This window comes from Mirounga angustirostris, unplaced genomic scaffold (genome assembly GCF_029215605.1).
Source record: "Mirounga angustirostris isolate CCGP_5_RB_7025 unplaced genomic scaffold, mMirAng1.0.hap1 SCAF_12, whole genome shotgun sequence".
Lineage (NCBI taxonomy): Eukaryota > Metazoa > Chordata > Mammalia > Carnivora > Phocidae > Mirounga > Mirounga angustirostris.
The window spans coordinates 6,968,821-7,085,171 of record NW_026991720.1 but is presented as its reverse complement, the minus strand read 5'-3'; the positions used below and the strand labels follow the sequence as shown (position 1 = coordinate 7,085,171).

General features: G+C 49.9%; 3 protein-coding genes, 1 long non-coding RNA gene, 5 other non-coding genes and 1 pseudogene across 18 annotated transcripts; 7 read left to right on the top strand and 3 right to left on the bottom strand.

The window, feature by feature from the left end:
* The first annotated feature begins 242 nt into the window (after nt 1-242).
* Nucleotides 243-31,322, top strand: ZNF282 (zinc finger protein 282). Its single transcript, XM_045864099.3, has 8 exons — nt 243-538; nt 2,800-3,219; nt 9,969-10,095; nt 10,617-10,736; nt 12,435-12,554; nt 14,486-14,599; nt 15,983-16,096; nt 22,115-31,322. The coding sequence occupies exons 1-8, from the start codon at nt 374-376 to the stop codon at nt 22,876-22,878; spliced, it is 1,944 nt and encodes a 647-aa protein (XP_045720055.1). The 5' UTR covers nt 243-373; the 3' UTR covers nt 22,879-31,322.
* A 386-nt stretch (nt 31,323-31,708) lies between these two features.
* ZNF212 (zinc finger protein 212) lies at nt 31,709-47,889 on the top strand. Of its 3 annotated transcripts, none has more exons than XM_064575796.1 (6): nt 31,746-31,866; nt 32,557-32,675; nt 41,313-41,697; nt 42,066-42,192; nt 44,558-44,647; nt 45,821-47,889. In XM_064575796.1, exons 3-6 carry the CDS (start codon nt 41,446-41,448, stop codon nt 46,678-46,680), a joined length of 1,329 nt encoding a protein of 442 aa, XP_064431866.1. In that variant the 5' UTR covers nt 31,746-31,866; nt 32,557-32,675; nt 41,313-41,445; the 3' UTR covers nt 46,681-47,889. The 3 variants fall into 3 exon arrangements, with proteins under 3 accessions (XP_045720054.1, XP_064431866.1, XP_064431865.1); XM_064575795.1 differs by having other exon boundaries at nt 41,308-41,697; XM_045864098.2 differs by lacking the exon at nt 32,557-32,675 and having other exon boundaries at nt 31,709-31,866; nt 41,308-41,697.
* Nucleotides 47,890-47,995: 106 nt separating this feature from the next.
* Nucleotides 47,996-71,426, top strand: ZNF783 (zinc finger protein 783). 7 transcript variants are annotated; one of them, XM_064575793.1, is made up of 8 exons: nt 47,996-48,125; nt 52,076-52,254; nt 57,643-58,044; nt 58,128-58,254; nt 58,419-58,547; nt 65,103-65,231; nt 66,334-66,426; nt 68,288-71,426. In XM_064575793.1, the coding sequence occupies exons 2-8, from the start codon at nt 52,249-52,251 to the stop codon at nt 69,124-69,126; spliced, it is 1,725 nt and encodes a 574-aa protein (XP_064431863.1). In that variant the 5' UTR covers nt 47,996-48,125; nt 52,076-52,248; the 3' UTR covers nt 69,127-71,426. The 7 variants fall into 7 exon arrangements, 6 of the variants coding, with proteins under 6 accessions (XP_064431863.1, XP_064431862.1, XP_045720053.1 ...); XM_064575792.1 differs by lacking the exon at nt 47,996-48,125 and adding an exon at nt 48,151-49,974; XR_006788677.2 differs by lacking the exons at nt 47,996-48,125; nt 52,076-52,254 and adding an exon at nt 54,406-54,664 and having other exon boundaries at nt 68,288-69,413; nt 71,092-71,426.
* Nucleotides 71,427-73,041: 1,615 nt separating this feature from the next.
* On the top strand, nt 73,042-107,290 carry LOC135362226 (uncharacterized). Of its 2 annotated transcripts, XR_010406703.1 has the most exons (5): nt 73,042-74,634; nt 75,541-75,661; nt 77,238-77,464; nt 94,397-94,501; nt 106,534-107,290. It is a non-coding gene; the product is annotated as an uncharacterized LOC135362226 (long non-coding RNA). The 2 variants fall into 2 exon arrangements; XR_010406704.1 differs by lacking the exon at nt 75,541-75,661.
* TRNAC-GCA (transfer RNA cysteine (anticodon GCA)) lies at nt 84,535-84,606 on the top strand. The gene has a single exon. It is a non-coding gene; the product is annotated as a tRNA-Cys (tRNA).
* Nucleotides 85,626-85,697, top strand: TRNAC-GCA (transfer RNA cysteine (anticodon GCA)). Its single transcript has one exon. It is a non-coding gene; the product is annotated as a tRNA-Cys (tRNA).
* LOC123836208 (U1 spliceosomal RNA) lies at nt 89,317-89,495 on the top strand (annotated as a pseudogene).
* TRNAY-AUA (transfer RNA tyrosine (anticodon AUA)) lies at nt 92,531-92,602 on the bottom strand. The gene has a single exon. It is a non-coding gene; the product is annotated as a tRNA-Tyr (tRNA).
* Nucleotides 94,187-94,258, bottom strand: TRNAC-GCA (transfer RNA cysteine (anticodon GCA)). The gene has a single exon. It is a non-coding gene; the product is annotated as a tRNA-Cys (tRNA).
* TRNAC-GCA (transfer RNA cysteine (anticodon GCA)) lies at nt 105,992-106,063 on the bottom strand. Its single transcript has one exon. It is a non-coding gene; the product is annotated as a tRNA-Cys (tRNA).
* Nucleotides 107,291-116,351: the final 9,061 nt, after the last annotated feature.

Here is a 116,351-nt window from a genome sequence, read left to right as displayed (position 1 = left end):
CACCATTTTCCTTTGGGATAGCCCAATACATATTTGCAGAATTAACAGAAATCGGGACCTGGCATTGTCTGGGACTTTGGGGCAGGCCATCCCACACGGAGGGCTCTGACGAGCACATCCTCCCAGGGCCACTTTGGGGGCGGCGGTGGGAGTGGCCTGGGCCCCGAAGTGGCCCCCGCCGGTCCCCGCAGGCGGGCAGGAGCTCGGAGACCATTGGCTGGCGAGCTGGCTGCGCAGGGGCGGGGAGCGCCGCCGAAGGGGACTGTTTGCTCCTACGGGCTGTAGATGGAGCTGTCCGGCCCCGGCGAGGGGGAAGGCGCCTGGAAAACGTTCTTCTCCCTGGCCGGCCCGAGCGGGGAACAGCACTCCCAGGATGCAGTTTGTGTCAACACGGCCGCAGCCTCAGCAGCTGGGCATCCAGGGCCTGGGGCTGGACAGCGGGAGCTGGAGCTGGGCCCAGGCTCTGCCCCCGGAGGAGGTCTGCCACCAGGAGCCGGCGCTGCGCGGGGAAATGGCCGAGGGAATGCCGCCCATGCAGGTGGGTGCACCCCCGCCCAGCGCCATGGCCGCGCCGCCTGGCCGTGGGGGCGGGGCGCGGGGCTGCGGGGCTGGGGGTGCGGGCGCGGGGCTGCGGGCGCCGGGGGGGGGCGGGGGGGGGGCGCACGTCGGCGCCGGAGGGCCCTCGGTGTGCGGGCGCCGAATCGGAGGCCCGGGGGGGGCCGGGGCGCGGGCGGACTCGCGCGGCAGGCGGGGCGCAGCGGCCCCCAGCAGGCCCGGCCCCGAGTCCCGCGCCCGGCCCCGGCGCCCGAGCAGGCCCGGCCCGCGCGCGCCGCCGAGCAGCAGGCCCCGAGGCCGCGTGCTGCCCGGGCCCGGTGCCCGCGCCCAGAGGAGGCCCCGGGGGGAAGGCGGCGGGGACCTAGCGGAGCCGTGACCGCGGCACGCACCCCGGCCCGGGCTCCCCTTCGCGCACTTGTGCCCGGGCCCCGGCTGTGTGCGCACCGCAGTGCACCATCGGGTTCACACCCTAGCCACCTGGACAAAAAGATTTGTATTAATGTTGTATTGCCATCTCTCACCAAGTATAACGTGTCATTCACTTCTCCTTTGCACCGGCTGTGACGGAGGAAGGGGGCCATTGAGAGGTGACTTTGCCGTTGGCAAACTTGGCTGCACGCTGGAGTCACCTGAGCAGCTTTTAAGACTCCTGACGCCCAAACTTCGTCCCCAGCCAGTGAAATCGGTGTCTCTGGGTGGAGAGTAGACCCCGTCAGTTCTTGAAGCTTCTAAGGATCTCAGTGTGCGCCCGAGTTTTGAGAGTCAGTGCTCTGGAGTTGTGTACCGTGTACAACGTGAGGCGGTGGTGCTGATTGAGAGCGGAGTCGTGTTCCCCGGGCGAGTGTGGGAACTGACCCGGGGCTGGCCCCGCAGAAGCCCCCTCTGCTCCTAGCCTGCTTCTCCACCAGCTCTGACCAGTTAGCCAGGAGTTGCTGTGTCGGATCATTTTTCAGCCTTACCTCTCCAACCTTCCAAAAGTCATTTGGGCCTGGTGACGCTCTGAACTTCCACTGACAGCCCTTGTCTTCTTCTCTGGGCCGTCAGGAGCGAGGCCTGCATGAGCTCAGATGGATGGCTTTGATGGAAGCATGGTCTCTTTACTTAGCAGGGTCTGGCACCCAGGGCCCTGCTCCCATTATCCCACGTCTCGGAGCGAGTCCCTGGAAGCTGTGGGGGTGTTCCTCTGTGGCCATCACAGCTGCTCTGAGTTAGGGCAGTTGGCATGTGTGGCCCTGGCCTGCCCACGTCACCTCTCAGCAGCAGGCCTCCGCTTTGCCCAGCCCGAGGGCCTCGTCAGCAGCAACAGGGAGGAAAGAAAATGACACCTGCCATCCCACATGGCAAGGAGAGTTGGTTATCAGCCCTGCTGTTGGCCAGGAAGCCCTGGGTACGGGTATACGGTATGGGGCCAGTTCCCAGGTCACCAGTGAACTGGGAACACCCCCTCTTGGCCATAGGGCTCAGCTCCCAAAGCGGACCCATGGGGCCTCACCTTCCAGGGACAGGAAGTGGACTAGAAAGTCTTCTCCTCTCAGGCGTGTCCCCTCTTCAGTGAATGACGTTTTTTGGCAAACCTATTTTCATTTTAGAAAATATGAATCAGGAGTTGGATATGGAAAAAAGGCTGCTCATCTGCTCACTCAGGCTCTCTGGGGTCTCCCTTGGTCACAGCTGCCGGGTATGGGGGCAGCACTTACCTGAACCGTGCTCTTGTTACCTGTAGCACCTAGCTCTGCTCCGGTGGGCAGTGACACCAGGAGCCGTGGAATGACCAGCCACATCTCTGTGCCTCAGTTCCATCATCTTTAAAGCAGAGATAATCATTCTTGCCCTAACCTGCTTGGAGATTGCAGGGGAGATTAGGGTCAGGTGACTTAGGCCAGAATTCTTACTTTGAATCAGAAGGCACTAGGTGACTTTCGAGAGAGTTCATCGTCAGGTCTAGCCCCCGAGGAGACAGCTGCGCTGTGAAAGCGGCAGGTGACATTTTGGGCGGGGGTCTGCAGCTTTGGCTTACGAAGGGTCACGTGGGTAAACGAGTGACCGATCTTGATGGGAAGGTTGGCCGGGAGGCTCCTCGAGGTAGTGCTGGGGCCAGGAATGAACACCATAGCCTGGGGCGGGGGGCACGGTGGAGGGGCGAGAGTCTGCGGCATCTGGTTAGTTGTTCTCTGTTCCCAGGCCCCCCTCCCCACCTCACATAGGCTCTCAGCCCCCGCTGTCACTTTCTCCCCCTGCACACAGGCTCAAGAGTGGGACATGGATGCCCGGCGACCGATGCCTTTCCAGTTCCCGCCCTTCCCAGACAGGGCACCTGTCTTCCCTGACCGCATGATGAGAGAGCCCCAGCTGCCCACGGCAGAGATCTCACTCTGGACCGTGGTGGCCGCCATCCAGGCCGTGGAAAGGAAGGTGGAGGCTCAGGCCAGCCAGCTGCTAAATCTGGAGGGGCGGACGGGGACGGCCGAGAAGAAGCTGGCCGACTGCGAGAAGACGGCCGTGGAGTTCAGCAACCACATGGAGAGCAAGTGGGCCGTGCTGGGGACCCTGCTGCAGGAGTACGGGCTGCTGCAGAGGCGGCTGGAGAACATGGAGAACCTGCTGAGGAACCGAAATTTCTGGGTCCTGAGACTGCCCCCGGGCAGCAAGGGGGAGGTCCCCAAGGTACGTGGTGGTCCTCAGGGACAGGGATGGAAGTGAGGACCAGCACATGTCAACGAAACTCTCAATTTCATTTGGCCGGTCCTTCCCACAAAATTCTCTGGCTCCCTCTTGTATGATTTCAGTGTCTCTCTCTCTCTCTCTTTTTGTTTTTTGAGAGAGAGAGAGAGAGTGCGCACACGGGGGGCGGGGGGAGCAGGGAGGGAGGGGCAGAGGAAGAGGGAGAGAATCTTAAGCAGACTCCCTGAGCGTGGAGCTGGACGTGGGGCTTGATCTCATGACCCCAAGATCATGACCTGAGCCAAAATCAAGAGTTGGACGCTCACCTGACTGAGCCCCCCAGGTGCCCCTTATTTCAGTGTCTCTTAAAGCCTGCCTCCACTTAAACAGCTGAGTCATGAATGTTCTACCTCCACGAGGCTGCCCTCCACCCGTTCCCCACAGAATCTGCCTGCTTCTGTCTGTCAGGCTTTCCTGTCACCTTTCCCAATACCCCCGAGGTATCTGGGTGTCTGCAGACTCCTGCCGCTCGTCATGCTTGGGTTTTCCACTTGGCACCTACAGAGGACCATTTGCCATTGGTTATCTTTGTACATGCTCATTGGAACGCGGCTGAGGCAAACCACGCTGACTGGACTTGCTAGGAAGTTGTGACCATCCCCTCTGCTGGCTTTCTTGCAGCTCAGAATTCATGTTCCATTTCCCCCTTCCATTCCCTCGCCTCCTGCACCCACCCTGCCCCCCCTACCCCCGGATCATCAACATTGTACTGTCAGTCGATGACCCAGCCTTCTGGTCTACCGAGAACATGGAGTCACTACAAGAGGCATACATTCAGCCACGACCCTCACCCACCCGATGCTGCCTCAAGCCTGTTGCCTTCCCTGTTCCCACGGCCTCGCCGGCCCACCCTTCCCCCCTTGGCTGACTCCCCCCACCCACCCGCCTTCCCCCCATTCCCCTCTGTGTCATCAACTCTTCCCCCTACTGGTCGTTCTAGACGTCCTAGAACATCACGCGTCTCTGTGATGAAAACTTCCCTCGGCTCTACCTCTCCCTGCAGTTGGTGCCTCATTTCTCCGCTCTTCGTTAAGCAGAATTCCTTAAACGTGTATTTGCTGTCTCCAGTTCCTTCTCTCCCTGTCCTTTTTAACCTTTTTATTATAGAAAACTCAAACATCCACACAAGTACATAGAATAGTGTGAGGAACCATCACGGACCCATCATCCAGCTTCCGCAGCTGTTGGCTCTCGGCCAGGCTTGTTTGCTCTAAAGCCCGCCCCCCCACATCCCCTCCTGTTTTATTTTTAAGCCAGTCTCAGGCATCAGTCTACTTTCTTTCTTTTTTTTTTTTTTAAGATTTTATTTATTTGGGCGCCTGGGTGGCTCAGTTGGTTAAGCGACTGCCTTCGGCTCAGGTCATGATCCTGGAGTCTCGGGATCGAGTCCCGCATCGGGCTCCTTGCTCAGCGAGGAGTCTGCTTCTCCCTCTGACCCTCCTCCCCTCATGCTCTCTCTCTCTCTCTCATTCTCTCTCTCTCAAATAAATAAATAAAATCTTTAAAAAAAAAAAAAAAGAAACTAGGCCTCACATCCTCTTGAGTTTCTTACTCTCTGGATTCTGCTGCTGCATCCTCCACGGTCTCATTGAGCATGTTCCTCTATTCTCAGTATTCCAGTAAGGTTGTGATTGGATCATTCTGGAGTCTCTGCCAATCAGGCTTCTGCTCCTACCTCTCCATCCTGTTGGTCTTGCCAACGCCCTCATGATGTCCACACTCAGTTCTGCCTTCATCTTCTCTGCCCTGAAGGTGGCGTTGCATGCAGGTGGCCACCCCCTCCTTGAGACACCTTTTCACGGGGCTTCCAGGTGACCTCTCCTGATTCTGTTCCTATTTCCTAGTGGCTCCTACTCAGTCTCCTTCACAGGCTTCACCTTCTTTTCCTGACCTTTTATGTTTGGAGTGGTCCAGGGCTGGGTAATGACCTTTGGCTCATTATCTACACTCCCTCCCTCATGATTTCACTCAGTCTCGGGGTTTTAAATACAGCCTGTGTGCTGTCAGCTTCCAAATGCAGTCTCCCCCGCCCACTCTCTCCCTGTCTCTTGCCCAGACTTCCTTCTTCAATGCCAGATTCACATGCTTACCTGCTAATGCAGCGGGACTCGGTAAATATCTAGATTTAACACGACCAAACTGAACTCCCATATTCCGCCTGAAACCTGTTCTACCCCATTCTCGTCTCCGTGAAGACAACTCTACCCTTCCAGTGGCTCAAGCCAAAAACTTTGGGGTCATGTTTGCTTCTTCTCTTTCTCAGCCCTCCTTCCGATATATTAGTAAATGCCATCTGAGTTTTCTTCAAAATACTGTCCCCAGGCTGACCACTCCTTTCCACCTCCACTGCTCCCACCATCATCTGGTGAGAGACTCCGTCACCTTGCCTCTGATAGTTGCCATGGCCTCCTGCCTGCTCTCCTTGTCCCCGTCCTTGTCCCTCACCCTCTACAATCTGTTCTCAGCAGAGTAGCCAGAGTGATTCTTTAAAAATATAAATCAGTTACCTCTGCTTAAAACCCCCAACTGGCTTCCTACCTCATGCAGCATAAAAGCCCCTGTTCCGTCAGGGGCCCTCTCTCCGGCCCCACCTTTCTGACCTCATCTCCCCTCCACCCCTCTTGTCCACTCCTTTCCAGCCACACAGTCTCACCTCAGGGACCTCCCTCCACGGGAAAGCTCCCTCCCTGGGAACCTGCCTGGCTCCCTCCCCATCGCTTCCATCAGGGGTCTGCCCTTCCATGGCCCCCCAACACCAAAGAACCACGTCCCCCCAGTCCCAGCACTCTCTTTTCCCCGTCCCTGCTCCCATGTTCTCCAAAGCACTGTGCCATCGGGCACCTTAAATATTTATTTCTTTTTGTGTCTTCTTGGATGGTCTTCCCTGACCAGAATGTAATTTCTGCTTGGTTCACCGCTGTGTCTCCTTGTCTATAACTGCACCGGCTTCGGTCAGTATCCAGAAGGTGTTTGCTGAGTGACTCTGTCCAGCTGGAGAGCTCACACTTTCATGTGAGGGACTGGGTCTTCTAGGTCTCCATATCTTTTGGAAAGAAGTAAAGTATAAGTAAATAATTTTGTAAGTAAATACCCAGCTGGTCACTCTGAATTTCAGGGTTCTCATCTGTAAGACGAAGATGACAGCACATTTAGGACACGGGTTGTGAGGATTCACTGATTTTGTAGATGGACAACACTGTGTACCCTGTCGTCTTAGTTTTCTTTCTTTTTTTTTTTTAAGATTTTATTTATTTGACAGAGACACAGCGAGAGAGGGAACACAAGCAGGGTGGAGAGGCAGAGGGAGAGGGAGAAGCAGGCTTCCCATTGAGCAGGGAGCCCGATGTGAGGCTCAATCCCAGGACCCCGGGATCATGACCTGAGCCGAAGGCAGACGCTTAACGACTGAGCCACCCAGGTGCCCCTGTCGTCTTAGTTTTCTATTGCCATGTAGCAAATTACTCCCCAAACTTAGCAGCCTAAAAAAAGTAATTATTTGCCATCTTGCAGTTTCTGTGGGTTAGGAATTCAGGAGCAGCTTGGCTGAGTGATTCTGGCTCAGAGTCTCATGAAGTTGTAATCAAGCTATTGACTGAGTTGGTGGCAATCTGAAGGCCTGGCTGAGGCCTGAGGATCTGCCTCCAGGATGGCCCACTCACTTGGCTGTTGGCAAAGCCTCAGTTCCTCACTGTGTGGACCTCCCAACATGGCCGCTTGAATATCCTCACAACATGGCAGCTGGCTCCCCCCAGAGTGGGTGAGCCAAGAGAGAGACCGGGATAGAGCTGTCCTGTCTTTTATGACCTAGTCTCAGAAATTGTACACATCACTCCTTAATGTGTTTGTTAGAAGCAAGTCACTAAATCCTGCCCACGCCAAAGGGGAGGAACATCAGGCTCTACTTTTTGAAGGGACTGCCAAAGAATTTGTGGACATATTTTAAAACCCACCCCCATGAAGCACCATGAGAGAGTTAATTAATGTTGCTCTTAATAGTTATAATTCATTGTGTACTGTTGGCCATGCTAAGTGCATTCTCTTTGTCAGATTCAAGGAAGGCTGTTGTCTCTCAGATCCTTTGTGCCTCCTGGATTCTAGTGTGCCTGTTAATTGGCTGACAGATAATTCACAGGCAGTCTTTTCTGTCCAGCTAGACTGTAGGCTCCCTGCCGTCTCTGGCCGGTCTCAGACTTCTGCTGTATCCTGGCACAGGGAAGTTTTTATGTAGTGATGGCTCTTTCCAACTGTGGGAATATGATTCCAGAATTGTGACTCTTCATAAAAATGGTGAGGTGAGGCAGAGGAGTTGGCATGTTGGAAAAGATGATGAACTTGGTGTTGGATACATTTAGTTTGAGGTACTTAAGAAGCGATTAAACAGAGCCACTCAGAGGGCTGTTGAAATCTGAACTCTATAGGGAACAAGGAAAACTGAAGAGTATCATCCGCACAGAGGTAACCACTGAAGTTGTGCAAAGAATGAACTTGCTGAGGAAAAAGTGAAGGGACAGGGAAAGGTAAGGGCAGAGCCTTGGGGTTGGGGGAGGAAGAGAAGGTAGTAAGCTGAGTGGGCAGGAGGAAGCAGAGTCGTGGAAAACAAGCAGGAGATTCCAGAAAGGCGATCTGCCCTTGCAAAGAGGTCTGAAAGGGTAAGGGTTAACAGGAGGCTACCGACAGCCTTCCAGGGTGTGGTTTCAGAGCATGGGGAGTTCATAGACAAGATTTTAAGGCGTTAAAGGATGCATGAATTGTGAAGAAGGAAGCACAAAGCGTGTCTCTTGGGGTGTTTTAAGTGAAGAGGGAGAGTAGAGTCGCTTGAGACGACAGAGTTGAGTGGCGGTTCATCTTAAGTTGGATGACCTGCAAGGGAAAGCCACTGGAGAGGGAGAGCCTGAGATGTCAAAGAGAAAAGTTTGTTTGAGTCGAGTTTCACAGGCAGGGGCTGGAGGAGAAATGAAGGGCACATTAGCGGGGGGTTGGCTTGGTGAGAAGGGCAAGGAAGCTTGCCAGCAGCTACCTGGGATCAGGATCCAGGATGGATCGGGAAGACGGGGGAGCGGCTGGGGAGGGTTGGGGAGAGGGGAGAGTTTGGAAGAAGCCTCCCAGAGAGCACAGGAGAGGTCCACAAGATCCACCAGAGGCTTCCTGGGACGAGTGGTATGAACGTATGGTGGATGTCGCCTGCAGAATTGTGTGACTTGTCTAGGGGCAGGAAATGAAAATGAAGAAAGTGGTCTGTATCGGTTTTCGCGGCTTGGGGATATGCCCCAGTCTGGTGGAAGGTCCAGGAAATTAAAAGTTCTGTTCTGTCTCTAAAGATGGGTGGTGGGTGAGCTCTCAGTCAGTGGGTGACATACAAGTACGCACACAACACCTGCACAGGATACCCGTAGGGTTATGAGCACCTGATGTGACAGCAGACATTTCTTTCTTTTTTTTTTTTTTAAAGATTTTATTTATTTCTTTGACAGAGAGAGAGAGCAAGAGAGGGAACACTAGCAGGGGGAGCGGGAGAAGGAGAAGCAGGCTTCCCGCCGAGCAGGGAGAGCCCGATGCGGGGCTTGATCCCAGGACCCTGGGATCCTGACCTGAGCCGAAGGCAGACGCTCAACGACTGAGCCACCCAGGCACCCCGAGAGCAGACATTTCTAATTTGTGTAAAGGCGCTGCCCACTCACCGAGCTGGACACCAGTGGGCCTGGAGCCCAGAGGGCTGGTCCTTTCCTAATGGGTGCCACATAGGCTGGCTTGGCCCTGTGTGCAGGTGCAAAGACCAGTGGACTCAAATTAGGGCCAGGGAGAAGGGAGGGGTTGGATTTCTGAGTGCGAGTGGAAGGCTGGTCCTGTGGGTGTGAGAGTGGGGGGTGGGTGGGGGCAGGGCTGGGTGTCCGAGAAGGGAAGTTCAGATGTTGAAGTCATGGAGTGAAACCATTCTGAACGATGTGGGCCAAGGCAAGGCCACGCTGCTGAGCATCCAAGATGAGTCCAGAGGACCCTTGTCAAACCGAAGTAACAGTTTTATAGAACAGACGAGACCGCCTAAAATAACAGGGGCCCGGCATCTGGGATGGTTGACTCAGGCTGCGGTGGAACTTTCTAGTATTGGCAACAGCCAGCCGCTCAACGTATTCAACAAATATTTACTGGCTCCAGACTCTCTGCTTCTAGATGCTTGGGATATAGCGGTGAACGAAACAGATCAAGATCCTGGAGCTCTAGCACATGCCCTTAGATTTACATGTTTTAATGACAAAAATGTAACTGTGTACCTTACTGAGATAACCTGACTGGAAAGACAGGTTTTGTAACAGGGTTTTACTGTCCTCGGCTCACTGATCCCCTCTCGGAGAACCTTCCACACCTCTGTCACCCTGAGTGCCGAAAGCAGCACATTGACTTTGGCTTTACCTTCAGGGACCCAGTTTCCCTAAACGTGGAATTACAGAGGATATGGTTAAATGCGTTTAAAAAAAAAAAAAAAAGGTAGTGTTGACCATCCTTGTTTGGGGAGCACGAGAAGATCAGGAATAGAGTGGGCTGACTCCACTCCTGTGGACTGGGCTGGGATTTGGGGGACGGGGAGCCATGGCGAGCAGAAGCAGGCTCGAGGGTGGAAGGGGCCCCGTGGCCAACGGAGGGGAGGCTGTGGGGAGAAGCAAGCAGGTGTCAGACTAAAACTCTTCTTGGCCAAGGTTCCCGTGACGTTTGTCGACATCGCTGTTTACTTCTCTGAGGATGAGTGGAAGAACTTGGACGAATGGCAGAAGGAGCTTTACAACAACCTTGTTAAGGAGAACTATAAAACCCTGATGTCCCTGGGTAAGAGCCCCTTCCCTCCTCCAGGGCAAGCAGTCTGTGCAGAGGGCAGTAAAACGCTTATCAGCCTGGGCAAAGTGTTTGTGTTCATCCCTAATGGAAATGCAAGTAACTATCTGCTCATAACGCTATAAAGAAAGAATGAGTATAACAAGATGACAGTTAGAAACCCAGTAACAGGGCCTGTCACTATAGCATTGAGCACTGCACTGCTTTTGTTCTGGAACACGGCCAAACTGCATCATTGGCATGTGACTACACGCTGCCTCCCCATGGATGAGCCGCAGTCTGTCTGCTGTTGGCTTTCGGAGTCCTGCTATTTCTACGCTGGAAATTGGGCGTCTGTTGGCTTGTTTTCAGGGTTCCTTCTACGAGATGAGCTAACATAGGTATCGGCGACCACCGAGAGGGGCTCTCTGCTGGGGAGGGGGTCTTGGGTGGGGGAGACTTCTGCGGCTGCCCTTGATCGGGATCCGTTGGTCAACTTCATTGTGTGTGCTTCCTTCCCCTCCAACTCATTCCAGACACGGAGGGTGCAGTGCCCAAGCCAGATGCTCCATCCCAGGTGGAGCCCAGGGAAGAGCCTTGCGTGTGGGAGCAGCGTGACCCAGAAGAGAGAGAAATCTTAATGGATCCAGACACAGGTGATGGCCGCTGAAAAGAGCCCCAGGGGCAGGAGAGGAGCCGAGGAGATGTAGTTCCTGACAGCGCTGTCCCTGGTCAGCTCTCGCTGGAATGGAAGGTTCCAGGGCTATAGTCCTGGCTGTGCCCCGGAGGCCTTTCGTCAGGCCCTCAGCTCTCCTGAGTGGTGCTGCCCCTGGTGCAGCCGAGCCTGAACTGTGTTCTCTGCCTTATCATACAAACTCTGCCCTTCTTCAGGAAGTTCCTTTTTTTTTTTTAAAGATTTTATTTATTTATTTGAGAGAGAGAGCATGAGAGGGAGGAGGGTCAGAGGGAGAAGCAGACTCCCTGCCGAGCAGGGAGCCCGATGCGGGACTCAATCCTGTGACTCCAGGATCATGACCTGAGCTGAAGGCAGTCGCTTAACCAACTGAGCCACCCAGGCGCCCAAGATTTTTTATTTTTTATTTATTTGACAGACAGAGACACAGCGAGAGAAGGAACACAAGCAGGGGGGAGGGTGAGAGGGAGAAGCAGGCTTCCCGCGGAGCAGGGAGCCCGATGCGGGGCTCGAACCCAGGACCCTGGGACCATGACCTGAGCCGAAGGCAGACGCTTAACGACTGAGCCACCCAGGCACCCCACCTCAGGAAGTTCCTTTAGAAGGTCACTCAGGGCAGCCCCTTCCTTTCCAGTCTGTTCTCTTCATTGGAATATAATTCATATGCCATAAATAAAGTCACCCTTTTAAAGTGTATAATTCAGGGGTTCACAAAGTTGTGCAACCATCACCATGATCTAATTCCAGAACCTCTTCATCACGGGAAACCCCGGACCCGTGAGCAGTCAGTCCCACCTCCCCCCAGCCCCCAGCCCCTGGCCACCACTGATTGGCCCTGTCTCTGTGCATTGGCGTGTTGCAGACAGTTCATCTGGCGGCCCACTCCCCATCTTCAAGCACTGCAGGGGCTGAGGTCAGCAGCTGGGGAAGCCCTTCATGCTTACGGCCCTGGACCTCAGCAGTGTCACCTAGTTGTCATCCATCACTGTGCGTGCGCTGGCATGGTGACCGCTGTGCCCGTGTTGTGGGTGGAACGAGCAGGCCGAGAACCAGAGAGGTCGGATGGCTCACCTGCTGGGCTGGGGGCACAGTGGAAACCAGGATCCAAGTCTTCCGGTTCCTCCTCTGATCTCCCCCCAGCCACCTGAGCCGCCTGCTCTCAGGGCTAGTACGTCGCACCACAGAACATCAGGACACACCCTGTTTGTCACATCTTGGGGTCTACAGAGAGGATATATCATTGTCCTGTATGTGTGAGGACACTGCATTATCCATCCAGGTTGGGACCAGGCAGAAGGCTGGTAATGGTGTGTGGGTGTGGGTGGGTGTGGCCACCTCCCTCTGACTGGGGTGAAAAATGAACATGAACATCTTGTACACAGAGGTCAAACTTCTGGCCTTGCCCTGATTAGCACCAAACCCAGGCTGGGCCATTTTTGGAACTCTCTCCGGGCCTCATTACACCGCATCCCGCGGCTTGGCCTACCCCTTTGTCCGGAATGCTGATTATTTCTCTGCTCACAGAACCTTCTACTTCCCGCAGTTGCCCACAGGAGCCCGAGGCTCCTGTGCTTCTATGTGCTGTATTCCTGACCCCGAGAACATCTGGGTGATGATTGTTCAGAAAAAAACCCCAAATGACATCCTTCTCTCTCCCCAGGAGCAGAGCCCCTGGTGTCTGCACAGGATTCATCATCGCAGGTGAAACGGGAGGAAGCCCTATGTGTCCGGGGTCAGCGGGGCCTGGAGGAAAGAGCCATCCCCACGGAGTCCATTACTGGTGAGTGAGCCCAGTAGCTGCCTGAAGCCAGGGAGGGAGCGGAAAGGGCCAGCATGGTCTGCAGGCCCCCAGCATCATCCGTCGTGGGTGGCAGACCAGAGGCCAGAGCTGGAAATGTAAGAGTTGGGTCCGGAATGGGCAGAGAGACAGGATTTCCCATAGGGCACAAACATAGCACATCTGGGCTTAGCTCGTCCTGTTACCTCTCTTTTTATATGTTTTTAACTATTCCTTCCTCCCCTTGAAGAGGAGTATCAGGGCAGAAGTACTAAGTGTAAGAAACTTCATGATGAAGCGCTGTGGTCTGGGAATATATCAGTCCATAGGACCTGCTCCTGATTGGGAAGAGCTTTCATTGTTTTCAACAAGTATTTATGGGTTGTTGCCTCTGTGCCCGTGGGGTAGTCGTGGGGGCGGGGTGGGTTTCCTCTTAGGTGACGTTCCAGCTGGACTCTGTGTGAGAAGCCTCTGAGAGCATATGTGTATTAGGGTGCTCCAGAGAACCCACAGGGTGTGTGTGGGTATGTATCTGCGTGTGGAGAGAGAGACAGACAGGCAGACTGATTTTAAGGAACTGCCTTCAGTGATTGTGGAGGCTGGCATGTCCAGAATCTGCAGGCTGGAGACCCAGCACAGTCTTCTGGCCGGATTCCCTCTTCCTTGGGGGTGGTTTGTCTTTTTCTGTGGAAGCCTTCACCTGTTGGTATGAGGCCCACCCACATTATGGAAGGCAGGGGTTGCTGATTGAAATATTAATCTTCTCAAAAAATAAAATCCGTTTACAGAACCCTCTAGAATAATGTCTGGGGGCGCCTGGGTGGCTCAGTCAGTTAAGCATCTGCCTTCAGCTCAGGTCATGATCCCAGGGTCCTGGGATCAAGCTGCACATCCCTGCTCAGCGGGAAGTCGACCTCTCCCTCTCCCTCTGCCTGCTGCTTTCCCTGCTTGTGCTCTCTCGCTCTCTGACAAATAAATAAATAAAATCTTAAAAAAAAAGTTAGAATAATGTCTGGCCAACTATGTGTGTACTGTGGCCTGGCTGTCACAGAATTACCCATCACAAGATCTAGTAACATACGTATCCACAGGTTAGAACTCCACAAGCCTTAGCCCCTCTTAGTCAGAGCCTCACACTCCCAGGTTAAGTAATAGCGGCATCTGAGTGGGGGAAAGGCCGGTCCCTTTCCATCAAGCATGCTCCTGGACTGTGGCACAGTATTAATATCTTCAAAGAAATCTGTAAGAGATAAGAAGGCAATAAAGTTAAATGAGTTTTAGCAGACCGCAGAGGAAAAACGTAGCATACACCTTAGAAAAATCCCACTAAGGGGCGCCTGGGTGGCGCAGTCAGTTAAGCGTCCAACTCTTGGTTTTGGCTCAGGTCATGATCTGGGGGTCGTGAGATTGAGCCCTGCGTGGGGCTCTCTGCTCAGCACGGAGTCTGCTTGAGATTCTCTCCCTCTCCCTCCCCCCTCCCCCTGCTCATGTGCTCACTGTCTGTCTGTCTCTCTCTCTCTAAAATAAATACATAAATCTAAAAAGAAAAAGAAAGAAAAATCCCAATAAAATGGTGGATCTAAACGGCTTCATGGAAGGCATCCTGTTCTGGAAAATCGCCTTAAGAATACCTCTGTCCATGGTGGTGGTCTGTACTCAAGCTGAGTCTCAGTCTAAGGACTGAAGTTCCCAAAGCACAGCAAGACTCTCTCGAAGTCACTGTGAATGGCGCTCCCCTATAGTATACCCTTATTTGCAGCAAAAGCTCCATTAATTGGGGCCAAGCCGACTTAAACCTTTAATTAATTAGCATACGTTAATTATGCCTGAATTTTAAGGAAAAGAAATAATTGCAGGAAATGAGAGATTTACTCAGCGCACAAACTTGCAGGCATTTCATGTCCCCTGATGCCTCCGTTGTTCTTTTCCCACAGACTCCCCGGCCTCTGCCCAGGACCTCTTGTCCCGGATTAAACAGGAGGAGCACCCATGCGTATGGGATCAGCAGGATCTGGCAGAGAGAGATATTCCAACGGACCCCAATTCAGGTGAGCAAGATACCAGGATGAATATCAAGGACAAGGAGACTCTTACTGAACTTTGTATGCGGGGAAATCAATGTGATCACTTTTGGTTAAAGGCCAATGAAAGGCTCAGAGAATAAAATACAGCATGTTCTTCAGTTAGGAACTTCGTACGGATTTTGGAATATAACCATTCATAAAGTACAGAGGACTTTTCTTTTTTTTTTTTAATTTTATTTATTTATTTGACAGAGAGAGAAATAGAGCAGGAACACAAGCAGGGGGGGTGGGGGAGGGAGAAGCAGTCTTCCCGCTGAGCAGGGAGCCCAACTTGGGGCTCGATCCCAGGACCCTGGGATCATGACCTGAGCCGAAGGCAGACGCTTAACGACTGAGCCACCCAGGCACCCCAAGAGAGGACTTTTCTAAATGAATCATTAAATTGATAATTTATTGTGTCAACGTAACTGATACTAAAATTATTTCTGCAACAACAGTTTTTGAACAATAAACATAACCAGAAAGGCTTTTAAAAGTTGGGTATATTTCTGTGACAGAAAGAAAGAAATTTACATTTTATGCAAGTTTTCCTGGGTGAACACTAGTTAATGTCTTCCAAGAAACTTCTGGGTAAGGTCCAGGCATATAGAACAGTAAAGAAGCTCCACCCGTCTGGGGCCTGCACACATATGTGTGTGTGTGTGCATGTGTGTGTGTGGGGGTGTGTGTCCATGTGGGTATCTGTGTGGGTGTGTACGCACGCACGCATGTGCTTGCACAGCTGGGGAAGTCCAGTGTCCTCTCGTTTGGTTATGACCCATAGTCTCATCCTCCCCCACATACCAGGAAGAGAAGATCAGACATAAAATCTAGCATTCCTTGTTGTTTCAACCCTACAACTTCACAGTGGAGAAACTGAAGGGGTCCAGGCCAGGAGGGGAAGCCAGCCCTTCCTGATAGAGAGTCAGCAGTCTACACTCCAGCTCTCTCGAGACCTTTGTTCACCGCTCCTCTGGCTGCTGGTTCTGAAGTCCTACCACTCAGCCCTTGGTCCCACGGGCCGTCAGACAGCAGGCTGCCCTCTGGCCTGTTCTGGACCCAGAGTTTGCTCTGGGGCTCCGTGGACAGAGCTGGGAGATGCAGGTTCCGATCTTGGTTCTGCGTCTGCACAGACACTGGGTCGGGCCGCCTCCTCCCTGGCCGACTCCCGATGTGTAGTGAGCACGAGCGAGATACCACGTCTGAGGGCAGGGAGGGTGAGGACGGCCAGTATGAAACGCAAGACCACTGCCACCACGTGCCCTGCGAGCACCAGCAGGGACCTTTGCACGTGATGGTTCTCTAACCTCTGATGGGAGGCTCAGTGGACGTGAACAGCATCTCCGACTGCCTTCTTTCCATCAACAGAGTCTCTGATCTCGGCGCACGACATTCTGTCATGGATCAAGCAGGAGGAACAGCCGTACCCATGGGGCCCTCGCGACTCAATGGAAGGAGAGCTCGGACTAGATTCTGGCCCCAGTGAGTAACGCGCCCCCTGGGGCCCCTGGTCTTTCATCTGCGGGGATGGTTGCTTGCCTCCGCCTCCCCCACCCCCCATAGGTGATGTTCTGTCATGCCAGCCTTTCGCCCATCTGTATCAGAGCACTGTCCCCTTTCCTTTTGGAGGATGGCCGGTGTGTTTTTGTCCTAGGGCTGATTTAACCAAGTACCACAAACTGGGTGGTTTAAAACAACAGAAATGTGTTGTCTCTTCCGGTTCTGGAGACCAGAAGTCCAAAGTCGAGGGGTCGGCAGGGGCATGCCCTCTCTGAAAGCCGTAGGGGAACCCTTTCTTGCCTATCCCTAGCTTCTGGTGTTTGTAGCAAGGGTTAGCGTTCCCTTGGCTTATAGGTGCGTCGCTCCGTCTCTGCCTTTGTCCCCCGTGGTGTTCTGCCTGCGTGTCTGTGTCTTCACCTGGCTGTCTTCAGGGCCTACCCTACTCCAGTCTGACCCCATCTTAACTAATTACTTCTGTTAAGATCCCATTTCCAAATATGGTCACTTTCTGCAGTCCTGGGGGTTTGGATTTCAACACATCTTTCCAGGGGAGGTAGTTCAGCCCCTAAGAGCAGGGAAAGGAGGGTGGGCTGGGAGGGAGCTGACCCACTGGCACCTGAGCAGGAGGTAATGGTGGTGGGTGGCTCACGTACCAGAAAACACTGGCCGGAGTCCCAAGCCAGCCCTGAGCGGGCACCCCACAGTAGCTGGTGAAGATACTGAAGCTCAGATAAGGAGAAGGGTTTTGTTTTGTTTTGTTTACCCACAACAGGTATGGGACCAAACGTCTCACCTGACTTGGGTCTCCTGGGTCTTTTTTTGAAGTTCCACTTATTGGCCACAGACCTTAGGCATATGTTTGTGGATTATTTAACACTTAGCGTCTGGCTGGCATTCCTTGCCAGACCCGCTACCATCTCCTTGTTCTCAAGACGGCTGACTTAGCGTCTGCTGGTCAGTGTGCTGAAGGAGCAGCTAAACAATATATTCCTTGTGCATACTCCTGACACCCTCCGGGAGCTTAAAGTCCAGGGCAGAGCTGAGGACATAGATTATTTCTGATCTGGAAAGCCATTTAAAAGTCAGGTAAGTGGATCCCAGTGTCTGAGACAAATTTAGTCCAGTCTGGAAGGGCAGGCCGGGGCCGGAGGAGTGGGCAAGGAGCAGTATGCCCTTGTTTCAAATAGAACTTAAAGTGGTTCCTCTTCTGACCTGCTGCTGGGGTGGGGATGGGACAGGGGAAGCCAGGCCACTGTCTGTGAGGACGGGAAGAAGTGCCAGCAGTTTCCACTTCTTTCTTGACAGTGCTCAGGCCACTATTTCTGGCCTTGAAGGCATACGTACTAGTTCATCCAACCTCATGCCAGGAATTCTGCCCAAACCTTTGTCCCTCGATGCTACCATCTGATTTTTCCAAGTTGGCTAGGAGTACGTGGGCCTGGACAAGCCTTTTCCTGGAGATCTGTGTGGTTGTGGGGACGGATTTAGGGAAGTCCATGCAGAGGTTGCAAGGCTTTGCAAGTGACCAGATCATTTTACCTCCTCAATTTGGATACACCGAGTCATAGAATGATTTGCTTCATGTTTTATCTCTGGGAGGCCTTTGAACCGTAGCACTGGGGAGGCAGTGCCCAGAGTTTGGGCGACAGAAGCATCTGGAAATGCTCCTCCTACGGGCCCAGTCACCAGAGCCTCTTGACTTTCTCCCAAAGTGGGCCTGCCTTCCACTTGTTAATGTTGAAATTAGTATCTCACCTGTGGTTTCTTTGAAGTTTAAAGACATGGAATCATGTCTTCTGGAGAGGAGCTGGAAGGAGAGAGGGTAGTGGGAGTAGAGAGTAAAACACAGAACCTGTAAAACACAGGTACCCGTCCCTGCCAAACTCCTTTCCCCAGCCCGGGGGTATGCAAGAAAGACCTGGTGTCCTAGCTGACTTCAGCCTAACTGGACGTTATATTTTAGTAAAAGGGATTCCTCAATTGTATATTAAAGAATGTGTATTTTTTTAAGATTTTATTTATTTATTAGAGAGAGAGAGAGCAGGGGGGAGGGGCAGAGGGAGAGGGAGAAGCAATCTCCCCACTGAGCAGGGAGCCTGACTGGGACTCGATCCCAGGACCCCGAGATCATGACCTGATCCAAAATCAAGAGTCAGACGCTGAACCAACTGAGCCACCCAGGTGCCCCCTGGTTTACATTTTAAAAAGATAAGTTCAGGAACGGACTGCAGTGCGGGGGGAACCATGAGCCAGAAGCAGGGAAGCCATTTAGGAAGCTAAAGTGGTTGGTACAGAGCAGGTAAGAGATGACCATCCGTCAGAGTTGGGATGGGGTCAGTGCTCAGGGAGAGAAGTGGACGGGATTCAGGACAGACTCTGGACGTGTCGCTAAGGGACTATGTGTGGTGGGCGAGCGGTCAAGAGTGACACCCAGGGTTGGGCCCTGAAGAACCAGGAGAGCAGGGGCGCCCTTTACGGAAATGGTGAGTCCTGGGAAAGAGCCAGTTTACTGTGTAAACCCAGTGCTCTATGTTGGGCCTGTTCGATCTGAGATGGCATCAGGTAGGCAGATGAACGTAGCGGGGTCTGAAGTTCAAGGGAGAGCTTGGGGCTACATGAATTTGGGGATTGTAGCTTGCAACGACTTCTCACTGCAACTACCTGGAATTAGACCAAACTTCATAGGTGAAGGGCCCTGCTCCACAAGACTGCTCTTATTCGCACACCAGCTGCAAGTTCGAGGGTCCCCAGCCCACTCACTCCTGACTGGCTGGCTACAAATCCAGGGGTTCCCATTAACCCCTGAGGTTCAGCAGTTGACTAGAACAGCTCACAGGGCTCAGGAAAGCTACTATACTTAGAATTAGTTTTACTAGAGCAAAAGGATTCAAAGCAGAACTAAGCCAAAAGGAGAGATCCATAGGACCAATTCTAGAAGGGTCCTAAACACAAAGCTGGTGTCTGCTCCCTGTGGGATCAGGAGTGTCACTGTCCCAGCACAGTGATGTATGACAATACACAGAGCACTGCCCTTTAGAGAAGCTCACCCAAGCTTCTATGTCCAGAGTTTGTGCTGGAGTTTCCTTACGTACTTGTGATTGATTGAACTACGTACTGGCCGTGAGGTGAACTCATTCTCTAGCCCGTCCCCTCTCCAGAGGTTGGGCTCAAAGCCCCAACCCTCTAATCCTGTCTGTGGATGGTCTTTCTGGCATACCCAGCCCCCATCCTGAGTCCTCCCATTAGCTTAAACTGTTTAGTTAGCTTAAACTGTTGAGGCACTTACCGTGAATTACCCCGTCAGCATAAAACATCAGAGCCTACCACGAATAACAAAGACATTACTATCACCCTGGAAATTCCAAGGATTTAGAGGCTACCTCCTAGGAACCAAGGACAAAGGCCTGCTAAATTATTACACAGAGGCTGTTTTAAGGCTGGGGACTCTCTGAGATCTAGGGAGAATGTAGACAAAGAGGCCCAGGTGTGAGCCTGGAGGAAATCCAGAGGAGCAAGGGCATCACCCAGGCTAAGAGGAGAGACTCTCTCAAGAGAGGAAGGGGTCAACTAGCTCAAACACAAGGAGGGGTTGAATATGCCGGATTGGGAAGAGACAGGTGGATTGATTTGGCAGGTTGGAGGTTGTTGGTGACCTTGACAGAAGTTGTTTCGGTGGTGTACTAGGACACATGCCTGACTGTCAGAGTTAGAAAGCAAACAGTAAAAGCAAGGGTAGAGCACTCGTCAGGAATATTGGTATGAAAAGGAACAGAGATGAGGTCAGAGATGAGGTGAGACTGTAGCTGGAGCCTGGGAGCACATGGGGTCCAGGGAGAGTGTTCTTTTAAGTTGGGGGATAACTGGACCTCTGTCCAGTAAGCTGCTCTCCATTAGCTTTAGAACCCTGATTCAAACTGCCTTGAGGAACAAAGACCTGTTTTCTCCTATAGAACTAAGAGGCAGTTCAGTTTCAGCCTCAGTTGATGCAAGGATGGGGCTACATCATCCGGGACCCAGGTTCTTTCCAGCTCTCGGCTCCGCTTCCTTGGTATGACTGGAGCAAGATGGTGGCAGCTGTTCTAAGCAATCACCTCCAGACCAGAGGGAAAGGAAGGGCCATCCTTCCTGCACTCTAAGGAGTGTGAAAACTCCCAGAAGCCTCCTCCTCAATGTCATCAGCCAGAACGAGGTCCTGTGCTTCTGTCTGAATCAGTTCCCGGCCAGTGAGGTCTAGAGTAAAAGTGCTCACTTTAGAGGCTGGAGGAGAAGGTATGACGACATTCTCGCAAAGGATGGAAAAGGAGGGCACACTGAGAAGTGTAGTAGGGTGCCTCGCGGGGCGGGGGGGGTGCTTCTGAGATTTGTGCAATTTTCTCTAGCTGTCTTCAGCTGCTTGAGCACGATTGGGGGTCCCCAGGCAAGCAGGGCAGAGGAGAGGAGAGGAACAGAGGCATAAAGGGCGTTTCATGGCAAGTGACCCCAGTGCTGACCACGGGAGCCACGCTGGGTCAGGAAGGGAGATCAAAGGTTGAGAACAGTGGACTGACATGCACACGGAGTCTGAAGAGTTATCTGGGTAGGATTAGGACCGTTTCAGGCTGGGTTTCCTGGGAAACAGCCCCTGAGATGGAGGCTCCTATGCATGTGGTTTCCTTGGAGTCCTTTTGAGAATAACACCTATGAAGGAGTGAGAATAGCAGATTGTGTGGAGGGACAAACAAGGCCCACAGTCGGTTCCCCAGGATGGAAGGCCTGGCACCCGGGATCGAGGCCAGGAGAGTTACTTCAGCCTCGGCTGCTGGCCGCTGTCCTGTGCAGGGGGCTCTCTGCCTGCTCAGTTTTGATGGGGATGGAGAGGGCAGGCTGGGCCCCGCGTACTTAGGGGTGTCGTGTAAGGAGAGGCCTCAGTCAGACACTGATGAGCATGGAGGGGAAAGGGGTGGGAGCATGGTAGATGTGGCCTGAGAAATGGCCTCCAGGGAGCAGACGGGACCTGGGCGGAGGATGCCTACAAGAGGTGGGAACAAAGATTCTTCCACCAGCTGCCCCTCAGTGGAGAAAGGGCTCCTCCAGGGAGAGAGGACAGTGAACGGGCACTGAGGTGGGGGGGGGGGGGGTGAAGGAGTAAGAAGACCCCTAACTACAGTGGGCACACCAAGGAGTTCTTCAAGCAGAAGTCTGGACGGCTGGGCCTGGCACGCTGCTCTGCTGCTCAGAGCCTGGACTGGGTGCCCCGCTGACCCCGAGGTAGTGGAGGACCCGAGGGTCCGAGGAAAAGGCCGCAGTGTGTGGGCCACAACAGCGCTTTCTGGGGAGGCTGACAGGGCAGCTGCCCCCCACACCGGGTGGAGAGAGCCCCGGTCCCGTGTGGTCAAGGTGCAGATGGGGTCAGACTCCAGGGTGGGCCCGGGACCATGCTGCTGTTCAAGTCCGAAGGCCACCTGCTTAGAGGAAACCTGACTGAAAATGGCAGCATGGTTTTGGTCTGTGGGCCTCCTGTGTGGCTTTCACCTTGGATACGTTCTGGTCCATTCTTTCCCCCCCAGTGGAGAGATTCTCCTCGGATAAATTAGCACTGAACATCAGAATGCAATTAAGTCTTAGTGTTTCCTGCCAGTTCCCTTCCAACTGGACTTCCAAATAGCTCCATCCCCACCCCCATCCCCGCCTCCCTGCCCCGCTTTCTGGAGGTGTTCCCTCTCCTAACTGCGTGCTGCCTGCTCCACGCACTTCCGGTGCTTCTCCCCACCCCCCACCCCCCCCAGGTGGCTTGGGGCAGGTCAGAGGGTCAAGGAGCCCCAGAGCCACAGGGGACATGGCCTCTGGCCTTGCTCAATCCCCCCACTTTTCAGAGAAACTGAGGCCCAGATTGCCTGCGACTCGCACGAAGCCGCAGGGGAAATCGGTTAAGGACCTGGGCCCCTCCCCGGGGCGGCGGGGGTGCGGGGCCCGGACCGAGCGCGCTCAGCATGTCACGTCTCCGCGTGTCCTCCTCCGCAGGTGACAGCCTGCTGCTGGTGAAGAGCGCGCCCCCCGGGCCGCAGCCGCCGCCGCCGCCGCCGGCCCCGCCCAGCCTGCCGGTGCTCCCGGCGGCGGGCGAGCACGCGAACGCGGCGGGCGCCGGGCCCCCCGACGAAGGCTTCCCCGCGCTGGCCCGGGAGCGGGGCGCGGGCGGGGCGCAGGCGGCGGGCGCGGGCGGCGGGGGCGCGGGCGGGGGCCCCGGGGGCGGCGGCTGCGGCAGCTGCTGCCCGGGCGGCCTGCGGCGGAGCCTGCTCCTGCACGGCGCGCGCAGCAAGCCCTACTCGTGCCCCGAGTGCGGCAAGAGTTTCGGCGTGCGCAAGAGCCTCATCATCCACCACCGCAGCCACACCAAGGAGCGGCCGTACGAGTGCGCCGAGTGCGAGAAGAGCTTCAACTGCCACTCGGGCCTCATCCGCCACCAGATGACGCACCGCGGCGAGCGGCCCTACAAGTGCTCCGAGTGCGAGAAGACCTACAGCCGCAAGGAGCACCTGCAGAACCACCAGCGGCTGCACACGGGCGAGCGGCCCTTCCAGTGCGCGCTCTGCGGCAAGAGCTTCATCCGCAAGCAGAACCTGCTCAAGCACCAGCGCATCCACACGGGCGAGCGGCCCTACACGTGCGGCGAGTGCGGCAAGAGCTTCCGCTACAAGGAGTCGCTCAAGGACCACCTGCGCGTGCACAGCGGCGGGCCCGGGCTCGGCGCCCCTCGGCAGCTCCAGGCGCCGCCCGAGCACGACTAGGGCTGGGCTGGGGGAGGGCAGGGCCCGGAGGCGGGAGCAGGGGGGCGGGGGGAGGTGGGGGGGCGGGCCTGGGGGGGCGGCCGGAGCGCCCCTGATCCTGCCCCTGGTTCTCGGCGCGCCTTCCCTCCCTCTATCTGCCACCTGCTGGAAATTGGGAAGAGGAGTTGCACTCCAGACGGGGTCCCCCAAGGCCCCCTAGACCTGTCTGGCCTAAATGGATGGCCAGCTCATCTCGTAGGGTGGACCAAGGGGCCGGCTGAGCGTCTTCCCTCAGGGAAGGTGCCAGAACGGACGGTGAGGGGGCGAGAGGCTTCGGGCATCCCCCTCAGACACCGAGCGTGCCCGTTTGGCCACTGGAGTCCCGGTTTGTGATCGGGGGAAGCAACTAGGGAGTCTCAGAAGCCCTCTGAGATAAATGAGGTCCTACGGTTAAGAGATGCTGAGTAAGGAAGCAGAAGTGTGACGAGGAGATGAGGAACGGGCTAAGGGGTAACATCTCTGATGACAGCACTGCCTCGCGTTCTAATAGCGCTTTAGACTTTTTTAAACGTGTTTTCTATCCGTTACCCGTTTTCACCCTTAGCCTGTCCCTCTGAGGTACGTGGGGTAGGATTGTCCCTACTGCGAAAAGAGACCCAGGTGGATGGTTTGCCAGGACGACACAAGAAGAGAGCCGCGGGGCTGGGACCAGGGCTCCTGACCCCAGTGCAGTGTCCCCCACCACACACACTGCCTACCTCCCATGTCTGAGAGACTTCTGTGGCCTGGCCTTTCTTGTTCTCTCTCTCCTGTCTCCTTCCCCTGAGCCGCCAAAACTCAGAAGCAGCAGGGGGCCAGCTCCCGGGGTTTCTGGGGGTTGGGGGACCCATCAGCAGCTACACAATGCCCTGGGTTGTGCATCTGAAAGGCTCTTCCTGTGTAGGCATTCCTGGGCAGGAGGTCCCTCCCCAAGCCTGTCCTTCCCACCTCCAGTCCTTCAATCTGGTGCAGCATCTTTTCACTGCCCAGGAGTGACCCAGCCCTCCGAGGCAGCTGGTGCCCTGGGTCAGACCTCACTTTGTTGATTTATTCCAGTTTCCCCAGGGCCAAGGGGTGAGGGAGAGGCTCCTGCTGCTGGAGCAGCCATCAAAGAAGCGAGTCTCTTCCCAGGAGGGCCGGGCAAGTGGGTGCTAGAGTCTGAGAGCCTCAGTCTCCTGCCCTGAGCCTCCCAACTGGTGCTATCTGTTAACTGACCATGCTCAAGGACATGGACACAGACCCTATTCTGCCCCAGACCCTGCAGGCGCCTCGGGAGGCGCCCAAAGGACTCCCTTGAGTTGGTGCATCTGCTCCGTGGTCCTGAGGGGCCGTGGTCTCCATTTCTGCATCTTGCATGACCAGGCACTGGGATGGGGTGGCGCGCCCCAAGACCCTTGTTTGTGTCAAGAATGACTTTTCCTGCTCCTCCCATCGATCCTGCTTCTCTCCCAGTTCAGGGAGCACAGTGAGCAGCCGGCACCCGGCGCCACGTTTGTGAGCATTCTGCTTCCACCCTTCCCCTCATCTGCGCCGCTCTGCTTTCCTCAGACCCCTTTTTGCCATGCAAAGGGAATTCTCGAAATTAAATAAACGGTGTCCAGATTGCAGACTGCATTTTCACAAGGCCAGAGGGTTCTGCAGCGTGGCTCCGTAATGAGCTGGAATCCAACTAACTGGGGTTTTTTTTTTTCCCCCTTCCTTCTGCTTTCTAAGAAGAGGAGTTGAGAAGTTAAACAGACAAATTCAATGGAATTTTTGTTTGTTTGGGGTTTTTTTTAGAGCAGAAGGGAACACTCTAGTCCAGTGTTTTGGTTGGGAGGAGGCAGTATTCTGCTTTAAAAAGTATATGCAGGAAATCAATATTTTCATAATCTAAATCACAGAGAATAAGACCAACAGTTTTTTCTTAATTTTTTAAATTAATTTATTTTTGTGGCTGTTGAGAGTGTGAAAGGGGAGAAATTCCATTTGAGACGTGGGTTTGGAACACCTGAACACATAGCTGGAGTCCCTCCCTTTAGTTTAACCTCAAGGAGCTGATTCCCAAAGAGGGTTAGTGACTGAGCCAGAGAGAGGGCCAGGGCCATCTGGTTCCCACATCCTGGTCTGGCGGATGCTGCCACACCAAGTGTCCCCTCAGCTACACTGGGAGACACCCCAGCCTCCAGCACTGGCCTTGGACATGTCCTAGAGTGAGCTCCACCCCTGGAGCTGATCAGAGGTGGTGACACTCGGTGTGGACCTCTACCAGGGAGCAGAGGTCCTTATTGAAGCAGGACAAAGGTCAAGGGTCCTGCTTTGAAGGTGGATTTTTATTTTCCTTCTGATAATGTGTTAATTAAAGTTAACTATTTTAATTTAAAAAATGCATGCAGTAAAAATTTAAATGGTAAAAAAACAAAAAAAGACACAAGAGTAAAACTCTTTCCTACCAGACTCCCTGTTGAGAGATACCCATGCTAAGAGCTTCTTATATGTCCTTCCAGAACTGGAGAAGTCAAGGCTCGGAGGATGAGTTGGATGGGGCAGAGGGAGAGGAGACAGGAGGCAATGTGGGATGAAGATGAAACATGGCAGGGAGGCAGTAATTGGGATTGTAAGACAGGAGACTGGCCTGGTCATACTCAGGATGTGAGGAAGTTGTAGGTGATGTAGTTTCAAGGTGAGTCAAGGCCAGGCCATGGAAGGCCTTGAATGCCAAGACTATTCCATAGACAAGCTATCAATTAGCCTGGGATCTGCTGTGCCACAGATCCCTCATAGCCACCTTAGAACTCTTTAGGAGCCCAGGGGTGCCTGGCTGGCTCAGTCGGTAGAGCATGGGACCCTTGATTGCGGGGTCAAGCCCCATGTTGGGTGTAGAGATGACTTAAAAAACTTTTGTTTTTAAGATTTTATTTATTTGAAAGAGAGAGAGCACGAGCAGCCAGGAGAGGGAGAAGCAGGCTCCCCACTGAGCCGGGAGCCCAACGTGGGGCTTGATCCCAGGACCCTGGGACCGTGATCTGAGCCGAAGGCAGACGCCCCTAAAAAATCTTTAGATGCCCAGAGTGTATAGCTCTGAGAGGTCAGAGGAGTGAAAATGTTAGTCTTGAGACAGCAAGTTTAAGCTGGACACCACTGAAAATGAACAATGACAAGGGAACAGTTCTCTTACAATCAAGGTTTTGGGCACCATAACTGGCTCTCTCAGATCTGGTCCCAGAATATTGGGTGTTGGAGAGTGAGGGGAAGGAGGGAACTTCACACTGGGCTCAAGATGAACTAGCCTAGGACTATATTTAACGGTTTTGGTTTATCCGATTGTTAGAAAAACATGCCACCAGAGCATCCTATCAGCCTGGGGCCCTGAACAGGACCATTTGGGGGATGCAATGGCTGGCATTCCATCTGCCGCTGACTCAGGGAGCCATTGTGGGGGGATATTTCTAAAAGGGTAATTTTTTTTAAAGGTTTTATTTATTTGAGAGAGAGAGAGCATGAGCAGGGAGGAGAGGGAGAAGCAGGTCCCCTGCTGAGCAGGGAGCCTGACACAGGCCTGGATCCAAGGACCCTGGGATCATGACCTGCAATGAAGGCAGACACTTAACCGACAGCCACCCAGGCTCCCCTAAAAGAGTAGTTCTTGAGAAGAGGGATCTTGGGTGTGAGAATCTCACTCCCCTCTCCTGGCCCACACCATCCTGTGAGGTTCCCATAGGTCCCCTTCCATAAGAGTCTTAATTCTAGTGTGATGCTGGCACTGTGTCCTAAAGGTTGAGCACCTCTATTCAAATCTCTTGAGATGTATTTTAAACCAACATCATCCCCTGGCATAGGAATTTCTGTAGGTTTTCTTTCTCCTGTTAAAAGAGAAAACTGCCTTTGATTTGTATCCCGTTCAAGATTCAAGGGAGATCCCATATCCAGTCTTAGAAGTGAAAGCCAGTGTAGGTTACTTGGGTGTCCCCACAACTTCCATCCCTATGGGGCCAATATCCTTTGACCATAAAATGACTTGAGTCCCCAGTCAGCAGCCCCTGCCCCATATCTCAAGGATGTGGGGGTGAGGAGGGGAGTGGGAGAGGGAGAAGCAGGTTTCCCGCTGAGCGGGGAGCCCGATGCGGGGCTCGATCCCAGGACCCTGGGATCATGACCTGAGCCAAAGGCATATGCTTAACGACTCAGCGCCCCTAGATTTTACGTTAATACATTCAAAATTCAAAATGGATAAAAGGATGTGCAGAAGAAAACAAAAAAACTCCTTGTCACCCAGTCACCCAGTTCCTCTACCTGACGCTGACTAGTCAACTATGGAGAAAGGGGAAGTTTCTGGAAGGAAGCTGGAATCCTTCACAGATTCAAAGGAACAGTTGAACGACCAATCCTAGCAGAGAGAATAATGTGTCTCTCATCTCTGCTCCTTTTCTGTATGTTGGGATCATTCTTTAAAACCAACTTAAACTCCAAGAAATGGGGACAAGACTCTACCTGACTCATACATTTATAGCTTCACTACAGAGGAAATTAACCTGTCCCCTCAGCTCTAGTTAGAAAGATCCCAGGGAAGAGCTCTGATTGGTTCAGCTTAATCATATGCCCACCCCTGGCTCAATTACTGTGGCCAGGAGGCTAGGATGCTATGATTGGACTGGCTTGAGTCAGATGCCCACCCTTCATGGAACAAGATGGCAGCACCCATTCTAAGTACATGGCTAGAGCCCAGGGAGGAGCTGTCCCCGAAGAGAAAGAGGTGCATCTATGCCCAGGAGAAGGGAAAAGTGCTAGGTTGACAAAGCTAACAGATGTCCACTGCCTGTGGACACACTGTGTCAACTGTCCGCTGTGTCCATACACACATATATGGGGGGCAGGGGTGGTGTGCAGCTGGAACCAAGATATATTCATTCCAGGAGTCTCACGGACCTGGAGGCCTGCAGGGGGGCACGCTCCCCAGGAGGTTATTTATGTGAGAGAAGGATCACAAAAGACCTGGTCCCTGCCATCTAGAGACTTGTGGGATAATAAAGGGACGAGAATAGAAAGGGTTTCAACTAGAATAAAACCATGGTCCATAAACTTTCTCGAGTAAAAAAAAGTTTGGGCATACATATATGTACATATATATGTTAATATGTATGCTATAAATCATATGCACAATAGAACATTTAAAGGACAAGAGAAATATTTTTAAGGCATTATTTTAAACTTAATTTGTATTATATGTGATTCAAAGGATACTTTCTCCTGTCACTAGAAACGAGGATGTGGGTAAGATAATGTCTAAGGTCAGTTTCAGCTCTGAATGTTAACGTTCATATTTTATAGACACAGATGACAGGTTACAAGTACTAAGTACATTTTCTCGAGTCCTTTAATACCACTGCCACCAATGGGAATAATTATGAGCCTTATTTAAAAGTTTATTTAAAGGCCCAAGCCGGGCGCCTGGGTGGCTCAGTTGGTTAAGCGACTGCCTTCGGCTCAGGTCATGATCCTGGAGTCCCTGGATCGAGTCCCACGTCGGGCTCCCTGCTCGGCAGGGAGTCTGCTTCTCCCTCTGACCCTCCCCCCTCTCATGTGCTCTCTCTCTCATTCTCTCTGTCAAATAAATAAATAAAATCTTTAAAAAAAAAAAAGGCCCAGGTCAAGATCTGAGTGTCATTGGGAAAGGACAAATGGGAAGCTTCTAAGAGACACAACAAGGTAACATTTATGTTGGTGAATTCACTGCAGCTCAAGGTTTGGACCTTGCAACAGCAAAACATACCAAAATGAGAAATCGCTGGTCACTGAGTGCTTGCTATACGCCAGGCATTCAGTGACGCGAGCATTTGACTTACACTTGTGATTTCTTTTAATCCCATCAACAACCCAAGGATGCGATGTTTGTATTCTTCGTGGGAAGACACTGAAGCCGAGGGAGCATACACCACACCACTTAGTGACGGAAGGAGCCGGAACACAAAGATTAATAGTGATCAGGAGCACTTTTTGAACCCTTCACCTGACAGGCACTGTTCTAAGCACTTGAACTAACTCATTTAATCTGCACAGCAACTCTGAGCTATGTGCTATTATTATTGCTCACTAATAATGAGGAAATGGAGATGCCAAGAAGTTAATGACTTGTCCACATCTAGTAAGTGGGAGAGACCAATGGTCTCGCTTTTCCCTTCCCTTCCTTTCTTCCTTCCTTCCTTCCTTCCTTCCTTCCTTCCTTCCTTCCTTCCTTCCTTCTTTCTTCCTCTCTCGCACTCTCTCTCTCTCTCGATATCAGTATAGATACTATTATTTTGCCCCAAGTTTTAAAACATTTGCAATTTGAAAAAATGGTTTCTTTTCTTTTTACTGATTCAACAATTCCCTGTTACTCAGTGCTTATCAAGATAAGTGTGTTCTTAATCCTCTTCACCTATTTCACCAATCCTTGGCTCTGCTTTCTAAAGCATCATGCACACCATCTCTGCAAGCCCATGAAATTCAGACCAGTGCCTGGTGCTTCCTCCTTTGCACACTGGAAATTTTATCTAAATATTTTCCCAGTGTTCCAGGCTCAGAGTCAGGGGTGCTGAATCATCGTGACTCTCAAGAGACTGATGGATAAGCCAGAGCATCAGTTTAATAATTTCCAGGGGTGGACTGGACATTTGTATCAGCCTGACCTGCACATTGTCTCCCAGTAGCTACACGGGAACCTGCATCATCAGACTACCTGGTGAACACAGAAACTGCTAATGACCCCAGTACCCAGTATCCTATGTCCTGATATGTCTGTCTCCACAGATATGATACATTTTTCTCTGTGTCTGACAGTAAGTTTTTGTTGGTCTGAGAAAGTAGGTCAGACCCTAGACATATCTCAGTGGCTGACTGGTTTCCTCAGCTTGACCCATCTTTTCTTTATTTTTTATTTTATTTTTTTAAAGATTTTATTTATTTCACAGAGACACAGTGAGAGAGGGAACGCAAGCAGGGGGAGTGGGAGAGGGAGAAGCAGGCTTCCCCCGCCAAGCAGGGAGCCCGATGTGGGGCTTGAACCCAGGACCCTGGGATCATGACCCAAGCCGAAGGCAGATGCCCAACGATTGAGCCACCCAGGCGCCCCCCATCTTTTCTTTAGATGTATTAATAATCCGGTCAGTCTCCTATTGATCTGGTTGCTGTGGACATTATGCCTTCTCCTGGAGGTGACTTTACCTACCCTTATTCTCTGGTTCACCATTCAATCATCCAAAGATATTTATGAGCACTTCAGTGTGCAAGAAATGTTATATACTGTGGAGGGACATTTTAGTGAAAGGGACACATCACTATCATGTAAACTGATGAAAAAATTAAGTTATTTTGGTTAGTGATAGTGCTGTGAAAACTTTTGATCGGAGAATCAGGATTGAGTGTTGGGATGGAGAAGGGTGTTGGACTGTAGGCAGAGTGGACGGGAAATGTCTCTCTGAGGAGATGCAGTCTGAACTGAGCCCTGCATGCTAAGAAGGAGCCAGTCTGTTGATTTTTTTTTTTAAAGATTTTATTTATTTGACACAGAGAGACACAGTAAGAGAGGGAACACAAGCAGGGGGAGTGGAAGAGGGAGAAGCAGGCTTCCCGCGGAGCAGGGAGCCCGATGCGGGGCTCGATCCCAGGACCCTGGGATCATGACCTGAGCTGAAAGCAGATGCTTAACGACTGAGCCACCCAGGTGCCCCCAGTCTGTTGATCTTAAGAGTTTAGTTCTCAGGGGAAGTGCTTCGGGACTGTAATTCGAAGTGGAAGTTCATTGCCTGTCTCTGTAGAGACCATGTGGTACAAATTAGGCAAGTATGGTTGCAGTAGTGTTTTGTATTGGGTGATCCAAATGGAAATGCAGCCATGCTTTCCAAATCAAAATTCCGAACTCATCATTTAACAGTAACATGTGGACTGGATTAAACATTTGAAATCAGGGCTATCTTGGATTTTCCAAGGCATGTGATTACCGTAATTAATAGGATACAATGGGTTGGCCTGGGCACCTTGACCCCACACTGTTGATGTAGAAAGTGTATTTCCAGTTTCTTTCTTTCTTTCTTTTTTTTTAAGAGAGAGTGATAGAGTATGAGCAGGGGGAAGGGCAGAGGCAGGGGCAGAGGGAGAAGCAGGCCCTTCCACAGAGCGGGAAGCCCAATGTGGGGCTCCACCCCAGGACCCTGAGATCATGACCTGAGCCAAAGGCAGAAGCTTAACCAACTGAGCCACCCAGGAACCCCATGTATTTCTGGTTTCTAGAAAGCCACATAACAGATGAACAAATGGAATAAAACCACATGTCATTTGGCACCATATCTTTTTTCCCCAAGTAAATTACATATTCTTCCCTCAGAGCAAAGTGTGACTTTTTTTTTAATTTTTAAAGATTTTTATTTATTTATTTGAGAGAGAGAGAATGAGAGAGAGCAAGCACATGAGAGGGGGAGGGTTAGAGGGAGAAGCAGACTCCCCGCGGAGCAGGGAGCCCGATGCGGGACTCGATCCAGGGACTCCAGGATCATGACCTGAGCCGAAGGCAGTCGCTTAACCAACTGAGCCACCCAGGCGCCCCAAAGTGTGACTTTTATACATTTTGAATCCCTCAAAGCACCTCGCCGAGTGCTGGGCACGAAGAAGACACAACAAGGCCCACGTTTGCCTTACATTTTCAACCTGCGCTTGACTTGGAGGGAGCAAGCCCTTCTGCGGTCGCACACTCTGGCCCGAGCGCCGAGCTGCTGTTCATCCTCCTGCCGCACGGCGGCGCCCTGGAAATCCCGTGCGGTGGGGACGAGCCGCTGGAGCCGCTCTTGGCGCGGGAGGGCCGAACTCCCACAATGCATCTTGTATCAACACGGCTCTGGTGGCGGCTCTGAGGAGGGGCGGGGGGCGCCCACCGGACCGGCACGCAGCGCGAGGGGTATCAGGCGGGGCCTGGGTGTTGAGGGGCGACTGGCGGCCATGGCGGAGTCGGCGCCTGCTCGGGTAAGGGTGCCCCCGGCACGGATCGCGGGCGCGTTCGGGATGGCGGAGCTCCTGGCCGGGGCGGGGCTTCGAGGTTGGGACTCCGGTGGGGCTGGGGGTCCCGGGGTTTCCCGGGCTGCTCCTAGCGAACACCGGCCTCCTCCCACGACCCCAGGGCTCTGCCTTCCCCCTCTCCGGCTCCTTCCCTGTCGGGCCGGAGCCCCAGCGCCACACACCGTTGCCGAGAAACTTCTCCGAGGCTTGTTTCGTGTTTTTTGTTTTGGTTTTTTTTTTTTTTTTTTAGTATTTTTGTTTTTTTGAGAGCGCGCGACAGAGCGCGCGCACGAGCTGGGGGAGGGGCAGAGGGAGAGATTTTTCTTTTTTTCTTCAGAGAGAGGAGAGCGAGCGAGCGAGCGCGGGGCGGGGGAGGGGCAGAGAGAGAGAATCTTTTTTTTTTTTTTTTTTTTAAGAGAGCGCGAGCCGGGGGCGGAGGGGCAGAGGGAGAGAGAATCCGTTTTTTTGTTTTGTTTTGTTTTGTTTTTTCTGAGAGCTCGAGCGGTGGGGGAGAGAATATTTTTTAAGAGCCCGCGGGGGGGGTGGCGGGCAGAGGGAGAGAGAATCCTTTCTTTTTTTGAGAGAGCGGGGGTGGGGTGGGGTGGGGGGAGGGGCAGAGGGAGAGAGAAAATCTTAAGCAGGCTCCATGCCCGTTAGGGAGCCGGAAGCCGGGCTCCAGCTCATGACCCTGAGATCATGACCAGAGCCGAAATCAAGAGTCGGTGGCTTAACTGACTGAGCCACCTAGCAGCTGGAAAATGTAAAGGATATACCAGGTAAAAGGAAAATTATCCCAAACGTAAAGTCTGAAAATGTAAGCAAGTATGATGATCCATGGAAATGGGTAAATCTGAACAAATATTGACTGAATGAAACAGTAATGATCTTTTGTGAGGTTAAAAACAAAGGCAAATTAAAATACATGGCAGCATTGGTGTAAAGGTTAGGAAGAGATCAGAATTCATTTGTTTAAAGGTCTTTGTAAGTATACTTCCCGTAATATCTAGGATACTTGCTAAAAGACTAGAAATGGGCTGTAAAACTTACAAGTTAGAAGAGGAAGTAGTAGAATAAGAAAAAAAATCACCTAAAGGAAGGCAAGAAAGACGAGCACCAAAAAGGCAAAAAATCAAGAAAAATAGATCAACAGTTACAATAAATGTAAATGGAGGAAATGTTTTAGTTAAAAAGCAGAAAGTTGTCATATGGTTTGTAAGAGATACAAAAGACAAAACTACAGAAATGGTTGAACATAAAAGATATGGAAACATACCCGACTAATCAAAAGAAAATTGGTTCAACTGTATTAATATTGCTAGAGATCGAGGCTACTATTATTTTTGTAATGGTAAGACTCAGTTTATCAGCTTGATATTCTAATATTTTACATGTAATTATATAGCCTCAAAATATATAAAACAGGGCGCCTGGGTGGCTCAGTTGGTTGAGCGACTGCCTTCGGCTCAGGTCATGATCCTGGAGTCCCGGGATCAAGTCCCGCATCGGGCTCCCTGCTCGGCAGGGAGTCTGCTTCTCCCTCTGACCCTCCCCCCTCTCATGCTCTCTCTATCTCATTCTCTCAAATAAATAAAATCTTTAAAAAAAAAAAAAATATATATATATATAAAACAAACTGACAACTACAAGGAAAACTGGCATGGTAGAAGACTAACAAAACCTTAAGTTTTTATCAAGCAGAAAAAAAAATTAGGGTGTAGTGCATCCGATAGAACTTTCTGAGATTATGGAAATAATCTGCTTTGCACTGTTCAATATAGTCACTAGAAATATATGGCTATTAAGTACTTGAAATGTAGGTAGTATGGCTGAAGAACTGAATTTTTAATTCAGTTTTAATTAATTTAGATTTAAATAGCCATGTGTTTCTAGTGGGCTTTTGGACAGCACAGATAGAGATTTCTTTAATCCATATATCTTGTCAAAACAATATCAACGTGTAGGCATGCCTCAGTTTATTGAGCTTTGCTTTCTTGCACTTCGTAGATGCTGTGGTTTCGTTTCTTTTTTTTCCCCCACAAATTGAAGGTTTGTGGCAACCCTGTGTCAAGTCTCTCAGCTGCCATTTTCCCAACAGTATTTGCTCATTTTGTGTCTCTTTGTCACAATTTGGTAATTCTCACAGTATTTTAAACTTTTTCATTATTATATTTGTTATGGTGTTCTGTGATCAGTAATTATGCTTGCTAAAAACTCAGATGATGGTTAGCCTTTTCTTTCTTGCAATAAAGTATTTTTAAATTAAAGTATGTACTTTTTTTATAGATACAATGCTATTGCTCACTTAATAAGCTGTAGTAAATTTATATGCCCTGGGAAACCAAAAAATTCATTTTACATGCTTTATTATGATATTTGCTTTATTGTGGTTTCTGGAACCAGATTTGCAATGTTTCTGAGGTATGCCTCTATAGAGAGATTAATGAAGAAAAAATGAGAGGGAAAGAGCCTTTAATTTTTTAAATTTTTTAAAAGATTTTATTTATTTATTTGACAGAGAAAGACAGCGAGAGAGGGGGAACACAAGCAGTGGGAGAGGGAGAAGCAGGCTTCCCGCCGAGGAGGGAGCCCAATGTGGGGCTCGATCCCAGGACCCCGGGATCATGACCCGAGCCGAAGGCAGTCACTTAACGACTGAGCCACCCAGGCGCCCCCAAAAGAGCCCTTTTAGAAATGAAAATGTGTTCTGGCAGTTCACTGTAGGCTGGGACAGTAGGTAGGGCTGTTAAACTGAGTATCTCCGCGTGCTTTCTCCATGTGGCTTGGGATTTTTCAGGTGTTTTCCAGAGCCTGCCTGCTTATGATTTGTTCCACTTGACATGGAATGGAGCAGAGACAAACTGTTCCTTACAAACCCTTCTTGAATTGCAGATTCATGAGCAAAGTAGATGTTGTTGTCTTAAGCCACTAAATATTGGGATTATTTGTTGTGTAGTGATCAGTGGTTGGAACAGGTACCTAGGGAATATGTTAAAATATTGAAAGTTATTAAAAATACCTTGAAAAAGGAGTGGCAAACTGTATGGATACATTTATCTATGGATTTGATACAGACAAAATCTCTAAAGACATTTTTGAGACTTCTTTTTTTAAAGAGGTTTTATTTATTTGAGAGAGACTGCACACATGCATACGTGGGAGGGGGGAGGGGAGCAGAGGGAGAGGGAGAAGCAGGCTTCCCTGTTGAGCAGGGAGCTTGAGTGGGGCTTGATCCCAGGATCCTGGGATCATGACTTGAGCCGAAGACAGGGCCACCCAGGTGCCCTTGTGAGACCTTTCAAGTGTGTAAAGAATATCAACGTCCAGTATAGTCAAGATAATCCTATAAAACAAGGAAGTGGAACTTGTCTTACCAAATATCAGTAATTATTTTTTAAGAAGCCGTGGTTGTTAAAACTATAATATTGGTAAGGCAATATGAAAAATACCCTACAGAACAAGACTAGAGATGCCAGAGACAAATTGCTATGTATGAAAATTTGATTCATGACAGAGATAGCATTATAAATCTTTGGGTATATCAATGGATTTTTCATCATATAATATTAGGTCTATTGATTTCCTGTATGAAAATTGAGCCCTGCACCACACACAAATATCAGTTCTAGTTGAGTTACTCAGATGTGAAAACAAAACTGAGTGTTTAGAAGACAATATTGTGGGATATCAATATTTTTTTTTTCACCTGACACAGAAGTTCAAACCATAAAAGAATTCTGATGAAACTCAACTGCATTAATTTTTTTTTTTTAAGATTTTATTTATTTATTTGAGAGAGAGAATGAGATAGAGCATGAGAGGGGGAAGGGTCAGAGGGAGAAGCAGACTCCCTGCTCAGCAGGGAGCGCGATGCGGGACTCGATCCCGGGACTCCAGGATCATGACCCGGGCCTAAGGCAGTCGCTTAAACAACTGAGCCACCCAGGCGCCCCTGCATTAATTTTTTTATTACAAGATAATACAGTGAATTTTAAAAATGAGGCACAAATAAGGAGAAAATGTTTGCAACACGTATAGCATGGATAAAGATTAGTATCCAGAATTTTCAGAGAAATTCTGAGCTAGAAAGTCAGATAACCCAAAAGATAAACGGATAAAAGACTTGAGCAGGTAGTTCACTGAAGGTATTTGAATGGCCAGTAAATATTTAAAAGATGCTTACCCTTATTAGTAATCAAGGAAAGTATAGATGGAAACCATGATGACATATTTCAGACCTCCTGGAGGGACCAAATTTTAGTCTTACAGTAGCAAGTGTTGACATAGTTGGGAAACATCCAGCATACATATTTCTGACAGGAGTGAAATTCATACAACCACTTAGAAAACATTTGGCATTACTTACTGAAGTTCAAGTTGTGTATATACCCTGTTAGCCAACAATTCCTTCCTAGGACTATACCCTCAGGAAACTTGCCCATGTCTACTAGGAGCCGTGCACAGTCCTGTTGTAACTCTACTTGTAATGTCAAAGATGGGGACATCATAATGGAATGGAAAAGGAAATTGTGATATTGTCGCAACAGAATATTACGCAGAAGTGAAAATTAATTCTAGCCATCTGCAACAGCAGGATAGTCTCAGTTGTGGAATAAAGATTCTGTTTGTATAAAGTTCTAAGATAGGCAAAACTGAAGAACACGTATTGTTTTGGGAAAAAAGCATTTGGTGAAAATGTGAAAAAGACAGTTACTAGTGAAAAATCAAATTCAGGATGGTAGTTACTTTAGGGAGTTGTACAGAGGACTTCAGAGGCAATATTTGTATAACTGAGTGGTAGTTAATGGAGATTTGTTGCCATTACCTTACACATCTTATGTATTAAGTTTGTTTTTTTTTTTTTTAAAGATTTTATTTATTTGACAGAGAGCAAGAACACAAGCAGGGGGAGTGGGAAAGGGAGAAGCAGGCTTCCACAGAGCAGGGAGCCCGATGCAGGGCTCGATCCCAGGACCCTGGGATCATGACCTAAGCCGAAGGCAGACGCCCAACAACTGAGCCACCCAGGCGCCCCAAGTTTTTGTTTTCTTTTTTAACTATTCAGTATTAGAAAGTCATGGTATCTCAGAGTTGGAAGGGACTTTAAATATTATCTAGTCCACCTTAGTCAGATACCACTTTATAATGTTATTTATTTTGTATTTTACTCCAGCAGATTGAAGGTTTCTTAGCAATAGGGACCGTGTCTTATACTTAATGGTGACAGGTTTCAGACTGTAGTGGCAGGCCCATTGTATAATACTTGATCTGACAGTATGATAGAATACCCAAGCAGGACTGCCCCAGAAAAATCCAGAAGTATGGGGAATGTAAGTGTACTTTTTGTATTTCTCACTGCCATCAGGGATACTATTAAATATGGGATTTATGTAAAAAAAATTACAAAAAAATACATGTTTATTGAAGAAGTCAAGCAATAGTTTACAGGGAAAGATTAAAATCTCTCCCTCTCATCTCCCTGAGGTAAGTCATGTTAACAATTTAGTTTGGTGAATATCTTTCTAGACCTTTCTGTGGGCTGAAACAAACATATACTCATATGTTTTCTCTTCTTAAGGAAAGTGGGATCATAATAAATATATTTCCCTAAAAGTTGGATTTTTAACCAGCATGGTATGATGAAAACTCTTCCAAACCATACATACAGGTCATTATTTTTAAAGGTAGTATAGTGTCATTTTTGGTTGTGCCATAATTTATTCCTTTATGAATAGACCTCGAGATTATTTCCAAGTTTTGACTTTTCCAAAGAATATTACCAGTAATCATTTTTGTATGGATGTCAGTAAATAATGCCTTTTTTTTTTTTTTAAAGATTTTATTTATTGGGGCGCCTGGGTGGCTCAGTCATTAAGCATCTGCCTTCGGCTCAGGTCATGATCTCATGGTCCTTGGGATCGAGCCCCGCATCGGGCTCCCTGCTCCGCGGGAAGCCTGCTTCTCCCTCTCCCACTCCCCCGCTTGTGTTCCCTCTCTCGCTGTGTCTCCCTCTGTCAAATAAATAAATAAAATCTTTAAAAAATTAAAAAAAAAAAAGATTTTATTTATTTATTTGACAGAGAGACCGGGAGAGAGGGAACACAAGCAGGGGGAGTAGGAGAGGGAGAAGCAGGCTCCCCGCTGAGCAGGGAGCCCGATGTTGGGCTTGATCCCAGGACCTCAGTACCACGACCCGAGCCGAAGGCAGACGCCCAACAACTGAGCCACCCAAGCACCCCAGTGCCATTTGTTTTTATAAGATAGATTTCCGGAAGTGGGATTGCTAGGTGAAAGGATTGTTAGTGACTTTTATGAGATTTCCTTCCATAAAGTTTGTAATATTTTTCATTCCTTCCGGGAATGTTAATGAAAATGCCAGTTTTATGTCCTACTCACCTCTGAATGTAGTTCCTTATCCCTCTTGTTCAAGTGTGTCAGCCTGGTGGGTGAAAAGTGATTTTCCTGGGTTGTATTTGCACTCCTAACTGCTTCTTGACCACTTGCATTTCTGCTCTCATAATTACTTACAGTTTACAGTTTTATTTAGGGTTATTTTTTTTTTTCCATTTCATACTTTGTTTATAAATATCCTCTCCCCGTTTGTTTTTTTACGTTTAGTTTATGGCATTTTTCATGGCAGCTAACATTTTCTTCTATCTTGATACTCTAAGTCATGCTTACTGAGATAATTTACATACAATAAAATTCACTCTTCAGGCATACAGTTGAGTGAGTTTTGATAAATGTGCAGCCATCATCATAATACCAAAATATAGAGTATTTCCATCATCTCAGAAAGTGTTCCTTTGCATTCACTCTCCTTCCCTCACCCCCAGCCCCTGGTAACCACTGATCTGTTTGTTTGTTTTAAAGATTTTATTTACTCATTTGAGAGAGAGAGACAGCACAAATGAGGAGAGGCAGAAACACTCTCAGCCGAGATGGGAGCCTGACATGGGGCTTGATCCCAGGACCCTGGGGGCATGACCTGAGCCCAAGGCAGACACTTAACCATCTGAGCCACCCAGGCACCCCCACTGATCTGTTTTCTGTCCCTATAGTTTTGCCTTTCCTGAATGTCATGTAAATGGAATAGAGTAGGTGACATTTTGTGTCTGGCTTCTGTCACATAGCATAGTCATTTTGAGATCTATATTGTTAGGTGTATCAATAATTTGTTCCCTTTTTATTGCTAATGTGTGCTTAACACATTAATTATTAATACATTAATAATGTAACAGTATTTTATTATATGGTGTACTAGTACCCTAAGGCAGCTGTAACAAAATATTACAAATTGAGGGGCTTACACACCGGAAGTGTACTGTCTTACAGTTCTAGAGGCTGGAAGTCTGAAATCATGGTGTCCACAGACTTGATGCCTTCTTAGGGCCAGATGCCTTCTTAGGGCCACGACGGAGAATCTGTTCCAGGCTTCTCTTATAGCTTCTGATGGCCCCACACATTTTCTTGGCTTGTGGCAACAAAACTCCGACCTCTGCCTCTGTTGTCACGTAGTTGTCTTCTCCCTGTGTCTTCACATCGTCTTCCCTAAGTGCACGATTGTCTGTATCCAGATCTCTCCCCTATTTTATAAGGACATCAAATCATATTTGATTAGAGCCCAGCTGATGACCTCATTTAACTTGATTACCTCTAAAGATTCTTCCTTCAAGATAAGATCACAATCCGAGGTACTGGGGCTTGGGACTTCAACATATCTTTTTGTGGAAATAAAATTCAGCCCATAACAGATGGATGGACCTTGGTTTATTGATTCACCAGTTGATGGACATTTGAATTGTTTCCATCTCAGTAGGTAGTTCAAAACAAGAAGAAGCTTTATTTAACACCTCTTTTTTTAGCTTTTTGCTTAGTGCTCAGATCCTGACCCACCTTCCTTTGCTAAGCAAGCAACAAAATGCTGGGCCACAGAAAGGCAGGAGGAGGGCGCCTGGGTGGCGCGGTTGGTTGGGCGGCTGCCTTCGGCTCAGGTCATGGTCCTGGAGTCCCGGGATCGAGTCCCGCATCGGGCTCCCTGCTCGGCGGGGGGTCTGCTTCTCCCTCTGACCCTCCCCCCTCTCATGCTCTCTCTCAAATAAATAAAATCTTTAAAAAAAAAGCAGGAGGAGGCTCCAAAAAGCTAGAGATGAGCAACTGAAAGTGAAAAGCAGAACATGGGATGAAAAGAGCCTGTCCAATAGTCTGATGTTCTGTTTTGTTTCATTTGTATTTGTTTTTAATGTAAAAGATAAATTTACATTAAACTTTTATTTAAATCTTTTTTAGGGGGGACATTTAAGCTTTAAACCCACATGTTCGATAATGAACTGAATTGAGTCACTGGAGTCGGTCATGGCCAAGCTTACGTGCTCATTTCTGTGCCAGTTGGGTTCCTTTTGTCCCGTTTCTCCAGACACTTAAGTCCTGGCCCTAGCAGTGCTTTCAAAGCTCTTCCCTCTCAGTGTCTCTTCTTGCGGGTAGAGAAGCAGCCTTGAAGAAAGTGTATGCCAGAGAAAAGAACATGAAGCTTTGGGGCTTGGGGACTGAAATGAACATGCAGTGGTACATTGGGGTCAGAGGGAGCAGTGGGGAGACTCCCCGCATGTTGGCTTTAGTAATGTTGAGCTTCAGCTGTAGTGATTTTCCTCCTTAGGGACAGGTTGTAAAAATGAACTGTGTAAGGAAACTGTCAGTAGGCTTCGTCAAATCACGGCAATAAACATTTATGAAGGATTTAGTTGGGGACGCCTGAGTGGCTCAGTCGGTTAGGTGTCTGCCTTCAGCTCAGGTCATGATCCTAGGGTCCTGGGATCGAGTCCCGAGTAGGCTCCCTGCTCGGTGGGGAGCCTGGTGCTCTCTCTGCCTGCCCCTCCCCCTGCTTGTGCTCTCTCTTTCTCTCTCTGACAAATACATAAAATCTTTAAAAAAAAAAAAAAGAAAAAAGGATTTAGTTGGTGTTACTCACTGTACCAGCTGCTTGGGTGCAAAGGTAAATGAGTTGAGCCCTATAGGTCCTGCTGAGGAATTGTGTCTTTGTTCGTCTTAGAGAATATGTCAAGTGTGAAGTGCAGGTAATAAGACATTATGTACAATATGATTTCAACTTTGTGGAAAACAGATAAGTTAAAATATTAAAAAAAAAAAAAGGCTTAAGATAAATACACCAAAATTCTGACAGCATATTTCTGAATGGTGGTATTTTACATAACTTTTTCTTTCTACTTTTCAGTACTTTCTTACTATAATGTACGTGTATAATTTGCAGTATCAGAATATAAAAGAGCATGCTTTAAAAAAAGGTAGAAACTAGGTAGCTCTAAGCACGCTTGGACCCACTGGACCCATTGTTTTCTTTACTTGATGTTTGGAAATGACACCGACTGACCCTGTGTCTGATTCTTCATTCAGCACAGGAGGAAACGCCGCTCCACACCTTTGACTTCCTCCACACCACCCCCACAAGCAACAGAGAAAAACTCTTATTTGCAGACCACGGAGCTCTCACTCTGGACCGTGGTGGCCGCCATTCAGGCCGTGGAGAAAAAGATGGAGTCCCAGGCCGCCCGGCTACAGAGCCTGGAGGGTCGGACGGGGACAGCCGAGAAGAAGCTGGCCGACTGCGAGAAGACGGCCGTGGAGTTCGGGAACCAGCTGGAGGGCAAGTGGGCCGTGCTGGGGACCCTGCTGCAGGAGTACGGGCTGCTGCAGAGGCGGCTGGAGAACATGGAGAACCTGCTGAGGAACAGCAACTTCTGGGTCCTGAGGCTGCCCCCGGGCAGCAATGGAGAGGTTCCCAAGGTAGTCCCCTTGGGGATTAAGAGTTAGCCTACTGCACCTGGGTGGCTCAGTTGATTAAGCATTTGCCTTCAGCTTAAGTTACGATCCCGGAGTTCCGGGATCGAGTCCCACATTGGGCTCCCTGCTCAGCAGGGAGTCTGCTTCTCTCTCTGCCCTTCACCCTGCTTGTGCTCTCTCTCACTCGCTCGCTCTCAAATAAATAAATAAAAATCTTAAAAAAAAATATGGTCACCTGTGAGCAACCTCTTTAGGGAAAAAAAAAAGCCTAAATGGGGAGCCCTCCCCTTTATTATTTAAGATTGTAAGTTGCTGGCTTTTCTTTCGTGGCTAGACAGGAGGCACTCATTGTACGATATTTGTGATTTCAGGTATCCAGGTCATTTGAAAATGATGGAGTCTGTTTCTCAGAGCAGGAGTGGGAAAATCTGGAGGACTGGCAGAAGGAGCTCTACAGAAATGTGATGAAGAGCAACTATGAGACTCTGGTCTCTCTGAGTAAGTAGTACTTTTCCCCTGAGAATTCTCTTTCAGATATCTTTACATCCCTGGCCAAGTAGCGTGCGACTCAGACTACACTTGGCTTTGGCTCCTCTGTTGGTCTGGGCTGGGTTGAGAAATGGGAGTCTCCAAAAAAGAGAGAGGGGGAAACAAAACGTAAGAGACTCTTTTTTTTTTTTTTTTTTAAGATTTTATTTATTTGACAGAGAGAGACACAGCGAGAGAGGGAACACAAGCAGGGGGAGTGGGAGAGGGAGGAGCAGGCTCCCCGCTGAGCAGAGAGCCCGATGCGGGGCTCGATCCCAGGACTCTGGGATCATGACCTGAGCCGAAGGCAGACGCTTAACAACTGAGCACCCAGGCGCCCCAAGAGACTCTTAATGATAGAAAACACACTGAGGGTTGAGGGAGGGAGATGGGTGGGGAGTACAGGCTAGATGTGTGATGGGCATTAAGGAGGGCACTTGTTGTGATGAGCAGTGGGTGTTATATGTAAGGGATGAATCACTAAATTCTACTCCTGAAAACAGTATTACAATATATGTGAACTAACTAGAATTTAAATAAAAATTTGAAAAATAAGAGAAATCGGAGTCTTTAGGTCCTCAATTCATGAAGACTTTTGGAAAGGTCTTGGTGTTGTGTGTTTTGTATTCTCTGTGGTCACATAGTTCTTGATAATATTTACTAATAGAAAAGATGTGATCATCATAGTGTAACATATATTGTAGTGTAATGTGAGCAAGGTTCCTTATGGTGTTTTTAATACTTAAAACTGTTTTTTTTTAATTAATTAATTTATTTTTAAAGATTTTATTTATTTATTTGTCAGAGAGAGACAGCACAAGCAGGGAGAGAGGCAGGCAGAGGGAGAAGCAGGCTCCTCGCTGAGCAAGGAGCTTGATGTGGGACTCGATCCCAGGACCCTGGGATTATGACCTGAGCCAAAGGCAGACGCTTAACTGACTGAGCCATCTAGGCGTCCCAGTACTTAAAACTGTTTGACAAGAGGGGCGCCTGGGTGGCTCAGTTGTTAAGCGACTGCCTTCGGCTCAGGTTATGATCTCAGGGCCCTGGGATCGAGCCCCACATCGGGCTCCCTGCTCTGCGGGAAGCCTCCTTCTCCCTCCCCCACTCCCCCTGCTTGTGTTCCCTCTCTCGCTGTCTCTCTCTCTCTCTCTGTCAAATAAATAAATAAAATCTTTAAAAAACAAAAAACAAAAAAAAATGATAAGAAATCCTTTGTTACCTGAGATAAGGCAGGCAGCCCAGGTTAACCAAAAAATTTTTCTTGGCCTTAGCTGGAATTATATTCAGTCCCTGTGAGCTCAGTGTCTATTTTGTGTTAATCAGAAGTGCTGCTTAATAGATATACATTTTTATATATAAAATATTAGCTATTAGTAAGTAGATTTTGGTAGACAAAATCTTTTTTTTTTTTAAGATTTTATTCATTTATTTATTGGAGAGAGAGATTATGGGGAGGAACAGAAGGAGAGAGGCAAGCAGACTGCGCAGAGCCTGATGTGGGGCTTGACCCCACAACCCTGAGACCATGACCTGAGCCAAAACCAAGAGTCAGTCACTCAACCGACTGAGCCACCCAGGCGCCTCCGACAAAATCTTTTATTTTATTTATTTATTTATTTTTTTAAAGATTTTATTTATTTGACAGAGACACAGCACGAGAGGGAACATAAGCAGGGGGAGTGGGAAAGGGAGAAGCAGGCTTCCTGCCGAGCAGGGAGCCCGATGCGGGGCTCGATCCCAGGACTCTGGGATCATGACCTGAGCCGAAGGCAGACGCTTAACTACTGAGCCACCCAGGCGCCCCCTAAAATCTTTTAAAACTGAGGTCCATGGAGAAGTGCCCAAAAGGCCACTGTGACTAGGGCAGAGAGGGAAATAGCAGAAGGGTCGGGGGGTTGTGTGACCTGAGCCGAGTTCTGTGCTCTGCTAATGGCTGTTTCCTTCTCTGTCCCAGCTGGGGATAATGGTGCACACCTCACCTTGCAGCGTGTCAGTGTGGATGAAATTCGATACGCTGAAAGGAAGCAGCACTTGAGACCATGTACAAGTGAGGGCAGGGTGGTGGCTGGGGAGCCTGACTGCTGGAGCCACAGTGACTAATGAAGGAGCGTTGAAGGCAGCAGCTGACTGAATAGATTTTTCGAATTGGCTCTGATTTTCTCGTTGTCCCAAGCTGCCACTGGCGGGAAAGTGGGAAGAACAGTAGCCTTTTGATCTTTGGAACTTTTAATATCAACCCTCTGACATTGGTCACCTTGTTCATTGGCAACTGACCAGTGCGCAGTGAGCTTCTACTGTCTCCTGGGCTCACACTGTGCCTATTCCAACCCAGAGGTCCTTGGCCAGACAGAAGGAGAAGCGGAATTGGGTGCAGGGATGCTGGGTGACTTGGAGGAGGAAGGCCCTGGTGATGTCCACCCAGGTGAGTGGATCCAGAATATTCCATCCCTCTCTCTACTCCTTGCAGCCTACAATGAGCTTTCCCACTGCTAAACTGCCAAACACTGATTATCAGCAACCTCATCTGGTATTATTTATTTTAGATTTCTCTATGATTTTCATTAGTTCACCTGACATATATGTGTCTTCATTTATTACCACTGTGGAGTCCTTAAGTATTGTGACATATCCTACTTCATGTCTATGCTACTGTACAGAGTAGAATAGCTCAAGTGAAAACTTGCTGGAGATTGAGGATAGGGTTGGTCACATCTTAGGAATGAAGTTGTCTGGGTGAGAGGCAGGCAGAGTATTTATAAGCCAGGTATTGGGGGAATGTGCAGGAAGACTGGGGCTGGATATATGAATTTTTTTTTTTTTTTTAGATTGTATTTATTTGCGAGAGAGCGAATGAGAGACCATGAGAGGGAAGAGGGTCAGAGGGAGAAGCAGACTCCCTGCCGAGCAGGGAGCCCGATGTGGGACTCGATCCTGGGACTCCAGGATCATGACCTGAGCCGAAGGCAGTCGCTTAACCAACTGAGCCACCCAGGCGCCCTGGATATGTGAATTTTTAAGCTTTAGGCTTAAGGGTGGTTGGGTTTTTTTTTAATTGTTCACATTTATTATTTTAAACTCTTCAGTATAGTTATAGTATAATTTGCCATTTGTTTTTAAAGATTTTTTTATTTATTCATCCAAGACAAAGAGATACAGAGAGAGAGCATGAGCAGGGGGAGCAGCAGAGGGAGGGGGAGAAACAGGCTCCCCACTGAGCAGGGAGCCTGATGTGGGGCTCGATCCCAGGACCCTGGGATCATGACCTGAGCAGAAGGCAGATGCCCAACCATCCGAGCTACCCAGGCGCCCCAATTTGCCATTTTGTACAGGAATTGAATACAAATTTATGGACAAGCTTAGAGAACTATCATTTATAACATTGTTCTAGAAAAATAATCTATTCAGATTTCTCTACCTGAATATGTGTTTAGCTTTTCAGGTCTTAGAACCCAGACTCCTCCTCCAGGGTGTCCTAATGCCCTTATCCTGGGGTGCTTTGATTTGAGTTCTTCTGAAATTCACAGATGTTTGTTTAGCTCTGAAGAAACCAAAAGTGCTAGAATGTGATCTTTTTTGGTCTTCTCTTTCTCGGCAGCCGAAGGGGTTATGATCAAGCAGGAGATCCAGTACGCTCAGGAAGGCTCTGCAGATCTTCCTGGAGAGTTCTCAGGCATTGCTGAAGAGCAGGCTTTCCTGAGCCCAGAGCATACTGAACTCTGGGATGGTCAGGGTGGTTCTGTCCTCTTGGATTCAGGCCCCGGGGACACTAATCTGGAGGATCCCATGGAGGGCAGTAGAGACCCTAGCAGCGGCAGAATTCTGAGCTGCCCCCCAAAGCAGAAACCTAGTAGGCAGGTGCAGCTGGGTCAGGAATGTGGGCAGGGCCTAAAGCTGAAAAGGGACACTTCTGGCCCATATGGATGTTCCGAGTGCGAGATCAGCTTCCACTATAAGCAGCAGCTAGCTACGCATCTGCAGACCCACTCAGGGTGGGGGACTTACACAGCCTCGGAGCCAGAGGAGAGCCTTAGACCCAGGCCACAACTTAAGCCCCAGTCCAAGAGGGCAAAGATGCATCAGTGTGATGTGTGCATGAGGAGCTTCAGCTGCAGGGTGAGCCTGGTAACCCACCAGCGCTGCCACTTGCAGGAGGGGACCAGTGCTGGCCACTGTGTCCAGGAGAGGTTCTCGCCCAACAGCCTGGTTGCTCTGCCTGGCCACATCCCTTGGAGGAAAAGCCGGAGTTCCCTCATCTGTGGTTACTGTGGCAAGAGCTTCAGCCATCCATCTGATCTGGTGCGGCACCAGCGCATCCACACGGGTGAACGGCCCTACAGCTGCTCAGAGTGTGAGAAGAGCTTTGTCCAGAAGCAGCACCTTCTGCAGCACCAGAAGATCCATCAACGGGAGCGGGGCCTGGCCCTGGAGCCTGGAAGGCCCAATGGCCTGCTTTAAGGGTGCCAGCCCCTTGTCCGTCTTGGTGGGGGGCAGAAGGGGCTGGCATTGGTCCCCCCGAAGAGACACTGTGCAGAGTCAGGGACTGACTTCTTCCTGAGGAGAGTCACTTTGATTTGCCTTCCCTTGGCCAAGCACCAGGCCAAGCCCAGAGGCTGTGAAAACTATGGAAGAGGAGGAGTCCGGGGCCACTCCTCTCCCTGCTGTCTCTACCCTGCTGTGGAGCTTGTTGTTTCTGGCACCTTCAAGTCTCTGGTTTTCCCATCAGGGCTGATATTCATGGGCTGGGGTTGGCTCTCTGACCCTGCAGGGACTGGTGGCTGGTTCCAGGTCCTGTCCCAGCATTTCAGGTCTTCCCATGAGGTTGGGTCGGGCCAGGGGAGCGAGCAGGTATGTGGAAGAGTTCTGGGACTCCTAACCTGGTCTTTCCTCTTCTTTTGTAGTCTCTTTGTTAAAAACAAGTCGAAGAAATAATTTAAATGACTGCTTACCCTGTTCTGAGGAAACTTTTTTGGAATTAGATTTTAGTTGACTTAAAAAATTACAGTCTGACACTTGTTTTTTTTAAATTTCCAGCATTGTAGAAGTTGTTCCTAACGTGGGGACTGGGCCTACCCTCTACGAGGGATTTGTTTATGGGGCTCTTTTAGCCCATCCACACTTAGTTAGATCAGAGATCGGGGGCAGATTGCTGAGCTCCTCCTTGTGGGGGTCCTTGCTCACATGGGGCTAACTGAGTCCAGAGGAGCAAGAGGAAGGGAGTGGGAAGACCTCAAAACCCCTGCTGAGAACGAAGAATGCTGTGTCGGAGCCGAGAGCGTGTTGCTGCTGCTTGGGAATCCAGGTTTCTCACCATAATCCTCTTCCTCTTCCAACGTGGTCCTCGCTGGGTTCTGCCGCCGCCCAGGGTAGAAGACTGCTGTGTTACTTATGGTTGTCTGACTTGTTCCAGTGGGTATTGGAGTTTGTTCTTATTACACCAGTTGTTTCTTGAGATTGTGTAGATTACACATTTTTCAAATTAGTTCTGGAATTGACTGTTCCAGAGGGGATGGAGAAAAAGCACAAAAATGCTTTGTTTCTCAGGAGTGTTGAATGCCTGCCCCACTGTTGTTTGGGGAGATGGGAGTGGGCTCCTGGGTCCTATGTGAATGTCCCCTTTGATGATTTACAGTTGCTTAGAATAAAACTTGGCTACTAGCAAAAAAAAAAAGCTCATGTTGGGTATTTTTCTCCCTTTTTCAAGAATACCAAGGTGGAGGAGGTGGCTGATGGGGAGCAGTAACAGAAGCCTGAAGTCCCAGCCTGAGCTGCATTTTTACTTAAATTTAGGACAGACGAGCAGAGGGCATGTATGAGAGTATTCCTGGGACCCTGTGTGTGGTGGTCGAGGGCTGCAGGCAGTCTGGGTGTTGGTCGTTGGAGATGGTGGGAAGATAGGGCAGGTAAGCTATGGTAGGTGCACTGGGACTACTGAGTAGCACTTAGGGATATTGGCTTAGAGAAGCATATAATGCTGAGTGGGAAAATACAAGAGATTGAATGAGATCTATGTCAGTACTATTTATGTACATTAAAAATGCACATATGCAAAACAAAACATTTGGCGAGAACATGTAGAAACCCAAAGTTATACCTTAAAGGCATTAGGGTTGCCTGTGGGAGCAGTGAGTGGGATATGGGAATAAAAAGGATTAATAAAATAAATAGATAAAAATAAACGGGTCACTGTAATGTATGGGTTGTCTTGGTGTAGCAACTGAACATGGAAGTCGTAGGGCAGGCGCCCTGCTCAGCTGAGGTGTTCGGCTTCACCAGATGTGGGAAAACCGAAGGAGCTAATCTCCGAAATTCCTTCTACAGTCTCCTACCCTCAATCTTTTTTTTTTTTAATTTTTTTTTATTTTTAAAGATTTTTATTTATTTATTTGAGAGAGAGAGAATGAGAGACAGAGAGCATGAGAGGGAGGAGGGTCAGAGGGAGAAGCAGACTCCCTGCCGAGCAGGGAGCCCGATGCGGGACTCGATCCCGGGACTCCAGGATCATGACCTGAGCTGAAGGCAGTCGCTTAACCAACTGAGCCACCCAGGCGCCCTCCTACCCTCAATCTTTTGCACCATAGATTCCGCTGTACCCCATCCTTGATTATTTTTACGTCCCAACTGAGTAGTACATGTATATATATGTGTGTATGTATGTATTTAGAGAGCATGTGTGGGGGGAAGGTGTGAGGAAGAGGGAGAAAGAATCTCAAGCAAACACTGTGCCGAGTGTGGAGCCCGACATAGGGCTCATCTCACGACCTGAGCCAAAACCAAGAGCAGGATGCCCAACCGACTGAGCCACGCAGGCACCCCCCCCAATTGAGTGTTATCCTGTGACCAGTCTGTCTTGCATTGTGGGGAGAAACACGAAATACAGGGTAGGATTCTGGTTCTCTGGCAATGTTGTTTTCCTTGAGGCAAGAGAATAATTGAATTAGGCAATTGGACCATAGTAATAATGGCTAATAATTACTGAGCACTCAATGTGTGAGACACTCTTTTTAAAATGAACTTAATCCTCACATAACCCTATGTGGTGGGTATGATTATACTCCATTTTACACATAAGATATGGGAAGCATGCTGAGAGCTGAAGTACCAGGTGGAGGTAGCTGGGACTCCAGGCCATCTTGCTTCAGATCCCGCACACTTGACCATGGATGCTGTTGCTTCTGGTTGACCGCAATCAGGCGCTTTGGGTCCAGGCTGGATTCTGAGTCCTTGTTACCCAGAGTGTGGACCCTGTGCCAGCAGCATTGGCATATCTTGGGAGCTTGGTGGAAACGCAGACTCAGACCCACTGATTTTTTTTAAAAACTTTTACTCAAGAGAGAGCAGAGAGTGTGCGTGAGTGAGGAGAGCAGGAGCAGCGGGGAGAGGCAGGGGAAGAAGCGGACTCCCCACCAAGCTGGGAGCCCAACGTGGGGCTCCACCCCAGGACCATGACCTGAGCTGAAGGCAGATGCTTAACCACCTGAGCCACCCAGGTGCCCCAGAATCAAGATTTTAACCAGATTTCCAGGTCAGTCTCTGTTCACAGAAATACCTTCTTGAGAGAGAACAAACAACCTCTTGCCTGCTTCAGCTGTCCATCAAACGCCAGCTCTGCTAGGTGCTGCGAAGGAAACAGGAAATGGAGCTATGTGAAGGACAGGGATGATCAAACTAGAAAGATTAAATCAACACATGAGGAAGAATTCAATGCCAAACATCAGTGACTCTGATCTGTGCTTCTTCCTGTTCCTATAGGTAGGGTCCTGATCATTGCCCACCTAAACTCCAATAACCTAACTGCTCTCCTACCCTTAACCACATCCTTTTTGCTAGCAGAGTTAATGTCCTGGCATACGAATTGGACATGGGCTTTCCTCCAAGACTTATAAGGATGTGACTGGCTACTGGTAAAGAGCAAGCTTTTTATTTTATTTATATTTATTTTAAAGGTTTTATTTGACAGATACAGTGAGAGGGAACACAAGCAGGGGGAGCGGGAGAGGGAGAAGCAGGGGGAGCGGGAGAGGGAGAAGCAGGCTTCCCGCGGAGCAAGGAGCCTGATGCGGGGCTCGATCCCAGGACCCTGGGACCATGACCTGAGCCGAAGGCAGACGCGTAACGACTGAGCCACCCAGGCGCCCCTGAGCAAGCTTTTTAGTATAGAACTTACACTTTGACACCTAACCTGCTCCGAATTTCTTGACCTTTCAGTCTCTAAATTATCTGTGCTGCTGCCACGTTGGGCTTCCTGCTCTTTAGTGAACAAGCCATGCTTTCCATTTTCCAGGAACTCCCTTCTCTGTGAGCCAAATTCTGTTTTTTCACTGCTCAGTTTATAAACGCCCTCTGTGAAAGCTTCCCTCATTTGTCTTTTTTATTCAACAAATTATCAAACACCTGATACCTAGGCACTGTTTGTTTTTTATTTTATTTAAAGATTTTATTTATTTATTTGACAGAGACAGTAAGAGAGGGAACACAAGCACGGGGAGTGGGAGAGGGAGAAGCAGGCTTCCCGCTGAGCAGGGATCCTGATGCGGGGCTCGATCCCAGGACCCTGAAATCATGACCTGAGCAAACACTTAACAACTGAGCCACCCGGGCAGCCCCCTAGGCACTGTTTTAAATACTTGGGATACATAGGTGTACAAAACAGATCTTTGCCCTAGTTGAATTTATATTCTATCAAAATCCATTTCTTCCCTGTGCTGCACGTTTGCATAACCCTTTCCCAGACTAGTGGAAGATTCCATTCTGTTTGAGTGTGTGTGCACTCACAAGTATCTGAGTAACCCCCACGTGCAAGGTCTACGGAGGAGTACATGGTTAAATCCGAGATCTTTCTCTTGGGTTTACAGGCTGTTAAGGGAATCTAATACAATTAGAAAATTACATGTCCCAAGTGAGGCTAAACAGGTCGAAATTCAGAGAACAATTAAATTTAATTGTGAGTTGTTGGGGAAGACTATGAGAGGTGACTTTTGAACTGGACCTTTAAGGATGGGAAGGATGGGAAGAAGGACATTGTAGTTGGAGCAACAAGAGCAAGAGAGGAGACGTGGGGCATATACAAATAATTCATTTGATTTGGCTGGAGGATAGGATGCAAGAAGGGGCGTAGTGGGGGATGTGGTTGGAAAGAGATTGCGATCAGGCTAAGGAGTTTGGGTTTTATTGAGTTAGTAATGGGGAGCTGAGAGTTTGAGCAAAAGGGTGACCTGATTCTAGCTGTGATTTGGGAATAGTAACCTAATGAGAGTTCGATCATGTGGGGTTTTTTGTTTGTTTTTGGTTGGGATGGGGGATATTCGGAGGTTTCTGAGTGAGACCAACAAGAGCCAATGAGTACTTGATTGGGTGCAGCTGCAGTGGGAAGAGAGCCACGGACAAGGATGGATGGACAAGACCGCCAAGGCAGAATCAACAGGATGTGATGCTTTTTGAACAGGGACCAGACTCCACAGCTCTGCATACTGGGGCTTTGCACATAGATGCTCACCTTATTTGTTGAATGAACATGTATAATGGGTATTCACAGAATAAGGAGCTCAGGATTGTCTGAACTAGGAAAAGCTCCATGGAGGAAGAGGGACTTGGTTATACTTCTGGTCTTCCTCTGCTAAGACTTCCCTTCCTAATGCTTTATAATTCTGGGTGGGTCCACTTTCTAATCTAAATTACATGCCTGGAAATTGGTTGGAGGGGTGTCCTAGGCATTCTTTCTCTGAGCTGCCCCTATCTCTTGGCTGAGAATGTGCTGGTGGGGACACTAGTGCTTTAATATTTTGATCCCACTTGAGTGACCCTAGGTGGTGTTTTTTTGACCCTGAACTTCTAATGATACTACCTTCTGCAGGAGAGGCTTGATGATGGGCTGTTTCAGTGACCTGCACCTTGGTGGAGTCACTCCTGTTCCTCCAGGGTCTGCGCCTCCACTTTGGAAATCCAGTGTCAGCCCACCGAGAGGTATTCAGGCTCAGGAGGTCTTACCGGAAAAAGAGCAAACACAGGAAACATTAATAAATAAGGATGCAGGTAATTGTAGTTTATATTCGAGCTACACCAGGCTGGTCTGCTCAGCAAACCACATCGTGGTGTAAAGGTTTTGTGCTTTTTGTTTAAAATATAAAATCAGAGCATGGGAATGGGAGGCAGCTGTAGGAACCTGATGAACACAGTGTTTCTCAGTGTGATCACCATGCCGGTAGAATCAGCATCACCTGGGAACTAGTTAGAAATGCAAATTCTGGCCACTGCCACCCCCTCCAGCCTCAGACCTGGACACTCTGATACAGGTGCCCTGCAGTCTGTGTTGTAACCAGCACACCAGGGGAGCATGATGCACACTGAAGTCTGAGTACCACTGACTTACAAAAACTGTCTAAAAAATCTAAGACAGCTGTCAAAAATTAGAGCACTCTCCCCTGAACAGAGCTTGTTAAATACTAATGTTTTCTTCCTCTCCAATCCTTTTTCCAGACTCTTTGCACTGGGCATTAAATCTTATAAGCTCACAACTTAACCAGTATTTTATAATCCTTAATATTTTGGTCTGATCGACCCCCCAGAGATCCTAAGGATGCTCTTAATGCTTTCAGCACACATTTGCAAGTTATTAGGTTGGGTTATTTTCTTTCTTTTTTTTTAAGATTTTATTTATTTGAGAGAGACAATGAGATAAAGAGAGCATGAGAAGGGGGGAGGGTCAGAGGGAGAAGCAGACTCCCTGCTGAGCAGGGAGCCCGATGCGGGACTCGATCCTGGGACTCCAGGATCATGACCTGAGCTGAAGGCAGTCGCTTAACCAACTGAGCCACCCAGGTGCCCTGGGTTATTCGCAACAAAGATCTCCATAGTGAATGATGCTATATATTGATTGTATTTCTTAAAGTAAACTTTCTAAGCTTGCCCTAAAGACTAGGGTGCACCTTACTTGGAGAAGGTATCAGTTTATTATATGTCATTTGACCACGCTTTTGCTTGCATCAAATATATGGGCTAATAATTTTCTTCCCTTCCTCCAAAAAGAGAAAATACTAAAAAGGAGAAACTGCAGAATAATTTCTCCTGGGAAGAGTTTGTAGGCTCTAGGCTCTTAAGACTAGGATGAACAGAAATGCAGAAAAGATAGAAGATAAAACTTAGTACGTTTTACTTTATATTCAGTGGTTAACTCTGGTTTTCCAAAGTAAGGCTCTTGGGTTACAGATGAGTAAGTTGGGTCCCAGCTTGAGTGGTTTATTCGAGATGTGTGAAGGTCTGAATTAAGTGTTGGATTTACTCTTGCTGCACTCCCAGCCTGGAGCCAAAGCTACAGAAGGTCCCCGCCTGGTGGCTGGTGGGCGAGTGGAGACTGGGTGTGGCATAGAAGGCTCCAGAGGACTCTGCCAAGCATCCCTGAGCAGAGTGTCTGCTGGGGAAGTAGATCCCCCAGGGAAGGAGGAGGAGACCCAGGATTCCCAAAGAGGTTTTGGGGAAGGGGGAGAGAGGTTTTTTTTGTTTTTAATGAAATAAATTTTTCCTGAGGTGTATTTGTTCTGGAAAACTAAACAAGTGGTTTTATTTACTTTTTAAGATTTTATTTATTTGAGAGGGAGCGAGCGAGCGAGAGCACAAGCAGGGAGGAGAGGGAGAAGCAGACTTCCTCTTGAGCGGGGAGTCCCATGTGGGGCTCGGTGCCAGGACCCTAAGATCATGACCTGAGCCGAAGGCAGCCGCTTAACCGACTGAGCCACCCAGGCGCCCCAACAAGTAGTTTTAAAACCTTTATCTGTCCCATCCTACCCCACCGCCGGGCATATCGTGTATACCCAAACTAAGTCACTTTGGGTCCTTTAGAGGCGTTAAGCCGGTAAATCTACATATATTTTAGATTCCCCGGCAAGGACTGCCCTTCTTCTCCCACACAGAGGGGAACTCCCACATTTTCTTAGTGTCCTGCACGGCTGCTTCATTAGCTCCTGGACTCGATTCTCCCAAGTGGGACGCTGGGGCCCTAACGTCCTGGGGTGGGGGGTGGGGGCAGGGGCCAGGGCTGGGCCCAGCAAGCTGCCCCTGCACGGGGCCCGCGGGGAGCCCGCCGCCGGCGTCCAGTCCCGCGGCCCAGGCCAGGGGGGGCGGCCGGCCTCCCCACGGGTGACCCCGAGGCCGCCAGGGTGGGGGGCGCGCGCGGAAGGCCGCGGGCCGCGGGCGTGCGGTCCTTCGGGCTGCAGGGGGCGCTGTGCGCACCCTCGGGCCCGGCCGCGAGCGCAGCTCTTGTTTAAAGGGCCGACGGGGCACGTGGCTCGGACGCAGCTCGCGGCCGCCCGGCAGGAGCTCCGAGGCTGGGCGGCTCCGCTCCGCCTCCGCCGCCGCCTGCGCGCCGCGCCAGGCCCGACCGGCCAGGCCGAGGAGAGCCGCCGAGAGAGGGACGCGGGCAGCCATGGCCGGAGCGGCGCCCGCCCGGGTAAGCGCGCCGGCCCGCGGACGCCCAGACGGGCCGGGGCCGCCGCCGCCGCCGCCGCCAGGGCCCGCGAGGGTCTCCTCCCCGCCGGCGTGGAGCGGCCCCGCCGCGCGGCCTCCCGGCCCGCCGCCCCCGCCCAGGCTGGCGCCTGCCGCGTCGTGCCAGCTCGGTCCGCCCCGCCAGCCCGGTCTCGTGTCCGGGCCGGGCTTTCGGGCCGGCCGACCGGGCGGCCCAAACGGCAGGCGGGGCGGCGGGGGCGGCGGGGCGGCCCCGACGGCGGGGGACAGGCCGGGCTTCCTCGCAACACTTCAGATGACAGGCCTTGCATCGAAACCGAGTGGCTGTTTCCCCCCGTCCATTGTCTGGTTGGTGGCACGCAGGGAGGACAGGGTCGCCCAGCCCCGTGCGGTTCTGACAACCCGAGTCTGAGGCTCAGGGAAGGGACCGGCCCAAGGTCACTCACCTAGTCGAGGCCGTAGTCCGACGTCTAGGCCAGAATTTTGGAATTCCACCCCCGTGAAGGTACCCAGGGTTCTACTTTTACCTAAGAGAAAGGTATGGAATGCTGTCTATGAGAGGGATGGTAGGTAGATTTTTTTTTTTTAAAGATTAGTTTAGCATGTTGAATTAGATTATTTGGATTATTTTGGAATGTTGGTCGGTAATGTGCAGTATGCCCAATTCGGAGAAAAGAATCCTCTGACTATTTTTGACACACCAGAAAATCTCTTGCAAACAGAATGCAGTAAGTGGCTTCTACTATTATTAATACCTCTTAGTGAAGTTTTTTTTTTTTAAAGATTTTATTTTTATTTATTTGAGAAAGAGAGAATGAGAGACAACACAAGACAGAAGAGGGTCAGAGGGAGAAGCAGACGCCCTGCTGAGCAGGGAGCCCGATGCGGGACTCGATCCCGGGACTCCAGGATCATGACCTGAGCCGAAGGCAGTCGCTTAACCAACTGAGCCACCCAGGCGCCACTTAGTGAAGTTTTTGAAACCTTGATTTTTGTGGATCCTTTTAAAGTAGGAGCTTCCCCTCCCTCTCCTTTCATTAATGAGTTTGGTGCTTCCCTTAGGAGTCCCTGAGTGCAAGGGAGAGAAAAGGGGTGGGAATACTGTGGTTTGTGGCCCTTTCCCCCCCGGGAATACCCTCCAAGACATCTCTGTAACTGTGGTGGTGACATCACCAGCTCCCACCGAACCCGGAGCCACTCCCTCAGAACTTTTTCTGACCATTTCTATCCGCTCACTCCTTTCCCTCTACCATCTTACAGTACCCGAGAGTCAAACAGGACGGATTTGCCCCCAACTCTTTCTATACAGAATTTTTCTCCTGGAGAAGGAAGAACCACATAACTTTTTTTTTTTTAAGATTTTATTTGACAGAGACACAGCAAGAGAGGGAACACAAGCAGGGGGAGTGGGAGAGGGAGAAGCAGGCTTCCCGCGGAGCAGGGAGCCCGATGCGGGGCTTGATCCCCGGACCCTGGGATCGTGACCTGAGCCAAAGGCAGACGCTTAACGACTGAGCCACCCAGGCGCCCCCACATAATTTTTTTTTTGCATTCCCCCATTGCACCTTTACAATGGCAGGTGGTCAGTAGTTGTTACTGAATGAAGGTTGTTTAATTGTGTGGTCATTCATTCATTTAGTAGGTATTCATTGAGCATCTGCAGTGAGAGAGGCACTCTTTTAGAAGCTGGGAATACAACAGCGAATCACACACACCCTCGGGGAACTTATGTTCTGGGGGAAACAAACCGAAACCCAGGCAGATGCATGGAATCGTCCTGGATTCTTTTCTTCTTCTTTCTTTTTTAAGATTTTATTTAGGGCGCCTGGGTGGCTCAGTTGGTTAAGCAACTGCCTTTGGCTCAGGTCATGATCCTGGAGTCCTGGGATCGAGTCCCACATCGGGCTCCCTGCTCAGCAGGGAGTCTGCTTCTCCCTCTGACCCTCCCCCCTCTCATGCTCTCTCTATCTCATTCTCTCTCTCAAATAAATAAATTAAAAAAAAAGATTTTATTTATTTATTTGAGAGAGAGAGACAAATAGCAAGAAAGAGCACAAGCAGGGAGGAGAGGGAGAAGCAGACTCCCAGCTGAGTAGGGAGTCTGACACGGGACTTGATCCCGGGACTCTGGGATCATGACCTGAGCCAAAGCAGACGCTTAACCAACTGAGCCACCCAGGCGCCCCCCAGCAAGGCTTTTAGCACGAGGTACTGGGACTGGGCTGTTGCACATGCTCCGGCTCATGCATCAGGCACCAGGGTGAGTTGAGGCACTCTAGAAGCTCTTTCCAAGGTGCCAAAGGACAATGGAATGAAAAAGGTGGAGGAAAAAAGCCCATGGGAACTGCTTCTTGCTGCATCCCTGAGCCTGAACCATCACCAGCAGTATCGTCAACATCCTTATCATTATCATCTTAGCTGAATCAACATGGGGCTTGTGTGCATTGAGTATTTACCACATGCTAGACATTGTGCTTTCAACAAAGATTGTGTCATTCATTCCCACAATCTTCTCATGTGAGTACCATTTTCTAGATGTGGAAGTGAAGTTGAAAGCTGTGTGAAAAACCTTGCCCAAAGTCAGCCAGCTGGGGAGTGGCGGGGTTGCTGCTTGGACCTGGGCTCTCTGGCAGCAGATCTCATGTTCTCTGTACTTCCAAGCCTGTCCCTTCATTTGCAGAGGAGGAGGAGACTAAGATCCAAGATGGAAGCCACCTGAGAACCGCAGATGCTTTCTGTCTTTGGCCATGTGTTTCCTCCCGTTTTCCACTTGCTAATTCCTTGGTCCAGCCAGTGTTGCCTGTCGCTCACTGATGTCCCTGCCTCCCTCCCACACCTGCCTGACTGTCCCGTAGGATCCTGGCTGGGGCTTTCCCTGGGCAGGGGTCACTGTGAGGCTTTGTGAAGTACACATTTTGATGGTGTCATTCTGATACCATCTCCCCTTTTTCTTCTTGTGGACAGGCTCCAGAGAGGGACAAGCAGACAGAGGACGAAAGCCCTTCGACACCTTCTTTGTCACCCCCACCAGCTGCTGAGAAGAACTCTTACCTGTACTCCACGGAGATCACACTGTGGACGGTGGTGGCCGCCATCCAGGCCTTGGAGAAGAAGGTGGACTCCTGCCTGGCCCGCCTGCTTTCTCTAGAAGGGCGGACGGGGACGGCCGAGAAGAAGCTGGCGGACTGCGAGAAGACGGCCGTGGAGTTCGGGAACCAGCTGGAGGGCAAGTGGGCCGTGCTGGGGACCCTGCTGCAGGAGTACGGGCTGCTGCAGAGGCGGCTGGAGAACATGGAGAACCTGCTGAGGAACCGAAATTTCTGGATCCTGCGCCTGCCCCCGGGCAGCAAGGGGGAGGTCCCCAAGGTATCCCTCGGGCACCTGGGGTGGGACAGCCCGAGGGACTGTGCCTGTAAGCGTGTGGGTGAGCATGCGCGACACTGTTCCAGGTGCCCGTGACCTTTGATGACGTGGCCGTGTATTTCTCTGAGCCGGAGTGGGGCAAGCTGGATAATTGGCAGAAGGAGCTCTACAAGCACGTGATGCGGGGCAACTACGAGACGCTGGTGTCCCTGGGTAAGGCTGCGTAGGTGGGGATCTGGGTCTGTGTCCGCAGATTGGCCTCCAGCAGTCTGTGTCTTTGCTTTGACTTGTGTTCTTCTCACGTCTCTCCAGCTCTGTGGGCAGCTGGGTGGCGGGTGTCCAGTCTTGACGCAGGTCCCCTTCTGTTCTGTATGCAGATTATGCCATCGCCAAACCAGACATCCTGACCCGGATGGAGAGGGGAGAGGAGCCTTGTCCTGAAGGCCCGTGGGGCCAGGAGGAGGGAAGTAAGAGGGAGGCGGCACGCCCAAGGAGGCCAAGCCCTGGTGAGTGGGAGCGAGATGGGGAATGAGTGGGGCACACTGCTCTCCTGGGCTTTCCAGACGTGCTGTGAGTCCAGGAAGGGGCACAGGCCCTGAACGCGAAGTGGGGCCCACTGTGTCCTAGGCGGGCCTAGGAGCTTTTGTCTTAGAGCCGCACGGTGTCTGCTTCTGAGTGATGGGCCGGCGGGACTGGCATCGTGTGGTTGGGTGTTGTGCGGACTCCGGGACACGGCGGACGTCAAGCGCGGACTTGCCGAGTGCTGTGTAAGCGGGTGACCCTGCTCACGCAGCAAATTGCTGCCTCTCTTGCTTGCCTCTCCCACCTCTGCTCCCTGACGTGAACCCGCGGCTCTAAGGCCTGTCGTGAACTGGCTTCCCTTTGTGGAAACGGCCCTCTCGGAGGAGCGGCCCCGACTTCGTCCCCAGAGCTGGTGTGGTAAGGGACAGTGGGTCCGGAGTTGACAGCACATCAGAGTCGTCTGGGAGGCTCTTTTTTTTTTTTAAATAAAATTTAAGAAAATAAACGGAAGTAGGGAGAAAAGTCCGTCCAGCAAACCTCCAAGTGACCGTCGCACACGTGGAGCAGTGATCAGGAGTCGCCACGTTGGCTTCCTCTGTCTCTTCCTTTTCTCTGAACGTAACCGAAATACCAGTGTCACACCCAGCAGATTAATACCTCATCCCGAGTCCATGTTCTCTTTTCCCTGCTGATTATCTCAAAACTGTTTTCTGTAGGTGTTGGGTCCCCTAATGCTGGGACACCGACGTCCACCTGTTGCATTCGATTTATAAAAAGTCTGTTAAAGGGCGCCTGGGTGGCTCAGTTGGTTAAGCGACTGCCTTCGGCTCAGGTCATGATCCTGGAGTCCCGGGATGGAGTCCTGCATCGGGCTCCCTGCTCGGCAGGGGGTCTGCTTCTCCCTCTGACCCTCCCCCCTCTCATGTGCTCTCTCTCTCATTCTCTCTCTCAAATAAATAAATAAAATCTTAAAAAAAAAAAAAAGTCTGTTAAAAAGCCCGTGAAAGCTTCCCCCTATCCCGCATTTAACAGCCTTATTGTGATAGAGTTAACATACCAGCCAATTCCTGGATTAGAGTATACGGCTCATTGTTTTTACTCTCTTCACAGTTTAGTGACCATCACCACAATCTGAACTTTCCTCGCCCACCAAAGAGAAATCTGTACTTGTGGGTGTTAATTTCCTGTTTCCTTCCCCCTGCTCCCCAGCCCTAGGCAACTTCTCATCTCCTCTCTGTGTCTTAGATTTGCCTCTTCTGGGCATTTCACGGAAATAGAGTCCTACTGTGTGGGACCTTTAGTGACTGCCTTCTTTCACTGAGCGCGCACTCCAGGCTTACCCACCTTGTGGCCTGTGTCAGGACCTCTGTGGATACACACGTTACCACATTCTCTTGCTCCGCTCCTTGGTTGATGGACCATCCTCACCTCCCCCTCTTTAGTATCATTTCTTTGTTGACATTCTAACGTCATTTATCTTTTTTTTTTTTTAAGATTTTATTTATTTATATCAGAGAGCGAGCGAGCACAAGCAGGGAGAGGGGCAGGCAGAGGGAGAAGCCGGCTCCCCGCTGAGCAAGGAGCCCGACATCGGGCTCGATCCCAGGACCCTGGGATCATGACCTGAGCTGAAGGCAGACGCTTAACGACTGAGCCACCCAGGCGCCCCATAATGTCATTTATCTTTTTAAATGCCATCCTTTCCTGTATTCTGGATTTGGTGTCATTTATTGTTCTTCTGTTGCTTGCATTTCCTATAAACTGGTAGCTCAGGAGGCTTCTTTAGATCCAGTTTCAACCTTATGGGCAGCATGGCTTCAGAGGTGGTGCCGTGTACTCCCTGCCAGGCCATGGCACAAGGCACGGAGGCTCCGTCCGCCTGCCTTCTGCTGATCCTGAGCTCGATCCTTCTGTTCTGCTCCCCGTCACCTTCTCAGTAGTCATTGCCCAGTGTTGCCCAGATTTGTTATTCCATTAGGGGTTGCAAAATAGTGAGAGTCTGTCATACGTATGCACTGCATAGCTGAAATTCTTTTATAAAGAATAATTTCCCTAATCAACTCTTAGTTTCCCTGAAATATAGTCTGTACAGAAAAGGCAGGATAGAAGCTTAATTCTTTTCCTTCATCTGTTTTCAGAGTGAAGAGTTACTGCCTTAGGAGCCTTCAAAGGTGACCAATACTTGGGCTTTTTTTTTTTATTAGGTTATGTTAATCACCATACATTACATCATTAGTTTTTGATATAGTGTTCCTTTTTTTTTTTTTTTACTTTTTAATGACTTTAGAGACTGTTGAATATTTTATATATGCCAATCGTTTGCAGCCATTATTTTTTGTGCTTAAATTGTCCCATCTTTAGCTCGTGGGAGCCCTTTCAAGTTGGCTCTTAGGTCACTTTGATGTGAATTCAGTGGCTTTCAGATACCATAAAATGTTCTAGAATCATCTAGTGTATTTCCTGCCCCAGACCTAGAATGCAAATTTCTCCAAGGAGTTTTGATTCCTTTCAGTGACAAATGATATCTGGAGACCACAATATGAGTGCCAGTAGTTGCTAATTTTTGACATTACTTCTAGGTTTTTCAGAAAATATGTATTTTTTTTTTGAGAAAATATGTGTTTTTGAAAAGGAAAAAATCATGAGCTCATAGTGATATTTCTCATTCAAATTTAATGTTCTTTCTTCTTATACTTGAATATCACTTTCTTTTTACATGGAAATCTTAAACAATTAGACTTTTGAATGAAGGCTGAGATTTTTTGCAGGTTTTTTTTTTTTTTTTTAAGATTTTATTTATTTGAGAGAGAGTGAGAGGGAGCACATGAGAGGGGTTAGGGTCAGAGGGAGAAGCAGACTCCCTGTCGAGTAGGGAGCCCGATGCGGGACTCGATCCAGGGACTCCAGGATCATGACCTGAGCCGAAGGCAGTCGCTTAACCAAGTAAGCCACCCAGGCGCCCTGCAGTTCTTTTTGTCCTCCGAACGTATTCCATTCAGGACTTATAGACAAAGTAATGCCTTTTAAGTCACTTGAAATAATTATTTTCTCTATAGGGTTATGTCACCAACTTGATACACAGTTAAGTTCATTTATTTCTATATATTTTTAGATTTTTTATTTTATTATTTATTTTTAAAAGATTTTATGTATTTATTTGAGAGAGAGAGAAACCACGAGTAGGGGTAGGGGCAGAGGGAGAGGGAGAAGCATACTCCCCGCTGAGCAGAGAGCCTTACATGGGGCTTGATCTCAGGACCCCGGGATCATGACCTGAGCCAAAGGCAGACGCTTAACGACTGAGCCACCCAGGCACCCCTATTTTTAGATGTTTAGAAATGGTTCTTTTTACCTTTTCATTGAATATGTACGGCATGTTACGTTTGCAAAGTCAAAATGGTTTAACAGGATACATTGAGGGAAGTCTTATTTCCATTCTTGTCCCGTCCTTGTCCCTATAGATAACCATTTTTATTAGTGTCTTGTTTATACTTCCGGTGTTTCCTTTCGAAAAGATCAGTAACAGATATATTTGCTTTCCCCCATCCCTGTCTTACACAATTTGTCCTGGAGATCACTTCATATGTATATATATACAGACCTTCCTTCTTTACTTTTGTGGATGCGGAATGTTCCAAGGTGTGAGATCGCAGTTTGTTTAACCAGTCCCTGCTGGTGGACACTTACGGTATTTCCAGTATTTTGCTGATATAAATATGCTGTAGAGGCTACTTTGTGCATAAGGCAGCTCATATTTTTGCCAGTGCATCTTTGGGATAGATTCCTAGAAGCTGCACTGCTGGGTCAGAGGTAAATGAACACATAAATTTTCGATTTATCACCAAATAGCCCTCCATGGAGGTTGTATCATTTGCCTCTCCCTCAATGTTGTGAAAGAGGCCCCTTCCCAGCACCCTAAGCAATGACTGGTCTTCCTGACTATACCTATACATTTGCCAGCCTGGACATCTCATATAAATGGAATCTTATAATACATGGTCTTTTGACTCTGGCTTCTTTCCCTTAGCATAGTGTTTTCAGGGTTCATCCATGTTGTACTGTGTATCAATATTTCATTTCTGTTTTCTTTTTTTTATCCTGGTCAAATACACATAACATAAAATTTACCATCTTAGCCATTTTTAGGTGTACTGTTTGGTGGTATTAAATACATTATAATGTGATGCAATCCCATCAGAACTTCTTTCACCCTGTAGAGCTGAAACTCTCTATTCATTAAACAGTAATCCCTCATTGTGTCCCCTGCCCCAGCCCCTGGCAGCCACAGTACTACTTTCTGTCTCTATGATTTTGTCTACTCCAAGGACCTCATAGAAGTGGAATCACACAGCATTTGTCTTTTCGTGACTGGCTTTATTTCATGTAGCATGATGTCCTTAAGGTTCATCTGTGTGGTAGCGGGTATCAGAATTTCTTTCCTATTTTTAGTCTAAATAATCTGTTGTCTGTGCCTACCACATTTTGCTTATCCATTCATCTGTTGACAGACACTTGGGTTTCCATGTTTTAGCTATTGTGAATAATGCTGCTATGATCATGGATATACAAATACCTCTTGGAGACTCTGTCTTCAGTTCTTTTCAGTATATACTTAGAAGTGAAATTTCTGGGTCATATGGTAATTCTATTTTTAATTTTTTTTAAAGATTTTATTTATTTATTTGAGATAGAGAGCAAGAGCAGGGGGCAGAGGGAGAAGCAGGAGAGCCAATGCAGGACTCCATCCCAGGACCCGGGGATCATGACCTGAGCTGGAGGCAGATGCTTCACCGACTGAGCCACCCAGGCACCCTCTATTTTTAATTTTTTGAGGACTGTTACACTGTTTTCTACAGTGACTGTACCATTTTATATTCTCACCAACAGTGTGCAAGGGTTCCCGTTTCCCCACATTCTTGCCAACACTTAATATTTTCTGTTGTTTCTTTTTAATAGTAGCCATCATAATGAGCGTGAAGTGGTATCTTATAGTTTCTTTCTATGTCTAGTCTGTTGAATGGTTTTATCAAGAAAGGGTGTTGAATTTTGTCAGATGCTTTTTCTGTATCATTTGAGATGATCATGGGGTGTTCTCCCTTCATTCTGTTAGTATGGTGTATTCCATTGTTTGAGTTTCATATGTTGAACCAACCTTGCATTCCAGGAATACACTCCACTTGGTCATGGTGTTTAATCCTCTTTTTTTTTTTTTCAAGATTTCATTTATCTATTAGAGAGAGCATGAGGGGGTGGGGTGGCAGAGCGATAGGGAGGAGCAGACTCCCCACTGAGCAAGGAGCCCAATGTGGGGCTCAATCCCTGGGATCATGACCTGAGCCGAAGGCAGAGGCATAAATGACTGAGCCACTCAGGTACCCCGGGAACAGGGTTTTTTTCTTCTTTTTTTTTTTAATTAGAGAGAGAGGGGGGAGGAGAGGGAGGAGGGTCAGAGGGAGAAGCAGACTCCCTGCTGAGCGGGAAGCCTGACGTGGGAGTCGATCCTGGGACTCTGGCACTCGATCCTGGGACTCTGGGATCATGACCTGAGCCAAAGGCAGACTCCCAACAGACTGAGCCACCCATGTACCCCAACAGTATATTTTTAATGGTACCTCTCTTACATGAGTGTGGTTGAGTATCTTTTTATTTGTTTATGGGCCATTTAAATTTCTTACTCTGTGAACTCTTTGTTCATCTCTTTTGCCCTAGGGAGCTTTTTTAAAATGTATACTAATGGGTGCCCAGGTGCCTCAGTCGGTTAAGTGTCTGACTTTGACTCAGGTCATGATCTCAGGGTCCTGGGATTGAGCCCTGTGTCAGGCTCCATGCTCAGCAGGGAGTCTGCTTCTCTCTCCCTCTCTCCCTCTGTCCCTCTATCCTCCGACTCATGCTTGCACTTGCACACTCTCTCTCTCAAATAAATTAAATCTTTAAAAAAAACCCAGGGGCTCCTGGGTGGCTCAGTCAGTTAAGCATCTGCCTTTGGCTCAGGTCATGATCCCGGGGCCCTGGGATCAAGCCCCATGTCAGGCTCCCTGCTCCGTGGAGTGTGTGCTTCTCCTTCTCTGCCCTTCCTCTTGCTTGTGTGTGCACGCCTGCGCACGCTGTGTCTCAAATTAATAAATTTCTAAAAATAAATAAATACAATAAAATCTTTTTCAAAAAATGCATACTTCCTAGGCCTACCCAGAACTACTAATGAGAATCTTGGGGTGCTTCCAAGGGGATCCTTATACATCAGCCTGGTATAGGACTCGGGACTGGAAGGCACTGTTCTGGTGTTCTGAGCTGGGAGGCCCTAACAAACCACATCCTTGGCCGCTGTGTCATGACTTGTCTGGTACGATCAGATGTTCCTGTGCTGTACCTTTTCCTTCTTTTTTAGCCTCTAAGGATCAGTGAAGTCCACTAGCCTGTGTTTGGCCTGATGCCCCCACCGTCAGTCCCAGTGACTATAGTCAGCCCTTCCTCAGAGGCTCCTGCCCCTGGCGGGGGGGATCTCTGTGTTGTCCTTGGTGTCACTGAGTTGCATTTTCCAGGCCTCCCTCCACACCCAGAGCACATCCTCAGCCCCGTCAGCCCTGCCCGGGAGGAGCCAAAAGAAGGGCAGGTCCCCAAGCACCAGCAAGACTCAGAGGCAAGAGCAACTGTACCCAGAGCAACCACGGGTGAGTGAGGGCCACCGGGTAGCCGTGTGAACAGCATCTCAGCAAGGACCAGACAGGTGCTACTGAGAACGAGTGCTAAAGCGTGAGGGTGGGACAGATGGTGGGCACCAGGCTTGGCTGAGCTGGACAGGCTTCCTGGGAAGGGGACCCCTGAAACAGGCCTTAGAGGAAGGGTAGATTTGGGCTGGGAACGAAGGGCATTTTCCGCAGGAGAAAATGGTCTGAGCCAAAGTGTGGGTCCCTGAGGCCTGCTGAGGGCCAGGCCCTCTGGCCTGGCTGGAGTGAGGGGAGGGACACACAGAGGTGGGTCCTGGGCCTCCTCAGGCTTCCGACCACGGTCACGTTAACCGGACAGTCTGTTATATGCCTATAGCACGGTGCTGGCATGTGCCTTCTTCAGTAAATGTCCTCTCTCTAGAGGCCCGTGAGGGGCTCTGTGGCTTCAGTCCCCCTTCCAGTGATAACTGTCTGCGTGTGTGTAAAGGAAGTTCCTGTCCATTCTTTTACAAAAATGAAGTATAACTCAGAGGGCATTTGGCATAACACATGGCATATAATCCAGAGTGGTGGTGTCTCCAGACTGCACCTTGCTAGCTTGGCTTCTCCTGTTCCCATGCCTCCTCCTTCCCCCTCCTTCCCACGGGCTTGACTTTTCAGTCTGGGTTGCTTTCTCTCCAGTAATTTCTGTGACTCTCCCCCAATGAATATGAGCTCCCTGGGGGTGGAGGTGATCCTCCCTCCCTCCCCGGTGTCCCTGCTGCCCAGCCAGTGTGTAAGGAGAGAGGACCTTCTCATTGTCCCTGCTCCCCTGCAGACCTGGCACTGTGCCCCAGGGGCCTCCCCAAACCCTCTGTCCTTCGGAGGTCCATCAGGGTGACGGAGCTGTCAGCACTGGCCCAGATGGGAACTGGGGGCGTGGCCTTCACCGCTCTCCTCTCACCTCTGAAGCGGAGGCCATGGAGTGGGCAGTCCTCCGGACAGAGCCCTGGGGCCCCCTCTTCCTGGCTGGCATTCGAGCATGTCCGGGGTCTGCTCAGAGATGCTCGTGCCGTCCTGCACGAGCCCGGTGTCGGGAAAGGCCCTCACAGTGTCTCTCTCACAGGGCCTCCAGCCTCGGTTAAACGGGAGGAAGAATCTTCAGGTGGGGAGTCTCCAACCTCCCCTCCTGGGGACAGCCTGCCCGGCATGGGGCCAGGTAAGTGATGGGAGGGGGCCCTTGGGAGTGGGCTGGGAGTTGGCGCAGTGGGCCCTGGTGAGGGGCTTCTTCCAGAGGGGTTCCTTCCTCATCCCCAGGTACTGTTGCCCTGGGGCTCTTGGCGACCCAGACCATCTAGGTCCCGGTTTTCCCCCATCACGTCTGGCTTGGTGGGAACGCACTGCTTGAACACAAGCTGTACGCACCAGGTCTGCAGTCTGGTGACAGGCCTCACGCAACCCTGTGAAGTGACTCAGGCGCACAACCTCCAGTGTCTTGCAGTTTGTACATGGTGGCCTACGGTTTAAATTTAGATCCCCTGCCTAGAGGCCACAAAACTCAGCTTACACCCTGATGAGCAGGGAAAAAGAAAGCAATTATCGCCCATTCTGGCTTTGGGGTGGTTTTCTGTCCTAATAGAAAGGGATCCAGTTCTCACCTGGTTCCATCCTGGTACCGGCTTTGGTGGGAGGCAGAGGTGAGATCTGGGCCCACCTTGGGGTAGTGGCATGGTGGGAGTCCAAGCTGGAGATGAGCTTCAAATGAAGAGGTCTGGGAACCTTGGCCTTCACATGGAATAGGGCCTAAGACCCACACTAATCCCTAAGTTTAGGAATACCATGGTAGCCCATTGAATGCAACGGTTTAGATGCAAAATTTAAATGATTCTTATAGACTCCTTACTGATTCTGTAGCTGGAGGACTAAATTACAAACCGTTGGGTCATTTCCAACATAGAAATAAAAGTTCTGTCTGGAGTTATTGTGAGGGTTGCCGGTAAGCTGCACTGAGTAAGAACCCCAACCAAGGTCTTGACATCAGGTGCTGGTCCAGAAGGTTCAGCAGTTGGCAGCAGTCTCCTGGGGTAGGATTTAAGTTCATGCTTCAGCAAGAATAGAAATTGCTGGTAAGGGGCTAAAGATTTCGTTTTAATAGAGGGTAAGTTTCGTGGTCAGCCTTTGAGCAGACCTTGGGCTGCAGCAGCTGAGCTGCTGGGCACTGGGCGAGGTCAGAGAAGCCAGTAGTCAGGGCTGATTCCAGAAAAGCCCAGAGGGGAATAGCAGTTGAAGGATCTCGAAGAATGCACAGTGTTCCAGGTCGGGCCTGTGGCCAGGACCTTCCTTCCCAGCATCAGGGACCCCTGTGTTGCCTCAGAGCCCCCCTCTCTCCAATGTCCTGGCAGTTCCTATGCCTAAGTCCCACCTCAGAGTCAAGTGTGACTCACACTGAGGTCCAGCCAGGGAGCCTCGGTCCTCGTGCCTCCTGCCTGTCCCTCGAGAGCAGGTGCCAGACAGGTAGTGGATGCTCAGTGTTGATTTGTTATGTGGATGAGTAGCTCAGAGTATGGCTAAGTCACCCGCCACCTCCAGGCCTGAGGCTTCTTACCTAGTCCAGTGGCCCCAGGGCTCACTGTCATTCATTGATGGGAACTAATGTTATCAGAATTCTTGGGGATCCTGTGCGGCCAGTGTATCTCAGGGTCCAGGGTCTCCACTGCATCCTCCACCTGTTGTCTTTCACATCTGGCCTCTGACCCCCCCGGGTCCCTGGATCCTGGTTTTGCGGCTTTGTCTCCTGTCTCCCAAGCTTGGCCTCCAGGAATGGGCCACTGGAACATCTGGGCCACGTGACAATAAACAGACTGGATGATGTTGGGAGGCCGTGCCTGCTCGGTAGGGCCAAGTGAACGGGGTCCCTGATGTGTGCTCTGAGCACTTGCAGGAGAAAGGGCTCTGCGAAAGCAGGAGCAGGGTGGGTGCAGATGTGGCTCGGGATGTGCTGGAGGCCAGGGCTGGGGGGAGTGGCCTGGGTGGGGGGCTAGTGTGGCCCACTCGAAATCAATGGAGATTCCTTTCTCCAGGTGGTGGTGGTGTGGTCATCAAGACAGAAGCCCAATCTGAGGACGAGATGATGCCCGAGCAGCTCTTCCTGGGGGAGTCCCGTAGCCAGCCCGTGTGTAGAATGCCCAAGGGGCCCAGGAGCAGGACCGCGGGCCCTGGCCGGCTTCATGCCGCAGGAGTGCCACGGGTGCGGGCGGGGGACCCGCGGCCGCCAGGGGCCGTGGGGGAGCCGCCCCGCATCCTTCCTCGCCGGCGAGAGCGGACCTTCCCCTGCCCTGACTGCGGGCAGAGTTTCCGCTTGAAGATTAACCTGACCATTCACCAGCGGACCCACGTGGAGGAGGAGCACAGGGAGACTCCGGGGAGCCCGGCCCCGGGCTGGGGGGAGGCCCACGCCGCTCTGGAGCCGGGGGAGGTGGTGGTGCCGGGCCCTGTCATCCGCTGGCTCCCCGAGGAGCCCGGAGGCCACCGCTCCCTGGCAGGCCGTCCGTGCCTGGGGCGGCGGCCGGCGACCAGCAAGGTGTACCACTGCAGCGAGTGCCTGCGCTTCTTCCAGCAGCGGAAGAGCCTGCTGCTGCACCAGCGCCTGCACACGGGCACCAGCCAGGGCTGGCCGGCCTGTCCCTACTGCGGCAAGGCCTTCCGCCGGCCCTCCGACCTCTTCCGGCACCAGCGCATCCACACTGGCGAGCGGCCCTACCAGTGCCCCCAGTGCGGCCGGGCCTTCAACCGGAACCACCACCTGGCCGTGCACATGCAGACTCACGCCCGAGGCCAGGCCGGCCCGCACTTCCCTGCTTCCTCCGCCCTCCCTGGGAGCCCCCCGCTGCCCCGGCCCAGCCACAGCCAGGAGGGCTGAGCCGGCAGGAGCGTGCAGGGGTACCCTCCGGCTCTCCCGGGCACCCCCCGCAGGACTTCTGTGCACCTTCAGGCCTTTCCCCTTGTGCCTGACGCCAGTTCCTCATTCCAGGATAACTTTGGAGAGAACTTTTCTTCATTCAGATGGGAAGCAGCGGCCGTTTTGGTGACTGTGTGTGTGACCAGATGCCTCAATTTCCTCTTTCCTAAGTTTGTCACTCTTTGCCGCCTCTTCTACATTCCTGACTTAGGAAGGATCCCTTAAGGCTTAGAGGATGCCGACTTCCGGTGAGAGCAAGAGGGCTGGAGATAGAGGCCCTTGCAGTAGGGGGCGATAGAGACACGGAGGGCCTGCAGTTTTGATTCTGCCCACGCAGGTCACAGCAGAGTGGACAGTCTGAAGAGTAGGCACTGGAAATTTGAGTTTCCTACTGTGTTATTTTGAAACTTTTTTTTTCCTCCATACGGAGTCTTTCTAGTGCTTTTGTAAGTGTTAAGTGTGGTTGCAAAGGGGACCAGGAGCCCTGAGGGTCAGGAATTATTCTGCCACCTCCTTGTTGGTGGGGATGGTAGAGGGGCTGTCCAGATCAGCCCGGGTGTGGGAGGATGCTTGGCTGCTGCCCTGGACATCAGGTGCCTTCCTGGGTATGCGTTCTTTGGCCCAGAATGATTCCCAATATGCCAACATCCGTGATTGATTTTGGTTATTAGTTGAGAGGGGGAAACTGAGGCCTGGAGTGGCTGACCCTTCCCCCAAGGTCTCAGTATTATGGGTATGCACGCTGCATGGACTGGACCCCGCACAACTCCTTAGGGATGGGGGAAGACGCAGACCCAGCCCAGGAAGCTCCTCGCAGAGAGGAAGATCCCAATGTGGGTGAGGCTGTTCAGCCAAGCTGGATTCCTGAGCTACCAGGCCTGAGTTGTCGTTAAAGGAGCAGTTGGTTTTCAAGAATTTGGGGCTGGTAGCAGAGTTAGGCCAGGATTTTTTTAACCACCTCCAGCCTCATGTTCCTCACCTGTCAAAGGGGGTAATGACCCCAGTGCATCCTACCTCACCTTAGGGTTTTCAGGGTCATAAAAGATTTAGAGGCAGTGGGCCAAATAGGAAGCCTGGTTTTTGTCCTTCTTTTCTAGTTCAGGGCCCCCCCTTTCTCTCCCATGTTCATCTCCAGCCCTTTGCCCCAGTCAGAATCCCTCAGGAAGGACCTTTCTTTTCTAGAGTGAGTGGAAGGTCCCTTGGGTGCAGAGTGAGGAGAGACTTTCCCCTTGGGCTATATCCCCAGGGAGCCCTTTGTACTTCAGTGGAACAAATTCTTACCAAAGCAGTGAGGTTCAAACCGTAGAAGTTCGGGCAATAGCATCAGGCCCCCTGGAGAAGTCTTGATGGCAGCTAGCATCTTGTGCCTCTTAAATCACACCACTTCGGGTGCTGCCTAGAGACCAACCCTTGGTTTGGGTGATTTAAAACTGGAGTACTGGGTCCTCGGCTATTTTGATGGTCTTATTTGCCTTGGCTCTATGTGAAGTGGCAAGCATTCAGACCTGCTTCCAGGTGCCTGGGTCCCTGGCTGTGCCACTTCTGTTGCCCCTCTGACCCTCACCCCTCTCCCAAAGTCATAAACAGAGTTGGGGGCAGATGGGAACGTTACCATCATCTCTGGGGCAAGAGTGAGTATGCAAGTCGGTGAGAGTCCAGCCAAGTTCCCCTGGGCTTGGGAAGAAGAGCTGCCACCCTCCCCTGCTGTGCATTCTGCTTGTCTGCTCTGGCATCCCCAACCGTCACCAGGGGCCCCACCAGTCGGGGCTGGGCTGTCAGCAAGTGTTCAGACAGGATATGGTGCAAATGGAGCTGCTCCGAGCTTACCCCTTCGCTTTAAGAGCTAGTCTCAGGTGTTTCCTGGGGATGCCTCAAGGCTCAAAGTTCCTAGACCTTTCTAATGCTTAATGTCCTGTGTAAACGCAGGTCCTCCAGCAAGTACTCCAGCAACGGCACAAGCCAGGAGTGATCGCTGGACACAGGCCGTCCCATTTCTTCCAAAGCCCTCAGTGTGCCGGGTTCCTGGTGACCAGGCCTTGTGAGTTTACCTGGCACGTATGCATCGTGGTGCCGGAGCAGAGCGGTGCTCCAGAACCCTGGAGGCTAGAACCTGGTTTGGCCTTCGACTCGCTCCTAGCTCTGCGTCTCGGCTTCCTCATTTGTAAACAAGGAAGGTGGGGTCCTGTGCTAAAGGCTCTTAAGCACTGTGACGGTGGCGGTCCTCTGCCTTCATCGGTGCTCAATAAATATGTTGAACTGAAGGAGTGTGTGCTCATGACCTTCCTGCTCTCCGGGAGTCAGCCCTCTCGGGGAGCGCGTCCAGCAGGCGGGCCCGCAGCCCCGCAGCCCCGCACAGGCCTGGGCTTCCGGGCTGCGGCGGCGCGCGAGAGCAGCCCCGACGCCAGACGCCCTCGGCCGCCGGCCCCGCCCACTCTGGGCGTCCGCTGCGGGGGCGGGGCCTCTCGCCCGACCAGTGGGAAACCGGCTCCCGGCCGCGGGGACCCGCCGCGCGCGGGCCGGGGGCGGAGTTTCCAGGACTGGCCAATGAGGAACCGGCTTCGGGACGCGGGGCGGGTCCCACTCGGGGCAGAGCTGCCGCCTGCCCGGGCTGCCGCGACGCCGACGCCACGTTCGCCCGCGGCGTATCCGTCGCTCCGCGCTCCTAGAGCAGGCCGGGACGTACGGCCGCTGGAGAGCGGGGTGGGGGGCGGGGGGATGATGTCCACCGGGACGCTCGAGGCCACAGCGGCCACGGGGAGCTGTCTGAGGTCAACGATACAGTACCTTCTCCTTTCTCGGCTGCGGACTTAGCCGCAAGATTTCCGAGGTTCCCGCCAGCCCTGACGATTGGCCGAGCCGGCTCTGCGGGTTGGGGGAGGGGGCGGGAGGTCGGGGCGAGGGGGAGGACGGACCGTGAGCGTGTTCACTCCAGAGACCCTTCAGGGCTTTCCTTTTTTGGGCCTGTCCTTCAGCCCACGCACTACGCCCCCTGCACTGACACCTTAGGGAGACCATCACCCCATTGTCACCCCCTTTTCCATACTGAGACCAGCTGCTGTTATCTTGGGAGGTTATTTTCCCGCCAACCTAGGCCCTCGCCTTCCTCCTGTGGAGCAGTCTTGCACCTGGCCGTGAGGATCCCCTAAAACTCCTCTAGGCGCGAACTCTGATTTCAGTCAGGATGCATTTAAGGGCCTGCTTGCTCTTTTCCCAAGTTCCCCAAGAAGTCCCTCCTACTGCTGGGAGGGGGTCTGTGTTATAGAGGACCTTTGGTTATGTGTGCTTCAGGCTCAGATTTGACTTAGTCTGTCCCTGGCCTGCATGACAAGAACTGTCAAGACGAGATTTTTCCACATCTCCGAAGGTAGAGGTGTCATCTCCTGGTAGAAATAGCTTTTTTTTTTTTAATTAATTAATTAATTTTTTTTAAGATTTTATTTATTTTTTTGACAGAGAGAGAGAGATCACAAGTAGGCAGACAGGCAGGCAGAGGGAGAGGGAGAAACAGGCTCCCCTCTGAGCAGGGAGCCTGATGCGGGCTCGATCCCAGACCGTGGGATCATGACCTGAGCCAAAGGCAGACGCTTAACTGACTGAGCCACCCAGGTGCCCCTAGAAATAGCTTTGAAATGGTTTTAGATACATCCCTGAGTGCCAGATTTGTCACAGGGCATTACAGGACTAGAAGATGTTCATCCTTAATCTGTGCAGACCAGATCTTCCTCCTCCAGGCTACACCTGTACTGATCAGAGGCCAGACTCAGAGATGGAACAATTGCCCTGTGAGAGAAGAAAAGAAGGGACTTGGGGTGTCTGGGTGGCTCAGTCAGTTAAGCGTCTGCCTTCGGCTCAGGTCATGATCCCAGGGTCCTGGGATCGAGCCCCGCATCGGGCTCCCTGCTCGGCGGGAAGCCTGCTTCTCCTTCTCCCACTCCCCCTGCTTGTGTTCCCTCTCTCGCTGTGTCTCTCTCTGTCAAAAAAATAAAATCTTAAAAAAAAAAAAAGAAAGAAAGGAAGGGACAGGTGTCTGATGACCAGTACCTAGTATGTGTTGGACATTTTGCGAAGTGCTTTTTGGAGGAGGTATTGAGGGAACCTCAGTTGCACAGAATTGGGCTATCAGTCTTTGGTTCATAACACATTCTGATTATCGGCCCTCAGCTTTTATGTTTGTTTTAGTAATAACATGTGCCAAGGGCAGTAATACACACTGAGTGCTTTTCCACAACTTTAGTTCACTTCATCCTCACAACTACCCCCAAAACATGCAAGATTCAAATGGCAGGGGAGGTATTGAGTCAAGTTCTAGTTAAGTTCCATTTCCAGGAATGTTTCCATTATATCTCGGCTGTCCCCAGGGAGGCATTCTTAAATTTCTTATTTTATTACTTCTAGTAATATATGATAAATTTTCCATGTCCTGGGGCAGGATATTTTTTGAAATATTTTCTTGTTCTGACTACTCTTAAGTGCTGGCTTTCAACTTTCTCTGGCTCCATTTCCTGGCAGCTAGGACCTGGCCTCCTAGTGTGAAGGGCACCCTGGGGCTGGTAAACAAGGCACCTGGGTCACAAGGCCCTAATAGGTCAGAAGGTCACGTGCCAGTGAATGTCAGGGTGGAAGGGCCTTAGAGATACCAAAGCCAGAACAACAGAACCTTACTTCTGAGTCCTGAGTAATGGGGTGGGTTTGCTCTAGAATACTCGACAACTGAAATGGCATTCTGAGTGTGCATTGGTCTCCTGGGAAGTTTTCTGGACCACTCACTTCCTCAATTCTGGGCTGTGTTCCCAGATGCAGAAAAAAAGTTTGGTTAAGTAATTGGCTAAGCTAATATCGCTATTATGTGGTAGAGCTATGATTCGAATCCATTACACTCTGTCCATTCATGATGGTAATGCTTTGTTATTCATTTTCCATTGCCCCGGGTCTTGGTTCAAGATTCTTCCCTTGGGGGCTCTGTGGTGTCCAGTGTCCGCTGTCTTTGAAAGTCTGCCAGCAAGGGTCTGTTTGGGGGTCTGACCAGTAAGGTCTTCTGGCATCCAGAACAAGTTTCCCCCATTCTAAAAGACCCTGTAGCTGGGAATGGCTCTGGTACCTCTCTCCTGGTGGTTGACTCACCTCCTTGTGTCTAGTTGCAGGAATGGCATATGGGGACTGGCCTCCCATGAGAGGCTCAGATCCAGTCTGCAGAGGTCTCTCTTCTGGCCATCTTGGAGGCCGTTCAGATTGTGGAAATGATGGAGTTCCAGGACAGCCAACCTCAGAGCTAGGAGAGGTGGACAGAAACAGCTGAGAAGTCGCCCAACTGCGAGAAGACGGCCGTGGAGTTCGGGAACCAGCTGGAGGGCAAGTGGGCCGTGCTGGGGACCCTGCTGCAGGAGTACGGGCTGCTGCAGAGGCGGCTGGAGAAATGGGAACTTCTGGGTCCTGAGGCTGCCACTGGGCAGCAAGGGAGAAGCCCCCAAGGTACAGGAACTTGGTGGGGTGGAGAGGGCTTGCTTGGCTTCAGCAGGGTCCTCAGACTCCTAGTGGAGGGGATGTCATGTCTGCCAAAACTTGACCTCTTGGCTTTTTTTTTTTTTTGAAGATCTTATTTATTTATTTGACAGAGAGACACAGCGAGAGAGGGAACACAAGCAGGGGGAGGGGGAGAGAGAGAGAAGCAGGCTTCCCGCAGAGCAGGGAGCCCAACGCGGGGCTCCATCCCAGGACCCTGGGGTCATGACCTGAGCCGAAGGCAGTCGCTTAACCAACTGAGCCACCCAGGCGCCCCTAAATTTTATTTTTTTAAAGATTTTATTTATTTGACAGAGAGGGCAAGAGAGCACAAGCAAGGGGAACGTTAGAGGGAGAGGGAGAAGCAGGCTCCCTGCCAAGCAGGGAGCCCCATGCGGGGCTTGATACCAGGACGCTGGGATCATGACCTGAGCCGAAGGCAGACGCTTAACCATCTGAGCCACCCAGGTGCCCCATTTTTTTTTAAATATTTATTTATTTGGGGCACCTGGGTGGCTCAGTCATTTAAGCATCTGCCTTCAGCTCAGGTCATGATCTCAGGGTCCTGGGATCAAGTCGCGCATCGGGCTCCTGGCTCAGTGAGGAGCCTGTTTCTCTCTGTGCCTGCCACTTCCCCTGCTTGTGCGCTCTCTCTCTCTCTCTCTAACAAATACATAAATAAAATCTTTAAGAAAAAGATTTATTTCTTTCAGAGAGAAAGAACATGGGGGTAGGTGGGGCAGAGGGAGAGAGAATCTCCAAGCAGACTCTGTGATGCCTTCTGGTCTGGGGCAGGGAGAGGAGATTGGAGCTGGTTTTAACTGTTCTCTGAAATGGCTGTGACTCACGTTGGTGTGGGGGGACCTATACGTCCAGGTGTCTCTGACGACAGAAGATGTGGCCATGTGACTCCGAACAGGAGTGGAGCAGCCTGGAAGACTGGCAGAAGGAGCTCTGCAAGCACATGAAGGGGAACCGTGAGAGTCTGGTCTCCCTGGTAAGAGGCTGGCTCCTGGGGGCTTCCAGGCCCAGAGTCCTTGGCTTTATTCCTTTATTGAATCAAAAGAGCCTCTTGGATTTGAGAACAGAAAGCACTTTGAGATCCTTTGATCAGCTGCCTTCAAGCAGGTAGAAGGTATCCTTAATTCCCATGTTTAGGTTTAATGAAATGAAATGAAATACAGGGAGGTTAAATGACTTGTCCAAGGTCTCATGGAGACTGACTGAATTGGCAGCCGCTCCTCACTATATTGTTCTTACCATGGTACCAGGGGCAACTCTTACACACACATCTTCTCTCACCTACCAGCCTGTTTATCTCTGGTGAGCTGAGGCCTCCCCTAATTTGTATTTGCACTTCTAGGACTCACTGAGCTGTACTCTGCACACTCTGAGTTCTCCAGAAACTGCTGAATGAAGGATATATTGTAGGCATCTTCTTAAGGGTGCCCCAGGGCCTTAAAAGGAGGTTGAGTCCTGGAACAGGAAGTTCTTCAGGCTGTGGATTAAGAGCCAGGGCGTGTGCACTTGCGTGTTTGTGTAAGACATGATTAAACAGATTTTGTAGCTGCCACACTCCTATTCCATTTCAGCTTGCACACCTGAGTTCTCCCACTGCTTTGAGGAGCTCCGCAGTCAGCTTTTTGTCCACATTCCCCAGTTGGGAGGCTGAGGCCCAGAGCAAGGTGCCTTCCTTCCTTTTGCCTGGCCACCAATTTTTCTCTTGCAGAAGATGGTCCCGGGGTGCTGCGAGGCCACGGGGTGAGGGAGGATGCCAGGCTCCGGGGAAGCAGTGGGGCACGTGGAAGGGAGGGCCGCGGGAGCCCTGCGCTGCAGGATGCACAAACTGACAACCGACCTCCATGCGTGAAAACCTCCTTCTCCCGGGCCTCAGCTTCCCCATCTGTCAAATTAGGTGGCTGGACTAGGTGACTTTGGGTTCTTCCTGCCTTTCTTGGATTCCACTTTGTCCCCTGTGGGAGCAGCAGGATGGACGTCTTCCTCCTGGCCTGGTCACCCGCACTGCCTGCCTGGGGAGCACGGGGGGGCTCTGCTTCACCCCAAACTCAGTGCTGTCCTCCACACATCTTGAAGGGGGGTGGATCCTACTCTAAACGCCTGGCAGGCACCCTTTCCCTTCAAGGCCTGCAGAGCCGAGCCCCATCACTGCCTTTAGGGCAGACCAGGCCCATTTCCTCCCTTGTAGACTGCGCCACCACCGGGCGAGCTCCAGACCCCAGTGGAGAGGGGAGGCAAGGCAGGCGGCAGGGCAGGGTGAGAGCCCCCAGAGCCTGTCCCCTCGAGATGAGTGCAGGCCCAGCCTTCCACCTTCACCTGGCAAGGGCATTCTGGTTTCAGGAGTCCCCCCATTTGGAGAAACAGGCAGAGAAGGGGGCAGTGAGCTGCCGTTTGGGCCAGACCCAGTGCCCCGGCGCCCCACCCCCCACCCCGCCCGGCCCTGTGGAGAATTAGATGAATGATGAACAGTAGCTCAGTTGTCTTTCTCAGATGGTAGCAGTGTCTTCAACATGCAGTTTTCAAAGCCTTTTTTTTTTTTTTTTTTTTTTTTTTAGGCGAGGAACCCTTTATTTGAATGACAGCTGGAAATCTATAACACAGGGCAAAGCAGGACCACTCTGGTGGAAGCAAGGGACATGTTCTCTCAGAACACAGGTCCTGCCAAGACACCTGTTCCTTGCTTTCTAGACTCAGACATTTTATTTGGGGAGAAAGGCTTACTTTTGGAGCAAGTTCTTTGGGTGTGTGAATGCAGTCACGTTGACCTCAGAGCTGAAAGAAGGTGGGTGTTGATCAGGTGCTGAATGACGCACGGAAGACAACCAAGGCCAGGCCTAGTATAGGGGCCCCGGGCAGCAGGCTGAGGCAGCGAGCGGGAGGCTGTGGCACCGTGAGTGCTCGAAGGGCAGGAGCCCAGGCAGCTGTTGCAGGGTCCCTGTGGCCACCAGGCTGGGCCCCTGCGGCAGGGGTGGCAGGACTGGGCTGTTCCTTGCCCAGGGCAGGCACCACAGTTCTGGGCCGACGTGCCCCCAGGCCAGAGGCCCCCAACCCCAGCTCAGCTTTGCCGGGAAGCTGGGGTTTCCTCCTGAACTGGGCTCAGGCGAGCACTGGGAGGTGGGGGAATGAGGTCCTTAGAGGACTTGGGGTCTGTCCTGTGGCCTGAAACATCCCTGCTGTTTTCACGGTTACTTTCTTGCCTTGCACCCTCTCTGTAAGCTTTTCCAGACTCAGCAGGAGAGAGCTCTGTCCCCAGGACAGGCTTTACTCCAGGAGCTGTCTCTGCGCCCTCTGCTGCAAACACAGAGGCCCCCAGAGACTGCTTTATTTACTGGATGCTTCCACAGGCAGGCTCCTCCTCCTGGGGTCCTAGGGAAAGTGTAGATGTGGGTTCTCCTTCAGTAGGTCTGGGTGGGGTCTGGGTTTCAATCTGGATGTTCCCCTGGTGTTCCTCAGGGGACGCTGGGCAGGTCCACATTTGAGAACCAAGGTTGGCAATGTCTCTGAATAGAGACTAACCAGCCTCTACCCTCTGAAAGGGTTTGCATTTTTACTCTGCAAGTATATTCTTACAAGAGTACATTCACGCCATGAAATGTAGAAGGTATAGATGAAGCTGAAGGCTTCTCTCTGTAGGCCACCCTCCCGAGGGTCCCCACGTTGTCACTGTGGCATGCGACATTTCAGGCTCCTCTCATGCATTTTCATACACGTGGGAACTGGAAAAATACAGGGTTGCAAGGACATGAATGCCATAGTGCACGTTATCATCCTGCAGCTTGTTGTTTGCACCTGACAATAAGTCTTAAGAACCTTTAGGTAAAGGTTCAGCACATTTTGATCTACTTCCCTCTCCGGGAGGCTGGGCTGACTACAGGATAGGAACTTGGTGTCCAGGACCCGGGTTCATCATGGAGCCAGCCTGGTGTGTGGGAACCAGGCACAGGGGGCTGGGCAGGCTGTCTCCCCAGCATGACCGTGATACAGGTGCCTCCAGGCACCACAGAAAGGGACATGCTAAGCCCTCATCATCCTAGGGACAGAATCTGGCTCAGTGCTGCACAATGTGGGTAGCCCTTAGATATTAGTGGCCTGGAATGTTCTCCATTCATTCATTGATTTAACAAGAATTGTGCCTACCCTAATGGCTGAGGCAGGAAGGAGGAGCAGTGATCATTCCCTATTCTTAAGAGGGCTCTTAGAGATTGGTGCCTTTGGGGAGGTCACTTAGCCCTTGAAGGACACTGACTCATGTTCCCTATGTTATGTAGGATATGTGATTGGCTGCCAGAACAGGACTGAGAAAACACAAAACGAAGTAATGAGGGCACCAGGGTGGCTCAATCAGTTAAGCGTCTGCCTTCGGCTCAGGTCATGATCCCGCGGTCCTGGGATCGAGCCCCGCATTGGGCTCCTTGCTCAGCGGGAAGCCTGCTTCTCCCTCTTCTTCTGCCCCTCCCCCTGCTTGTGCTCTCTTTCTCTCTGTTCTCTGTCAAATAAACAAAATCTTAAAAAAAACCCAAACAAAATGAAGTAATGAACTAGTAGCTTCAACATGATAGTGGTGAGTGCTTGCTCTCCCCTGACAGGCTCTTGGTGGCACAGACCCAGGCTCCTTCCAGCTTGTTGCTCTACCCTTCCCAGGATGGGGCCTTGTCGCCATGGTTCTAGACGGCTTGCTACCATCTGTCAGAGCAAGGCAAGGAGGGGCGCGGTGCTCTTTCCCTTTAGGGACAGCACGTGTGTTTACTTCTTATTTAATTAAGGCATATTTAGTAATTATGGTTTTTTATCAGTATTGACCCACTGAAACCTCATTACAACCTTTTGTTTACTCCTGTTATGGATCAAGAGACCGAGGTGCAGAGCGGCTGAATAAATTGTCCCATTTAACGCAGCCCTAGGAGGCAGAGCCTCTCACACCCCGTTGAAGAGAACCAGCCACACAACCACATCTGCTTGCAGGGGAGGCCTGGAAACACGGTCCTGTTTAGGTGGCCTCATGTTCAGCAAAAAAACCCCAAATGTTTTGTGACTTGAAGGCAGTCCGTGGTGCTGGAGGACAGCCTGACAGCCTCTGTCCTAGCTCACGGCCTGTCACCTGTGGGCCGAGCTCCCCCGGCTCTCCCACAACCTGCCAGGGCTCTTCCCACCGCGACACCTGTCTCTGACCTCGCACAGGCGCACCTGGGAGATGTTGCGGGTTCGGTTCCGACCCCCGCGGGGCAGCTAATAGTGCAGGAAAGCGGGTCCCGGGAATGTTTTGGTTTCCCAGTGCGGGGGGTCTGCGGGCTGTGCGGTGACATTGCGTCCGCCACGACCACGAGCAGAACTTCACGGGAAGAGCCCCCCCTGCGGACGGGCCACCCGCCCCCGGAGCTCTCAGCGGGGCCGTCTTCCTGCCGGTGGAGGGTGGGGGCGGCGCTGGCGGCCCCTGAGCCCCCCCCCCCCGTCCCCCCGGGTGCTGGGCGCGGCCGCGCGGGTTCCCCGGACACCCGTGCAGTTCCCCGCACCGACGGCTCGCCCTCCGCGGCGGGCGCCTTTCCCCCCCAGGACAGCTGCCTTCGGAAGGGGGGTCGGTGCTCTCGGGCCCCGCCGCCGCCGCATCAGCCGAGCTGCTGTCACGCGCCGGGTCCTTCGTCCCCCCGGACAGGGAGGGGACTCGGGAACCCCCGTGCTCGGCCGGTCCCGTTTGCTCCCGAGCGTGCGGCCCGTCGGTCCCCGCTTCAGGCCGCGCTCCTCGTCCCGTTCTCTTGCTGTTTCCACTTCCTCCACGGACATCCTGAACCTTCAATTTGTAAAAAAAAAAAAACACAATCTGGGAATCACAATAAAGCAAAGTGCAATAAAATGAGATGTGCCTATAGAGAAAATTAAAAAATATGATGAATACAGGCTCTCCCAGAGTCCGGAGCTTCTAGCAGCCTTGGTCCCCACCGCCCGAGTCCTCTGGGACCCCGTGAGAACAGCCAAGGAAGCCAAGCACAGTGGCGAAGCATGGCATCTGTGTTGGGTAGGAGGGTGAAAAGCGGGGAAGAGCTGAACAGCTGCGGGGAAAGGGAAGGAGAAGGGCAGAGGGCGGTGTGCGGATGTGCTGGAGGGGGGAAGTTAGAGATTACCCTGAGGATGGGACACTTGTGGAGGTGGGGCAGTTTCCAATGATAACCAGGTTCCAGCGGTGTGCTCTGTCCAAAGAGGAGTCGAGGTCAAGGCACTGAGGGACCAGGGACGGGGGAGGCTCATCAGCATGGACGCAGAGATCTCCAGGCACAGGCAGAGCATGGAGGAGCAGAGGCCTAAGCTGGCAGGGCTGGGGGGGAAGCATCCTGGAGGCCGGCACAGCTGCGGCCGTGAGGCCGGGAGGCAGGTTGCACAAGGGGGGTGCTCCTCCGTGTTTAAAGACAGCGGGACGGCCAGAAGGAAAACCCCAGGTGGGGGTCGTGTCCTGGGAGTGAGAGGGATGTGCAGACTGACACGTAGCTTGACACGCAGTCAGAGGAGAGGGCTGTTGATGGTAGCTGCTCAGCGCACTCCCAAGAAACTCGGGGAGATGGGAAGGAGGGAGAGGGGACTGGATCACAGAACGGCCACTGACTCCAGGGGCTTGGATGAATCAGTTGTGCATTGTTCAGTTTCGCCGGACAAGAAGACGAGTGGTCCAGGAGCAGCGAACACCCCTGCCAAGTGTGAAAGCGAATGATCTCTGCTGGGGGAGAGCGAGGGGGTGTCGCCTCCGGAGGGCTGTTGGAGGCCACAGAGCTTTGGGAAGGGAGTGTAAGGTGGGACAGGGATGAAACAGACGGTGTGTCCAAGCTGGGGCCCGGAATCTCGCACCCCTCAGCCACTAGTCCGTTAAAATACTGTCACCACTCCAGGCAACCTGTGACCTGCTGTCTGTGTTCGCAGACTAGGTTTCATTTTCTAGAATTATATATAAATGGAATCAGAGCATATGTACTCCCCCCCGCCCGCCTTTTTGTTTGTTTGGTTTTGGTCTGGCTTCATTTACTCAAGATAATTATTTGAGATCTGTCCCTACGGTTCTGAGTATTAATAGCTCCTTTGTTTTTATCCATAAGAAGTATTCCATCCGAGGCCCGCACCGCCCTTTATCCTTGCACCTGTTGATAAATGCTTGAGTTGTTCTCAGTTTTTGGCTTTAGAATTAAGTTGCTGAGAACCTTCATGCACTAGCGCATGGCTGAGTGCCTTCATTTCTCTCAGGGAAGTCCTTGGGAGTATAATATCTCGGTCATATGGAAGGTGTATGCCTCGCCTTTTTTTTTTTTTTTTTTTAAGATTTTTTATTTATTTATCTGAGAGAGAGAATGGGAGACAGAGAGCATGAGAGGGGGAGGATCAGAGGGAGAAGCAGACTCCCTGCCGAGCAGGGAGCCCGATGCGGGACTCGATCCCGGGACTCCAGGATCATGACCTGAGCCGAAGGCAGTCGCTTAACCAACTGAGCCACCCAGGCGCCCCTATGCCTCGCCTTTTAAGGAGCTGCCAAACGATTCCCCACGGTGGCCGCAGCTGCTCCACACCCTGCCCAACACTGCTCACCGTCCGTCTTGTGGACTTACGTTCTAGCACAACGTAGTCTCTCATCGTGGTTTTAATGTTTATTTCCCTCATCACTGCCGATGTCGAGGGTATTTTTATGTGCTTGTCGCCATCGTATGCTTTCTTTGGTGAAGTATCTTCTCGGATCCTCTGTCCATTTTTTTCATTTGGCTTGTTCGTTTTCTTAGGGTTGAGTCTTGAAGGTTCTGCCTGTTGGTGCAAGTCCTGTATCAGATAAGTGGCTTGCAAATGCTTCCTCTCCGTCTGTGACTTGCCTTTTCCTTGTCCTAACAGTGTCTTTCAAAGAGCACAGGTTCTTAATTTTGATGAAGTCCAGTTTATCGGGTGAGCTTTTGGTGTCATATTTAAGAAATTTTCGCCTAACTCGAAGTCACGCCACCAGCTCTCAATCTCAGAAGGAAACCGATTTTCTTTAATGTTGGCAATATGACACATCAGTAAAAACTTTATGAAATTTTCTAGGTAAAAGCCCAAATATTTCTGGGTTTTGGTACGACGATGAGGAAGTTGTCAGCCCTTCCCCAACACGATGCAGCAGGAGTGGTGCCCCTTCAACACCGTGTGTAACAAACGGGTCAGGGAGCCCCTCGTCCTGTCCTCTCTCCCCGCTTGCTGCTGTGACCCCGTTCTGCCAGAATTCACTTCATCACGTTGACCTCACGGCCCTTGCTTAGAACGCACATTTCTTGCTTTCCTGAGACATTTCACATTCTGGCTATTTTTGCTTATGGTTTCTTTCTTAGCGACCACGGTTAACGAGAACAGTGTCGGGAAACCGTCCCTTCCCAGCGCCGGCCTCAGCAGTCCCGCCTCTCCCACACACTGTCCTCCTAGAGTCTTCTCTCCTGTCTCCCTTTCTGGCCACCTCCCGTGGGGCCAAGCCCAGCAAGACGCTTCTCTCCCGGGCAGCCCTATCCTGCCAGCCCTGAGGCCCACACCCTCGGAGGCTTCAGCGTCTCAGGCCTGTTTCCAAGCCTAGCTGCTCAAACAAGTCTCCTTCCCCGAGGGGACTGGAGTGGCGGACTGGCGGCGTGGGTGTGGGAGAGGAGCCTGAGGGCTGGGAGCCCATGTGGAGCAGGGCCAGCCAGCAGCCTCGCCACCAGCTTTCTGTCAGGGGAAGGAGCCCGCGAGGCCGGGCTCACCTGGGTTCACACGAGCTCTCCGCCGAGGCCGAGGGCAGGGACCAGTCAGGGGCCAGTTCCTGCTCGCTGGTTGCCACCTCGTTGCCCTCCAGTCAGTCGGAACTAAAAATATCAGCCCCTTGGGTCAGGGGACCAGTGGACCCACTGGAAGGAGCCTGTGGTCAATTTTGGTGTGTCCCGGCGGCCTGGAGAAAGGAGGAGAGCTCAGAAAGTATGAAATCACTTCAGGTGCAAGGTGACTGGGTGCAGCACCCCAGGCTCTAGGGCCTTCCTCAGTATTTCTGAACAAAAGAGCTGCTTCCCTAGAGTCCTGTGAGCGCATAGACTGTAGGGAAGGCTGCTTCTGTGGGACGAGGGAGGGGGCGGGGAGGGCACTGGGAAGGGCTGATAAGGTCTCTTTTGGCTTCTCCATCACTGGGTGGGGCTGAGGTGGGAGGAGCTTCCTTGGGCTGTGTCCCCCGCCAGTGCAGCCCCTCGCCTGGCCACCTCCTCATTCCCCGCTGCTCACAGCACACAGAGCTGCCTACATCTGCTGGGGAGTCTTGGAAGCCACCGTTTTCCACGCCCGGGGCTCACAAGCAAGCTGTCACAGTGTTCCACCCCTCCTCAGCTGGGTTTTCTCCTTGAGCAGGAATCTGGAACCGGTCCACCTGATTCCTCCACAGTATTCAGCAGGTTAAGTGGATGAGCATATGGGGGAAAGGGAGAAAGGGGGTCCTCCGTGTCTCCGGGTGTGGTGCCAGGACCAGGTTCTTGTCCCAGACCTGCTCCTCCATCCGTGCAGAGACCTCTCTCCTCAGCACCGCAGTGCAGGGAGCGGGGAGGGGACCAAGGCTCTACTCGGATGGGAAAGCCAATGACTGCCCACCACGGCAAAGACGGAACAGGGGTGGCAGAGGTAAGTGAGCCAGAGGGGGAGGAAGAGGAAATGGAAGGAGAGGGAAGGATGAGCCAGGCCTGTAGAAGCTGGTTAGTAGGTGTTTATATGTGGATGAATGAGTGAGTGATGATTGGGAGAGCAGGGCTGTCATGGGGCAAGCTGCCTGCTTCCAGGAACTTGTCTGTAGCAGTCCAGAAACAAGGCAACTGCACAGCTCAAGGGGTGCAATTAAGGTTTAAAGGCAGGCTTGGGGGTATAGCTCAGGGGTAGAGCATTTGACTGCAGATCAAGAGGTCCCCGGTTCAAATCCGGGTGCCCCCTTGCTAAAGTCACTTTTGGCTGTGAAGTAGTAAATAAGAAGGAGGCAAATAATTCTGATGCTGTCTGTGCCTGGGTTCTGTTCTGTCCTCATCTCTAGGATTGGACAACAGGGAGGGTGGTTATGAGGGTTCCTTGAGGTCAAGCTGGTCAGGCTGTGTCACAGGCTTTCCCCAGCAACAATGTCTGGGAGTACCCTCATTGCCTTAGCAGGAATCCAGACTTCCAAAATGTTTCCTGGCTTGATGAACACACCTTCCTTGTGATCTCAGTCTCAAGCCTCACTGATCTCCAGACACACTTGACCCACTTTTTAAAAACATTTTCGTTCTTATTCCTCCCCTGGCCTTATTCTTCCTTGGCCTCCCTAGCTTCTTCGTTTTAGCAGGGTCCTGCTTGTCCAGTTCCTCCACAAAGCCCCTCCTGACTTCCTGGCAGCATAGCTTCTTACTCCCTGTTCTCACAGCTCTCTGCTTGGACTTCTGCCACTCTGTGGAAATACTTTGGTTCGTGGGTTTGTCTCCTGCTTGGACTAAGACTCTTTGAGGAACAGGGATAATGTTTTATTAGTCTGTGTCCTCAACATGGATGACAGAGCCTGGCGCCTATCATGCTCCAAGAGGGTTTGTTGAGTGAATAAATGAATGAGTGAAACAATGAGCACCCTCCTGGGGCTTGGAGTATGGAGGAGGCTCTCCCTGGGCTGAGCGTGAGGTTCACTTAAGGCCCAGAAGCAACCACTGTTGTTCTGATGACTATGTGCCAGCCTCGGCAGAAAGACTAGTACAGACTTGAACGATCTTTCCAGGTGTGAAGGTTTATGCCATTGCTACTGCTTGGGGAAGAGAGCAGGAGAGAGGGGGACTAGTTAAGGTTGAGAGGGGAAGACAGGAAAGTGGACTACAGTGGAGGAGGCTTGCCACCTCCTGGGACATGCAGAAAAAACCCAGCAAATTATAGACATAGAGGTCCTGAGTGCAGTGCGTGGGTGAAAAGGTGATAATGAGAAGCAATAAACAGGAGGGGGTATAGCTCAGGGGTAGAGCATTTGACTGCAGATCAAGAGGCCCTTGGTTCCAATCCAGGTGCCCCCTTTCTTTTTAAATTACTGAAGCGGGTGCTGGCATTTCTGCCTCTTCTCCCCACATAGAACCATTAAACGAATGCTCTTTGTCTTGGGATAAAAATTCAGGATCTGCACCAGGACCAGCTCCCAGAATCTTACCCTAAGCATCATCCAGACAATAGCTACTGGGGTCACATTTCACCGAAGAGGCTGATGAAGTTGGCTCAGTCCCCTCCTACCTACCTGGAGACTCTTGCCCTTCATGGCCTGTGGGGAGATTTCACTTCCTTTCTCTTAATGTCTCATTTTCTCAACCTTGTTATAATCTCCAGAGAGAAGACTATCTCTTTGTTCTTACTGCTACCACTTGTGAAGTGTGGATATGCATCTTCCTACTTCCCAGAAGTGACTGTAAGAGTTAGCATATCAAAAGCAGAGCGTCTGTCCTCCCCCTGGGAATCTCTCAGAGGGTGCCTCCACCACACACTTAGACCACTTGATTCTCCCTTCTCCCTCTTTTGTGTCTTACCACTCTTTCTTTTTTAACCTGCATCAGTATTTCCTTGGTGAGAATGCCTAGAAGTAGACCCTAATTTATATAATCATTTTAAAAAATTTAGTCAAAAGATTTAAAACATATAATGGTATAAAGAATCCTGCAGAGGAATTTCCATGTTCCTTAATGAAGAAGGTAATTTGAACCAATCTTTCCTATGAGGACAAATAAAAAAGCTGGGAAAATATTACAAACATCTCATCAAAAGCCTCAGAGGGCCAACTAGTTAGATAGGAAATACAAAGTGGAGATTCAGAACAAATGGGAAACAGAAAGATAAAGCTCCACATGAGAGGCTGCTTTGGCCCTGACCATGGTTTTCAGTCCAAGAGAGGCAGCGGAGAGGCTAAGTGAATTTCTGGAAGTCTCTCAGGACCAGGGGGATAGAAGTCAGAATTCTGGGCCCACCTAGAATAGGGACACAGGTAAAACCAACTCTGGCTTTGGGCTAGGACCCTGAGGAGGAAGGGTGAACTGAGCAAAAACAGTCCCTGAAAGAATTTGGGGCTGGTCTTTGTGACATCTGGATGGTCCAGAAAACTCAAGCCTTGAAATTATATTAAGATATCCTTACTGCTAGAGCCACTCACATACCCGGAAAAAGCAAATGAAGGATACTATCATCTCCACCTGGCTTCAGATTAGTTCTACAAATACATTTTTTAATACAGTGTACAATATGTAGTCAGGAATAACTATGTACACAATGAGGCAAAAACCACCAATGAAAATCAATAGAAACAACAGACCACAGAACTAAACACAGGGATTTTTTGTATTAGAACTGCCAGAAACACACTGTAAAAATAAACAATGCTTGCTGTTTTCAAGAAGATAAGGGACAAGCTTGAAAATTTCAGTAGGAAGCTGGAAAGCATAAGAAGTAACTAAGAAGATGTGAAAAGAGAACAAAGAAATTTTGTATCTAAAAGTCAATAACTAAAATTAAAAATTCAATGAGTATGTCCATGTTATAGTCAGTGAATGATTTCAGCCAAAGAGAAAATTGGTGAATTAGAACATTGGGATGAAAAAGCATCCATTATAAAGCATGCAGACAAAAGCACAGCAAACACAGAATAGAGAGTAACAAATCTAGAGGATACAGTAGGGAGGTCTAGTGTACATTTAAATGGACTCCTGGAAGAGAAAATGAGAGAATGAAGTAGAGGCAATATTTGAGGAGACAAAGGCTAAGACTATTTTGCAACTTAGGAAAGACATTAATGCTGACATTCAAGAACCCCAGTGAATCTCAAACGTAAGAAACAAAATTAAATCCATACCCAGAGTTACTGTAGTAAAACTGCAGAAAATCACAGACAAGAAACTCAAAAGCATCATAAAAAGAAAACACATTATTTTCAATGAGGTCCAATGAGATTGACAACTGAGTTTTCTAGAGTAACAATGAAAACCAGAAGGCAGTGGAATTGCATCCACTGAAATACTGTTAACATAAAATTCTGTACTCAGGTAAAATATCCTTCAGGAGTGAAGGTAAAATAAAGATAATTTCAGACAAATAAAAACTGAAATAACTCATCCATAGCATGCATGCACTCAAGGAAATTCTAAAAGGTATATTCTAAGCAGCAGGGAAATGATTTGGATGGAAGGACAGATGTAGTAAGGAAGACAGAGGCCAAGAAATAGTAAATATCTGAATAAATTTAAGTGAACATTGTATAAAAAATAACAATAATGAGGTTGACACAACTTATGGAATAATGTAAAAGACAAAAACTGCATATAAGTTGGGAGGAAAGTAAGTGCAGTTGAAAGTATTCTAAGGGGAGTCTGGGTGGCTCAGTCTCTAAGCATCTGCCTTCGGCTCAGGTCATGGTCCCAGGGTCCTGGGATTGAGCCCTGCATCAGGCTCCCTGCTCAGCGGGAAGCTTGCTTCTCCCTCCCCCACCCCCCTGCTTGTGTTCCCTCTCTCGCTGTGTCTCTCTCCGTCAAATAAATAATTTTAAAAAAAGTATTCTAAGATGCTGGGGCACCTGGGTGGCTCACTTGGTTAAGCGGCTGCTTTTGGCTTGAGTCCTGATCCCAGGGTCTTGGGATTGAACCCCACATTGGGCTCCTTGCTCAGTGGGGAGCCTGCTTCTTCCTCTGCCTGCCGCTCCCCCCTGCTTGTGCTTGCTCTTCCCCGCCCCGTGTCAAATAAATAAATAAAATCTTAAAAAAATTGTAAACAAAAAAAAATTTTTTTAAGTATTCTAAGGTGTTTGTATTACCTGTGCAGAAGATAAATCCACTGGTTAACCACAGACTTTGAGAAATAACTATGCATATGGAGTTTGTAGCATAATCACTAAAATAGAAGAAATAGCATTTATATTTTTCAAACCAGTAGGGAAAAATAATAGCATTATAAAAATCTCAGTCAAAAAAAAAAAAAAAAGGGAGAAAGAGAGAAAAACATAAATAAGCACTATAAATTGAAAGCATAAAATAAGGTAGACTTGAATACAAATACATCAGCAATTACACTAAAAGTAAATAAATTAAATGCCCCAGTTTAAAAGACAGAGATTATCATACTGGGGTTAAAAACCAACCAACTATATTCTATTTACAAAAGACATCATCTAAAATTTGGGATACAGAAAGATTGAAAAGTAAAAGGATGAAAAAATAAATGACTGGCAACACATTAACAAAAAGAAAGCAGGTGTAACTTACTATCAGACAAAATAGTCTTTAAAACATGAAATATTACTAGAGATAAAAAGATAAATTATTAATAACCAAAGGCTGAATTTAACAGGAAGATGTAAAAATTCCTGATTTTTGTGCTTCTAGTAATATAGCTTCAAAATATGCAAGGCAAAAACTTGACAGAATAACAAAGAGAAATAAACATACCTAGAATTAGAGTGGAAAATTTTTATAAACCTTTTTCATTAATTAACAGAAGGGACAAAAACATTATGAATAAATAAAAAATTTTAGTTTCTTTCCCCTCTAGGTTTATTGAGATACAATTGACAAATAGAATTGTAATATATTTAAAGTGTACAATGTATGATATGATTTACATATACATTGTGAAATGATTACCAAAATCAAGTCAATTAACACACCCATACTTACTTGGCAGGGGAGATACCATGATCATGAAGGTGGTTTTTCCAGGGTGAGGCTCATTCATTGCAGTCCGGATGTGCTGACCCCTGTGATTTCCCCAAATGTGGGAAACTCGACTGCTTAATTTGTGGTAGAGGGGACTGAAAAAAAAAGTTAATTAACATACCATCACCCCACATAGTTACTTGTGTGTGTGTGTGTGTGTATGCTTAAGATCTACTCTCATAGCAACTTTCAAGTTTACAATACAGTATTATTAACTATAGTGTCCATGATGTACATTAGATCTCTGGAACTTATTCACCTTATAACTGAGTTTCTACCCTTTGACCAATATCCCCCCATTTCTTCCACCCCTCAGCCCCTGGCAATGACCAATCCGCTCTCTGTTTCTGGATTTGACTTAAAAAAAATTTTTTTTCACATATAAGTGATACCATACGGTATTTACCTTTTTTTGGGGCAGGGGCGTTCCTGGCTTATTTTGCTTAATACAGTGCCCACCAGTTTCATCCATGTTGTTACCGATGGCAGGACTTCCTTCTTTCTAATGGCTGAATAATATTCCACTGTGTGTGTGTGTATGTGTGACATTTTCTTCATCTATTCATCCATTGATGGACATTAAATCAGCATTTAGAGAAATACTTGTAGCTTTGAGCAATATGCTGGAAAAGAAGAATAGAAATAAACTAAAAATCCATCTCAAGAAGTTAGAAAAACTGGATAAAAGAACACTATGAGAGAAGAAAGAAAAGAGCAGAAATTAATGAAATAGAAAACAAACACACAATAGACAGGATTAACAAAGCCAAAAGTTGGTTTTTGAAAAGAAAAGATTGACTAACCTTTCATGAAACTGATAGGAAAAATAAACAGAAACAAATAAACCTATATCAGAAATTAAAAAGCAAAACTGCAGATTCTTTAGACTTTAAAATAATGATTATTTAACATTATGAAAAACAATATACAAAAAATTTAAAAATCTAACAAACATGAACAAAGAACTTAAACTGTGTGGCAGACATGATTTTATGTACTTTAAAAATGTTAATTTTTATTTTATTAATGTTAATTTAATTTTCATAACATCTCCATGAATGAGGCATTATCACTGTGCTCATTTCTATAATCATGCCCTTTTTATATATGGCAAAACTGAGGCTAAGGGAGTTAATCGATTTCACTAAGTCCACTCAGAGCCCAGAATTTGAACCCACATATTATGTGTTAAGCGTCCAAAGACTTTGCTACTATGCTATGCTGAAATTGAGCAAGAACTTAAAAAATACAACTTAATAAAGCTGACACACACACAAAAATAGAAAAGCTGAATAGTCCTCTAAGTTTTAAGTAGTTACTTTATTCAAACTGTTATTTGAAACTTTTTCACAAAAATTTCAGGTAAGATGGTTTTACTGGTGAGTTTTGTCTCATCCTTAAATAAGCAGTAACTATTTTTACATAAAAATCTAAGAATAGAAAAGATATATACATTCTATAACTCTTTTTACGAGATTAGCACAATCTTGATACCAAAACCTAACAAGGACAGTATAAAGAATGCATAGGCCAATCTCACTCATAAACATAGGTACGAAAAATTAAATTATTATCTAACAGAATTGACAAATGTATATATCTGATATATATATATAGGATAGGACTTCATGACTAAGTTGGATTTATATCTGAAATCCAAAGTATGTTTAATTTTATAAAAAGCAATAAGTGTAATTCACCATGTAAGTAGACTAAAAGAGGAAAAATCATATGATTATCTCAATAGATGCAAAAAGGGGGTTTGATAAAATTTCACATCCATGATAAATTTTTTTTTTGCACACTAGAAATTGAAGAAAAATTCCTTAATTTGATAAAGATCACTTAGAAAAAGTATAGTTCACGATATGTACTTAATGGTAAAATGTTGAGAGCTTTTCATTTGAAATCAGAATGAGTCAAGATATTTACTATTAACACCCTTATTCAACATTACACTTGAGGTCCTAATCGGTACAATAAGGTAAGAAAAATCTTAAGGCCTGGAACAAGGGAAATAAAACTTGTAAAATACTTAGGCGGTATGAGCATATACATAAGAAATTGAAAAGAATCAACAAAGAAATTATTAGAATTAATGAGTGTTTAGCAAGACTACCAGCATATACCCTGCATTCTTTTATCCCCTTTTGCCTGGCAAAATCACAACTTTTGAAAGGATACACTAGAAATTTCTGCTTTCAAATCTTAAAGTTCTAATGTTAATATTTTTATCCTCCTCACAAATTACATAAAGATACTTTAACTCTTATCACTCTGTTCCTTGTATGTTATTGTTAACCAGTATTTTAGTTTTATCTTTTTTTTTTTTAAAGATTTTATTTATTTGACAGAGAGAGACACAGCGAGAGAGGGAACACAAGCAGGGGGAGTGGGAGAGGGAGAAGCAGGCTTCCCACGGAGCAGGGAGCCCCATGCGGGGCTTGATCCCAGGACCCTGGGATCATGACCTGAGCCAAAGGCAGACGCTTAACGACTGAGCCACCCAGGCGCCCCAGTTTTATCTTTTTAAAAAAACTTTATAAATTATGCATTAGCATTGTGTTATATGGTCAATGATTTTTTAAGATTTATTTACATATCTTATATTTTCTTTTTTCAACATTCCTTTTTTTGTCTCAGATCTCCCATTTTGGGATCACTTCTCTTTTCTCTAAAGTATATATTTAAAATTTGCTTTAGTGAGAGTTTGTTGGCAGTAAACTCTTTCAGCTTTTGTCTGTTCTTGAAGAATAGTTTGGCTGGGAATAGAATTCAAAGCTGACTGTGATTTCCTCTCAACATATGGAATGTGTTATTGTACTGCTTTCTGGCTTCCTTAGCAACTGTTGGTAAGTCATACAGCAGTTGAAATATTGTCCTTTTATAGATGATCTCAGATTTCCTTCTGGCTTCCTTCAAAGGACAGAGTCCTCACCCTCAGCCAGGAGACCAAGTACACACTGGTGAGTGCAGGGACCAGGTGAGGGGAGTGTGGGGAGATCAGAGGAGGGGACAAACACACCACCTGAGCAGAGCTGCCGGCTTGGGTGTGATCTCTGCTTCTTCACCCTTTGCAAGAAAACTCAGAACCCAGATTCAGCAAGAGGAGAGGAAATTGGAACTTCTTTACCACCACCACCACCACCGCTGGTGGCTAAAATGCCAGGGGGCACCCAGATTTGAACTGGGGACCTCTTGATCTATAGTCAAATGCTCTACCCTTGAGCTATACCCCCTGCTATACCAGTGAGATCCAATTAATACCCTTTCCCTGTGCAGCCACACCCAGAACTCCCGCCCCGGATGGCCCCTTCAGCACGGAGGCTGAGTTGCAGGACCTGCTTTACTGCTAACTCATTTCCCTGCTTTAGAAGAAGCGGCAGCAGGTTGCTTTCTCCCCCAGCTGGGCAACCTCTCCATCTTCAGGTCCTGTGCGAGAGCAACTTGGGAAGCATTCCCTGACAGCTGGAAGGATCTGTCGTAACATCTGTATTGTGGTTTTTGTGCTGAGCACCTGAACACAGACTCAGAATGCCCAGAATGCGCACCACTTGAAGGGTAGAAGACACACGGACTGGTGGTGGGTCGGAGCCCTCCACACAATGCTACACCCTCGGATGCAGCCAGAGCCCTCTCTCATCGCCTCAGCTCTCCCCGTAGTCAACCCTTAAACTGCTGGGTGAGATGAGCCACCTGAAGAAATGACTGTCCCTAGGCTCCAAGTCCCCCTTTCTGGGCTCTGCCCTGTGATGCTGGCTCTGGGACTCTGTAAACCACGCTTATCCTTTGCCGGGTGGCTTCCCGGTTGGTCCCCCGTAGGGCTCTGGGAGGGAGACGGGAAGGTGGGAGCCGGACCAGGCACCTGTTCTGCCTGTGGTGGTTCCTGTCGGGGTCACCTAGCAGCCACAGCCCGTCCCAGGAGCAGCCGTGATTGCCACCTGCAGTTTGGTGCTCGCAGGACCCACCTTGCCACGGCTTTTCGGGGACACCAATGCCTCCTTAGGGAACCGAGGCCAGGATCTGCAGAGAATCCCCCCACGCCCGTGAGACTTCCCAAGTTCCTCCTCCTCTCTTTGTTCCCCCGGCCCCGGAGCCCGAGCCGCTTCTTACAGCTACCACCTCCGTGAAACTCAGTCCCTCCTTTTCGTCTGTCAGTTCTCCACGTTCTGGTTGTTGTGGGTCGGATCTCCAAAAAGATCTGCTGAAATCTTTCCCTTGGTACCGCAGGATGCGACCTTACTTGGATGGGGCCATGGGGGAGACAGCGAGCTGGGGTGAGGTCACGGTGGAGAGGATCGGGGCACAGTATGACCGGGTCCTGGTAGGAAGAGGAGAGACACACACAGGGAGACGACAACCAGGGAGGACCCTCCTCTTCAGAGAGGGTGTGCCCTGCCCCAACCCCTTGATTTCCGCCTCGGGGCCCCAGAGCGGTGCGCCAATACCTTTCTGTTGTTTTAAGCACCAGCTTGTGGTACTTTGTTACAGCAGCTTTAGGAAACTGATACACTCGTTAGCGATGATTTATATTAAATTCTCTGCTAAAATAACGGAGGCAGCTTTTGCCTCTGGACTGGACCCTGGATGATGCTGAAATTGGGACCATTGCGGCTCTGGGGAAACAGACCCTCAAAAAGGACATTTGGGATGGATTCGGCCTTGTCCTTGGTCTTCAAGGCGGTGCTGAGTCTATGGAATGACCGTAAGTGTGCTGGTTCGTAGGCTCAAGCCAGCCTCGTCCTGTCTGGGGTACTAGAGGACAGTGACTATTCAACTCAATTTTGTCATTTCAGGTGAAGGAGGAAAAAGCAGGTTCTTGAAGGGGGCACCTGGATTTGAACCAGGGACCTCTTGATCTGCAGTCAAATGCTCTACCACTGAGCTATACCCCCTCCTGTTAAAGAAGGTGTAATTAATAAACTTACACTTCCACACACAGGCTGCTCATTCGGACTCACTACAGAACTGCTAGGTCTGGGCAACTATAAACGCAGCCTCTCATGCCATAACTATCTTCCTTTTCCAAAAAGGCACCATCCCTTCTCGGCACCAGCTTGGAAGATCCCTGAAGTTTCCATCTGAGACCACAACGTCTGTACCTGGCTTGGTATTCCGGCAGAAAGTGAAGCCCCGGGGTAAGGTGCTGCCCACTGAACGATGACTAGAATGTTCATTGTCAGCTTCTCCATGTTAGTCCTGCACGAATTTACCTTTTGATATAAGCGAATTGATCCTTTCTAGTTTGTGATTTGGGGGCGGTGTCGGGATGGCGTCGGGATGGTGCCTTGAGTGTTTGGGACAGATGCGGGGCGTGTGCTGGTTCTGGTGGAAACAGACTGGCCCCCAGCGCTGGGTGCTGGCGGTGGGTGTGGGTGTTTCTTCAGCACGCCAGGTCTGCAGCTTGGCTTGGGGCATTGTTCCTAGAAAGCTTGCCTGGAGTCTCCTTTCCCCCTCCTCTTTCCTGGTGAGATATATATTTGTAATAAACGTTTGAGGCTCCATCTGGCTTCCGTTGCTGGACCCAAGGGCTCTGACTGCCACAGCGAGCTAAATCCTGAAGTGCCTTATGTTCCACGCTGCTGACAAATGCATCTCCAAGGGGGATGAAGTCGAGCAAAGCTTTTCCAACTTTCTGCAGCGAAGGATCAGCTTTATTTTTATTTTCCAAAATTCTGTCATGGCTCAATAATAGTGCATCAGACTTGCGGACTTTGAGACCCCCCCCACTGCCCCCCCCCCCCCCCGCCAACACCAGAGTGGCTAACGTCAGATTGTTGTAGAATTTCTAAGCATTGACAGAGAGCTCATGGACGACACTTTGAATGGCACCAGGCTCGTGCTTGCTTTCGCGACGTATTTACTGAAGGGCACCAGGCTCGAGGACATGCTGACCATGAACTCCTCCGGAATAGAGGGATGACTTTACTATCTGTTGAGATAGACATGCAAGCCCTCTGTAGAACTACCTTTTCCAACCAGCAGGCGAGTCATACTCCACCAGTTAGAAACTGCATTCAGTTAAAGAATGCAGAAATGACCAGAAATGAGAGTGCTGTTGTGCAGGGGGTGGGGTGGGGGTGGGGGCAGACCCGCTCACTACTGTACTGTGCATTTCTAGTGGGAAAGACAGAAAGTTCCTGGGGGTGCTTACAGGCAAGGAAGTAGCCAAATGCACATGGGCCCTGAGCTCTCTTTATTCCACAGAGAGGTGGGCTTGGACCAGGTGGAGCTGGGTGCCCCACAAAACGTGCACCTGTAGAAGGATCTTTCCTTGCACTGCTATACATTGTCACAGGGTGAGCTAGGAAGACCTCAGGAGCGCCCAGTTGACTGTAACAGTGGGAGTTTCATGGTCAAGGAAGTAGCCTTCTTAGAAGAGCCTCCTTCTAATGAGTAACTCAGACCTACTGAGCTAGGTCCTTGATACTTCGTAGTTGATGGGGAAAGGACAGGAGCCTTCTGACTCATGTTGATTTGTGGTGTAAACACATCTCCTTTGTGGTGTAAACAAGCTAGATACACATGCCTTTCTTTTGCAAAGGGTGTGTGCGGATGAGCAGACCTGGACTGGCATGGCCACTCCAGGGTGTCTTTAGGGACACAGGTTCCTTTTAGCTCTCTGGTCAGCCTTTCTTGAAATGTGGATCCTATCCTCAAGGTTGACCCATGGTCCAAGGTGGCAGCTGGTACTCCAGCCATCACATCTGTGCTCCAAGTAGGAAGCAGGAGTAAAGGCCAAAAAAAGGACATGTCGTGTTTGTCCTTCTCTGAAGTTTTCCCAGAAGTCTTGTCCAATGACTGCATCTTATCCCTCTTTGCCTCCCCTAGCCAAAGAGAGGCCAGGAAATGTGGTCTTTAGGGTGGGCATAACTGCTCTATAAAATCAGGGTTCTGTTACTAAGGAAGAGGGAAGAATGTATATTGGGTAGTTAACTGGTGAGCTCTGCCCCCTCCACACACACATGCACACACACACACGCTCACATGCACACTCACACATGTATACATATGTGTGTGTTGCACAGTTTCTACTCTTTTTTTTTTTTTTGTAAAGGGGTAAAATGTGGCTAGTTAAACATAACTGCAGGGTACTATGTAACTGGTGGAGTTGTATAATGCACAATCTGTGCATCTGTACCTGGCTGCCCTGTCAATAACCATCTCTCCAGTGTTCCATCTGTAAAGACCTATCATATGAATGTCTGCTGTTTCTCAGAGCTAATGAGATATTGCACTCCGTTGATAAATAGGTATGTTTCCACTCCTGTTTGATTACCAGGAAGCTCAGAGATGAGTTTTATATTCAGCAATAGTAGCTTCTCCTAACCTGGGCTCTCAGGAATAATTATTTACCTCCTCTCTGAATGTTCAGTCCTTGCCTTTTTTCCCCTTTCAATTTAAAAAATTGTGGTAAACAATACATAACATAAAACGTGTTGCCTTAACCATGTTTAAGTGTACAATTCAGCGGCATTAAGTATACTCATATGGCTGTGCAACCATCTGTCTCCTGACCTTTTTCATCTTCCCAAACTGAAACCCTGTCCCTGTTCATCAATAACTGCCCATCCCCCAGCCCCCGACATCCCCCCTTCTGCTTTCTGTCGCCATAATTTTAACAACCTCATATAGTCAGCCCTGTTTATACTTGTTTGATCAGTTGGACTTTTATGTATCTTTTATTGCGAGCTGCCTCGGATTCAATTTTTTTTTGAAGCAAGCTTGGTATAAACAAATAAAATCAGGATGGTAATAATTAGGCACAAGGGAAACACTGAGAAAGCCTAGGGCAGGTTTCCTCTATCCCTTCAGGAAATGAGTATGGCTGACATAAACATGACACACTCAGTCTTCACTACTTGTTGGAAAGCTAGATTCCGGGAGGCTGGGCCTAGGGGTAGCAAGGAGCTGTCCTTCCACTGGAATGAAAGGTCCTCCACATAGAGGCATCAGGATTTGAACTGGCAACCTGTTGGTTTGCAATCAAGTGCTCTACCCCTGAGCTATACCCCCACCTCCCTCTGTCCTTTTAATAAGATACTTCCATAATTCCAGTCTTTGCCAAGCTGTGCTCCCACGGTGGGCCTCCTGGGGAGCTGCCTGAGCGCCTTCTCCGGGCACGCAGCTCCACACCCGTCAGAAGCTGCTCTCCACCTCCCGCCCGCGCACCTGTGTCCGCGTGAACACTCCTCTTCCCAGGTGATGCCGGTGATGATGATGCCGGTAGTGATTACCGGGTACCGGAGGGATCCTACCCATTCCCTCCACATCTAAGATGCTTGCTTTCTTTTTCTGCCTCTCCCGCTCTGTTTTGCTTTCCTTTCCCAGGGACTAAGACCTGGGACTGATCAGAGGCTTTCTCCGGGCTTACCCCAGGGGAGGCACCCGGCCTCTGGCAGGCAGAGAAAGCTGCAGCCCCAAACTGTGGGGGGAGGGGAGTGGGCAAGGACCAGCCCAGGTGTTGGCAGGCGGGAGGGCCCGGGGTTGGGCATGGGGTGCTTGCTCTCAAAGAGCCCCTGCTCGACGGTGATGCATTTCTAATATTGAGCCATCATTGCATTTCTGTTGAATCTTTCTTGGGTACTATTGGATAGAATTTTCTGCTCCTATTGAGATGATTCTGAAGTGAGATTGGCCTTCCCTGGTACAGGAGGATGGGTCCCTGCTCGAGGGTCTACTAGTAGCTGCTCCCTGTGCTAGACCCTCCAAACAAGCTCTCGGGTCCGTCTGTAGAGGATGTAGGCAGTCAAGCTCCCAAGACTCCAGACACAAGCAGATGAGGTGCTGTACTCGGCAGTCCGCCTTTCTTTAAAAAAAAAAGAGTCAAGAGTGTTGGAAAGTGGATGATTTTTTTCCAGGATTATGAACAACACTTCGATGAACATAAGCACACGTGTTGCCCACTTCTCCTGATTTCCCTACGATGGCTTCCTCAAAGTGAAATGTCAGCCTCAGGACGTGGCTCAGCGACGTGGCCCTCCCAGCGGCTGTCACGCGTCCCCCCCTCACGTCCCTCCCCTGTGGTCCCCCCAGGTCTCAACACAGACTCTGCCCCTCAGCAGGGTGCTAACAATCCGCTTCGGAACGGGGTCTGCTAATCCCCAACCGGCACAACCTCAGTGTGGTCGTCCCAGTATGGAGCTCGGCTCCCAGACCCACATGCCAGACCCCCGAATGCAAAGAGGCCCCCTGATCTGACCCGGCTCTCAACACCTCCCCAGTCCGCCTCTCAATACAGGTCCAGTAAGCCGGAACGCCCTCCAGGTTCCCCCGGAAACCAAATTAGCTGTCAGAAGGTTGCTTAGTGAGGCTGCAATCAGAGCAAATGGAATCGAATGTTCTTGAGGGTTTTCTGCTCAGGCCACAGAAGTTGTTCATGAATTATTCCCATTCCAAAGTACTGTCCCTTCTCTGGAGGCCAGAATACTCACACCCACCAGAGTGGGCATCTCAGTGTGTCCTCGGCTGCCCCTACTAGGTGGCTGAGTCCTGTCACCCCGTGTCCTGAATGCATGCTCCCCTTCCCCGCCTCGTGTCTCCACTCTCCGACCTGCTAAGTGTGTTCGAGTCTTGGTTCACAAACGGAGGGCTAGAGGATACGTCACTTCATTTTTCTACAAAACAGCTTGATCTCTCTTTTGTGTTCCATCCTGCTGAATGACAGAAATTGAATGACTCAACTCTGGGGTTCCCCACAACTTCCCCTGTGCTGTGCCTAAGTTCTGAAGGGGCTTTCGGAGTACCGCAGCTGTCGGGGAGGGTGGGCGTCTAGTCTGCCACCTGGTCTTGACCCCACTGTGAGCACTGGGACCTTCTGATCCCATGCTGGTCCTTTCTGCATCTTCTGCTTCGCTCCCTGGTACTTGCCACCATGCCCATGTGGCCCTTCTATGCTGGGATGCAGTTGGCTGTAAGTGCCAGTCTGTATGGTCTGAATCCCCCAGCGCCCAGATGGCTGGAATGTGAAAGCTGAGCATTGACAGTTTGCATTGACAGGCTCATCCCTTCCCCCTGGTATTAAGGACGCAAGCTCTCCCTGGCTGGCTGGCTGGCTGGGGGGCAGGGGCTGGGGTGGGATAGGAGCCAGAGGCGCAGGAAATCTTAGTTACCATCTCCACTATGACCGGCCGCACCTGAACTGCAGGAAGACTCAGCTGCCTGTCTCCCCTCCACTGACTCCAGGACCCTCCATCCTTACAAGACAGCTCTCGCAGGGGCCTTCCTGCGAGTCAGCGTTGAACGTTTTCTGTGAATTGTCACCTTGAGTCTTCACGTCCACCCCTGAGCTGGGCACGATTATTATCCCCAAGTTGCAGATGAAGAAACTAAGGCTTAGAGAAATTCAGGAGCCCAGACAGTCTAACTCTGGGACTAAAGCTTGTGGACCATGTTGCAAGTTCTAACGCACAGAGTGAATCGGGTCTCTGCGTGGCAGGACTAGATGAAACACCAGCCAGTTCCTTACTGTGTGCTTTCTCTTCTGAAATATTTGAGAGATAACAGCGCGTTGCCCGATACTGTAGGCTATTAGGCTATGATGCAGTTAGTGAGGTCATAGCTCCCTTTTACCGATATTCCCGTCTCAAGAAGTCCCTTTGAGTGCGCCTGCTCAAAAACACGTCTCTCGGGGTCACTTCTGCTGATGGCCAATCCCATCTGTTGCGTGCTGATTCTAGTTTCATGTTCACGGGGCAATATTATCTTCACGTTTTAGGGGTATCACCAGCCCGCGTATAAACCAAAGTGGGCGTGTCTTAGGAGCTGGAGGGAAGCACTACCCCCCCACCCCCCAAACCTCTGGGCAAGTTGAGTCATTTCGCCAATCCCTGAGGTGAGAGCCCAGCTGGCTGGAGGAACACCAAGCAGCCAGAACTCATCGCCTCGTCCATCCACTCGTGACCTCACCCTGTGTTGCTGGTGATGCTCCTGATGCCGCCAATGAGCCCGAAACCATAGTAACTGGTTCTGTGGGCATGCTTCTTTGTTTCTCCTTGCTTTTCAATGAAGTTGCCTTAGAAGTCAGCCTTTCTCCATGGTGTTAAGGGGAATACAGAGAGTTGTCCTCACACATGGATGCACGGCTGATTAATGTAAGATACAAACCCTCATCAGAACCAGAAAACAAAAATAGTATTTTTTTTTTTAATTGGGGAGTGTAATTTCCTTCTGTTATACTTAAGAATACTTATCTATGGGAAAGGGATTTTTAATTTTTTTATTATGGAAAATCTCAAATATATACAAAAGTAGTGGCATCCGTCATTCAGTTATTGGTCAGGGTTCTCCACAGAGACAGAGACACAGAAGCAACAGAGGGGATGGTGGTGGAGGGAGAGAGGGGTTTATGATAAGGAATTGGTTCCTGTGATTGTGGAGGCTGAGACGTCCCATGATCGCGCACCTGCAAACTACAGACCCAGGGAGGCTGGTGATGTGGTTCTAGTCCAAGCCTCCCGTCCTGAGAACCGGAGAGCTGCTGATGTAAGTTCTAGTCTGGGGCAGGAGAAGCCGATGTCCCAGCTCAAATAGGGAGAGAATGATTTGCCCCACCTCTGCCTTTTCCTTCTATTCAGGCCCCCAATGGATTGGATGATGCCCATCGGCATTGGGGAGGGCAATTGGCTTCACTTAGGTTTTACTGATCCAAATGCTAATCTCATCTGGAAATACCTCACAAGCACACCCCAAAATAATGTTTATCTAAATATCTATGTGCCCTGTGATCAGTCAAGTTGACATGTAAAATTAACCATCATATTTTCAACATGGCCAAGCTCGTTAGAGATAGAGGCTTGACCAGAGTTCAACCTTTGGCAAGAAGATGTCACTGGAAGGACCGTGTACTTCCTTTGTATAAGGATGCTCCTCATGTCTGCTTGTTTCTCTTTTTGTGGAATTGGGACTAAGTGGTGTGTTGAGGGGTTGTTAACCTCGTCAATTTCCCCATCAAACATTTATCTCACGGCTTTAGCAGGCATTGGTGATACTCGCTTACATCTCTTATGTCATTAGGAGCTGCAAATGGTTTTATTCCCATCCTCTACCTCATTAGCTCAAATTCTTGTATAAGGAAAGATATCCTTTACCAGCTATTTGGTTCTGTTGGAGTATAGTTAATAGCAAAGGTATAGAACAAATGCTTGATTCTTTCCTTTTATTTATGAATTTTCAGAATAATGAATCCATGCCTTAGCAACCTCCAGATTTGACCAATGAGAGCTTTAAAAATATATACATATCCTCATGGATTGATGGATTTTTAAATGCATGTTTTCTGTGTTTCAATTAATTACACTAATTTTTCTTTTTGATCCTCAAATAGTCCCACCTTTGGCCACTGGGCACTTGTTTAATTTGGCTCCTATGTCCACTTATCATGCTTCTACTAGTCTTTGAGAATTTCTGTGTGGGTGAGTGTGAGGGTGTGTGTTTGCACAAGCAAAATGAAATTGCCAGGCTGGGTGGGCTGCCTTTAGTAGGCATCAAGCCCCATCACACAGATGGACTTGTATTTGTCTGCAAGGTGGAGGAAGGTGAGCCGCACAGGGGAAGGGTTGGCCGGAGCCTCCGGAGCATGATGGGAAGGACAGGTAGAGAACACAGAGTCTTGGGAGAGAACTCCAGCAGAACCGGGGAGCGCCAAGGGCTCAGGCCTTAGAGGGGGGAAGCCCCGCAGGAGCTGCTTGCCTGGAAGAGGCCGGAGCCGACCTGGCTGAGGATGGGCCTCAGTGCAGATTGTCCACACTGGGGATTCTGGCAAAACACAGCAGAAAGGGGGAGGACATTCAAACAGACCCATGCTGGATTCCCCACCAGTCTTGGTGGGTGAGACCTTATATGATATATTTTCAAATTGTATATTTTATTTTAAAAAGATAAACACTGGGCGCCTGGGTGGCTCAGTTGGTTGAGCAACTGCCTTCGGCTCAGGTCATGATCCTGGAGTCCCGGGATCGAGTCCCGCATCGAGTCCCGCATCGGGCTCCCTGCTCGGCGGGGAGTCTGCTTCTCCCTCTGACCCTCCTCCCTCTCATGCTCTCTGTCTCTCATTCTCTCTCTCGCAAATAAATAAAAAAAATAAATAAATGAAAAATAAAAATAAAATACATAAAAAATAAAAAGATAAACACTGAACTCACAGAACTCATATGATACAGTGTTCAAAAGGTACAAAAAATATGCTGTTGGAAGCAATTGTCGCTCAGGAGGTGAATGGATAAACTGTGGCGCATCCAGACAAAGGTATATTATTCAGCGCCGAAAAGAAACGAGCTCACGAGCCAGGAAAAGATGTGGAGAAAGCTTAAATGCCTATTACTAAGTGAAGAAGCCAATCTGAAAAGGCTGTATACTGCATGGCTTCCCGAAAAAGGCAAAACTATGGAGATGGTAAAAAGCTCAGTGGTCGCCAGGGGTTTTGGGGGTGAGAAGAGAGATCAACAGGCAGAAGATTTTTAGCGGGGGGTGAAGGTACTCTGCATGATACTGTAATCATGAATGCGTGTCATTGTACATTTGTCCAAGCCCACGGGTGATTATGATGTGCATCACAGTCGCAAACGTACCATGCTGGTGGGGGGTGTTCATAGTGGGGGCGGCTGGGGGTGGGTGGAACGCAGGGGTATATGGGAAATTCCTGTACCTTCCTCTCAATTTTGCTGTAAACCTAAAACTAAAAAAATAAAATCTTTTTTTAAAAAGATTTTATTTATTTGAGAGCAAGAGAGCGAGAGCGAGCGAGCACGAGCAGGGTGAGGGGCAGAGGGAGAAGCAGGGTGTCCGCTGAGCAGGGGGCCCAATGTGGTGCTGGATCCCGGGACTCCAGGATCATGACCTGAGCCAGAGGCAGACACTTAACTGACTGAGCCACACAGGCGCCCCTAAAATTTTTTTAATTTAAAGATTTTATTTATTTGAGAGAGAGAGAGAGAGACAGAGACAGAGAGCATGAGCAGGGAGGAGGGACAGAGAGAGAGGGAGAAGCAGGTTGCCCGCCGAGCAAGGAGTCCCATGGGGGCCTCCATCCCGGGACCCTGGGATCATATCCTAGGACCCTGGGATCATGACCTAAGCCAAAGGCAGACACTTAACCAAGTAAGCCACCCAGGTGCCCCCTAAAAAAATAAAATCTCAAGAATAAATAAATAGATTTAAAGAATAAAATGTGAAAAAGGTACGCAGTCAAAATTCTCCCTCTTCCTCATCTGACAAACCTCCCTCTTCTGATGCTTGGAGGAGAGCCAGATTAAGTTTCTTTTACGGTCTTCCAGTCTACATGTAGCTAATGCATAGGCTCTCTTGGACTTTATTAAGAAGAACTCACCCCTTCCCAGCCCTAGGAGAAAGGCAACCCCAGAATCAGAGACTCAAAGTCCCTGTGTGCATGCCGTGCTGTGAGCGAGACAGCAGCCGGCTGAAGGGAACTGTCGGGTAATTACAGGGGACTTCTGGATTTGAACCAGAGACCTTGCGATCTGCAGCCAAGTGCTCTAACCTCTGAGCTATGCTCCCTGCCTGAGCAAAGAGATCTTCGCATTTTGGTAGCTACACCCAAGACACCTGGGAGAACTAGACTTAATGTTTATCGAACACTTCTAATGTGCTAGAGAAACTATTCTAAGATAGATATATATATATAGAATATAGATACATATATATAGATATAGATATGATTTAAAAACCATCTTGGTGGTATTATCACCACCACCACCATCACCATCCTCGTCGAGGATGACACTGACACAGGGGATTAAAGCAACTTGTCCCAAATTACAGAGTAAGTGACAGAATGAGAGCTAGCCACCACCACTTTGCTCATACGTCATACTCATTTGCAGAGCTTTGTCTTGTAAATATTTTGGTGGAAATATTTGTCTTATAAATATTGTGTGGAAGAAATGTGCTTTGAGTGGAATGTAAAAGACAATGCCTATGAAAATCTTGTGACCAAAGTACATATTGCAATACAAAAAAAATCAGCACTAAGAATACTCTTTTTTTTTCAAGATTTTATTTTTACCTATTTGAGAGAGAGAGAATGAGAGAGAGAGAACACCTGAGAGGGGATAGGGTCAGAGGATGAAGCAGACTCCCTGCCGAGCAGGAAGCCCGATGCGGGACTCCATCCCGGGACTCCAGGACCATGACCTGAGCCGAAGGCAGTCACTTAACCAACTGAGCCACCCAGGCACCCCAAGAATACTCTTTAATTAGCACATTTTGCTCTGAGCTTACCAGTCACTCAGCACCTGTATCAGAGCATTTTCACTAAATACATTATGGGCTGCAGAGCAAATTGAAGGTGGCTGTCCGGGGACCTGGAAATCCATGGGTTTCCTGCACGTTCCCAGAGCCACCTGCCTACCGCAGTCTCTTTCTTGTAATTGGGGGAGCAGCCCACCACACTGTGGGGAGCAAAAGGAGCCTCTCTGTACTCTGACCTGCACACCCACCTACCCCCTCAAAACTGCCAGAAACCAGTGAGGCTTCCCCCGCTCAGGAGGGCCCACCATCTACAGGTGGCTGGCCCAGATGGACAGGAGCTTTAGGAGGAAAGTGCTCACCAGATTTCAAAGAGTCCAGAAGCCCCACAAAACATAAAATATCTCATTTAGAAATGTTTATATTGATTACATGTTGAAATGATAATGTTTTGGATCTATTGCACTAAAATACGGAAATCAGTTTCACCAATTGCTTTTTACTTTATATTTTTAAAAATGTCCCACCTTTGTTGAGATATAATTGACATTTAACGTTGTATTAGTTTAAGGTGCACGACATAATAATTCAGTATTTGTATATACTGTGAAATGAGCGCACAAGTCTAGTTAACATCCATTGCCTCGTATAGTTATATATTTTTTTCCTGGTGATTAGAACTTTTAAGATGTACTCTCTTAAAGATTGATGGATTGATTGATTGATTTGTTAGAAAGAGAGAGAGAGCACAAGCAGGGAGGCAGGCAGAGGGAGAAACAGGCTCCCCGCCGAGCAGGGAGCCCGATGTGGGACTCGATCCCAGGACCCTGGGATCATGACCTGAGCCGAAGGCAGACGCTTAACGACTGAGCCACCCAGGCGCCCCAAGATGCACTCTCTTAGAGGCAGCCGGGGTGCTGAGTTGGTCGGGCACTCGGCTCAGGTCATATCTCCTGTGGTGAGATCAGCTCCAGTGCAGAGTCCGCTCGGGATTCTCTCTATCCCTCTGCCCCTTCCCCTACTTTCTCTCACTCTCTAAATAAATAAATAAAATCTTTTAAAACATCTACTTTCTTAACAACTTTCCAAATACACAACACAGTATTGTTAGCTATGCCACCATCCTGTACCTTACATCCCAGGACTTAATTATGACTGGAAATTGTACCTTTTGACACTCTTCACCCACCCTTTTTTTTTACTTTACTTAATGCGGTTAGCTTGCATACCATTTCTGGGGCTGGCAAGGCTGACCTCGCCTGGGACCCCAGAGCCCAGGATGTGAGTTTCTCTCTGCTCTCTCTGGTCCTGGTTCTTGGGAGCCTGCTCTCTGCGATGCTGTGGGCAGAGGGCAAGAGAGGATGGGGGAATGGTTGCAAATCAGCTTTGCAGCCAGAACACGGGATAAAACACATGGTGCCTGCAGGGGGCACCCGGATTTGAACTAGGGACCTCTTGATCTGCAGTCAAATGCTCTACCCCTGAGCTATACCCCCAGGCATGCAAGCTTTGTCTCACGCACACTCTTCTACCCACAACCGCTGCAACTGGTCTTGCCGGCCTCTGCAGTCTCCGCGGCCTCCCCGCCTCCAGCTTCCTTTCGAACTGGCCTTTCTGCTCTGAACACCAGCTTGCTCTCTTCCCTGGAGTTAGGTGGATCGAGGGGTCAGATGCCCACAGCCGGAGGCAGCAGAGGTTCGGGGAACCTCTCCTTATCTCGACGCCAAAACCCAGGCCTCCTGGAGCCCCTCTACACGCCCTGCACGGGGTCTGAGAGCATGGGCCACCTGTTTTTTTTCCATCTAACATCTTCTCTCATCTGCCCCCCTGGGGTCCTTTCTCCCTTTTGCCCTTCTCCTCTCCCCACCCATTCCCTTGTGTCACTCAGGGCCTTCCCCTCCGCTCTCCTCTCCTAGCCGCCGAGACCTTGTGGGCCCTTACTAAATCAAGATTGTCTTCCCCCAAGCTAACTCCTGGCCTGCGCTGTGAATGGGAGACCAGGCCCAGTAAATACAACGGAATCGGTGACCCAAGCTCCGAGAACTGTGAAAATAACAGGAGCAACACTGGAGGGCTCATGGAGGGCTCGTCCTGGTAAATAAGAAGACCTCTACTAAAGCACACGACTGAAAACAGCCTGAGGACAGACAGAACGCCTGAATCCCAGACCTGGGGAACCGCCAATGTAAAGCCACAGTGTAATAAAATAATCACAAATGTTTATCCAGCCGTCATTATGTTCGGGACAATTCCATAGGGGCTGTGATTGTTACCCCCATTTTGCAGATGAGGAAACTGAGGTGCCCGGATCTTACATAAGTAATCCAACGTGCAATGATTAGTCAGTGAGCTTGCGAACCCAAGCGGTCGAGCTCGCCCACATACCTCACCTCACCATACCATCACTGCCTAATAGCAACCGTGGTCCTAAATGCACAGGGAAAGGAAAGGCCATTTATGTAAATTATGCTGGGAGAATTTAGTTGGCCATTTGGGAAAAATTATTAAAGTAGCAACTAAGCTTCTCTTTGTGTATCAAAATAAAGTCCAGGTGGATTAAAGCATGACGTATAGGGGCGCCTGGGTGGCTCAGTCCTTAAGCGTCTGCCTTCGGCTCAGGTCATGATCTCAGGGTTCTGGGATCGAGCCCCGCATCAGGCTCCCTGCTCAGCGGGAAGCCTGCTTCTCCCTCTCCCACTCCCCCTGCTTGTATTCCCTCTCTCGCCGTGTCTCTCTGTCAAATAAATAAATAAAATCTTAAAAAAAAGCATGATGTATAAATAAATAAAAGTAAATGAGTATAAATGAATATCTAACTGATTTAAGAACAGCAAGGAAAGCATTCCCATGGAAGAAATCACAACAGAAAATAGCAATAGATTTGGCTAATAAGCATTAAAAGTTTAAGTAGGTGGACAAAATCAAAAGGTTAATAGCAACTTGGGAAAATATTCTCATCATTTATGATAGACAAAATATTACAAATTAATATCCTTCACATGTAAAGAGCCCACATATAATGACAAAGGTCATCAAGGATGTGTTCAGTCTCAATAAATCAGAATAAACCTTAGTAAAACCAAAGAAATACTAATTAAAACATTATAATATTTTACATCTATCAAATTAGAAAAAAAATTTTTCTACAATAAAATGTATTACTTTCAAAATCAGAAAAACCAATAAATATTACAAATTTAAGAATATTTCCTTCTAGGGGCACCTGGGTGGCTCAGTTGTTGTCTGCCTTCGGCTCAGGTCATGATCCCAGGGTCCTGGGATCGAGCCCCGCATCGTGCTCCTTGCTCAGCGGGGAGCCTGCTTCTCCCTCTCCCACTCCCCCTGCTTGTTTTCCCTCTCTTGCTGTCTCTCTCTCTGTCAAATAAATAAAATCTTAAAAAAAAAAAAAAAAGAGTATTTCCTTCTAGGGGCTCCTGGTCGCTCAGTCGGTTAAGTGTCCAATTCCTGATTTGGGCTCAGGTCGTGATCTCAGGGTCCTGGGATCAAGCCCCATGTCGGGCTCTGTGCTGGGTGAGGAGCCTGCTTAGGATTCTCTCCCTCTGCAACCCCCCCGCCCCCCAAACACGTGTGCTCCCTCTCTCTCTCTCAAAACAAAAACAAAACTATTCCCTTCTAGTAATTATAAGCAATACAATTTCCTATTGACGTAATTAATAAGTAATTGCTTTAAGGGCGCCTGGGTGGCTCAGTTGGTTAAGCGACTGCCTTCGGCTCAGGTCATGATCCTAGAGTCCCGGGATCGAGTCCCGCATCGGGCTCCTTGCTCAGCGAGGAGTCTGCTTCTCCCTCTGACCCTCCCCACCTCATGCTTTCTCTCTCTCTCAAATAAATAAATAAAATCTTTAAAAAAAATAATAAGTAATTGCTTTAAGATCAAAAGAATCAATGGAATACTTATTTGGGAAATATGCATTATAATTAAGGTTTGTAGGAATAGTTTCTTCCATTTTGAAGATGAGGACACAGCCTCAGAAAGTTTCCAAGAGACTCAATTTTAAGACCTCCCGGGTCCAAGTCCGTGGCTATTTCCATGATACCACACTTCTTCCATCCATTTGTGGTAACGGTTGGGTAACTGGAAGAACCTGAGGGTGGGATCACTGGGGGTCTCTAAGACTTACCACCTCAGCCGCCATCTTGCCCCCCTGCGAGTTAGGAGGTGCGTCAACCTAAGATATTAATAATAGCTTGGATATGTTGAGTGTTTAGTATGCGAGGCCCTGCTCATACCTCTTCCCATTTAACCCTCCCGAGGACCCTTTGAGGTGGGTACAATTATTATCTCCTGTGAAGTAGCTAAGATGACCCCAATTTTGTAGATGAAGAAATAGAATACTAGAGGGTTTTTTTTTTTTTTAAGATTTTTATTTATTTATTTGACAGAGAGTGAGACAGAGAGAGAGGGAACACAAGCAGGGAGAGGGAGAAGCAGGCTTCCCGCCGAGCAGGGAGCCCGATACGGGGCTCGATCCCAGGACCCTGGGATCACGACCCAAGCTGAAGGCAGACGCTTAACGACTGAGCCACCCAGGCGCCCCAAAAGGGTTTTAAATAACTTTCAGTCACGCAACGAATACTTAGTAAGCACCCACTCCGTTCCAGGTTCTAGTCTAGCACCGAGCGAGGCCTCAGCAGTGAACAAGGCGAACAAGGTCTCTGCCCTGGAGGAACCTATGTTCTGAGAGGTGTGGGGTGACAGCCAAGAACACAAAGGAAGCAGATCATTGCAGATACGGAAAGCACGAGAGTCACATGGAGCGGGGTGATGTGATGGAAGATGATGGCGCGGAGTGGAGTGCTCAGGGAAGTGACAATTCGAGCCCCAGTCTGGATGATAAGCCAGTGGGTCAGATGTGGACACAGAACATTCCCGGCTGTGGGTACAGACCTGCCGGGGCTCTGAGGCAGGGACGAGCTCGGCAGGACGGGGGAGTGTGACTGCAGCAAAGGGACGGTGTGGGACAGGGGTTCAAATAGAGGGCAGCGAGGTGGGACAGGGTCAGACAGTGGCCGTTATTTCTCGTGCCACCGAGGAAAGGGCGGAGCCTCGGCTGAATGCAGACTGTCTCCGCCCATGTACCGCGGCCCCCGCCTCTGAGACCCTCTCATGGGCTCTCTGCAGGGGACTCAACCCAGGGCCTGCCGTGTCAGGCCGGTCCCATTGCAACAGGCGTCCCCGTGTCAGTCTGTAAGTCCCCTTGGCCATGAACTTAGGTTTGTTATTGTTCCTTCAGTCCATCTGGCTCCCGGCCTCATGGGGGCAACTTTCTAGTGGAGGAGGCACACCCGTCCCTCAGGAGACACACTGTCACTCAGGTACTCCTTGAGAGGTGATTGTGATGATGGCCCTGAGCCCGTACATGGGGCGGGGTGACGCGAGTCTGTGGGGCTCCGGAGGGCTTCTCCGGGGCCGTGGCATCTCCATCTCACCTTGAGGGAGAAAGGGAAGTTAGGCGGAGACGAGTGGTCCAGGAGGACCCCATGCAGTTCGGGTGGAGGCCTGAGCCAGAAGAGCAGGGAAGGCCAGGATGCCCGAGTCAGGGGAGACAGCCTCCTGTGGGTTGAAGGGGTCCCCCCAAATTCATGTGCTCCCAGGAACCTCAGAATGTGGCTTTATTTAGAAATACGGTCACTGCAGGGGCACCTGGGTGGCTCAGTCTGTTGGGCGTCTGCCTTCGGCTCAGGTCATGATCTCAGGGGCCTGGGATCGAGCCCCGCATCGGGCTCCCTGCTCAGCGGGAAGCCTGCTTCTCCCTCTCCCTCTGCCCCTCCCTGTGCTCGTTCTCTCTCCCTCTCTCAAATAAATAAATAAAATCTTTAAAAACAAAATATGCTCATTGCAGATACAATTAGTTAAATTAAGATGAGGTCATACCGGATTAGGGTGGGTCCTTAATCTAACCCGACTGTTGTCCTTATAAAAGGAGAGACACCCAGATAGAGACACAGGAGAACACCACGAAGACACACACACACACACAAGGAAGATGCCATGTGATCAGAGAGGCAGACACTGGAGTGAAGCAGACACGGAGTGAAGCGTTTATAAGCCAAGGGGTGCCAAGGATTGCTGACAGCCGCCAGAAGCTAGAAGTGAGGAACAGATTCCCCCTCAGCTTCTGGGGTGTAAAGCCACCCAGTCTGCGTTACTTTGTTAGGGCAACTCTGGGAAACTGGTACACAGCCCAGCGGAGGGCTGCAGAGCTAGGCAGGGCCTGGTGGGCCCGTCGGGACTCTGGATTTTACCCTCAGAGCAATGGCGAACCACTGCTCTGAGGGTGACAAGTAAAAGAGGACCACGGTCAAATCTCATTTTCAGAGGATCCCTCCAGGTGCTCAACGTCTCAAAGCATCCAAATCCATCGAGAGTCGGGAATCGGGCCCCACAAGGACCAGCCACGGCTCCAAGGCCCTGCCGGGTCACACGGAACCACACACGCTGTTCCTCAAATGCCAGGCGACCGTTCACCTCCCTCCCCTCCCCCGCAGGAGCCGGGCTTCCCGGTTCCCAGCCCGGCCGGCCGCCAGGTACCCGACCTCCCGATCTGCCTCCCGCAGACAAGCAGAGCCGGTGGGCATTCCGGGGGAAGGTCTGGCAACACGCATCAAAAGCCTTAAGGGGAAAAAGTCCATCCCCTGTGGCAGGGCAATTCTACCGCCTGGAAATAACTAGACCAATATTTGAACAGGTATGGAAGAACAAACAAGAAGCCCAGCCCTCGGCCGGTGCTTCTCGAGGTCCACGTCCGCGTGCTGCAGCCGTCGGCCCCCGGCCTCCCCGGGTCGAGCCTGCGGAGGGCGGGCAAAGCAAGCGCGGCCCGCGAGAGCGTCCCTGCGGCCTGCAGCTGGGGGCCGGCCCTCGGCCCGCCGCGCCCCGCGACTCCCTTCCCGCGCGCCCCTCCAGCGGCTGCGGGCCTCCGGGCCTCCGGGCCTCCGGGCGGGGTCGGTGTCTGCGCCCCCGCCGCGCGGCGAGCCCCGAGGCCTCGCCTTTGTGTTCGCGCCCGGGTCTGCACAAAGAACGGGCCCCACGAAGCTCGGGGAACGGGGCCGGGCAGGCGGGGCGCGCGAGGAGACGAGCACACGGGAAAGCGCCGGCGCCAGGCGGCGGGGGCCGCGGCTCCGGGACGCCCCCGAGGGAGACAGCCCGGGCTTCTGGGGACGGCCCCCTGGTGGGCGCGCGGCGGCCGCCCGCGCCACCACCGAGAGGCCCGCGTTCCTAGAGCGGCCGCGGGCGGCCAGGTGCGCGCGGCGGCCTCCGGGCTCCCGGCTCCGGGCTCCGGGCTCCGGCCGGCAGGGGGCAGCACGGCCGCGGCCGCCCCACGTGGCGGGGGCGCGGGCAGCGAGGCCGAGGGTCCGGCCGAGAAATTTTAAGAATTCAAGTTATTCACTATTAAATGTACAAAACGCATATATACACGTATTCAAAAGAAATCTATAGAAATAAGGTTTTTTAAAATAAAAAACTGGCTTTCCGGCAGCTCCATCAGCTCGCAGCAAGCTAGCCGCGCCGGTGCCCGTTTCCCAGGGGCGCGCTCGGGCCCGGCCTGCCGGGGAGTCGAGGAGGGCTCGGGCGGGAAGGGCCGGCGCGGGGACTGGGCGCGCGGCGCGGCGGGGCCGGGGGCCGGGGCGCGGGGGGACCGCCTCGGCCGTGCGGGGGCTGAGCGTGCGGCCGCCGAGAGCGGGACGGCGCCGCGGAGCCGGCCGACTGGAAGCGGGAGAGGCTCGGCGGCGCCGCGGGCCTGTGCAAACGGACGGACGACAAGGACAGCTCGCAGCCGGCCGCGGAAGGGTGGGAGGGCTTCCCGGCTGCCAGGCAGATGCCAACGGCCCCATCTCCCCGCAGCCCAGCTCCGCTCAGGCTTGGGCTCAGGAGGGAGGAGAGTGACCCTCCTCCCGAGGCGGGCGCAGCCCAGAGGATTCCTGTCGTTGCCCTGGGCACCCCGCGACTGCGGTGGGAGGATTGGGCAGTGACCCGGGGGCTCTACCTAATATCGAGGCTGAAATACATATCTTTGAAAGGTTTTGGCTTAGCTTTAATGAAGAAAATAGTCTGCATCCCAACCGGGCAGAGACTGGGCAGGGGCGGGGCGGGGGGGGGGGGATGGTTTACCTGTGTTCCTTCCTGCACAGAGTCACCCGTGGCTCCTTCACCCCATCACTTAACATGCATTGAGTCCCTCGCTTGGGTCAGCCCGGGGCGCTCAGGGGAGCCTAGGGGAGCCCCGAGGAGCCGGGGGACCCTCCAGGCTGCACGCAGCCATGTTGTGTGGCCGAGGGTCCTGCAGACGCCTCTTGCACCTGGATCTCCTCTTGCCGTCCCAGTGTAGGCTGTTGCTGTAAAAATAACTTTGGGGATCCTTGCAGCTTCTGACAGGGCTTTTCTGGCCATCTGTGCTATTCCCCCCCCAACACCCCGCCTTCCAGGGATTCTTGGAGAGTGTCACCTCCCTAGATTTCACCATGACTCGCCACTGATGAGAACATCTGCCCAGTGATGGAGAGGTTTTAGAGAGTAGAAATGCATATACCCCCCAAAAGAAGAAAGAAACTTAAGAACCCCCCTGATCTATCAGAGAATGAAGTAAGTGTGCGATGAGTTGCTGGATACATTAAACACACAGAGTTTGGATTGAACTGAGAAGTAAGGGAGAAGGGTGGTCAGAGACCCCCAGGGCCGGGGAGGGCTGAGCAGGTGGGCTTAGTACCCCCCTCGGGTTGGTGCTCCAACTTGGCACCCGGCCGCAGGTATTTCACTTGTTTACCTTCAGAAGATGGTTTTATTTAAACGGGATTCTGGGGCTAAAAACAAAAGCCTGAAAACACTGACAGATGAAGCGCAGAGCATTTGGCGGATCATGGTAAATTCAATGAAGATGTTGTGTCCTTAATCTGAGATTCTAAAATATGATAGATTTCGTTCCTACCTATTTAGTTTCTTCCAAGGAATTGGCTTCATTTCCCAGGTGTGGAGATGGTTAAACGTCCTCATACTGGGTGGTAAATAAAATGATTTCTTCTGTTATATTTACGGAGGAGACTTGATACCTTCTCTTGAAGAAATAAAGGGCTCAGTCAATTTTAAGATAAACTTTTATTGGTTGGGACTCAGAAATTCCTTTCACAGAAAAATATAACAATGCTATTTTCTTTTGGGAGAGAAGGGTTTTCAATTAAATTCTGAAATTCTATTATGCGATTATTACATACTAATGAGAGTTCATCTTTTTGGTAAAATGAACACCCAAGCATGTTTGTATGCAGTTTATGCTCATTCCAAGACTCTAAGGAGCTGGCACAGATTCGGGCAAGAAAAATGTGTCTATTTCTTCTCAATATGTCTACTGTTTGAATTAAATATACTGGAGAGATTGGTGTAATTTGGTCTGGATATTGACTTGCTTTTTTAGCAGTGCTCTGAAATGTTGGTTTCATTTTTTTCCAAACCTATTTCAAAATATATTACAAACCTTTGGCTTAGTAAATCATCAATTAAGTCAAGATAAGCTAAGGAAACCACCGCATTAAAGTGGGAAGGGAATAATAATAATTTTAGTTGGGTATTTGTTATTAAATTGTTCAAGGGAAACCAATTTACTGCTTTTGCTTTTGGACAAAATTAATGTGACTTTTAGGGATGATGATTAATCCAAGTAGGACAATACACACATAAACATTTTATGTTAGATTTTAACACCTTAGATTTCAGAATCTGTATAAATAAATTGCCTGCAGAAAATCAGATCGTGGAACCATGTGGCTCTTGGATCATACCTTCAGTGGGAGAATGGCAAAAGTCACATTTCATAGCCTGTTTAATTTTCTGCTGAATTTAGCTTAAATCCAATCAATTTCAATTCTTTGAGGGCACAACCTTAGTATTTGTGTATCCTGTAAATAAAGAACTGATTGAATATAGTTCTTAAGGAGAGTGTATACTTAGACTATACCGATTCTGAAATGAAACAGTTTGTTATCCTGATATTCATTATTTAAATAAAAATTACTAATGAGGATAGAAATTTTCCTTGGTATATTTTGTCATTAAAATTCAACTTTGCATTACTCTAGCTGATAGACAGTGGTGGTGCTCCCGTCTTATACTCGAGTTATTTTGAGAACCTGGATATTATTTTACAAAGAAAAAGGGAGTTTCGTTCTCATGGTGGTGGTGGAAGGGATGGTGAGAACCAAGAGGTGGTGTAGGCCTGGAAGATGAAAGTGTGATTTTATTAGCAGGTGCGTTTTCTTTGTAATAATCTCCCTCACCCAGCTCCTTCTCTGTTAAGCAAATGGCTTGTTAGGTCCCCACTTCAGAAAGAAACAGAAGGGGAGCCCCTGGCCTTAACACACAGCTCTCTCTTCCCAAATGCCTGAAGCAGGAGAGGGGCTCATTTTTAAAAACAGGGGCTAGGGGCGCCTGGGTAGCTCAGTCGGTTAAGCCGCAGACTCTTGATATCAGCTCAGGTCAAGATCTCAGGATCATGGGATTGAGCCCCGTGTCGGGCTCTGCACTCAGCGTGGAGTCTGCTTGAGGTTTTCTCTCTCTCTCCCTTTCCCTCTGCCCCTCCCCTTGCTCTCCCTCTCTCTTTCAAGTTAATAAAGAAATCTTTAAAAAATAAAAAAAAGGGGCGTCTGGGTGGCTCAGTCAGTTGAACGGCTGCCTTCGGCTCAGGTCATGATCCTGGAGTCCCGGATCGAGCCCCTCATTGGGCTCCCCGCTCAGCGAGGAGTCTGCTTCTCCTTCTGACCCTCCCCCATCTTGTGCTCTCTCTCTCTCTTTCAAGTAAACAAATAAATAAAATCTTCAAAAAAAATTAAAACAAACAAACGGGGACTAGCTGGACGGCCCAGCCACGGAGGAACCGGCCCCCACCCGCCGGCAGGTGCACGGGGCCTTTCCAGGGGGTGGTGATAGACAGCACCACCACTGTCTATCAGCTAGAGTAATGCAAAGTTGAAGTTTCCTTTTTTATTAAGGATCCACGATGAAGAAATTGGAAGGCAGTGTGTAGGAGCAGTTAACAGCAGCCCCTTGGGGCCCCACACACTTAGGTTTCAATTCTGGCCATGTGACCTTGGGCTCATTGCTTAACCTCTCTGAACTTCATCTGGAAGACAGGGGCCGAATACCGATTTCACAGGTCGTCACAGGGTAAGATTCAATGAAAGCATTTACTTGGCGCAGTGCCTGGAACACGGTAAGACCCAATGAATCGTCCCTCATGAACTCAAGGCTGGGGCTCATGACTGACCGGAAGTTCCCGTGTAAGGCCACGTCAGTGCTACATTTAATTTTTCTCTTCCTTTTCTCTTTCTTTCCTTTTCCTTTCGTTCTTCTCTCTCTCCCCCTTTCTCGCTTTCTTTCTTTAAAGAAAAAAAAAATCCTTTTAGCCAAGAGTTACCTCTTGTAGAAAGTAGAACTAAAAGTGTTAGATTCTATTCTATTTTAACTAACAATACTCACGTCAAGGAACCCAACTAGAAGTGGTAAATGCAGAACTGATTTTTTAAAAATTGAAATCTAGACGTTCCCACCATGCCTGGGAAGCAGTGAGAGGCTTCAGTAGCCAAACGGCTTTCCAGAGCTGGAGGAGAGGCCTTGGCCTGACTCACCGTTGCCCTGGCAACAGTAGGGCCTAAGGCCTCGTCCCTGATCCCTTAATCTGAGGAGCCTCCGCGATTGTGCCTCGGGAAAGGTCTCCCACGGACACCTGGCTGGTTAGAGCTACCCTGGCGGACAGGAGGGACAGAGAAGGGATGGAG

Bases quoted from the DNA above. Each gene is read 5' to 3' on its own strand.
- ZNF282 (XM_045864099.3), top strand. From the start codon at position 374: ATGCAGTTTGTGTCAACACGGCCGCAGCCTCAGCAGCTGGGCATCCAG. The intron at 539-2,799 runs GTGGGTGCACCC...CCCTGCACACAG, and splicing joins AGGGAATGCCGCCCATGCAG to GCTCAAGAGTGGGACATGGA. The intron at 10,096-10,616 runs GTAAGAGCCCCT...AACTCATTCCAG, and splicing joins TAAAACCCTGATGTCCCTGG to ACACGGAGGGTGCAGTGCCC.
- ZNF212 (XM_045864098.2), top strand. From the start codon at position 31,843: ATGGCGGAGTCGGCGCCTGCTCGG. The intron at 31,867-41,307 runs GTAAGGGTGCCC...TTCTTCATTCAG, and splicing joins CGGAGTCGGCGCCTGCTCGG to CACAGGAGGAAACGCCGCTC. The intron at 44,648-45,820 runs GTGAGTGGATCC...CTTTCTCGGCAG, and splicing joins CCCTGGTGATGTCCACCCAG to CCGAAGGGGTTATGATCAAG.
- ZNF783 (XM_045864096.2), top strand. From the start codon at position 54,641: ATGGCCGGAGCGGCGCCCGCCCGG. The intron at 58,045-58,127 runs GTATCCCTCGGG...ACACTGTTCCAG, and splicing joins GCAAGGGGGAGGTCCCCAAG to GTGCCCGTGACCTTTGATGA. The intron at 66,427-68,287 runs GTAAGTGATGGG...TCCTTTCTCCAG, and splicing joins CCTGCCCGGCATGGGGCCAG to GTGGTGGTGGTGTGGTCATC.